Source organism: Peromyscus californicus, unplaced genomic scaffold, assembly GCF_007827085.1.
Source record: "Peromyscus californicus insignis strain IS unplaced genomic scaffold, ASM782708v3 Scaffold_4__1_contigs__length_199733344, whole genome shotgun sequence".
NCBI classification, from domain to species: Eukaryota; Metazoa; Chordata; class Mammalia; order Rodentia; family Cricetidae; genus Peromyscus; species Peromyscus californicus.
In genome coordinates this window covers 175,948,137-176,082,629 of record NW_026294562.1, presented here as the reverse complement: position 1 = coordinate 176,082,629, position 134,493 = coordinate 175,948,137, and the positions used below count along the sequence as shown (strand labels likewise).

At 52.9% G+C, this 134,493-nt stretch overlaps 11 protein-coding genes across 28 annotated transcripts in view; 6 read left to right on the top strand and 5 right to left on the bottom strand.

Annotated features, from left to right (window-relative positions):
• Positions 1-22,149, top strand: part of Vrk3 (VRK serine/threonine kinase 3) — a 31,592-nt gene extending 9,443 nt beyond the window's left edge. Inside the window, exons 4-15 of the mRNA XM_052714075.1 lie at positions 1,762-1,911; positions 3,374-3,568; positions 4,594-4,658; positions 7,006-7,072; positions 8,258-8,342; positions 8,966-9,071; positions 11,177-11,269; positions 12,289-12,421; positions 13,378-13,498; positions 15,524-15,582; positions 20,613-20,772; positions 21,356-22,149. Of these exons, the coding sequence (XP_052570035.1) occupies positions 1,762-1,911; positions 3,374-3,568; positions 4,594-4,658; positions 7,006-7,072; positions 8,258-8,342; positions 8,966-9,071; positions 11,177-11,269; positions 12,289-12,421; positions 13,378-13,498; positions 15,524-15,582; positions 20,613-20,761 (1,223 nt within the window). The 3' untranslated portion in view covers positions 20,762-20,772; positions 21,356-22,149. The remainder of the gene's footprint in view (positions 1-1,761; positions 1,912-3,373; positions 3,569-4,593; positions 4,659-7,005; positions 7,073-8,257; positions 8,343-8,965; positions 9,072-11,176; positions 11,270-12,288; positions 12,422-13,377; positions 13,499-15,523; positions 15,583-20,612; positions 20,773-21,355) is intronic.
• Positions 22,150-33,996: 11,847 nt separating this feature from the next.
• Atf5 (activating transcription factor 5) lies at positions 33,997-38,277 on the bottom strand. 2 transcript variants are annotated; one of them, XM_052714077.1, is made up of 3 exons: positions 38,166-38,277; positions 36,794-37,087; positions 33,997-35,244 (listed from the first exon to the last, which is right to left on the bottom strand). In XM_052714077.1, the coding sequence occupies exons 2-3, from the start codon at positions 36,969-36,971 to the stop codon at positions 34,583-34,585; spliced, it is 840 nt and encodes a 279-aa protein (XP_052570037.1). In that variant the 5' UTR covers positions 36,972-37,087; positions 38,166-38,277; the 3' UTR covers positions 33,997-34,582. The 2 variants fall into 2 exon arrangements, with proteins under 2 accessions (XP_052570037.1, XP_052570038.1); XM_052714078.1 differs by lacking the exon at positions 38,166-38,277 and adding an exon at positions 37,275-37,518.
• On the top strand, positions 38,032-56,637 carry Nup62 (nucleoporin 62). The gene is made up of 2 exons (XM_052714074.1): positions 38,032-38,250; positions 54,300-56,637. Exon 2 carries the CDS (start codon positions 54,376-54,378, stop codon positions 55,927-55,929), a length of 1,554 nt encoding a protein of 517 aa, XP_052570034.1. The 5' UTR covers positions 38,032-38,250; positions 54,300-54,375; the 3' UTR covers positions 55,930-56,637.
• Positions 56,638-56,764: 127 nt separating this feature from the next.
• Il4i1 (interleukin 4 induced 1) lies at positions 56,765-67,424 on the top strand. 4 transcript variants are annotated; one of them, XM_052714067.1, is made up of 9 exons: positions 56,765-58,235; positions 59,693-59,837; positions 62,085-62,847; positions 62,939-63,174; positions 63,658-63,770; positions 64,343-64,544; positions 65,525-65,593; positions 65,696-65,832; positions 65,960-67,424. In XM_052714067.1, exons 3-9 carry the CDS (start codon positions 62,835-62,837, stop codon positions 67,269-67,271), a joined length of 2,082 nt encoding a protein of 693 aa, XP_052570027.1. In that variant the 5' UTR covers positions 56,765-58,235; positions 59,693-59,837; positions 62,085-62,834; the 3' UTR covers positions 67,272-67,424. The 4 variants fall into 4 exon arrangements, with proteins under 4 accessions (XP_052570027.1, XP_052570025.1, XP_052570026.1 ...); XM_052714065.1 differs by lacking the exon at positions 62,085-62,847; XM_052714066.1 differs by having other exon boundaries at positions 59,693-62,847.
• Positions 67,425-67,546: 122 nt separating this feature from the next.
• Tbc1d17 (TBC1 domain family member 17) lies at positions 67,547-79,264 on the bottom strand. The gene is made up of 17 exons (XM_052714069.1): positions 79,041-79,264; positions 78,625-78,723; positions 78,456-78,530; positions 76,935-77,058; positions 75,608-75,815; positions 75,006-75,117; positions 74,754-74,915; positions 71,371-71,499; positions 71,181-71,284; positions 70,499-70,593; positions 70,038-70,154; positions 69,861-69,961; positions 69,657-69,756; positions 68,741-68,838; positions 68,524-68,640; positions 68,077-68,163; positions 67,547-67,942 (listed from the first exon to the last, which is right to left on the bottom strand). Exons 1-17 carry the CDS (start codon positions 79,059-79,061, stop codon positions 67,742-67,744), a joined length of 1,950 nt encoding a protein of 649 aa, XP_052570029.1. The 5' UTR covers positions 79,062-79,264; the 3' UTR covers positions 67,547-67,741.
• A 280-nt stretch (positions 79,265-79,544) lies between these two features.
• Akt1s1 (AKT1 substrate 1) lies at positions 79,545-86,026 on the top strand. The gene is given in 6 exon segments (XM_052714079.1): positions 79,545-80,175; positions 83,167-83,536; positions 83,538-83,553; positions 84,441-84,518; positions 84,599-84,768; positions 85,206-86,026. Coding segments are annotated over 6 exon segments (831 nt in total). The 5' UTR covers positions 79,545-80,122; the 3' UTR covers positions 85,350-86,026.
• A 1,866-nt stretch (positions 86,027-87,892) lies between these two features.
• Positions 87,893-92,909, top strand: Pnkp (polynucleotide kinase 3'-phosphatase). 4 transcript variants are annotated; one of them, XM_052714070.1, is made up of 16 exons: positions 87,899-88,214; positions 88,769-88,815; positions 89,079-89,378; positions 90,255-90,334; positions 90,420-90,477; positions 90,630-90,737; positions 90,880-90,951; positions 91,489-91,537; positions 91,605-91,675; positions 91,777-91,869; positions 91,943-92,039; positions 92,126-92,187; positions 92,272-92,381; positions 92,458-92,545; positions 92,617-92,678; positions 92,760-92,909. In XM_052714070.1, exons 1-16 carry the CDS (start codon positions 88,067-88,069, stop codon positions 92,881-92,883), a joined length of 1,569 nt encoding a protein of 522 aa, XP_052570030.1. In that variant the 5' UTR covers positions 87,899-88,066; the 3' UTR covers positions 92,884-92,909. The 4 variants fall into 4 exon arrangements, with proteins under 4 accessions (XP_052570032.1, XP_052570031.1, XP_052570030.1 ...); XM_052714072.1 differs by lacking the exon at positions 91,777-91,869 and having other exon boundaries at positions 87,893-88,214; XM_052714071.1 differs by lacking the exon at positions 88,769-88,815 and having other exon boundaries at positions 87,896-88,214; positions 89,083-89,378.
• Positions 92,910-93,289: 380 nt separating this feature from the next.
• On the bottom strand, positions 93,290-99,991 carry Ptov1 (PTOV1 extended AT-hook containing adaptor protein). Of its 2 annotated transcripts, XR_008213197.1 has the most exons (13): positions 99,707-99,991; positions 97,588-97,725; positions 97,412-97,494; positions 97,281-97,338; positions 97,054-97,161; positions 95,669-95,824; positions 95,078-95,167; positions 94,928-95,001; positions 94,772-94,829; positions 94,547-94,651; positions 93,743-93,940; positions 93,594-93,658; positions 93,290-93,417 (listed from the first exon to the last, which is right to left on the bottom strand). XR_008213197.1 is itself a non-coding variant. In XM_052714076.1 (12 exons), exons 1-12 carry the CDS (start codon positions 99,875-99,877, stop codon positions 93,647-93,649), a joined length of 1,251 nt encoding a protein of 416 aa, XP_052570036.1. In that variant the 5' UTR covers positions 99,878-99,991; the 3' UTR covers positions 93,290-93,646. The 2 variants fall into 2 exon arrangements, 1 of the variants encoding a protein (XP_052570036.1); XM_052714076.1 differs by having other exon boundaries at positions 93,290-93,658.
• Positions 99,992-107,457: 7,466 nt separating this feature from the next.
• On the bottom strand, positions 107,458-123,064 carry Med25 (mediator complex subunit 25). 7 transcript variants are annotated; one of them, XM_052763011.1, is made up of 18 exons: positions 122,862-123,064; positions 122,739-122,784; positions 122,469-122,593; positions 116,536-116,634; positions 116,199-116,319; positions 115,737-115,896; positions 115,487-115,617; positions 115,202-115,289; positions 114,915-115,108; positions 114,485-114,616; positions 113,730-113,815; positions 113,600-113,657; positions 113,388-113,495; positions 111,698-111,886; positions 111,303-111,374; positions 110,984-111,202; positions 110,673-110,850; positions 107,458-109,020 (listed from the first exon to the last, which is right to left on the bottom strand). In XM_052763011.1, the coding sequence occupies exons 1-18, from the start codon at positions 122,993-122,995 to the stop codon at positions 108,755-108,757; spliced, it is 2,406 nt and encodes an 801-aa protein (XP_052618971.1). In that variant the 5' UTR covers positions 122,996-123,064; the 3' UTR covers positions 107,458-108,754. The 7 variants fall into 7 exon arrangements, with proteins under 7 accessions (XP_052618971.1, XP_052618972.1, XP_052618973.1 ...); XM_052763012.1 differs by having other exon boundaries at positions 114,485-114,613; positions 122,862-123,063; XM_052763014.1 differs by lacking the exon at positions 107,458-109,020 and adding an exon at positions 110,134-110,263 and having other exon boundaries at positions 122,862-123,062.
• A 4,792-nt stretch (positions 123,065-127,856) lies between these two features.
• Fuz (fuzzy planar cell polarity protein) lies at positions 127,857-132,334 on the top strand. 3 transcript variants are annotated; one of them, XM_052762312.1, is made up of 11 exons: positions 127,924-128,283; positions 128,509-128,630; positions 128,872-128,956; positions 129,206-129,274; positions 129,476-129,580; positions 130,388-130,585; positions 130,663-130,758; positions 130,899-131,005; positions 131,088-131,152; positions 131,224-131,298; positions 132,088-132,334. In XM_052762312.1, the coding sequence occupies exons 1-11, from the start codon at positions 128,173-128,175 to the stop codon at positions 132,294-132,296; spliced, it is 1,242 nt and encodes a 413-aa protein (XP_052618272.1). In that variant the 5' UTR covers positions 127,924-128,172; the 3' UTR covers positions 132,297-132,334. The 3 variants fall into 3 exon arrangements, with proteins under 3 accessions (XP_052618275.1, XP_052618272.1, XP_052618274.1); XM_052762314.1 differs by having other exon boundaries at positions 128,266-128,376; XM_052762315.1 differs by lacking the exons at positions 130,388-130,585; positions 130,663-130,758; positions 130,899-131,005; ... (1 more) ...; positions 131,224-131,298; positions 132,088-132,334 and adding an exon at positions 129,728-130,381 and having other exon boundaries at positions 127,857-128,283.
• Ap2a1 (adaptor related protein complex 2 subunit alpha 1) overlaps positions 132,330-134,493 on the bottom strand; it is a 26,403-nt gene continuing 24,239 nt past the window's right edge. For both annotated transcript variants that reach the window (XM_052762317.1, XM_052762316.1), the window contains 5 exons: positions 133,528-133,651; positions 133,324-133,440; positions 133,166-133,235; positions 132,905-133,039; positions 132,330-132,744 (listed from right to left, as the gene is read on the bottom strand). In XM_052762317.1, coding sequence (XP_052618277.1) covers positions 132,667-132,744; positions 132,905-133,039; positions 133,166-133,235; positions 133,324-133,440; positions 133,528-133,651 — 524 coding nt within the window. In that variant the 3' untranslated portion in view covers positions 132,330-132,666. The remainder of the gene's footprint in view (positions 132,745-132,904; positions 133,040-133,165; positions 133,236-133,323; positions 133,441-133,527; positions 133,652-134,493) is intronic.

Here is a 134,493-nt window from a genome sequence, read left to right as displayed (position 1 = left end):
GGACGGAATGATAGAGACAGGAGACACAAGGAAACACACCAAGTCTAGATTCTGATCAAGGTGCCACTTTATTTTTCTCCAAGAGGGTTTATATAGTTCCTGCAGGGTGGGGGGAGCAAGAAGCTGTCATCTGCATAAGGTGGGGCAAGCTAACAGGATGTTTGTATAGGATGTTTACAGGGTGAAAGGGTCAAGGGCTCTGCCTCAATGTCCTGTTGCTAGGCAACCTGACTGTAAGATCTAGTTCCCTGTCTTATGGGGGTCTGTATTTTTCCACTAACTAGAGATTCTATCCTTGTCCCTGACAGGAGTTGGACTATGTTGGATGCATATTAGCACACTGAGTATTTAGTGTATATTTCTTGTTCAGGGGCACACGTGGGGTTTAGAAGACAGTTTACAGAGGTCCGAATTCTCCCATGTGGGACCCAGGGATTGAACTCTTGTCATTAGGCTCAGTAGCAAGTCCTTTGACCCACTGAGCCATCTTGCTGGGACTTCTGTGCGTCTAGTCATCCTCGTGGTAGTTGTCAGCTGTCATGTTACTGGGGTGTGTCACTCAAGCGCATGGATTATGATGAAGTTAAAGGGTGTCTGGAATCACTGAATCCCCTTAGAATTGAGCTGCTGCAGGTATGGTAGCTGTGCTTGTAATCCAAGCACGTGGGAAGCTGTGGCAGGAGAATCATCATGAGTCTGAGTCCTGGGCTACTGAGTGAGATCCTGTCTCAAGAATAAAACAAAAATGGGGTGGAGACATGGCTAGTGGGTTAAGAACTCTTAAAAGAATAAAGCAAAAAGAATCAAAAGACACAAATATTTGCAACGTATGTTTAATATGTTTGCAAAAAGGAAACTTTAAATACATACGTATAAAAGCATATAAATACATATACACATATAATTGCAATCATTGCAATAAGAAACTTAGTGTATGCTTTAAATGGCAGACTAGATAGAGCTGGAGAATTTACTCAGAAGCTGGACACAGTGGTACATACCTGTAATCCTAGCACTTGGAAGGCTGAGGAGAATTGGAATTTTCTTGAGTTTAAGACCAATCTAGGCCATATAGCAAGACCTTGTCTTTTTTGGGGGGTTGGGGAGGATTGAGATAGGGTTTCTCTGTGTAGTCCTGGCTGCCCTGGAACTCACTCTGTAGACCAGGCTGGCCTCAAACACATAGATCATCCTGCCTCTGCCTTTCAAGTACTGGGATTAAAGGTGTGTGCCACCACCACCCAGCTGCAAAAACAAATTGCTGGGCCAGCAAGATAGCTCAGAATAGAAATGCTTGCTGCACAAGCCTGGTGAGCTGGGTTCAGTGCCTTAGCAGACAGTGCAAGGTGAGAACTGATTGCCAGAAGCTGTCATCTGACTTCCATGTGTGTGCACCATGGCATGCTCACACCTCTGTGTGTGTGTGTGTGTGTGTGTGTGTGCACATGCACTCGCTCACACACACTGATAATACATTAAATTAAAAATTTCAAAAAAGACGAGCTGGAAAAAAAAAATTTTCAAAAAAGAAGTTGCCTAGAAGGCAGCAGAATGACAAGTGATGGAAGATGTAAAGGAGGCTGGGGCTGGTGGAGGAAAGGTGATCAGGAAACGGAGCACTTGGACAGTGGGCAGTGGAGACAGCAGGACTGTTCTGCGAAGGTCAGAGGAGAGAGCATGGCTGACCCTGAGCACAGAGTTCAGGATTGCCTGTGCCTGGAAGGCCTTCAGAACTCTAATCTGCATTTGGTTCACCTTTAGGCTCAAGGAGAGAGCTGAACTCCAGTTCTGAAACCTCTCCCAAGAAAGTGAAATGGTCACACACTGTCACCTCTCTCCCACCCTCCCTCCTCTCTGACTGTGACAGTTCTGAGTCTGAAGATACCTTGAATTCTCCTGAGAGAGCCACAGGTGAGAGCTGGGGCTGGCCTGTGTCTGGATGGGGCAGAGAGGGGTCCTGGGACAATGTCTGGGACAAGGGTCTGGAGACATGGCTCAGCAGTTAAGAGTACTCGCAGTCAGGTTCAGTTCCCAGCATCGTGTCTGACGACTTACCCTGTTGCCCCATCTCCAGGAGGTCCAGTGCTCTTCTACTTCCACAGGTACTTAAGCGAAATTACCCACCCCACACCAACACAGACACATAATTAAAAATAAAAATGAAACACTACTGTTTCAACTGAAACATCAGTCAGTCAGCCCTGCCTGGAACCTCTTCCCAGTGTCCCCTTCCTGCTCATCCCCACAGGGAACTTTCACACAGCCGAGTGGACTCATTGTCCACAGTCCATGCTCTCTGCCTTGACTCTTACCACTCCACAAATCCAGCACCTATCTTACATCTGCTATCATTTATCATTCTGTATGTTTTCTAGACAATTTCTTTTGTTTGTTTTTTTGAGACAGGTTCTTACTACATAGCCTAAGCTGGCCTGGAACTCACAGCTATCCTCCTGGTTCAGCCTCCCAAGTACTGGGATTATGGGCACATGCTATCACATTCAGTTTTTGAGTAGTTTCTTCATCTCTATCTTCCAATTTATGAGTTCTTTCTCTAGCCATATCTAGCCTGCCATTTAAACTACATACTGTGTTTCTGACTCCATACCCCAGTAAATAGAAGAGCAACCTGAGGGTCTATCCATCTCTAAGCTCTGCTAATCTGTTCCCTCAGACCAGCTTGCCTTCACCTCCTGCAGGCCTGTCATGCTCCCCAATTCCCACCATTTAGAGACCTAATCTCTTAGAATCCCTTCTGAGCTGGTGAGTGTATATTGAGGCCTGTACTACCTCTGGCTAGACCTGCTCTCATTTATCCACTCATCACTTTTGGTTCCATGTCCCTTGTACCTCTTTTCCTGGCCTACATGTTCTTTTTGGAAGGGACCATACAGGACTCATACTATCTTCCCAGCCAATGCTGGGCAAGAGAGGCCTGATGTCTGGGTGTCCTTCAAGATCAATCCTGAATCTAACACTCTGGGTCCTCTGCATAGCTCAACACATAGCCAAAACCCATTTTGGGGTGAATGTCTGTAATGTCCTTTCTCCCTGGCAAATTTCTTTTAGCCAAAAAGACTGCTGTAGTGTACCCTGCCCCAGGAAGCCTCCCTTGACTTCTTCCAGCCACTTATCTCTTCTGTCCCCAATATCCACCTTGACTCCTTTGTCTCTGGTCCGATTCTGACTGGTTCTGTCTAGGTCAGAATCCCCACCACACTGGGAGGGGTCCAGACCTGACCCATGAGAGCCTCCAATATTGTGGAACAAAGATCCTGACCTGTGGGAGCTCGGGAGAATCCACACACAGGAGTAGGACCATGATTGGGCACTGCTTCTCTCCACGCCGCTTTATCTGTTCGTCTCCCTGCAGGCACCTGGAGCAGACCCCCGACCCCCAGAGGCAGCCCACAGTCCTCCAGGCTAAGTCCTCAGACACTGAAGCGGAGCCGAGTGACCACCTCACTCCAGGCTTTGCCCACGGGGACAGGGCTGACCGACAAGAAAGGGCAGCACTGGACACTCGGGGCCCTCCAGACCCGGGATGACCAAGGCATTCTCTATGAAGGTACACTCTGTCTGTCCCAGTGTACAGGGTGTGCCAGACCACGTAGCACCACATAGACGGTGTGTAATAGCCAAGGACAGCAACTTCAAGGAGGAAAGCACAGCTAGGGCTCGGGATTTGACCAGTTCTAGTCCATCATGGTAGGAGGGCACATGGAGCAGAGCAGCTCAGACCAGGCACCCAGGAACCAGAGGAAAGTGTCATGGAGTGACCAAGGCAAGGGATGACCCTCAGGGACATGCCCCTCGTTGCCTCCTTCCTCCAGCTTGGCCCCACCTCCCAGAGATGGTATTGTATTTGAATCCTTCAAAGGACTAACGCAGTTAAGGTCAGAGCCCTCAGGGCTTCATCAGGTCTGGAAGTCACCGCAGAGTCTCCCGGAACTGCACTCCCTAGCCTCGCTGCTCCTCAGGCCCGTCAAGTTGATGGTCAGGAAGAAGGAAGCATCAGGGCTGGGGTGTAGAGAAGGTGGCTGTCCTACTCACATTCTGTTGGAGCCCTGCCAAAAAGTCACTTAGGGGAGAAGGAGGTGGATTTGGTTCACAGTTCCAGTTCATGATAACAGGGAAATTAAGGCAGGAGCTTGAGGGCGCTGGTCACAACCATAAAGAACAAAGGCCAAAATTGAATGCGTATTTGTTTTTGTGCTGGGCTTGATGTCTCCAGTCTTAATAGCTCAGGACACCTTCCTAGGGAATGGTGCCACCCACGATGGACTGAGTTTTCCCACAGGCCAACCCAGTGTAGACAATCCCTCATTGAGACTTTCCCCCCAGCTAATCTAGGGTGTGTCAAGTTGACAAATCTAACTGTCACACTTGCCTAATGCAAGACTCTAGATTCATTCCCTGGAACTTTGAAGACAGGAGGGAGGGAGGCAGAGAAACATGAAGGAACAGGTGTTGAGGACCAAGGATGCACTTCCCCATGGGATCCAGAGAACTGGCTCCTGGTTCTGAGCAGCTTGGGGATCAGTGGCCCTGACACTCCCGAGTTCTGATGTCTCTCTCTTTGCCATTCTACAGCTGAGCCCACTTCTGCCCTCCCCTGTGAATCAGGGACTCAGAAGCATAGGTTCTCACTCAAGCTGGTGAGTGGTCCAAGGGCAACTCAGAAGGAAGGGTGGAGGGCTTTCAAATTTACCCTTGACCTCTGAGTTCCCTTGCAGCCTGGGGAGCCCACCCTGAAAATAGGGTGCCCCTAGTCTGTGAAGAGCCATGGGACTCTGACCAGACACACTCCTCTTCACTCGGGAGCAGAGGTGAGGCTCGCCCCTGCACCTGCCTTTGATGGTTCCTGGTCATGTGACCCTATCCCCACTTAGCTCCAAGATCAGTACTGTTGGCTTCTTGTGCCTACATGCTCACTGCTTCCTGCTTCCTACACAGAGTATGTTTGTCGGGCACTGTGTGTGTCAGGTTTTTGTGACAAAATTTCTGTGTAAAACACATCAAGGGAGGAAGGATTTATTTGGTTCATGATTTCAGTAATATGAGTATATCGTGTGGGGAGGGTGTTGCCAAGCAGAGCACCTCACTTGGCAATCATGGGGGGAAAGATGTAGCCAAGAGCAGCTCTCGTAGCAGCCAAGAAGCAGAGTCCGAGAGAGCATGAGCAAGAGGATGTGGAGGTGGAGTATGTCCAGCCCCCTGAGGCCTAGTGCCATCCGCTTCAGAGTTCCTATGTGACGGACCCCAGCTAAGTGAATCCCGGGCACTGTCACTGGACTCGGGCAGCAAGTCTTTGAGGTAGCCACTGCATTCAAAACGTAACACACGAGAAGAAAGGAACGGAGAGAGAAGGGGAGAGGGAAAGAGGCAGGCAAGAAAGGAGTCAGCGGGGTGCAACTCGGGAAGTACAGTGCCTGCCCAGCACACAGCCCTGGGCTCTGTCAGCGGCACTGCACAGCGAGGGGCGGGGCATGCCTGTCATCCCAGCACCTAGAGTGTGGAGGCAGGGGGATCAAGAACTCAGTCTTCAGCTACACCAAGAGTTTGAGGCCAGCATTGGATACATGAGGCTATGTCCTAGAAGAATACGGGGCTGTGGAGGTGGGGGAGAAAGAGAAGGGAAGGGAGACCAGGGGAAGGGAGAAAGGAGAGGGCTATTGGACAGACACCTGGCTGTGTTTAATGCTGTGATCTTTAGAACCAAGGTAGAAGAGTATATATAGTTAGAAGACTTGGCTTGACGTGTGTCCCGTGTGTGTGTGTGTGTGTGTGTGTGTGTGTGTGTGTCCAATCTTTAAAGTATATAAATTTTATTTTATGTGTATAAGTATTTTGCCTGCATGAATATTTTGGTACCACTTGCATGTCTGGTGCCTACAGAGACCAGAAGAGGGTGTCAGGTCCCCTAGAACTGGAGTTACAGGTGTTTGTGAGCTGCCTGGTGTGGGTGCTGAGAATCAAACCTGAGTTCTCTGCAAAGCAGCCAGTGCTCTTAACCACTGAGCCGTCTCTTCAGCCCCTGATACACCGTGGGTTTTTTTTTTTTTTTTTTGGCTGTTGTTGTTTTTGGTTTTTGTTTGTTGTTGTTTTTGTTTGTTTGTTTGTTTTGTTTTGTTTGGAGACTGGTTCTCAGTAACTAGACCAGGTTGGTCTGGAACTCCTGGCATTTCTGGTCATGCCTTCATTGGCCAGAACTTGGTCGTGAAGCTGTGCCTCATTGCAAAGCAGACTAGGAAATGAAGTTTTTAGGTAAGGGCCACATGTCTAGGGCAAACTTGTGGATCTTACCATAATAAAATAATCAAAGGGAGGTGAAGTGTGATCCTGATTAGTCATAACAGTAGAAACCAAGAGTCAGATATCAGAGTGAAAGCTGAAAGATCAGAGAAGCAGAGCAGCAGCCACTAGACTTCTTACCTCTATGAAATCTCAGACCAAAATGGTAAGGATCCTGTCTCTAAGAATCCTCAGACTGAATGGGGGTGAGATCCTGTCTCTACCCGGCTTATATTCCTGTCTCCACCTCCCTAGTGCTGGGATCAAAGGCGTGATCCTTCCAAGTGCTGGGATTAAAGGTGTGAGCCACCCATGTACTCGGGTCAAAGGCATGCACCACCACTGCCCACTCTTGTTTCTTTTTTAGACTGATTCAATCTCATGTAGCTCAGGGTAGCCTTGAACTCCTGATCTTCTACTTCCTCCCTAGTGCTGGGATTAAAGGTGTGTGCTACCACTGCCTGTCCTCTATGGCTAACCCTCCAATCTCCAGGCAAGCTTTATTTGTCAGAACACAAACACAGTATCACACAGCAGGGAGGTGGGTACTGAGAACCCCAGCCTGCTCAGTCACGATTCTCCGGGACTGTCCTGCTACAGGGACAGGAAGAAACGGAGTTGGTTGGTGTGGCACTGGGGTCTCGCTGGGAATTTGGGGCCCTTGCCCAGGGGAGTTTGGTATAACAGCCACTGCCCCTCTCTCACCCCCAGGACTCCAAGGATGGGCGCCTTTTCAATGAGCAGAACTTCTTTCAGAGGGCAGCCAAGCCTGCACAAGGTATTCCATAGGGATTGGGCAGGAAAGTTGAGTCAGGTGCTGCGGCCCACAAGGTACTTCACGGGGACAGGGCAGGAGAGTTGGGTTGGGTGACAGGTCCTCAAGGTATTCAATGATGTGGTGACCAGAGACCTGGGTCTGCATCCACTTGCACCCACAACCTGACTCCCATCTCCTTTAGCCCTCTGGCCTCGGAAGACAGGCGGGGCTCGCCTGTAGCAGCTCCGGAGGGACCAGTGGTGACCCATGAACGCTGTGTGCTGGCTGTCACATCACAAGTTGTTAGGGAAATTTTTAAATCAAATTGGTTACATTCAGAACAAACATACTCATGATGCCTGGTGTCCGAGTATTTTTTTCTGGGTTCTGTTAGCTGTACTCTCTGGGTTCTATGAACCTGTCATGTTGTGAAGAAACCACACGCACATGCTCTGCCCCTCTCCAGCCGCCTTCACTCCTGTTGTGCTGCCCCCTTGAAACAGCCTGCTGGGAAGTGTTTACCCCATAGTAGTAAGTAGCTGAACTGCCAGCCCCTTGCGTCTCCCCACCAGCCTGCACCTGGCCAGATCTCAGCATACCCGATCCTTCTGCACTAGCCCAGGGGCTCAGTGATGCTATGGCTGGTTAGACTTCTATTCATCTTGCCAGCTTTGCGTGTAAACTCAGAGATGGCCCTGTCCTCCCTCCCTCCTCCTTTCCTTTCTTTCATTATTTTGAGACTGGGTCTCATGTAGCCCTGGGTTTCCTGAACTGGAAATGTAGTCAGGGATGACCTTGAACTCCTGATCTTCCTGCCTCCACCTCCTGAGTCCTGGCATTACCAGTGTGCTCCACCACATTCAGTTTTATGCAGTGCTGGGGATGGGACCCAGGACGCTGTGCGTGCTAGGCAAGCACTCGACCAACTGAGCCCATAGAAGCCCTTCTCAGTTGCTCCAACCTCTGGCCCTCATGCCCGCCTTTTGCATGCTTGCTTAGAAATTACTGGCAGACATGGATCACAGATGTGCCCACCCTGGCCTCACCTCTTCTCACTGTCACCCAGAAGGATGTCATACCAATGAGGACAAATGAAGAGACCCAGGGTCTGGTCTGGGCTCTCTCTGCTTCTGGCCTAAGCAGGGCTTGTTCCTATGAGCCTGGCATCTGGCTGTGAATCTGACCCTGATTCTCTGCCTCCTGCAGTGAACAAGTGGAAGAAACAGTTCTTGGTTCCGCTCCTGGCCATCCCCACCTGCGTCGGCTTTGGCATTCACCAGGACAAGTACAGGTGAGCCACCTCACTTGCTACCCTGACCCCCTACCCCACCCAGTGGCCCCTCTGCTGCATGAATGGGCATTTATTTCTCATGGGGATGTCTTTGCCTTCAGAATAGGGCTGTGGCTCATGACTAGGGTAGGTCCAGCTTTTCAAGTGATGAGTTTCAGTCAGCTTGACTTCCAGAGCCACAGATGACCTGGGCATGTGTTCCAGCAAAGTCCCACTGCCTGTAATTGTGCTTTTCTTTTATCTGGGCAGCAGAGGGGAAGGGAAAAGAGCAAGGTGGAGCAAAGCCGCAAAGAGTGAGGCTAAGAGACCCAAGAGTAAGGGCTAATATACCTAAGAGGCTCCCTGCTGGCTGAGAACTGGGGTGCGGGAATGGTGAAAATAAATGGATCTGTTTACAGTTTGGCTGAGAACTAAGGGGTGAAGAACCTAAGTTCTCATACCTGCCCCCAGGGCAGTGTGAGTACTTACAGGAAAGGGGGACGGTGAACCCAAAGGTAGGATTCACAGCTGTAGATTAGCACTGGTGGGGATAAGTGTCCTAACTCACCTTCCCTGTTCCTGTGGAATGCCTTGTAGGGCTTGACATCCCACATCTCCAGCTCCCATGATTCTCTGTCTTCTAGGTTCCTGGTGTTCCCCAGCCTGGGGAGGAGCCTTCAGTCAGCCCTGGATGACAACCCAAAGCATGTGATATCAGAGAGATGTGTGCTGCAGGTGGCCTGCAGGCTGGTATGTATCTCAGGACCACTCCACATCCTCTTCAAATCCCAGCTTCCCCATCAGGCAGATGGATTCATCTTCATGGATGCAGGGAGGCCAGCACAGCAGTGGTCTGGTCAGATAGGTGATGATGTCCCTGGAATCAGCCTGGAGGCACAGCCTGGAACAAAGGTGCAGGCCGTGTATTTGAGCCTGGACTCTTGGGAAGATTGGGGACTGTCAGGATGCTGGGTGGAAGGATGGTGGTGGGATGTACAAGAGAAGTTTCTAGGCCAAGGAGACAGCTTGGGCCAAGGCTTGTGTCTTGCTTACTTTTTTATTGCCAAGACACTGTGACCAAGGCCCACTTAAGGAAGAGTTTATTAGAGGCCATGATGGCAGCAAGGCAGTAGCGGTGAGAAGGCAGCAGAAGCAGCTGAGCACTCACACCTTAGAACCCCGAAACAGAGGTAGAGCATGCACTGGGAATGGTAGGAGGCTTTTGAAACTTCGAGCCCAACCCCAGTAACACCTTCTCCAACAAGGCCACATCTAACATCTAATTCTTTTCAAACAGTTCCACCAACTAGGGACCAAGAATTCAAATACCCGAGACCATTGAGGACATCTCATTCAGACCACCACAGCTTGTACAGAGACGTTACTCATTCTTACATTCATTCATTCACTCATTCATGCTTGTACTAAATGGTCACCAAGTACCCAGCGTTCTCTGGCTGAGATGGAGTAGAGAGTAGCCCATCCTGTCTTCATGTCTTCATTCTCACAGTTACATGGACAGGGCTCTGGTAAACAGTTGGCTTTTAGAAATGACCTCTGCTTGCCAGTAGCCCTGGTGGTGCACACCTTTAATCCCAGCACTCGGAAGGTAGAGGCAGGTGGATCTCTGAGTTGGAGGCCAGGCTGGTTTACAGAGTGAGTTCCAGGACAGCCAGTGCAACACAGTGAAATCCTGTCTCAAAACAACAACAAAAAGAAATGACCCTGCTTAATGAAGAATGAGCAGCTTGATCATCATATAGCTGCCGATGTGAGCACCAAGGGGGTGATGTGCTTGGTAGGTGAGGCCCAGTCCTAGCACAGTCTGGAGTGGAGTGGGGCTGGGGTCAGTGTGTGCAGAGGCCATCACGCAGAGTCGCAAAACCAGGTAAGGAGCAGGGCATGCTGGGAGCCATAGGAATGCTGGGCAGGTGAGACAGAAAGACCCTCGGGCCGTGCCAGGTAGAGCTGGAACAAGGAAACCAGAGGCAAGATGAAGGCTCAGGTGGAGAGGGTGTGGCTGGCAGAGCGTCCTGGCCGGGGAAGGAGAGATACTAGAAGAACAAGTGGCCCCAGGGTCAAGGAGGGGTCTGGAGATAGACGCAGGGTGTGACTGACACCCGGATGGAGCCTCATGACAGTCCAGAGCTCAGTGTAAAGTTGGAGCTGGAGATGCAGCGGAAGTTGCTGGGAGGGAATGTAGCTCAGCAGCAGAGCTACTGCTAGAACCTCAGTGAGGGGCTCAACAGTCGGAGGGCGCTAGGTACCCCTACAGAGGGCGCTAAGTCTGCACCGGAGGCGGGTGGAAGGCAGGCACCACATGCCTGGTAATTGCTGAATTCTTCAGGAAGTCTAACTTGAGCCAGGATCAGGATGCTACTACAGTGAACTTCCTCATGCTACACTAGAATGTGGCAGGATACCCCCTGCAGTGCCCCCTAGGTTGACAGGATAGCCCTGCAGTGCCCCCTAGGTTAGCAGGATAGACCTTCAGTGACCCCTAGGTTGACAGGATAGCCCTGCAGTGACCCCTAGGTTGGCAGGATAGCCCTGCAGTGCCCCCTAGGTTGACAAGATAGCCCTGCAGTGCCCTCTAGGTTAGCAGGATAGCCCTTCAGTGACCGCTAGGTTGACAGGATAGCCCTGCAGTGACCCCCGGGTTGACAGGATAGCCCTGCAGTGACCCCCGGGTTGACAGGATAGCCCTGCAGTGACCCCCGGGTTGACAGGATAGCCCTGCAGTGACCCCCGGGTTGACAGGATACCCCTGCAGTGACCCCTAGGTTGACAGTTTTGCTCCTTTCCCATTGTCATGGCCCTGTCAGTCATACTACCTCAACGCCTTCTTCCTCCAGCTGGATGCTCTACAGTTCCTCCATGAAAATGAGTATGTTCACGGGAACCTGACAGCTGAGAATGTCTTTGTGAATCCAGAGGATCTAAGCCAGGTGAGAGCCAGACCCCTCCAACACACATACATGCATGAATGCACACGCACACGCACAAACACCCTTTTTTGTGGTGCTGGGATGTGGCTCCATTGGTGCAGTGCTTGCCCAGAATACATAAAACCCTGGATTCCGTCTCTGAGCCACATAAACTGGGCATGTTGGCACACACCTGTCATCCTAGCATTCAGGGAGTAGATACAGGAGGGTCAGGAGTTCAGTCACCCTAAGCCAGATGTGGTGGTGTATGCCTTTAATCCCAACACTCAGAAGGCAGAGACAGGTTATCTCTATGAGTTCAAGGACAGCCTAGTCTACATAGTGAGTTCCAGTACAGCCAGGGCTATGTATAGACCCTATCTCAAACAACAGCAACAACAACAAAAAGTTCAGTCATCCTCAAATGCATATGGAGTTCCAGGTCAGCCTGGCGTATATGAGCCCTATCTCCAAAAACAGTCAGTGTTACAATTTGAATATGAAGCATCTTTCCAAAGGCTCATGTGCTGGTAGTACTTTCAAAGCTGAGGCAGGTGGAGTGCTGGGAGGCCAGGCAAAGTCAAGAGAACAAAGCAGCTTAGGTGTTAAGTTCAGTCCTTAGAGTTGAGGTTTGTGTGTGCCTGGATCAAAGGACGCTGCCACCACATGAGACTTCTTTATTGATGGAGCCATCATTTGGGGGTGTCTTTGCAAGGTGATGGAGATCAGGAGTGGGGCTCCAGGAGCATGCCTTTCAAGGATGTATCCTGCATTGTCCCTGTTTCCCCTCCATTGCTCTCTCTGCTCCCCAGCCACTGAGGTGAGCGGTCCCCACTACACCCCTGGTCCACCGTGATGGTCAGTCTCACCTGAGGCCCAAAGCAGGATGCAGCTGCGTTTATGCCTGACCTTCTGCAACCAGTAGGCAGCCCCACGTCCTCCCTTTACAGCTGTCGGGGATTAGACGGGCAGCTGCTGGCACAGGCTCTGTGCCCACGTTGGAGTCTGACACCAAGGTCTGTGTGCCTCCTTGTCCACAGGTGACCCTGGTGGGCTATGGCTTCACCTTCCGCTACTGCCCAGGTGGCAAGCACGTGGCCTACAGAGAAGGCAGCAGGAGCCCCCATGAGGGGGACCTGGAGTTCGTTAGTGTGGACACGCACAAGGGATGCGGTGAGAGGCCCAGCACCTGACACTCGGTTCTCGTCCGGGGCAGCCTTATGGGTTCTTAGTCGAGGGTTGTAAGGGTGCCATGATGGGGACTGGGAGTATAGACAATGTCCTGGCCATGTGAAGGGTTTGTCACCCTCAGCAACAAGGAGGAGAACTGGATGGTGGCCTTTGAGCAGTGGGGATTTGGGGTTTAGGACAGAGGACAGCAGCTTTGTCGTACTTCCAGAGGCTCAGAGACTGAGACCAACCTGGCAGAGGTGATGAGGCTGCCTTTGAGTCACCTAGGAATGCAGGCGTAGAAATGGGGCCATCCATTACTGGACCATGAGATCTTTGTGGTGTCATGAGAGTTAAACATTGAACAAGAAGAGGATCCTGTTATCCACGGGAAGTGTGCAGGAGGGGTGACAGCCCTAGGCAGATTCTCCAGCCCCTCTTTCTTGAATCTCAGTATCATCCATCTGCCTGTGTCTGTGCGTTCATCAGACTGTGGTCCCTGAACAGCGTGGTGCCTGTACTGCACCAGGGGCAGGCGGTGAGGCTGCTAGCACTTAACTTAGCACACAGCTACCTGAACAGTGAGTTAGGAGGTAAACGGAAAGTGTTGGCCCCACACTGTTGGCTTCTCTGCCCTGTCCTGTCTCCGCTAGGATGAGGTAGCTCCATGCTGCGTCTTTTCCCACTTAACTGTCTGGGAAATGCACTCCTGTCCGTTTGGGAGATGAGAGGCCAGGCCTGGTGCACAGGCCCCCAGAGCTCACTGGATAAGTGTATTAACAAAAGATGACTAGATGGAGGAATTGGGGTACTGATGTAGGTGACAGGCAACAGAGTGTGTGAGAGTAATGGGGAAAATAAGGGGGGCTGGGGGCTGAGCAGTGATGGCTAAGACAGTCTTCCAGGGCTGGATGGTGGAGCATCCAGACTGAGCCCCCACCTCTCCCCTTTCTCCCCAGGGCCCTCCCGCCGCAGCGACCTCCAGACCTTGGGCTACTGTATGCTCAAGTGGCTTTATGGGTCCCTGCCATGGACAAACTGCCTTCCCAACACTGAGGAGATCACTAGGCAGAAGCAGAAGTAAGTGTAAGCGTCTGCAGCACCCAGTACTAGCCCAGGCACTTCTTCAGGTAGGGGAAGAACTCAGATCCCAGCAGGGAGTGGGAGGGATGCAAAGGTGGCCACCCACAGAGCCACGGCCCTCTGCAGCCTCAAGTGAATTCTCTGTGGTATGTTCCAGCAGAAGAGAGTGTGTGTGGGCTATGCCGGGCCGCCCAGGGTTGGCTTCTGGCTGCACTGCTCTGAACGCTGGGAGAGTACCTTTACTTCTTGAGCCCTGCTGTTCGCTCACCATGAACTGCTACATAATTAGCACGAGTCACAAGCTGTGAGCATTAGGAGGTGAGTGGCCAGGGCTTCATTGCATGCAAGACACCACAACTCATTCACAGGCTGCATTCACAGGGCATGCACCCCTAGCCACCCTGCCTCCATACCCCCAGGATTAATGCCTTGGTCTCAGAGTGTGAGTCTTCAGGTCCTAGCAATTGTTCTTGAAGCAGTTGGTAAGAAAGACAGAGGGAAGCAGTATACTGGGGGTTCAGCACCAAGAAAAACTGCAAGTTCATGAGCTAGGACTGCCGTTCAGCACCTAGGATAGCGGCAGGAAACCTGTTTGGGACTGGGGACTATGTGACACCAAGCACAGCAAAAATGGCATTGAAACGAGGCACTCTGCTGTGCACTTGGCCAACAAGGACAGTTCGATGTTGGTGGGAGCCCACCAACACTGCAGCTTAGTCAGTTATGCTGGCTTATGTCTCAGGTGGAGAGCCTCGACCCTCCAACGTGCATCTAGTTTCCTTATGTCCACATTCTGTTCCCACATCTCCTGGCAACAATAATAATAAAGTGGTGCCATAAACTGTAAGAAATACTGTGGGCCAGCCTTGGCTTGAGTGTGGACACAGAGGTCATGGAGCAAGAAGCAGCCAGAGCAGGTGAGGGTGGTGGCCTGGAGCAATGAGGGAACAGAGACACCCTCTTCCCAGGTTGCAGAAAGCAGTGAGTGGCAGTGGGTCCTCCTGTGGGTCTAGGAGCGTGGGACCGTGAAGGATATGATGGAGACCAGGCCACAGGAGCTGCTGGTGGGGATTTGTGTTCCTGAATTTTAACTCTGCACTAGGAAGCCCCAGGCAGGCTGTGAGCTTGGAGGGGTAGAGCTGGACCTGGTCAGAGAGAGACCGTAGGGCCCTTACAGAGTCACAGAGCAGGAGGCCTGAAGTGGGCCCATAGCCAGGACAGGAGCATGATAGGAACTGAGAAGCAGGAGGATGGGCTTGAGAAAGCTTGGCTGGGAGCAGGAGAGAGAAGAAGGGGAAGCCAGCCTGGCCGTCTAGACTAGAGAAGCGGTGGGGCAGGGGACTTGGGGAGGGTCCAGAAGCACTGTCTGTCTTTCCTAAGTGGGGTGTGTGTGTGTGTGTGTGTGTGTGTATGCTATCCTCACACATTAGAACATGTCATATTGTGAATTCCTACTGAAGGTATCTGTAATAACTAATCCAGTCTTGTGGGTGTTCACTTGTGAGCTCACACACAGTCACCAAACATGCAGATTCCTAGGCCTGGAGGTAGCTCAGTCAGTACAGTGTCTGCCTAGCACCCCATGAGCCAGGTGTAGTGCACACCTGTAACCCCAACATTGAGGAGGTAGAGGCAGGAGGATCAGGAGTTCAAGGTCATTCTTAACTACAGAGTGAATTAAAGGCCAGCCTGGGCCACATGACATTATGCCTCAAAAAACAAAAACTTTAATAATACTATGAAGGTTGCATATTAACTGGTGGATGAAACTCCTCTGAGCAGAGGCTTTGGGAACTGGACCCTTAGTTCCCCCACACTCAACACTGCCATCCAGAGCTGTGGTTCTGGATCCACTAATTGAGTTCTCACAGCAAATCTGGTAAAACATGAATACCCTGCTTGAGAAGTGTGGGCCTTGGATGTGTTTGTGAGTGCTCATGCGTATGTGTGTGTGTATGTATGTATCAAGGACACTCCATCTTAACACATCACTCTCCTTTCCCATGTGCTTCTCCCGTGAAGGTTCCTGGACAGCCCCGAGCTCTTCGTGGGACTTTGTCGCCGCAGGAGCAGGGCCTCAGGTGTGTCCTAAATGGGGAGAGGCAGCCGGGCCTCGTGGCCGGGGGCCTTTCTTTACCTACTGTGTCTTTCCTCTTTGGGTTTTCCCAGTTCCATGTGTACTGTGTGTACTGCTTGTAGGAAACAAACAAACAAAACCATGTAAAAATGGATAATGTCTCCCAACGATAACTGTGAAAACACACACATAATTCTTGGGTTGTTTTGCAGCTGGGAGTGGAATCCAGGGCTGGTGCATGCCAGGCAAGTGCTCACCACCCAGCCACATCCCCAGCCTTTACACATCCTTTTGTTTCCTTTTACTTTTAATTGAACTTTATACATTTTATCTATTTAATTTGGTACAGGGTCTCCTATACCAGCCTAGACTGGCCTCAAACTCACTGTGTACTCCAGGCTGTCCTTGAACTCCTGGTCCTCCTTCCTCTACCTCCCAAGTGTTGGGATCACAGGCAAGCACCATGCCTGCATACACATACCTTGCTTTACATTTTATTTATTTATTTTTACTTTTGTTTGTTTGTGCCTGTGTGTGTGTGTGTGAGAGAGAGAGAGAGAGACAGAGACAGAGACAGAGAGAGATAGAGAGACACAGAGAGAGACACAGAGAGACAGAGAGACAGAGACAGAGAGATAGAGAGAGGAGAGAGAGAGAGAGACAGAGACAGAGAGAGACAGAGAGAGAGAGAGAGAGCCAGCATGAGTGTGGAGGTAAGAACACACCTTCAGTGCTCTCTTTCCTGAGGATCAAACTCAGGTTGTCAGTCTTGGTAGCAAGCGCCTTTACCCACTGAGCCATATTGATGGCCCTGTAACTTTTGTTTGTTTTTTGAGATAGGGTTTCTCTGTGTAGCCTTGGCTGCCCTGGAATTCACGCTGTAGACCAGGCTGGCCTCGAACTCACAGAGAGCTGCTGCCTCTGCCTCCTAACTGCTGGGAGTAAAGGCGTGCGTCACCGCTGCCCGGCAGACCCTGTAATTTTTTAATAGAATTATAGTACCCAGATTGGGTCCCTTGTTTTCCTTGTTTGAGACAGGTAGATTGTGGAGGTCTCTTACATGAGTACTGGTAGGATTTTGTTGTTTGAGACAGGGTCTCACTTGTATCCACCGCCCTCAAATGCTGAGACCAAAGGCATATGCCTCCAGCCATTTGTAGGATTTGGTCAGGTTTTTTTTGTAATTAAAAAGTACATAGTGTCTTTGACTTCAAAACTGAATTATAGTCTGGGAAGATGTCTCAGTGGGTAAAGTGTGCCATGTAAGTGTGAAGGCCTGAGTTCAAATCCCCTGATCCTACATGAAGCCAGGTGCAGTACACATTTCTCTAAGCCCAGCGCTCCCACTTTGGGACAGAAGGCAGAAGTAGAAGTCCTGAAGTCCATGGGCAGCTAGCCTATGCACACAGCAGCACCCCAAGAGGGACTGCTTCACACAGGGTGGGGGTGAGGACCAACACTCAAGGTTGTCTGACCTCTACATGCATGGTGAGCCACACATGCACCTGCATTTACATGAACATGCTTACGTGCATGCACACATAAATATTTAAAAAGCTGAGGTGGTGGTTTTGTAGTCATGAAGTTAATCTAGTGGATGAACACTAGAAGTCAGAAGAGGAGGAGGAGGAAGGGGGTGGAGAGATGGCTCAGTGGTAGAGTATTTACTGCACGCCTTTAATCCCAGCACTCGGGAGGCAGAGGCAGGCGGTTCTAGTGAGTTCAAAGCCAGCCTGGTCTACAGAGCGAGTTCCAGGGCAGCCAGGGCTGCTACACAGGGAAACCCTGTCTCCAAAAAACAAAACAAAACAAAACAAAACAGTGCTTACTGCTCTTCCAGAGGACCTAGGTGCTGTTCTCAGCACCCACATGGCAGCTCACAACCATCTGTAACTCCAGTTCAGGGGATCCGTGCCCTCTTCTGGCTTCGTGGGCAATGCACACACAGGGTGCACATAAACACACATAAATCATAAATAATCTTTAAACGTTTTTATAAGGCACAATGAGGACTGTGTGTACCAAATAGTGGGGTGCTTGAAAAGCAAGGGTGAGGTCCCAGTGTCCTACCTCCGAAACTTAACGTTTCAAGCAAAGAGAGTTGTGTGGTATAAAGAAAGAGGGAGCGTCCTGCCCGCCCCCCACAGCCCTGCTTTACAGAGTAGCCTTTGTCAGTGCCAGCACGGCGAGCATGTGCATCGGTGGCTGTCACCTCAGCGGTGGCCTGAGACAGATGCTTTGTTGATTTAGGTGTTTATTTATTTTTGGTTTTTTGAGGGTTTCTCTGTGTAGCCCTGGCTGTCCTGGAACTCACTCTGTAGACCAGGCTGGCCTCAAACTCACAGAGATCCACTTGTCTCTGCCTCCCGAGTGCTGGGATTAAGGGTATAGGCCACCACCACCCGGCCAGATGCTCTTTTTGAAAGTCTATTTTTATTTCATAGGTATGACTTTGTTGCCTGCATATATATCTGTACACCAGGATGTGCAGTGCCCATAGAGGGCAGAAGAGGTGTTAGGTCCCCTAGAATTGGAGTTACAGATGTTTGTGACCCAATATGTGGGCACTAGAAATTTAATCCAAGCCTGATGTACTTCTGATTCATTTCTCCAGCCCCAGATTTTGTTTTAGATCTAGAGGCTTGGGTTGGGTGGTATGTGGTTCATCTGCTGGTCTTCACTGTAGCGCAACCTCTGTGGCTGTTCCCTGTAGCTTTTCCCATCTGTCAGTCACTGGGAGGTGTAAGGCTCCAGTCAGACAGCTTCAGCTCTGCTGTGCAGTGGCGCTGTGGGGTAGACTCCTCATAAGCCCAGAATAGTCTAAGGCCGCCCAGGAGGTGGGAAGTAACATTCAATGCTGAGGGAGGAGAGATGAATGTCTGTTGTGGGGGCAGGAGTGCTGTGCATACCAGCCTCGCTTACTGCATCTAGTTTCCAGCGTATTGTGAGTTTGGATCTCAGCATACATGTGAAAAGCCTGCACAGCACTTACAATCCCACTGCTGGACACAGCAGAGACCGGTGGATCGTTGGGCCCTGATGGCCAGCTATTCTAGCTGGATCAGTGAGCTCCAGGTTAGTGAGAGGCCCTGCTCAGAAAACAGGGTGGAGAATGACACCTGAGAGGAGGCAGCTGCTGTTGACGTCTGCATTCGACACACACAGACCTGCACATAGAGAATAGCATACGCACTAGAAAATAAAAAATATCCCCCTGGGGGTGTTGACCTGACGCAGGGTAAAAGCACTTGCTGCCAGGTCTGATGATGGGTTCAAGCCCTGGGAGCTGTGTGGTAGGATAAAAGAACTCATTTCCCCAAGTTGTCCTCTGACCTCCACGTACACGATAAGTAAATGTTAGGGGAAAGTACCGCTGGACTGGAGAGATGGCTGGACAATGCCTGCTGCTCTGCAGAGACTGGAGTCCACTTCCTCGGCCTACATTGTATAGCTCACAACTGTCTGTGACTCCAACTGCAGAGGAGCCAAGACCCTCTTCCTGCTCTCTGAGGGTATCCCCCACCACACACACACACACACACACACACACACACACACACACACACACACGTCATCATTATCATGCTAGGTGTGGTTGATGCACACCTTTGATTCCAGCACTTGGATGGCAGAGACTAGTGGATCTCTGTGAGTTCTAAGCCAACCCGGTCTATATAGTGAGTTCTAGGTCAGCAAGGGCTACATAGAGACTCCGTCTCAAAAAAAAAAACAAAAAAAAACCAGTGGTAATAAAAATGGTACCATCAGCCGGGCGGTGGTGGCGCACGCCTTTAATCCCAGCACTCAGGAGGCAGAGCCAGGCGGATCTCTGTGAGTTCGAGGCCAGCCTGGGTTACCAAGTGAGTTCCAGGAAAGGCGCAAAGCTACACAGAGAAACCCTGTCTCGAAAAAAAAAAAAAAAATGGTACCATCATGGTATCATCCTGTTTCCCCAGCTTTCAAGAGATCAAGGCAGTAGGATTGGCAGGACCAGCCTCTGCTACATACTGGTACATAGTAAGTTCCAGGCCAGCCTGGGCTACAGAGTAAAGCTCTATAGGCTTTTTTTTTTTTTAATTAAAAAAGAGCCCTTTTCTTCTAAGCTGTGTGATGTAAGCCTCTACACTTACTTACAGGCCAAGGTTACCTGATATGGCTGGCAAGAAATTACACCAGGCTTGAGTTGGAGGGCCACAGCAAGACTGAGGCTGTGACAGTTTTATTGAGAGCAATCAGACTTTGTATACCCTTACCAGAAACAGAATATAGTGGCAATTGCCAGGATCAACACATTGCAGTTGCCAGGATATGATGATGTTGCAAGCTCTACGGAGTACACAAGGTTAATGTCTGAGACCAGTTGTCCTGCCGAGCTTCCATGCCTCCTCCACTACTAAGGGAACATACAGAGAAACACAAAGCAGCCTGAATGCTTCACTGCCTGAGGGAGTGCCTCTGTTCTCAGGAACTGAAAAGCATGCAGTGCCCCAGGAGCCATGAGCTCTAACCCGAACAATCTAGGATGCATGCCTCTCAAGGCAGCTAGGCCAGGCCAACCCCACGGTTCCCTGCAGTGTGGCACACCTCTTTTTATGCTGCCGTGAACTAAACATTGTTTTTCTTTTTCTAATGGTTGAAACCTTTTTCAAAGAAAACTCGTGGCTTGTGTGCAGCTCATGCTGGTCACAGTGATGCTCATCTGCTTCTCTCTGCTCTGTGGCTCCTTTTGTGCACTCTGCTCACATTCCCATCCTGCCTCAGCTAGAAGCTGCAGGCGTCATGTTAGAGGGGCACATAGGTTTTCCTCACAGAAATCTGTTGTGAAGTAGTATGGAATGGGAAGTGGATGGGGGTGGGTGATTGGTCCCAAGTGACAGCTGCTGACACTGACCGGTGAGCACTCTGGTGTTTGCCATCCACTGATGCTTCCCATACATGGACAGCAGACATGGGGACTTTGAAGTGGCACTGAGCACAGGGGACTGTGGATGCCACCTCTCAGCCCTCCTGTGCTTTTGGGTGTCTTAACCACAGAGACCCTGCAGGAGTACCTGAAGGTGGTGATGGCCCTCAATTACGAGGAGAAGCCGCCTTATGCCATGCTGAGGAACAGTCTAGAAGCCCTGCTGAAGGATCTGCGGGTGTCACCCTATGACCCCCTGGACCTCAGGATGGTGCCTTAGGTGGAATCCAGGTGAGGAGGTTGTTGTCTTAACCCCTTACCCCCAACCAGGCTTGTGAGGGACTGGTTGCCCCAGGCCGAGCTCCTCGTAGACCCCCATGGGCTCCTTAAATCAGTTCAAGAGGAAACCAGACAGCTGGAACTCAGCTGGGTGATCTGTGGTGGCCAGAACGTTCTGAGGGCACCCAGGTGTGATGATGTGTACCTGCCCCACTTTTACTGTTTGTTTCAGACAGGGTTTCATGAAGTTCAAACTCTATGTAGCTGAGGCTGACCTTGAGCCCCTGATCCTCTTGTCCTACTCCCAGAGTGCTGTGGTTACCAGTGCCACATGCCCAATGGCATGCTGAAATGGAATGCCAGTCCCATTCGCCTCATGACTCACCTCATGCCACCTTCCTGCCCAGCCCTGCCTCCCCCATCAGCAGTGACTGACTTTGCGCTGCCTTGTCTCAGACCCCTTGCCTCCACACTGCAAGCCCTCAAGGCTGTTGTCCCTCATTGTTAGTGTCCCTCCAGTGCCTCCCAGAAGTGTGGCAGCACGGAGGGCCTTAACACCCTAAAGTTCCTTGCAACCATGTTTATTATTTTACAGAGCTTCCGACTTGCAGCTTGAAATAGAATGTGAAGTAGTATGTCGAGGCTTTCTGTTTGAACTCATATACCCCTAAAAGACATGCGAAGCAGCCCTCTCAGTGTTGGAGAACCTGAGTCATCTCCCATAATGTGAAACTTCCTCATCCCTCCACAGTTGTGAATGGAGGTGACTGGATGCTGGTGGCCGCAGTGACCACTCCCTAGGGCCCTCCATCCATGGGCATTTCTGTGATTCCGTAATAAACTGTTTTTAATCAATGCCTGGAGAGTCCAGTGTTCACAGTTCTGGGAGAAGCTTTCTCCTCTTCACCCAGCCACTCAATCCCTTCATTCCAGCGGGCCAGAGTGATAGTGCACACACAAAGCCCAAGGGGCAGAGACCAGCCTTAGCACAGCAAGAAAATGTCAATCAAACAATCTTCCAACTTGCTCCTTCCTACTTTCCTAACGTCAGTCAGCCGTCCAGACAGTATGGCACTTCATCTAGCCACCGTCACACCTCCAGCCTTCTGTTCATACATCCATTCATGCTTCCATCCTTCAGCTACCTTTCTTTCATCCATCTGCCTAGTACTCCATCCTACCAGACAGGGTTTCTCTGCTCTTCTGGAACTCACTCTGTAGACCAGGCTGGCCTCGAACTCACAAAGATCTGCCTCTGCCTCCTAAGTGCTGGGATTAAAGGTGTGTGCCACCACCGCCTACCCAAGATTTTCTTTATTTATGCATCTGGCTGATTTCACAGCTTAACAAATTGTGACTGGTGTTGCAATAAACATGGGCCTGTGGGAATCTCCTGGCGTGATGACTTCCTTTCCTTCAGTGTGTCAGGATTCATTAATTTTGTTTTATATTTTCTGAGGTACCTCCATACTGGTTTGCATAGTTGCTTCCCAACTTTCCAGTTCCACCAACAGTGGATAGAATTACGTTTGCCTTCCATCTTCGCTGGCCTGGAGTGCTCTGCTCAGCTGTGCTTTGTTTTGTGGATAACCATTCTAAGTGAGGAGAACTGGACTCTCACTGGAGTCTGATCTTTGTAATAGTGCCCCGGGGGTCTGTGTTCTATTCAGTATCCAGTTTTGGGTTTTTGTTTGTTTGCTTGGGAGAGGTGAGACAGGACCCCACTATGAATTATTGGCTGTCCTGGAACTCACTATGTAGACCAGGCTGAACTCATAGAGATCTACATGCCTCTGCCTCCTGAGTACTGGGATAAAAGGTGTGGATCAGCATACCTGGCTCATTCTTATTTTTCTTTGTCTGCATGTGATATTACTTCAGACTTGTCTTCATACTCTGATATTCCTTCTACTTGACCTAGTCCATTGTGAGGTGATAAGCTGGTGGTATTTTATTTTTTTGAGGCGTGGTTTGTATGTGCAGCATAGACTGGCCTGGAACTCAGAGTAACCCCTCTGCCTCAGCCTCCTAAGATTTTATGTCTTGAGTTTTTGTTTCCAAGGTTCCTATTTGCCTCTTTTACAAACTCCTTATCTCAAGGCTGGAGAGAGGGCTCAGCAGTTAAGAGTGTTTATTGCATTTGCAAGTTCAGTTCCAAGCATCAGGTCAGGCAGCTCGCAACTATCTGTAACTGCAACTCCAGGAGACTTGACGCCCTCTTCTGGCCTCCATGAGCACCTGCACTCACGGTGCACAGACACACATTGTTTTAGTTACTTTTCTGTTGCTGTGATAAAACACTATGATTGTGGGGGTCTGTCCCTGTGACTACCTTGTCCAGCAGAGTAATGACCCACAGGAGGCAAGAAGGTAGTTTGGTGCAACAAGACTTAGTAGCCAGTGTTGGTTCAAACTTTGGAAGTCTGACCCTGAGTAGTTTATTTTAGGAATATTTAAGCACAGCACAATTTGGTGAAAAATTTCATGGTGATAATTAACTCATTATGCACAATAAAGCTTAAGACATGACTACATTGAAACTCTTTGGTTCTATAGATTGCCTACATGTGACACCTTCCATAAAGATAGGTTTTATAGATTGACATGCTTATAATAAGGGTCTGGGGGAGACATTTTTCTATAGGCTAATCCATCATATAAAAAGATTTTAGCCTCCCCTCCTGAAAGTACAGCCAGCATATTCTTTCATTAACTTGATACAGTATAAATTCTTATCCTAATAGTGAAATGTTCCACTACAGCATGCCCAGTGATTGAGCAAAACCATAACTTATTATAAGCCACAGTCATCCTAGGGTCCCCCCTGCTAGGTAGCCTCCCTGAATCTGTGGGTTGCAGTCTGATTGTCCTTTGCTTTATATCTAGTATCCTCTTATTATCTTATACCATGTTTGTCCTTCTGAGTCTGGGTTACCTCACTCAGGATGATATTTTCTAGTTCCACCCATTTTCCTGCAAATTTCATGATGTCATTGTTTTTCTCTGCTGAGTAGTACTCCATTGTGTATATGTACATTTTCTTAATCCATTCTTCAGTTGACGGGCATCTAGGTTGTTTCCAGGTTCTGGCTATTATGAATAATACTGCTATGAACAAAGTTAAGCATGTGTCCTTGTGGTATGATTGAGCATTCCTTGGGTATATGCCCAAGATTGGTATAGCTGGATCTTGAGGAAGATTGATTCCCAATTTTCTGAGAAACCGCCATACTGATTTCCAAAGTGGCTGAACAAGTTTGCACTCCCACCAACAGTGGAGGAGTGTTTCCCTTATTACACATCCTCTCCAACATAAGCTGTCATCAGTGTTTTTTATCTTAGCCATTCTGACAGGTGTAAGATGGTATCTCAGAGTCATTTTGATTTGCATTTCCCTGATGACTAAGGATGTTGAGCAGTTCTTTAAATAACTTTTGGCCATTTGAAATACTTCCGTTGAGAATTCTGTTTAGATCTGTACTCCATTTTTAGTTGGATTATTTGGTGTTTTGATGTCTAGTTTCTTGTTCTTTATATATTTGGAGATCTGTCAGATATGGGATTGGTGAAGATCTTTTCCCATTCTGTAGGCTGCCTTTTTGTCTTATTTACCATGTCCTTTACCTTACAGAAGCTTCTCAGTTTCAGGAGGTCCCATGTATTAATTGTTGTTCTCAGTGTCTGTGCTACTGGTGTTATATTTAGAAAGTGGTCTCCTGTGCCAACGTGTTTAAGGCTACTTCCCACTTTCTCTTCTGTCAGGTTGAGTGTAACTGGATTTATGTTGAGGTCTTTGATCCACTTGGACTTGAGTTTTGTGGATGGCAATAGATGTGGATCTATTTGCATTCTTCTACATATCAACACCCAGTTATGCCAGCACCATTTGCTGAAGATGCTTTCTTTTTCAGTAGTACAATTTTGGCTTCTTTGTCAAAAATCAGATGTTCATAGGTGTGTGGATTAATGTTGGTGTCTTCAATTCAATTCCATTGATCCACGTATCTGTTTTGATGCTCATACCAAGCTGTTTTTATTACTATAGCTCTACAGTAGAGCTTGAAGTCAGAGATGGTGATGCCTCCAGAGGTTCCTTTATTGTACAGGATTTTTTTTTAGCTATCCTGGGTTTTTTGTTTTTCCATATGAAGTTGAGTATTGTTCTTTCAAGGTCTATGAAGAATTGTGTTGGGATATTGATAGGGATTGCATTGGATCTGTAGATTGCTTTTGGTAAGATTGCCATTTTTACTATGCTGATCCTACCTATTCAAGAGCATGAGAGATCTTTCCACTTTCTGATATCTTCTTGAGTTTCTTTCTTCAAAGACTTAAGATTCTTGTCATATAGGTCTTTGCCTTGTTTGATTAGAGTTACCCCAAGATATTTTATATTATTTGTGGCTATTGTAAAGGGTGATATTTCTCTGATTTCTTTCTCAGCCCATTTATCATTTGTATACAGGAAGGCTACTGATTTTTTTTTTTAGTTCATCTTGTATCCTGCCACTTTACTGAAGGTGTTTATCAGCTGTAGGAGTTCCCTGGTAGAATTTTTGGGGTCACTTATGTATACTATCATATCATCTGCAAATAGTGAAAGTTTGACTTCTTCCTTTCCAATTTCTATCCCCTTGATCTCCTTATGTTGTCTTATTGCTCTGACTAGAACTTCAAGTACTATATTGAATAAATATGGAGAGAGTGGACAGCCTTGTCTTGTTCCTGATTTTAGTGGAATCGCTTTGAGTTTCTCTCCATTTAAATTGATGTTGGCTGTTGGCTTGCTGTAAACTGCCTTTATTATGTTTAGGTATGTTCCTTGTATCCCTGATCTCTCTGAGACCTTTATCATGAAGGGGTGTTGGATTTTGTCAAAGGCTTTTTTAGTATCTAATGAGATGATCATGTGGGTTTTTTTTCTTTCAATTTGTTTATATGGTGTATTACATTGACAGATTTTCATATATTGAACCATCCTTGCATCTCTGAGATGAAGCCTACTTGATCATGGTGGATGATTTTTTTCATGTGTTCTTGGATTCAGTTTGCCAATATTTTATTGAGTATTTTTGCATCAATGTTCATGAGGCAGATTGGTCTGTAATTCTCTTTCTTTGTTGCATCTCTGTGTGGTTTGGGTGTCAGCATAACTGTAGCCTCATAAAAAGACTTGGGCAATGTTCCTTCTGTTTCTGTTGTGTGGAACAATTTGAGGAGTATTGGTATTCACTCTTCTTTGAAATTCTGGTAGAATTCTGCACTGAAACCATCTGGCCCTAGGATTTTTTTGGTTGGGAGACTTTTAATGACTGCTTCTATTTCCTTAGGGAAAAACCAAAGTATTAATTAAAAATAAAAATATCCTCCACATGAGGTACTTGAGTAAGAGAAGTTGTTGTGGAATATGAGTTTAAGGTGTGTTACAGTCATTTATGCTGTGGAATGTTTGTCTAATGATGCAGAGATGTGTTGTATTCTTTTATGTTACATATGTTTAACTCTGTAAAGCTGTGTTATTTTGCCTGTCTAAATCACCTGGTTGGTCTAATAAAGTTGGCCAATAGCTAGCAGGAGAGAGAGAGGCAGGCCTGCCAGGCAGGCAGAATAAATAGGAGGAGAAATCTAGGCTTAAGAGCAAGGACTGAGAAGAGTGAGGAGTGAGAAGAGTGAGGAGTGAGAAGAGGACTTCAGGGGCCAGCCACCCAGCCACCCAGCCACCCAGCCAGCCAGCCACCCAGCCACCCAGCCAGCCAGCCACCCAGCCACCCAGCCACCCAGCCAGCCAGCCACCCAGCCACCCAGCCACCCAGCCAGCCACGGAGTAAGAAGGAAAGAGGGGTATATGGAACAAAGAAAGGTAAAAAGCCCAGAGGCAAAATAGTAGTTAAAGAGAAATGAGATAATTTAAGAAAAGCTGGCTAGAAACAAGCCAAGCTAAGGCCGGGCATTCATAAGTAAGAATAAGTCTCTATGTATTTATTTGGGAGCTGGGTGGTAGGCCCCAAAGAGTTAAAAAAAAATAAACTTGAGAGGTGGCAATCACAACTGACACCATCAAAGCTGCTGGCTTGCCTTTCTCAGTCTGCCTGAGCACTGACAGCAAAGGAGGGGTCAGAGGTCATGTGCCACCATCTTTCCATTGCTTCCCTTGTGGCAAGCATTGGCTGCCATTCCTCCCACTACCTTGGCCAGCTCTCAAAAGGGGTGGAACAAGGTCTGCCAGAAGCAGATTCTCTCCAGAGCCCTTTGGGCCTCACGCCCCTAGACCAGAAAAGGCGACAACGCACACCCCCAGCCATGAGGACTGCTCTGCAGACTGCTCATGCTAGGGATGGCAGTTCTTGAGTCACCCCTGGGTCCTTCCCACTCCCAAGAGTGCTCCCATGACTTCACTTCCTCATACTCCCTGAACAAGCTTTGGGAAGCATGGATTTTTTTTTTGGGGGGGGGGAGGTTGTTTTTCGAGACAGGGTTTCTCTGTGTTGTAGCTCTGGCTGTCTTGGAACTCATTCTGTAGACCAGGCTGGCCTCAGATTCACAGAGATCCACCTACCTCTGCCTCCCAAGTGCTGGGATTAAAAGCATGAGCCACTACCGCCCAGCTTTTTCCTTGTTTTCTAGACAGGGTTTCTCTATATTACAGAGCCCTGGCTGTCCTGGAACTCGCTCTATAGATTAGGCCTGGCCTCAAACTCACTAGAACCTCCTGCCTCTGCCTCCTGAGTGCTGAGATTAAAGGCATTGTAATCAAACTTGCTCAAAAGATGACTCGGACAACCGCAGGACACAGATGTTTAAATAAGCCCCTGCCTGCATGTAATCTTGTGGAGTTTGCCTTTCTAAACCCTGGGATGATATGGCTGGGGGCTGCATCTTAGGAGTGCTCTCGGGTAAATCAGTCCTGGTGCCAGTGTCTGATAAAAGCCTCCCCTTATTGAAGTTTATTCCTGGTCATGGTGAATCTCTGAGCGCCCCAGACTTGTAACATCCTGTTTCCTGAGACCCTGCCACAAGTGCAGAGAATACCAAAACCAGCTCACTCCAGTTCCCAAACGGGCTGTCTGCTTAGACAGATGCAGCTGGCTGGGAGTGCTCTCACCTACCTTCATCCCCAGCAAGGGTGTCATGTTACCTAGAACCCTGGGCTGGGGTGCCGTTTGTCCATTCCTCCAGGTTCCTGCCCTGTTGTGAGTTCCTGTCCTCACTTCCTCCAATGATGAACTACAATGTGGAAGTGTGAGCCAAATAAACCCTTTCCTCCCCAACTTGCTTTTGGTCAAGGTGTTTCATTACAGCAGTAGAGAACCCTAAGACAAATTGGTACCAGGATAGTGGGGTATTGCTGTGACAGAACCGACCATTTTTTTTGGGGGGGGTGTATAAGGACTGTGCAACTTTGGATTAGAAAAGCCATTGAGTGTTCAGATCTCAGTGGGCTGTTCTGTAGGAGCTTAGAAGATAAGAATGTTGAGGTTAGTGCAGACAATGGAGTTCTGGCTAGGTTCAGAGGGAAGATTAAACACGACTGGGCCTTTTGTGTGAAGAATGTGTGGTGTCTGGTCAGCTGGGGCTGAGGTCAGCTGTAATTAACAAGAGACCAGCACCCTTGAAATGAAACCTTTGTGTTACTGGGACAGTACTGGTGCAGGTTAGCTGGGGCTGAGAGATTATCAGGGATTAAGAAGAGACCAGCATCACTGAAGTTTTCTGGGAAGTTTCCTAAGAGTCAGCACACACAACCTGTGCTCCACAGGCAGCTAAGGTGTACCTTGTGCTGGCAGCTGAACTTGGTAGTTTAAGAGTCACCCAGGTGGAATACTGGTTTTGAAGGCATGAAGTGGTCATGGAAAGCAGCTAAGGCTTGGCCCTGTGAAAGGCCACAAGAGGCTGTTGGTGAAGGTGTAGCAGAGTAGCAGTGGAAGCCCCTGGATTGAAGGGGTCATGGAGAAAAGTTGAGGCTTTGTATTAGAAAGAGAGCCCTGGAGAACTATTGGTGAAAGTGTGGCCCATTTGCAGAAGACCCTCTGAATTTTGGAGATGCCAGTTCTGTAGGGTAACCACCAAGGACAGCAGCATCGGTGGAGTGGAGCCTGTCAGAGCTTAGACTAGCTGTGTGTGCTGCAGAGCATGGAGCCAGAGAAGTGACCCAAGCCCTTTAAAGGATCCCAAAAGATCGCGAATGGATCGCAGACATTGGACGTTGTGTTGTTTACACAGTTGTGAGTTTGATTTTGATTTGATTACGACTGTGATTCTTCCCTGTTGAAGTATTTATTTTTTATTTTACTTTTTTTTTTTTTTTTTTTTTTTTTTTTGGCTTTTTGAGACAGGGTTTCTCTGTGTAGCTCTGGCTGTCCTAGAACTCACTCTGTAGACCAAGTATTGGGATTAAAGGTGAACACCACCACAGCCCAGTTTAAACTTTAAAAGAGATTTTGGAGTAATACAAAGATTTGGGATTTTAAAAGAAAGTTGGACGTTTTAAAGAGATTTTGAACTTTTAAGTGTTTGACTTTTTTTTTTTTTTTTCCGAGACAGGGTTTCTCTGTGTAGTTTTTGTGCCTTTCCTGGATCTCGCTTTGTAGACCAGGCTGGCCTCGAACTCACAGAGATCCACCTGCCTCTGCCTCCCGAGTGCAGGGATTAAAGGCATGTGCCACCACCGCCTGGCTGTGTTTGACTTTTTAAAGATTGTGGGACTTGAGCCAGGCAGTGGTGGCACACAATTTTAATCCCAGCATTTGAGAGGCAGAGGCAGGAGGATCTATGTGTTTGAGGCCAGCCTGGTCTACAGAATGAGTTCCAGGACAGCTAGGGCTACACAGAGAAACCCTGTTGTGGAATACTTGTTTAACTAAGCAAAGATGTGTTACATTTGTTTATGCTGCATTTGTTTAACTATGTAAGGATGTGTTGCCTTGTCTGCCTGAGGCACCTGATTGGGCTAATAAAAAGCTGAATGGCCAATAGCTAGGCAGTAGAGGGATAGGCGGGGCTGGAGGGCAGAGAGAGTAAGTAGGAGGAGAGAATGAGAGAGGAGAGAGAACAAGAGAGAAAGAAAGGGAGATGCCCAGGGTCAGCCAGCCAGGCAGCTGCCAGACAGACAGACCCAGAGTAGGACATACAGAATGAAAGGTAAAAAGGCCCAGGGCAAAACACAGATGAAGAAAAACAGGTTAAAACAAGTTATAAGAGCTAGTGGAACAAGCGTAAGCTAAGGCTGAGCATTCATAACTAATAATGAGTCTCCATGTCATGATTTGGGAAGTGGTTGGTAGCCAAAGGAAAGCCTGCTACAAAATACTGTTTTGAAAAAACAAGGGCTGGAGGGATGGCTCAGCGGTTAAGAGCACTGGCTGCTCTCTCTTCTGGCCTGCAGGCATACATGCAGACAGAGCACTGTATACATAATAAATAAATAAATCTTCAAAAAAAAAAAAAGAAACAACAACAAAGACTGTGGGACTTTTAAAGTTTGGATTTGGGGGGCAGGGTTCAAGACAGAGTTCCTCTGAGTATGCCTGGCTGTTCTAAAACTCGCTCTGTAGACCTGGCTGGCCTCCAACTCAAGAGATCTGCCTCTGCCTCCTGAGTGCTGGGATTGAAGGTGTGCGCCACTACGCCTGGCCTAACTCTGAATATTTTATATTGTCATACTATTGATGTGAGATCTTGGGAATGAATAAGAAAGGAAAGGTTGCCAGGCGGTGCACGCCTTTAATCCCAGCACTCAGGAGGCCCAGGCAGGCAGATCTCTGTGAGTCTGAGGCTAGCCTCGTTTAGTGAGTTCCAGGACAGGCTCCAAAGCTACACAGAGAAACTTTGTCTTGAAAAACAAAAACAACTAAAGAAAGCAAAGGTGTGGCTTAGTAGTAGTGTTTGTGTGTCAAGTTGACAAGGGGTCAGTTGTGCTGGCTCATTTTATGTCAGCTTGACACAAACTAGAGTCACTAGAGAGGAGGGAGCCTCAACTGAGAAAATGCCTGTAGGGTATTTTTTTAATCAGTGATTGATGGGGCAGGGCCCAGCCCATTGTGGGTGATTTCCATCCCTGGCCTGATGGTCCAGGGTTCTATAAGAAAGCAAGCTGAGCAAGCCATGATGAGCAAGCTATTTAGCAGCACTCCTCCATGGCCCCTGCATCAGCTCCTGCCTCCAGGATCCTCCCCTGTTGGAGTTCCTGCCCTGACTTCCTTCAGTGATGAACAGTGATGTGGAAGTATAAGCCAAATAAACCCTTTCCTCTCCAACTTTCTTTTGGTCGTGTGTTGTGGAATAATCTTTTTGTACACTATAAAGATTTGTCACTCAGATTGGTTTAATAAAAAGCTGAACCGCCAATAGCTAGGCAGAATTTTCAGGGCAGAGAAGATGCTTGGAAGAAGAAGGGTGGAGACCAGGAGAATGGCCAGCCAGCAGCAGAGGAAGCAGGGAAGCAGCATGGCAGTACAAAGTAAAGGTAATCAAGCCACGAGGCAGACCGTGAATAAACAGAAATGGGGTAATTGAAGTTATAAGAGCTAGTTAGAAGCAAGTCTAAGATATTGACCAAGCTTTCATAATAAGTCTCTGTGTCATGATTTGGGAGCTGGCAGGAGGAACAGAAAAATTCACCTACAGTGAATGGTGTTTGTGGGGGGAAAAAAACGCAGAGAAGGAAATTCAAAAGACTAAACTCGGGCTGGAGAGATGGCTCAGTGGTTAAGAGCACTGGCTGCTATTCCAGAGGTCCTGAGTTCAATTCCCAGCAACCATGTGGTGGCTCACAACCATCTGTAATGAGATCTGGCATGCAGGCAGAACACTGTATACATAATAAATAAATAAATATTTAAAAAAAAAAAAGACTAAACTCCATTCCCACCTCCTCAGGGACCTCCATGCTTAAAGCTGCTCCCTGGGCATCTCAGACACCCAGAAAGGGACAGTGGACAGTATTATCTGACCCCTGAGAGTGAAGTGTACAATACAGTTACCAGCATTCTGTGCTCATGATAATAGCTGTCCCCAAGAATGGAGAAGACACAGAGAGGGGCCTCTAGTGAGCAGTTCAAGGTGGCAGTGTGTCTCAGAGGTTCACTCGGGGCCCCCTCTGGGGTCTGGCCTCTCCTCCTGTCCTCCAGAACAGACACAGCTGCCTGACATTCACGCCCCATGCTGGGGGCCTACAACCCCATGCCATCCCCTGGACAGAGGGTTGTGGGGTATAAGGAACCTCACAAACCCACTACTCTGCAGGGAAGCCCTAAGAATCCCACAGAGCTCAGCTGGTGCACCGCACAATGCAAAGCTGGCTGATGGCCTCGGACCAGAGGGTTAGAGCAACCTAGGGCCCTCCTTAGATGCCAGCCAGCAGGAAGGTTCCAGTGTCCCTTTGAGAGTTCCTAGTTCATACAGCCCTCTATCACACCAGCTTCTGTTGGTTCTTTGCTCTTTTGTGGGTATGGATGTTGGGGGGCGGGGGCATCTGTCTCCCATGCTTTGAGCAGCCGCCTTTCTCAAGGTGAACAGCTGCAGGGAGGCAGCTGTCACGAGGAAGGATACACCCTCTTCTCCAGGGCCTTTCTGCATAAGAAGCCCACCACCTACCACAGCGACACAGGTTAGAGACCTGTGATGCCAGAGTCTTCTGTGTTTTGAAAGATCACATGTAACCCAGGATGGCCTCAAATTCAATTTACAACTGAAGATAGACTTTGGTTCCTGATCCTCTTGCCTTCACCCAGAGCGCTAGGATTACAGGTGTGCCAGGCCTGGTATGTGCAGGGTTAGGGTTAGAACGCAGAGCCTTGTGCCTGCTTGGCAAGCACTTTCCCAACTGAGCCTGATCCCCAGCCTCCTAAGAGGCTTTTGTTTCAAGAGCACATGGACACAGTCCTAAACCTGGTTACCAGGATTATCCCCAGGCCAAGCTTGTTCTCCACACTCACTCCCTGGGCTAAGGCCACCCAGGCCAGTGTGCCCTACCCAGGCTTTGCTCCACACTGGCCTCCCCTGTTGTTCCTCACTCTCCCCTAAATGTCTAACCCCCCCTTCTTCCCTCTTCTTTGCACACACAGTACTGAGCATCCCTTAGCCATCTGCTTCAGACTGGACCCGGACCCTCTTGGACACCGGCTGCATAGGGCTTCTCCAGGCCATGACGGGGTTTCACCCAGTTGTTCCAGTGGACCTCATTTGTTGCTATTGGGAGAGTTGAGAGCAGAATCTGGGTAGGGTGCACGAAGGTGGCCCGGTAGGTAGGTGGCCTGCTAAGAGCAGCTCCAGTGCCTGTTGGAGTCTCCTGCGGCAGTGCAGACCCCACACAGGACCACTGTCAGCTCTCCAGGGGGTCATTTGGGACCTGCTGCAGATTCCAGTGTTCCTGTGGGTGACCCCAGTACTCAGTCTGCAACTCCTTAAAAGGTCAAACTGATGCTAGGTGGCTCCGCAAGGCCAGTATAATCCATACTAACCCAAATGTACCTCTTGGCTGGCCAGTTACCATGGGAACCAAGATCCCTCAAGCGAACAGGACTTGGCAGGTGCTTACCCTAAAGACTGACTCCCTCCCAGAGCTCTGGGGAGCCCACTCTCCAGAACCTTTCCTTCCTTGGGCCCACAGCACCATGTGTCTGACCCCAGGCGGCTTCCTCAGACGGTCCCATTAGGACACTTCTTCCCTCCAAGTCTCTCGGTTTCCTTCAACTGTGACTTCACTGACAGTCTTTATCCTCCACACTGCTTGGTGGCTGCTGGGGACTGGACTCGGGTCTCCTGGAAGAGCAGTGTGCACTGTCAGCTGCTAGCTGGTTATTCGGGATCGGTCCTGGAAACTGAGTCAGGTCCTCAAGCTTGCTGGGCGAGCACGGCCGCTGCTGCAGTTCAACGGCATCCTTGGTGTGTACATGCTATGATCACCAATGGCAACAGTAATCGGCCGGCTCAACACGGCACGGCGCTTGTGTCGTCACGCCTGGTCTCGCCAAGCGGATGTACTTGTAAATATTACCAGTTACCTTTTGTTTGGCTTCACTGTTCCGTCAGAGGTGGGCTCACTCTGTAGCCCAGGCCAACCTCAAACTTACAGCAATCCTTCTGCCTCAGCCTCCCAAATGCTGGGACTACAGTGGTGACTTCTTTCTTTCTCTTACGCTGGGCACATACCGTACAGCTTTGGTCTCAGTCTTTGGATTAGTCTCAGTTGCTTTATGACTTCCCTGAGACCCCCTCTCCAAGACAAGACACACAGGCCACAGGAAATTCTGCACTTTATTTGTGCCCATAACCCCTGGATGATCAGCCCCACTAGATGCAACCCTTCCCCAACACCTTCACAAAACACTGATTCTCTCCAGAGCTAAAATGACCCCTAGTTACCCACTACAGCCACCCTCCTCTCCCCTGGCCGGCGGATCTCCTGCTCTGAGGACTTGGCTCCCTCCCCTTGGCTGCCTTCTCATTGGTGTTCCATGTCCCTGTCTTAAAACCCCCCTCCCTGACTAAAGTCCTCAGCAGCACAGCTACTCTGACTGGCTTCCTGCCTTACCTCCATGCCAGGCCTGGCAACCCCCCACACCCAACTAAGGACTACCTGCGAAAAACACACTTGTTTTAGACTCCAGAAACCAGGGATCAGGCTGGATCCTCAAATTCCCTGAGGGCCCTGGTTCCTCAGTTGCACTGAAGGGGTACAGAAACTGACTAAGCCAAATAACCCACAATGGGGGTAGGTGGGGAGATCCACACATGGATGGGATAGGAGAGTGAAAGGGAGGGTTGGAATAAAGCTGGAGGCAGAGGGATAATGGATCTCCCTCCTCCAGCCTGGACCTGCACCCTAGGTGCTGCGGGTCCTCTGGCTTCGGGCCTTGTACACCTCGATTAGCAGGTCCTTCACGTACTGGATCTCCCGCTCCACTGATTCGGCCCTCTCCCTGAGCTCCCGGTTCCGTGCCTCCAGCCCCTGGCACTCGCCCTCCAGGGCCTCGCCCTCTGCCCGCTTCCTCTGGCGGTACCTGAGAGCTGCTGACTTGTTCTGATCTCTCTTCTTCTGCTTGCGGTCCCCTCGGGTGCTGGCAGGACTAGGGTAGGGGGCTGGGCGGGACGGTGAAGGCAGAGGGGCCAGAGGAGGCGGCGGCTGCTGGGGGACAGGCAGGGTTGCCAAGCCTGCCTCTCCTGGACCAGCATCACTGCGGCAGTAGACAGCCAGCAGGTCCAGGGTATCCAGAGTAGGGGGCTGAGGGAGGTCAAAGGTGGGCAGGGGCAAGGGCAGGGGCAGGGAGGGTGCTGGTGGTGGCGGGGAGGGTGGTGGGAGGAGTGGGGCATCAAGGAAGAAGTCTTCCATCTGTTCTAGCTCCTTCTTGAGCAGGGACGCCATGGCTTCCAGGTCAGGGGGGGCTGGAGAGGGTGGGGGGAGGGTCCCTGGGGGCAGAGGGGCCTCCAGAGGGAGGAGGGCCGTGAAGTCAACCCGCTCAGTCATCCAATCAGAGAAGCCGTCACCTGAGGATGGAAGGGGGACATAAAAGGCCCCTGAGGTCTGTCCTTTACCCACTTGATGCTCACTCATGTCCCATCCACTCAGTGTGACAAGTGACCAGCTAGCCAGCCATTAAATCTGTAGATCTGTCAGCAGACCAGTAAGTCAGGGCAGAAATCAGTGAGCCAGGCAACCAACACACCCACACCCACTAACTAGTCAAGCAGTCAACAGACCGACTAGCTTACCCACCAAGCCACTAACCAATGAATTTACCAACTAATCAGTGAGCCATAGAATCTACCAGCCAACAAACCAACAAACCAGGCACCAATAGCCAGCCAATCACACAACAAACCAGCCGATCAACCAAGCAACCAATTCATTAATCAATGAACAAACCAACCAACCAACCAGTCAACCATAGTTTACCAAACAACCAACCAACTAACCCACTAAAAGTGAATGAGGCAACCAACCAGTCAGCCAACCATCCAGTTCAGTAGCCAACCAAGTAACCCATGAAGTAGATAATGAACCAGTGAACCAGAGTTCACCAGCCAACAATCAGCTAACCCACTAACCAATGAACCAGTCAACCAACCAATCAGCCAATCAAACAGTTCACCAGACAACTTGTTGATAAACTAATTAACTCACTAATCAATCAATAAGCCAACCAATGAGTCAAATCAGTCAACCAATCAAGTCAGCCAATCAAGCAATTAATTTACCAACTAACCAATGAAATAATCAGCCAACCACTCAGTGAAGCAGTCAACCAACTAATGATCCACCCAACAAAAGTCAGCTATTATTTCTATAATCATTCTCTTTTCTGTAGGGCTGGTGGACGGCACCCTCCACCTGTTTTCTCTCATCGACTTTATTATTTATTTATTTATTTATTTATTTATTTATTTATTTATTTATTTAAGATAGGGTCTCATGTAGTCCAAGTTGGCCTTGGACCTGCTCTGTAGCTGAGGACAGTTTTAAACTTCAGATCCTTCTGCCTCTCTCCCAGGGTGCTGCTCTGTCTGTCTGTCTGTCTGTCTGTCTCTCTCTCTCTCTCTCACTCACATTCCATCTATTCATTCTTGTTTTCTGTTTTTGAGAAGCCTAGGTTGGCCTGCAACTTGTGGGCTCAAGAGGATGAGAAGCCCCTTGAACAGGGGGACCGACAGGCTTGTGCCACCAGGGGCAGCAACTCATTAATTGCTGAAATCCCAGTCTGGGCCAATCATCGGTTATACAGTCAGAAGAGAATGATGTCTGCCCCTGACTCTCGTCTTATCATGGCTCCTCTCTTCTCATCCCTTAGCCCTCAGTTCAGATGCTAAGGAGAAGGCTACTTGACTTCTCAACTAGGTCTTCCATCACTTTCAGCTCAGTGCTGTTTTCCACTTCTTCTTTTTTGTTTTCTGATGTTCCATGAGCTTAGGGATCTCTTGCTCTGAACCCTGAACACCTACAACCGTGCTGGGCACACTGCAGGCCCTCAGTACTGATCTCGTGAATGAATGAATTCTTCCCTTTTTCTGCCCCCTCCCCCACCTCCAGCATTCTTACCTGCCAGGGGCTCTCCCCCCCCTGGAAGCCCGCCCTCCAGGGCTCCCCCAAGGACCTCATAGGGGCCCAGGGGGGCAGGGGCCAGGGGGAGTTTCCCATAGTCTACGAGCCAGCCCAGCCCGCTAGCTGGGAGCAGGGCCCTGTCCAGTTCCAGCCCCAGGGTCGCCAGGAGTGACATGGCTGCGGCGCAGGCGCAGGGCACCGAGGGCAATGGAGGCTGCACCAGCAGTGGGGCGGCAGCTTGGGAGGTTGTTCAGCTGGGTGAAGACAGGCACCAAGACAAAGGTGGAGGACCTGTGAGGGAGACAGGAGGGGGTGAGGGTGGGTCAAAGCCTGTTTGACCCACAGGCCGCTCACACTTCCCTTCTCTCCCCAAATTCCAGAGAGCCACACATTCCCAAGGGAATTCTTGGGAACTCCCGAGCCTCAGCACAGAAGCCCAGCGTTTCCCCAGGGGATTACTCCAGCCCCTCCTACCCACCTCATCTCCTCCTCATAAAAAGTTTGACTCCCAGGGGAGTTTTCTTCTAGCCAGGTCCCTTCTGCATCAGTATTTCCACTAGGTTACATTCCCTTTATAGTCCACCGACCCCACAGGGGTTCCCAGGGGAACTCTGCCACGCCTGGGCCCTTCATCAGTGCCACACTCTCAAACCCCACTCTTCCCACAAAATTTCAGGTGACTTCTGCAGACACTCCACGAAGCCCCGCCCACTCGCCTGTCTCCCTCAGTTCCCGCCCTCAACTAGCAAGTCCCCAGAGGCCGCCCCTGGGGTCCTAGCTCCACCCCCTCTTAAAGGCGTTCCCAAGCCTTGTCCTCCCTGTCAATCTAAGCCAGTCCCCGCCCTAGAAGGTGCCTGATTGGAGGGGAGCTGGGCCTGAGTCAGCGCCTCCCCGGGCTGTCTAAACCCCACCCTTCCTTTCTCCTGTTAGCCAAGCGTCAAAGCGCACGCTCAGTCCTTGAAAGCCGTCCATTGCTGCGTCACTAGTGCGCATGTTTAGCCAACTACCAGCTGCCCTTCGTAGTTCAGGCCTCGGGTGGGCTAATGCGCGTGCGCAACACGGTGTGGGTCGCATCCTCTGAGTGGAGGAAAAGGAGCTGGGAAGTAGCGCGCAGGCGCGCGAGCCGACCTTAAGCCTCCCCCACTCCCCCCCCCAACTCTCCGGAAGCACACCCTCCCCCACGACTCGAGCCAAGTGCGCATGCTCAGCGGACCCGCCGGGCACCCTTTTCCCCTCTTCTGCGCCTGCGCGACCGTGGTTCCTCGCTCTTCGTCTCCCCACCCCCCACGAGGTCGGCCCGTGAAGCCCCGCGAGCTCTGTGAAAGGGCGGGAAAGGCGGTTGGAGAGGGAGGGGCGAGCGGTTACTCACTCCATGGCTGCGGAAAGAAGAGGCGACGGCGGCGGCGGCGGCGGCCTCGGCTGAACGATCGGTGGGAGCAGAGAGTGCTGGCGCGGTGAGCGCGGAAGCAGGGCCGGGGCACGACGGGATCACGGCTACAGAGCCATGGCGGAGGCCGAGCGGGCGGAGGCGGCGTGGCGGGAGCGCTAGGAGAAATGGTTCCGAGAGGATCGAGAATGAGGCGGCCCCGGGGCCTGGGGACAAATATACTGGGGGCGGCGCAGCGCGGGCCGCCTGGATCCCTCCGCGCCCCGCCCCCGCGTGGCCCCGACGGGGCGGTGGCGACCCCGGGCCCGCCATGTCGCCCGGACCCTCCGGACGCATGCTTCATGCGGAGGGCTCGGGCTCGATCTCCTCGTTTGATGGGATCCTACCCCGTCTCTCCACACCCGCAACCAGCTCCTCTCTCGTTCTCTCTCCCTGGTTCGCGAATTTGCCACCAGTCCCCAACCGATCTCTCCCCCTGAGAGCCTTCGTGGGTCGCGCCTGTCGTGGGATGGCGAGCTTAAGCTAGCTGAGGCTTCATGGCCGAGTTGAAAGCAGGAACAGCAAGATAATGTCCCCAAAATGTTTGTAGATAGGTGTATAAGCGCACAAATAGAGCAGCTATGGGAAATAGGCCACGAATTCCTAATCACAGGGCGCTTAGTTCAACATTTTTTTTCACATTTATTGTGTATGTGTGTGGTGGTTAGAGGACAGCTCTCAGGAGTCGGTTCTCCCACCATGTGGGTCCCAGACCTGGAACTCAGGTCACCATGTTTGACAGCCTTTACCCGCTGAGTCATTTCTCCTACTTCTTCTATTCGGTGTATTTTGTTTTAGTTAAGAACCCTGGGGTGGGGGCTGGAGAGATGGCTCAGTGGTTAAGAGCACTGACTGCTCTTCCAGAGGTCCTGAGTTCAATTCCCAGCACCCACATGTTGGCTCTCAACCATCTGTAATGAGAATATGTATATATAATAAATAGTTAAATCTTTTTTTTTTTAAAAAAAAAAAGAATCCTGGGGTGAACTCAGTCTCTCCACCCAGACCCTTAGCCATCCAACGTTCATCTGATGGTGTGTGGCCCACCTCCCAAGGTTTCTCTTTGCCATCTTCCACTAGTTCTCATTCTGCAGGCTGGTGCTCAGCCCTGCTGACCTCTTAGCTCTCATCGGATGGTTCATTGCTTTGCCCCTTGCTCTGACTTCCTTTCAGTTCTTGGTCTCTTGCTGAGCCCACTAGATAATTTTCTCCTACCCTGTCTGAAATAGGACGTTTATTTTCCACCTAGTATAAGAAGCCCTGTTGCCTTCCCAGGCTGATGCGTGAACCATGGTCATCTGTATCTCTCTATTTGTAGCAGCTGAGAGACTGAATCAGATCCAAATTGAGGGTTGAAGATGGAGCTCAGTAGAATGCTTGGACCTTGGGTTCTGTTCCAGCACCACATAAACTGGGGTTGGTGCTTACCTGTAATGCTAGTGTTTGGGAGATAGAAGCAGAAGGACTCATGAGTTCAAGGTGTTTTTAAGAAAGCAAAGATTTAAAGGCCAGGCCTGAGTCGCTGAGTGATCGCTCAAGTGGTAGTCTCTGAACTTGACAATCTGAGACCCGTCCTCAGGACATGCGTGGTCGGAGGAGAAAAGCAACTGAGAAAGTTGTCCTCTGACCTCCACTGCACTTGAGTGGTGGCATGCCTGAATCCTGAATAAGAGTGTAATTTTTCAAAAGTCCAAGGCTTGCCTGGACTAGAAAGTGAGTTTCTTAGCCCATCAAGGGAATTTACCAAAAAAAAAAATTATAATGGGCTGGAGTTGTAGGTCTGTGGTAGAGTGCTGCTTTCGAGGTCCTGGGTTCCATCTGGTATTGTAAAAGAAAAAAAAAAGCAGGTGGGCAAAGCTGATTTTGAAAATAACAAGAAGGAAGGCCTTGGGAGCTGACCATCTTCCCTTGGAGTGAGCACTCTTCTGTCTGCTGCCAGTGTATGAGCACGGGTTCTGTAGCCACATGATTGGTGTTCAGACTGTGTCCTACTTGCCAGCTATGGGGCTGTAGTAAGTCTGTGTGGAGTGTGCCTAAGCTGGTTGCTGAGAGGAAGGCTGCTGCAAATACAGAAGTGGGTGTGTCCTGTCTCCACTGGCATGCCTTCAGAATATCACACGTCTTCCACTTTTTATTTTCCTTTTCTTGTGGTATGCATTAGGGATTGAATTTGGATGCCTTGTGTTTAATAGGCCAAGCCCTCTTCTACTGAGCTACATCTCTACCCCATAGAGGGGTGTGTGTGTTTGGTTTTGAGAGTCTCTTGCATTCCAGACTGGCCTTGAACTTGGCTGTGTAGCGTAGGATGGCCTTGCACTACTGAGTCTTCTTGCCTTTACCTCCCAAGTGCTGAGATGACAGGTGTGCACCATACCCTTTGTAGGTGATGCTGGGATAGACCCAAGGGCTTCCTGCATGCTTCTTCCCTGGTCCCTTTCCCATAGGTGTTTTATTTTTGAGACACTATACTATGCTGCAGTGCCCATGGTGCTCTTATTTTTGGTTTCTTGCGATAGGGTCTCTCTTTGTAGCCCTGGATGTCCTGGAACTTGCTCTGTAGACCAGGCTGGCCTCAAACTCAGAGGCATGCCAACACCGCCCAGCAAATTTGGTATTTTAAAGTAAACTTGGAATAATCAGAGAGGTTGCAAAGACAGCACAGAAACACAAAGTCCTGTGGGGAGCCAGGAATAAGGGTGGAGCTGCTTGGAACTCTTTTCTGGTGCGGAGGGGCCTGAGCTGAGGAGTGAAGAGGCTGGTTGCAGGCAGTTGCATCAGCCCTGGCTCTGATGGATAGGAAGGGATGAGGGAATTCTCTGGGGGCCACAGAGCACCTGGCAACAGCTCCCGGGTAACAAAGCCCTGGGTAGGAAGTCCCAGAGCAGCAGTGGGGAGGGGTACTTGGAGGGGTATGCCTGGGCAGAACCCAGGGAATCTGGGGCTTTGTGCTAAGAAGAAAGCCTGGCATCCCAGAGGCCCCTAACTTGGTTATGGAAAACAAGACTGAGGAAAAGGGGAAGAGAATTGTGCATGGCCACAGTTGTCCTTGATAGAGCAGGGTTCCCCACCCTGCCAGGGTCCCGTGAGTCCTCAAACCCAGACCATTACCTAGGTTTGTTCTTTGCTTCAGTTGCTAGATGCTATCCATACCAGCCTGCCCTAGAGGAAACATACTTTACCTGATCTGCTTTTTAATTTTTGGTTAGTATGCAAAGAGAGGTTTCATTGTGACACTTCCTATATGTCTTTGTTCTTGTCCACCCAGCTGCTTCCCTCATTACCTGTACTGTTGCAGCAAGCCCTGGTTTCCCAGTTGAGGGAACAGCCCTATGTGATAGAAAAGGCTTGGGCTTTTTGGTGCCTGTGGCTAAGGGTTGGTCTGCCTGCTTGTGTCTTGGTTTCCATCTGCAGAGTAGGGTGAACACCGGCCTGTCAGTTGACAGTATGAGTGCATGTGGCATCATAGCTGGCTGTCTCCTGACTAAGAGGACCCACCTGGTCCAGGGCGGTGATGAGTCTTCATCAGCACACCCTGTAATGCTTGGGTACTAAGGGTGTAGCCAGGGAAAGCTCTCCTAGGAGCTCAGGTCTGCTGTAGCTTCCTTCCTGCCCCACCATACTCGTACATTCTGACCTGCCTAACGGATGGATGTCGGTGTACATGACCATCTCCTCCAGTACATAGAGGACAAGGTCAGGACTCTGTTCTTTCCCAGAATCCTCCCCAAGGCCCCCACCCCCACACACCCATCGTCAGCAATGCCGTAATCCCCACCCAGTGCTAGGGAGCAAGTTAAGCTATGTCACTAAGGCCAGGGCCAGGGGTTGGAGGTGGGCGTCCTGGCAAACAAGGGCGTGAAGGCCAAGGCCAGCTCAGCTGGGGAAAGGGCAGTGCCACGTGGCCGGGTGCTCAGAGTTCTCCAGAGGCCGCCGTTGTAACTCATCACCACCGAGTTGGCCCCATGCTTCTGCGCCAGCTCCCGCATTGTGGGTGTCACCTGTACTGGTTTATCCCCCCTTGCTGCTATGACAGGTGGAACTTAAAAGACTTGGACAGCATACACTTGCCACCTTAGAATTCTGGAGGTTCCCAGGGTTCCTGGCCATACGGATATGTAGAGGTGGCCTCGTTTTGAGGATGTGGCCCCTTGTATTTCTCAGGCCTGCCTGTCTGCCTCCACACTGGCAGCTTCTCCTTCCTCTGAGCTTCCTGGTTTCCCTACAGAAGCCCTGTGTTTGCGCATTGGGCCTTCTCAGATAATCCAGGGTGATTGAGTCGTGGAGGAGCCTTCATATAACTTGTCTACACAGAATGCTTTGCCAGTGGGATAGTGTTCACAGGCCATGGGGGACTGGTGTGGATGAATCTTGGGTGGCCATTATCCAACCTGCCACATCTTTCCTCTCCACCTGTGTCATCTAAGAGATATATACCCTTATCCTGAAATAGAGAGAAAGACCAGGGGAGACTGGGAGCAGTTGACACTGTAGTGTTCTGGAACTTAGAAGCCGGTCCTGATCACTGTGTGCCTGGAACCTTGGTGAAGAAAACAGGGACAGTGGCGGCGGCGACTTCAGGGCAGTGATGGTAGAGGGTTAGTTGTGAACAGGCCCAGGCGTCAGGACTGAGCTGTTCCAGAGGGACAGGAGGGCCCTCTTGAGCACCCCAATCACACCTGAAAGGGATTGCTGATTGAGCTGGGCAGCTGCTGAGTTGATAGAGAATATGGAGGTCTAGATTTTGTCTGAGGTTCAAGTTTAGACTATTAGCAAGTACTTGAGAAGAACTTGAATTCCCCACCAATTTGTGTCTGGTCCCTTGGAGCTTTAGCGTGGAGTGTTGAAGTCTACATTCTCTATGGCTACACCGAATTCCAGAGTTGCTGAGAACTTTGTGGGGAGGGACCTGCAGACAGGGCATGGGGACAAGTGACTGCTAGGAGGGGTCCTTTACCCTTTCTGCCCCTTAGCTGCCTTCTGTGCCCCAACAGATCCACCTCCCTCCTACAGAGGTGAGGGGACTTTCAGTCAGCAGAGGTCAGTGGTGACCTGGGGCTTTCTCTGGGTTGCATGCTAATGGGTCCATGAGCTCTACTGGGATTGGTTAGATAATATTGGCTTGATTATTTTGAAGGTTGCTCTCTATTGGGATATAATGCACAGTAGTCCTATCATCATAGTGTGTCATATTCTCTGCAGCCTTGCCTGGGTGGTAGTACCATGAGATATTGCTTTGTGCCACAAGCTGGGTCAGAGGGATTGCTATAGCCCTTTGCACTCCCACAGTGCTAGGGTTACCATCATGAGCCCTGCCATGGCCTGCAGGAGTGCCTCATCACAGAAGAAAATAACTGGGCCTGAACACAGCAGAATAGTTTGGCCTGCAGGAACAGATAGGAACCGAGGGGAGAAGACAGGTGTGAGCCACACTGTAAAGACCTCAGGAGCTCTGGATTCCTTGCTGCCCCCTCACGGGCAGACCCCACTGGGAGACACTGAGAGGTCAGGATGCCAGGTCTTCTTAGCAGGGCTATCCACAGCAGGTGGGGACAGAAGGTGCTCTCTGTTTCTGCTGAGTTAGATTTGAGAGTGGCACCTAAGCAGATCTGGGATGTCATGTGGGACTGGAAGACTAGAGGTGTCTTATGATGGGTAGGGTGGAAATGGAGGAATGTCTTGTAGGAGAGGTTCAGCAGGCAGCTGCTGAAGTTCTCTTGGCTTTGGTGGGACAGTAACAGGTTCCCACCTCATTTGCTGGGAGATCTTCACACAGGGTGGTGGCACGGGCTTTGTAACCCTGGCTCTTGGAGGTGGAGACAGCTGGAGTGGCTAATTTTGAGGCCCTGGCAACTTTGAGACTATCAAAAACAAAAATTTTTAAAGGGCTAAGGGTATTGCTTAGTTCCGTGATAGGGCCCTCTTGGCATACAAGGCACTGGTTCTTCTCCCAGAGCTACAGCAAGGGAGGGTGGGAGGCCACCCTGCCCTTGGCCTGCAGCCTGCTGTCACTCGATCCCCAGAGAAACCATTCCATATAGCCTGGGTGAGCCCTGCCTTCTGTCACTGCCTCTTCAGAAAACTGTTGGCTGAGAGAAGGGCTAGGGAAGTGCATAGTGACAAAGGAGCCCCTGAGCACTCTGTGGTACTTCCTGGTATTCACTCAGATGACCAGATCATTTCAGCCCATTTCCTCCCAGCTGGCCTGCCTAGCAACTGGTCTTTGCTCTTAGGACTCACTCCCAATCGGAGCTGGTACTGTGTTGCCTCTCCCCCTGCCCCCATTATTTGTTTGTTTAGAGGCAAGGTCTTGCTGTAGCGCCCACGCTGACCTCAGACTTTGAGCAATCTTCCTGTCTCAGCCTCCCAAGCGCTGGAAATATGTGCATACCCTTTGACAGGCTTCCTTACTCTTTGTGAGGCTAACACATATTCCATGGATGGACGTGTCAGGTCCGTTTGATTGGTTTTGACGAACTAATGAACGGTGTTATTGCCCTGGGGGTACATGTGCAAGGCAAGCTTATGTTGTGGTGCCAAGACATGGGTGCCTTGTTGAAAGAAACTGACCTTAAGGCACTTCCATTTTGTTTACAAAGTGGCTGCCACACCCTACAGCATCACAATTCATCTCTTCTGTGGCCACCCTAGTGGTTGTGAAATGGAACGTTTTTTTGTGGTCTGTCATGGATTTTCAGGAGACTAGTAGTGATGAAAATTCCCAAGGAATTTGCCTAAAGTGACGTGGTGACCTGAGACTACCATCCCTTCCTACCTTGAGTAGCTTAGCTTCTCTACTGGCTCCGTTTCCTTAACAGTGGGCCCTTGTAATAGCTTCCTGGACTCTTCCTTAGCAATGCTCTGGGGAAGCCTGACACTACCTCCTGGAGCTTCTGGTACTGTTGTTAGCAGAACTTGGCATTGTTTTGTCAGTGTATTGTCCTGTAGCTCACTTGTTGGCTGTCAGCTCTAGAGGACAGGTAGTTGGCTGGAGGGGTGGTTTTACTTTGCTTGGGAAAACCTTGCTCTGGGTGGCATTTGAGATTTGAAGTAGTTGGGTTGGAAGAGACATGGACTTGGCCAAACAATGTCTTTATCTCGTTTAACACTGGGTGTTGGAGGCTGAGCTGTGCCTTGCTGTCTTTGTTGGCCACACAGGTCTGTCCTGCTTGCTGTGATGGGTGTTGAGTGGCCAGCTTGTGTTTATTGTTAATGTGTTGGTACAGTAGGGTGTGGAAGGCCTGGAGCCTCCTCTGATGGATGAGGGCATGTCTGAGACTTTGATGACTAGAGCAGATGAGTGGCAGGCTACCAGGTGCAGTTGCTGGTCCTAGGGAGCTAGCATGTGCTCCACAGTCAACTAGCAGCCTACCCCAAATGCACCTGGAAACAACTGGCTTCCCAGCCCTGTTGGAGGGGATAATGATGTTTAATTTCCTGAGTGTCTGTCAGACAGTTGTGAATGGGTAAAATGTGTCCCAACCGTGGACTGTAACAGCAGCTGGATGAAAAACAAGCTGGAAGTGGGTTTACAGAGATAGTCTGTGACACACACACACACACACACACACACACACACACACACACACACACACACAAGGATTAATGAGATCTGTCCCTAGGGGAAATGCTACAGAAGCTTCTTAGAGCACTGTGGGACTCCTTCCTTTGTTTCTGTGTGTGTGTGTGTGTGTGTGTGTGTGTGTGTGTGTGTGTGTGTGTGTGAGAGAGAGAGAGAGAGAGAGAGAGAGAGAGAGAGAGAGAGAGAGAGAGAGAGAGAGCTTTTGTGAGATGCTGTGCCCAAGGAGGCCAGAGGGCAACTCCAGCACTGTAGTGAGAGGAAGTTGTGAACCGCCTATTGTGGGTGCTGAGAACCAACTCCTGCCCTCTGCAAGAGCAATACGTGTTCTTCTTAACTCCTCAGCCAGCTCTCCAGTCCTTTTCCTTTTTGAAACTGTCTTGCTATGTAGTCCAGGCAATCCTCCTGCCTCAGCCTCCCTAGATTACGCTAGATTACGCTCATGAACCATTGGGCAAGGTGTGTTGGCTGCAGGAGGTGAAAGCAGGAGAGAATTTTGAGTTTTATGTTTCCCTATCAAAACAAAATTAAAAATGGGGTTGGGCACAGAAGAAGGAGTTTTTCAGTGCAAGAGAGAAACTGTGCTTCAAATGAGTAGGAGCAGACACTAGACAACACCTGTGACTTTAATGGGGCCACTGTATGCCCTGTAGCAAGATTCAGTCTCAAAAGGTACTTCTAGAACCCTACTTGAGAACTAGGTGGGTGGTGTGCACTGTAAGGATTGCTGCTTAAACCTGGGGTTCAAGTTCATCCTAGCCAATGGCAGGACTCTATCTCAAAAACTTTTCCTTTAACCCCCTCTACTATAGGCTCCTGGTAGATGAGCTGGTTAAGTTTGTGGGGGTTGGTGTCTGTTTGTCACTTGAGCTGGTGGAGGCCCTAGGGAGTGAGGGAGGATGTAATTACTAATTAGCTGTGAACTGACTTCTGAGGTACAGAAAGTTTCCTCTGGAGGAAGGAGGGAGAAGGCTGAGGAGCTACGGATGCAGTCATTAGACACACACAGGGACAGGATTTAGTCAGTGCCTCTGAAAGCCTCATGGCCTTCCTCTACCCAGGAAGAGACTGTACCCGCTTCAGACGGTGTCTTCCTCTATTGTTGTTACTGCTTGAGACCAGATCTTGTCGTCAGAACTGGTGTTGACCTCTAGATTTTCTTGGCCCTTTTTTTTTTTTTTTTCCTTTACTTTGACATGATGGAAAAGTCTTAGCAGTGCACGTATGGGAAGGAAATACGGTGATAGCTGGGTGTCTGCTGGCTAGGGAGTGAGGAAGGAAAAGGAATGAGTGATGGCCCTCTTTCTTCCCCCTTTCCTTACCTTCCAGAATTCAAACCAACCTCCTGAGCCTTCTCCAGGGCCTCAGAAAATCCCTCCCACCCCTCGACACTTAGCATATAGGTCAGGCAGAGTTTGTGTTCAGGTCGCGTCTGTGTGGTGCTTTGTGTGCCTCAGTCAGGTCATGCATACAAACCTTGAAGTCAGTGGGGTACTACTGGTCTCCAAGGTGGGTGCTGTGCTTAGTCCTCATGGTGACATGGATGGCATTGTCATCTTGGGGAACACATAATCACAGTACAGCAGGTTGGAATTTCTGAGATGAATACAGGGGGAAAAAATGATACTGAGTAGCAGCCTTTTTTTTTTAAGTCATTTTTATTTTATGTGGGTGCACACGTGTGTGCATGAGGAAATCAGGGCAGCTATTAGGAGTCAGTTTTCTCTGCCTTATGAGTCCTACAAGTGGAACTCAGGTCACACAACTTGTTGTGTTTGGACAGGGAAAGTGCAGAATGGTGCTTGCCTACATGTTTAGAAACTTTCTGGAAAAACTGGGTATGGTGGTGTTGACCTGTGATCCCAACACCCAGGGCAGCAGAATCCGTAAATTCTAGGCCAGGTCTCCATTCAAGAGACCCTAGACAGAAGCATAGGTGACAGCCTGGGTCAGTGGTGGCTTGGGACCAGTACTGTAGTATTGAACTAAGCCATGTGATCAAACCACTGGATGTGGGGAGTGCACATGCTTGTTGTGGAATAGAATATTTAACTATGTAAAGATGTGTTGCTTTTGTTTATGCTGCATTTGTTTAACTATATAAGGATGTGTTGCTGTTACACCTTGCCTGCCTAAGGCACCTGATTCGTCTAATAAAAAGCTGACCAGCCAATAGCTAGGCAGAGGAGGGATAGGCAGTGCTGGTGGGCAGAGAGCAAAGGGGAGCCAGACAGACAGCCACAGGCCAACAGCAGAGGGCCAGACAGACAGGCAAGCAGATTGAGGTAAGTGTGCCTCAGGACAGCACATAGATTAATAGAAATGGGTTGCTTAAATTTGATTTTTCGAGACAGGGTTTCTCTGTGTAGTTTTGGTGCCTGTCCTGGATCTCGTTCTGTAGCCCAGGCTGGCCTCGAACTCACAGAGATCTGCCTGGCTCTGTCTTCCGGGTACTGGGATTAAAGACGCGGGCCACTGCCTGGAGGGTTACTTCAAATTAAAGAAAAACAAACAAACAAAAGCTAGCTAGAAACAAGCCTAAGCGAAGGCCAAGCATCCATAATTGTTAAGTCTTCGTGTCATGATTCAGGGGCTGGCGATCCAAAACGCCTGTTACACATGCTTGTAGAGGACAGAGGTCCATGTGGGGTCTCTTCCTCCACCTGATTGAGACTGGGTCTCCCACTGGATCTGGTCTCCGCTCTGCTCTGGCCATCTACACAGGTTGCCTCAGCCCTTCCCAGCTAGAAGGCACTGCCTGCTTTGCACTGAAGGAAACGTGGAGCTGATTTGTTCCCCGAGGGTTAGAGGATTTTCTTCCATGAGAAAGGCAGTGGGCTGGTTTGGTTCCAAGGAGACGTGGCACTTTGTGGGGGTCACGTTGTGGGGGTCGGTGTGGCCCAGCCTCCCAGAGATCAGTTTCCCTCCATCTCTTTTTAATTTTATTTTTATTTTATGTACATTGGTGTTTTGCCTGCACGTAAGGGTGTAGGATCCCCTGTAAGGGTGTAGGATCCCCTGGAACAGGAGTTACAGACAGGTGTGAGCCACCATGTGGTTACTGGGAATTGAACTCAGGTCCTCTGGAAGAGCAGCCAGTGCTCTTAACCTTACTGAGCCATCTCTCCAAACCCCAGGTTCCCCCCTTTCTTGCCTCTGCCTTCTCTCCTCCTTCCCTCTCTGGTGACCTTTGGTCCTGCCATGAATCTTTTCCTGCAGACTTTAATTTTGTCTCAGCAAGGCAAAACTTCTGGTTAGAAGGGTGTTCCACTCACAAAAGCAGCAGCAGAAGAGCAAGCACCCTATTTTTGTTTTTTTTAAAGACATGATCTCATGTAGTCTAGGCTGGTCTCAAGTTCACTGTGTAGCTGGCAGACCTTGAGCCCTTGTTCCTCCTGATTCCACCTTCTAAGTGCTAGCAAGTACACGCGTGTGCCACTATGTCCATATTGTTGGAGTTCTTAAAACTATTAACTGTCCTGCACCAGAAGGTTCCCTCGGAGAGCTAGCTGCTGTCCAGTCCTTCCCTGGCTCTGCATTGTCATAGCACCACCTGGTGGCCACTGGCTGTATGCCAGAACAAAACCTGTTAAGTTTTTTTCCCCAGCTAGCACCTGACGGGGATCTGATCTTCATTCATTCTTTAATACCCTACTTTTTCAGATGGAAAACCTGAGGTACGGTGGCAACCTTAAGACTCAGATCCCGGGGCCAGGACTGGGGGGCAGCAGGAGTCTGGGGTAAGATGCCCTCGGGGCTTCCATCTCCACTGTATGGCTGGCCTGGGCCTCTGCTGTATTCCCTTGAAGAGGTTAGTTACAGCCTATACCCTCTTTGATCCTGTTTTCCACTCAGGAAGGTTCCAGAGCCTGTTGAGTGGTGCTCTGGCTAGTACTGTGATGTAACATGCAGTTACATGCAGCTCTTTTTTTTTTTTTTTTCCCCGAGACAGGGTTTCTCTGTGTAGCTTTGCGCCTTTCCTGGATCTCGCTCTTGTTCAGACTAGCCATGAGCACTTACATAATTGCCCAGAACAAAACAAACAGATGCCATCATCCTTGGTCAGTCTGTCACAGATAGCTTATTGCTGCTGAGGTCTCTTGGTGGATAGTGCTTACTGTGCATATGAAGATATATAGCCCCGGTGAAGCAGCATCCACACCTGACTCTTGAACATTTCATGTGCATGGCCCGCGCCCCCACCCCCCACCCCCATCTCCAGCTTCTTCTTGATCCCACACTAGACTTCCCAACTGTGCCTCTTGTTAAATGAGCTCTGTTCTGCACATGGCCTCTCCTCGGTTCCCTCCGGTGACTCACTGACCACATGGGTCAAACCAGCACAAATGGAGTGACACCATTGTGACCCAGCTTCCTGGCTTGTGACCTCTTCTTCCTCCTCTGTAGTTGGTTGGTTTTGTTTTGTTTTGTTTGTTTTACTCTTTGCTCTTTGGGGGCCAACCACCCAGCTCCCAAATAAATACACGGAGACTTATTCTTGCTTATGAATGCCCAGCCTTAGCTTGGCTTGTTTCTAGCCAGCTTTTCTTAACTTATCCCATCTACCTTTTGTCTCTGGGCTTTTACCTTTCTCTATTCTATATACCTCTCTTAACCTCTTACTCCGTGGCTGGCTGGGTGGCTGGCCCTTGAAGTCCTCTTCTCCTCTTCTCTCTCCCCCCCCCCTCGCTCTTCTCTGTTCTCTGGATTTCTCCTATACATTCACTCCCTCTGCCTGGCAGCACAGCCTGTCCCTCTCCTGCCTACCTATTGACCACTCAGCTCTTCAGTAGACCATCAGGTGTTTTAGACAGGCACAGTAACACAGCTTCCCAGAGTTAAACAAATGCAACATAAAAGAACGCAACACATCTTAAAGTAATATCCCACAACACTCTACTGAGGGACCTGTGTGATAGCCTTGGGTACAGATGGGTCATCCAGAGCTATCTCCATCTTGAGCTCATCTTGTGTCTGTCAAGTCCTTTAGCCACATAAGGCACACACTTCTTCTAGCACATGCTAGTGATACCTGTTGCTTTGACACAGCACTGCTACCACAGTGAGTGCTCAGCTTTCGTGTGGATAAGTGTGCAGGTGGAATTTGTTTGTGCTTCACCACTTGGGTTCAGAGGACAAGCCCTAATTCCCTGCTTGGTAGCCATCTTGCTTAGGGTAGTGTTGAGTGTGAAAAGTAGTACGAGTGACTTTGGCAGGCCGGCTGTGAGTCAGCACACAGATGATCGGGAAGCACGAAGGACCTTCCACTGCCATTAAGGCTCACATCAGAAATCCCAGCACTCAGGAGGCAGGAGCAAGGCAGCCAGCATGGCTCAGAAAACTAACCAAGACATGGGTGGAAGGAGGTTGTGGAACTGGGAAGAAGGCTGGTGATTGAGGGCTGGGGAGAATGCAGCAGCCTAGGCTACTCCTCTGTCTCAGTGTGGCTGTCTAGCCCATGTGCCATGTTGTGAGCCTGTTACCAGGAGCTGGCTGCTTCCTTTCCCCTGGGCTCTCTTGGGAGCCTCTCCCCTGGTGAAGATGGACGGGCCACAGCTAAAGGGCTTCCAAGACTTAGTGGGTCATCACTTGCTCAAGGAGTCAGGCCCTGGCTTGTGCTCATCTCTGTCCCCAGAGCAGTTCAAGTTCCTGACCTGGCTCATCACCCCACCTTCCTCCCAGTACGTTGCTTCCAGCTTCCTCTCCAGTTTAGCCCATACTTGTCAGGCCCCTGTACCAGGGTGTAGAAGCAGAGGCAGGCAGGCCTCTGAGCTGGTGTACATGGTGAGTTCCAGGCTATATAGTGAGAACTCGTCTAAAAACAAACAAACCGTCCAAGTCATTGGCATGGCGTCTGTGGCTGTGTCAGCACTGGTGCCAGTAACCAAGACCACCGGCCCCCAGTGTTTGACAGGACTTGGGTGGCCCTCTCCTTTCAGTCCCCGGACCTCACACATGGTGCTGCATACTGATAACTGTCCTAGCAGAGACAGTATGGGTAGCCAAGCCATCAGCATCCCAGGAGGATTGTGTCATGGACTGGCAGGAGAGCCACGTACCAGTGGCTCTGAGTGCCTGAAACCAGGGAAGCTCACCTGAATCATGAGGGTCACCCCTGTGGTCTCTGACACTACCATAAGTCACATTAGCACAGACTAGTGGGTACCTATTCCAGGAACTTGGGTTCCCGCCATATGTCCTGGCACTGTGGTCTGAGCTGGTGACTTTAAACAGTGTCACAACACCTTAGCATGGAAAACTTGACATAGTTTTTTTTTAGTAACTACAAACTTTCTGTAAATGAGAATTCTCAGCTGCAGTTTACTAATAGCAAAAGCTTTCCACTGAGTTCTTAAGAACTGAGGTATGAAGCATGGTTGATTGGGTGCGTGGGCAGCTTTAACTCATCCAGTCCAGGTGCTCACCAGTGAGGAAGTCTCTGTCGTGCCAGAGTTGTCTGGGTGCTAACAGGGCTCCAGTGGACCTGCTATGCCCTTTTCAGAGTGAAATAACACTCCTTCCCCAGAAGCTCCTGTAAGCTCAAGGGGCAGGACCAGAGTTCAGAGCAGGCCTTAGCTGTTTTCAGTGAAGGAAAATGGAACACGACTTTGCTTCCTCCTGAGTCCCATCTCCCTTCTGTGCACTGTCCAGAAACGCATCTCTCCCAGGACTGCTGTGGGGCCAAGGAAGGAGAATACCACATGGTGCTGTCTCCAAAGTAGGGCAGGGGCTGCTGCCCAGAAGCCTCGGGACTGCTGTTGTGGTTCTTTGTCACGGCCTGATGACTCACTGACCAGGGCCACAGACTAAATTCATAGTAAACCCGAGGTTAGCCACACTGGGTCTTCTTCAGAGCTTCATAGCTGGGCTCTGGCACTACCCACAAGCCGCCTTCTTACTCTGAAAATGTCACAGGGACAGAGAGCACCCCAAATCATGTCTTCCTATCAGCTGCTCAGCACCCTAGGTGCCACCCCACTTTGCTGAGGCAGGGACTGAGCTCAGAGGGGCTTAATGTTCTTGTTAATGTTGAGAGGGGGACTGGGTCACTCGGGTCTGCTACACTTGACATCTGTGTTTATTTCCTCCGGCTGTTATCACAGCCTGCCATGGACTTAGGGCCTCAGAACAGCAGGCAAGGGAGGGTACGACAGTATGTGCCTATAATCCCTACATTGGAAAGATTGGGGCAAAAAGGATTGTAAGGTTGAAGCTAGCCTGAGCTTCATAGTGAGACCCTGTCCCAGAGAACAAAATGTCAGTGGCTGGGGGGTGGCTTGATCAATAGAGTGATTACCACACAAGCATGAAGACCTGAGGTCAATCCCCAGCACCCCCATGAAAGCTGGACATAGTGGCCAGTGCTAGCATCTCAGTGCAGGAGAGGTGTGGGCAGGTGGGTCCCTGGAGCTTTCTGGCCGGCTCGCCTGCCTAACTTAATTGGCGAGTTGTAGGGTCCCAGTGAATCTCTCTCTCAAAAGATAGATAATAACGAAAAAGACGTGTCATTACCACACCCAGTTTGGAAGCTGTGGTGCTTCTCTGCTGTGGAATGAGCCTTTGGGCAGTGCTGCCCACAAAAGGGATGGGGTGCCTATCGCCTCAAGAGGCCACAGCAGGGGTCACACAGCTCTGAAGGGTCCACTCGGCTGCACTTTATTCCACATGGAATGTGTGTCTGTGGTATTGTATGAAATATTCGACTTTGCATCTCTGTCTCACTGTCCCACACCAGGATAGGGGAAGTGCCCTGTGACTCCATCAGGTCCCCTGTACCAGCTTCTGTCTCACCATCTGCTGGGGCCTGGGGAGGTGACACAGCTTTCCAGCTACCTCCATAGTGCTGGTGGGACAAAAATCTTAACCTCCTAGGTGGTGCCTGCAGCGCTCCCTGCCAACTTCCTCACCACATAAGCTTTAGGAACAGCAGCTGGGTGCCGTTGCCTGGAGCTGCTTCAGTTAGAACTTGCAGAAATCCAGCACTCTAAGTGGGGTGGACTGTGGTGCTGTTGGCTTACTGAGTGCTCTTTTCCCTCTTCCCTTTGTCCCTTGGGCTCATCACTGGTGGCGACTGCTCGCTTCCACCTAGAGGAGAACCCCAGATGACATCTGATTGGCTGATCTGGGTCTCTATTTATCCCTGAGCACTGGATGGGCTCTCATGCCCACCCCGAGTTAAGAGGGCCCAGTTCCCGGGCCTACTCTGCCCCACGAATCAAGGGCGAGTACTGGCAGCCTGGAAGAACTGGTCGTGCGGGTGTTCCTTGTGCCCTGGTCCCACTCACTAGAGTGCCTTCTTGACTGCCTCAGACCTCCTCCCTGGTAGTGGAAGCTGCACATGTCCAGGAGTACTGAACTCCAGTTGGTTTACTGGAGCTTGTTAGTTTAGCAAAGGAAGAGGCAGGGCTGCTGCCAGCTCTGTATCCAGCCCGCTACCCTCCACACCACTGAGCTTACCTGTCCCAAACTACCATCTGACCATGTCACTTCCTCTGCTCTAGAAACCTCCCCAAGGTTGCAGACGCTGACGGATTTGCCCCAGAGTCGGAGTAGCTGCCACCTGGAGATTCCACAGCCATGAGTGGGTTTAACTTTGGAGGCACCGGGGCCCCTGCTGGCGGCTTTACATTTGGCACTGCGAAGACTGCAACCACCACAGCTGCCACTGGTTTTTCCTTCTCTACTTCCGGCACTGGAGGGTTTAATTTTGGGACTCCCAGCCAGCCAACCGCAACCACCCCTTCCACTGGCCTCTTCTCACTCACCACACAGACCCCAACCACACAGACCCCAGGATTCAACTTTGGAACAACGCCTGCTTCTGGAGGAACTGGCTTCTCCCTGGGGATCAGCACCCCAAAACCCAACCTGAGTAACACAGCTGCCACATCCGCTACAGCCAACACTGGCAGCTTTGGGCTTGGCAGTAGCACCCTCACCAATGCCATCTCAAGTGCTGGCACCTCCAGCCAGGGGACAGCCCCCACTGGCTTTGTCTTTGGGTCCTCTACCACCTCTGCTCCATCTACTGGCTCCACGGGGTTCTCATTCACCAGTGGCAATGCATCCCAGCCTGGAGCGTCTGGCTTCAGCATTGGCTCTGTGGGTAGCTCAGCCCAACCCACAGCACTGTCTGGCTCTCCCTTCACTCCAGCCACGCTGGTGACCACCACCGCAGGAGCGGCACAGCCAGCTGCTGCTGCACCCACTGCTGCCACCACCAGCACAGGGTCCACACTGTTTGCCTCCATAGCGCCTGCTCCTGCCTCATCCAGTGCTACAGTGCTGTCCCTCTCAGCTCCGGTGACAACTGCAGCCACTCCTGGTGCTGGAGCTCTGGGCTTCAGCCTCAAGGCCCCTGGAGCAGCTCCCGGCACCTCCACCACCAGCACCACCACTGCCACCACCACCTCCTCTGCTGCCACTGCTGGCTTTGCCTTGAGCCTGAAACCCTTGGTGCCAACTGGCCCCGGTAGTGTGGCCACTACTGGGACTTCTCTGCCTGGCTCCAGCACAGCAGCTGGGACTACCACAAGTCCTGCGATGACCTACGCACAGCTGGAAAGCCTGATCAACAAGTGGAGCCTGGAGCTGGAGGATCAGGAGCGGCACTTCCTGCAGCAGGCCACACAGGTCAATGCCTGGGACCGCACACTGATTGAGAATGGGGAGAAGATCACCAGTCTGCACCGCGAGGTGGAGAAGGTGAAGCTGGATCAGAAGCGACTGGATCAGGAGCTGGACTTCATCCTATCACAGCAGAAGGAGCTGGAGGACCTGCTGAGCCCATTGGAGGAGTCAGTGAAGGAGCAGAGTGGTACCATCTACCTTCAGCATGCCGACGAGGAGCGTGAGAAGACCTTCAAGCTGGCTGAGAACATCGATGCCCAGCTCAAGCGCATGGCACAGGACCTCAAGGACATCATCGAGCACCTGAACATGGCTGGTGGCCCTGCAGACACCAGCGACCCACTGCAGCAAATCTGCAAGATCCTCAACGCACACATGGACTCCCTTCAGTGGGTGGACCAGAGCTCTGCCCTGCTGCAGAGGAGGGTGGAAGAGGCCAGCCGTGTATGTGAGGGCCGCCGCAAGGAGCAGGAGCGCAGCCTGCGCATTGCCTTCGACTAGCCCTGCATGAATGGGAGGGCCTTCTTGGGTTACAGGGATGCTGGCTTTCTGTTGGGTGGGTGTGCTGTTGAGAGAAAAGTTCTTTGGTTTGACTTCCAGTTAGCAGAAGTTGTACCAGGCATGGCGCTCATTGATGTAACCTATGTGCTCTGGAGCCAGGCATGAATGTCACTGAGCTCTGGGCTAGCATTTAAAGAACAAGGGCAAGTGTTGAATTCAGTGCTGCCTCACGGCAGCTTCAGTTCTGATTCGTCCAGCTCATCCTGACTCAGCCACTCCAGAATGGCTGTGCCAGTGGGGACAGAGCACTCCAAAGGAGATGCTGGCCAAGACATTTACCTGGGATGGAGACATGGTGGGTTTGAAAGACCAAGGTTTCTGCACCTCTCCAGCTCCCATCTAGCCCGTGTCCTCGAGCTTCTGCCACACAAAGTAGATTCACCAAGGCACACTGAGCTAACAGTTGTTTTGCGCTGGCTACCTCTTTCACCCCTAGATTGTGGGCTCCTATGGCAAGGACTGATGCCCTTGGGGCCAGAGTGAGAGCAGATTTGCTTCTGGATATCCCAGTGTCAAATCTATCTTAGTCACGGTCTTGAAGGCTAGTCGTCATGTCCTGGTCTGTTTTATTTCCCTGTACTCTGCTGTAGCCTTTGTGGTCCCTGATCAAATATTGTTCTTCTAAATAAAGAAAACTTTGTGAAATCAGACCTGCTGTGAACGTAAGTAATGAAGAAAGGTCCAAGACTCGGCAGGGCAGGAAGGGGCACAGCTGGTGGGATATCTAGTCCTGGGCCATTGGGTTGGAACCACTGGCTGAGTGGGCTACCTGGGCCCAATCTCTACCTTCCTGGGGGCGGTGGGCTGCAGGTGCAGGAGAGAGTCTTGTCCACCTGTGTACACAAGTGCTAAGTCATCCATCACTCAAGTGGGTGCAGGTGTCATTGTGTTGTCATCAGCAGTGGAGACCAGGGAACACGGGGAGGGGAGGGGAGTTCCAGATGCTGGGCTCATGCCAAGTGTTTGGCTGCCACTCCTACAGGACTGGGGACCCTGGACCAGCAGTCTGAAGATGCCAGAATGGGGCCACAAGTTATTTCCTTGGATCATGTTGGACTTCAAATCACAAGAGAAAGCTGGGGGTAGGGTGAGGGCCTAGAGAGGTAGCTCAGCTGCTAAGAGCACTGGCTGCTCTTCCAAGGACTCTGGTTTGATTTACAGCACCCACATGGTAGCTCACAGCTATTTGTAACTCCAGTCCCAGATTATTAGGTGACTTCTAATAATTTTGGGTACTGTGTGCAGAGATAAACATGCAGGCAAATAGTCGTATAAAATCTCAAAGATTAGAAACAAAGAAAGCCTGGCATAGTGGTGAACATCCAGTAACCCCAGCATCTGGAGTTCAAAGTTATCTTCAGCTCCGTAGTCACATGAGACCTTGTCTTGGAAAAGCCACATAGAGGCAGGTCCAGTGAACTGGAGGGCTCAAATCCTGAGACCCTCAGTGGCCTTTCTACAGTATGTGAGTTTTTGTTGGTTTAAGACAGGGCTGTCCACTGTAGTTGGTGTGGCCACTTGAATTGGTGTGGCCTTCCTGCCTTAGGCTCCTGAGTGCTAGGATTATGGGCAAGCCATCACAGCCCAGCACTGCACTCTATGGCTTGGCTCCAACTGACCATGATGTTTAGGCCTCAATTCTCAAGATGTGTTTTACACACATGGCTGTCATTTTCAGGGCTCAAACCATAAAGATGGTCAGCGTGCATTCTAATGTGTTTGTGCTCATTCTGGATTGTATATTGGACATAAATAAAGCTGAATTATCTTGCTATTTGGGTGTAGTTGCATGCTAAGTACACACTCTGTCCCTGCACTCTATCCTAGCTGTCTAGTAATATTTATTTATTTATTTATTTTGGTTTTTCGAGACAGGGTTTCTCTGTGTAGCTTTGTGCCTGTCCTGGATCTCGCTCTGTAAACCAGGCTGGCCTCGAACTCACAAAGATCCACCTGCCTCTGCCTCCCGAGTGCTGGGATTAAAGGCGTGCGCCACCACCGCCCAGCTGCTGTCTAGTATTTTAAAAGTAAATTGAAATCATGCCCACTTTGAAGAAAACAGAATAAGTCTCTGTGCTGGGGGAGTTGGAGAGGGGTGCCCAGGATGTCAATGCTACTTGGCACCCTGTTGGGCACTGTTTCCCAGGCTACACCATAATTGCGGTTTCCCTCTCCAGGAAGAACACAGATAGATGTCCTGCCTCGCTGGGCCGGTCTCATCATTAACCACCATGAAGACACCAAAGGTGACTGCATGGGGAGCCTCTTCCACGTCTCCCTAGATAGCCAGGGGCCAGCTGTTATCCAGCATGGTGGGAATAGCCTGACCTAGCGTGAGACTGTCTCAAAAACACAGTAGCATAAAACGTCAGATATTTAAGTGGGAAGTTGTATCCACGTCACATTAAGGAGTGAAAAAGACGACCAAGAGGGAACCCCAGTTTCAGTTCTCCACTTCCTTCCCTGTCTTTACAAAGAACTCCGCTCTATATTGAGCAGCACAGAAAACGTGGTATGGGGAAGGAAGGAGTGATGAGTTTTTACAGAAGTCTAAAAGTTTTCTAAGGCAGAACAGCAAGATGTTGCCAATCTATATACACGTTGCTTCCAGCATTTATGGGATGTTTTGTTTAAGGTTACTTTCAGCCAATCACTACCAGAAATCAAACCCAGTCACTCTGGGCCCCAGGCATTAAAGTACAGCCTGTAGCTAAACTTGCAACAACTGATTGGTGGGAAGAACGGGGCTAGAAAGATAGGTACTCTGTTATCTTAAGGGCCAGTTAAATTTGAAGAGGCTGAGGACGTGGTTTTAAAAGATCTCAGGGCATGTTTTTGACCTGATTACAAGATCTGGCAAAAGTTCAGCTTCTAAAGGAAACACTTACAGAAAAAAGTTCACAGAAGGAGGGTTTCAGATAGTCATTAGTAAAATTTAGTTATAAATATTGTGTGTTTGTTTTGAAATGAGGTTTCTAGTCCAGTCTAGCCTCAAGCTCTTTATATAGCTGTAGATGACCTTGAACTCTGTATTTCCCCTGCCTCCATCTTTCAAGTGCTAGCATCACAATACTGCACCACATCAGGCTTATGTGGTGCTGGGAATGGAGCCCAAGCATTGTGCATGCTAGGCCAACTACCAACTATATCCCCAGCCTGTAACAGGTCATCCATGTGTGAGCCCTGCCCCTCCCCCCCACCCTTTTTTTGGAGACACAGTATGTGTATATAGCCCCAACTGGCCTGGAACTCAGATCTGCTTGCCACTGCCTCCAAATGCTGAGAAGTTCCTATCTTGAAGGGTGGGAGTTGGCTGCCTGTGGCCTTACCTTCTGGTTGTCAGTAAAGCTTTTTAGGAGCACCGCCACACCCTCACACATTGTGAAACAGGCCAGGCAGGCTGGGCTGTAAATCCTCAAGTATTCACGGGGGAAATTCAACCATTCCTGTCAGAGAGAAACATCCTGCAAAAACAGCGTGCCTGGGACATGATTCAAAATAGTCCCGTGTCAGAGAAGACAGGTAGAGGGTGAGCAGGGGGCATGGTGGCATATACCTGTTAGCCCAGAGTTTAAGAGGCAAGACAGAAAGATGGCCTCAAGTTGGAGGGCAGCCTACGCTACAGAGTTAGACCCTCTCTCAAAAAAACAAAGACACGTTCTCTCGAAAATCCTGCCACAGCCTACCAACTGATCTTCCTCAGGACCTGGCTTCTCGGGCCTAACAAGGCAGTAGGACATAGCTATCACCATTTGCCCTGGTTCTGCCTGCACCAGAGGATGACTTCCGTTCCAGGCTGACCAGAAAGGCCATGGGCGCCAGGAGAGCCCCCCAAAGACCAGCATGCAGTGAGTGTCCCCTGTTTGGGTGGGGAGGCAGGGTGCAGGCCACAGTTGCTTTGTCCCTGTCCAGCCCTGGGTCTCCCTACCTACTTCTCTTGGTGACAGTGAATTCAATCCACTAGACTGAAAGCCATGCACTTAGTGAGGGCCACGGAAGGGCCTCTCCCACCAGCTCCGTCCCCAGGACCCCTGGGAGGCCTGGAGCCAGGTCTGCCTGCTGGGATGTGGTCTAGACTTGTAGCACTGTTCCTGTGGATCAGAAGCAAGTCACGGTGGGCAGGGGATCCCCAAAGACCATTTCTACATAGAAGGCCCATCGTGAAGCGGGTTCCCAAGCCAGCAGCAGCTGACAGGTGTATCTGGTTATGAAACAGGCACACACTAGTGTCTCAGCTCCTGCCCTTGCTGCAGGACACTGAGCCTCACTTGCACCTCTTGCTCCTAGCTCCTGCCTCCCTGATCCCATCCCCACATGCCCTGCCTTGTCCCTAAGACTCCAGCATACCCAAGGAATGACAGTCTGTTCCAATGGTGACCCAAACTTGATTCCTAACTTAGGCCCAATAATACTGCTGGAACTAACACTGGGATTTTGGAGTTTTAAATAGATACCTTTTTTTTATTTTTTTTATTTTTTAGATAGGGTCTCACTGTAACCCAAGCTGGCCTTAAACCCCTGATGATGGGAGTGGACTGGAAGGGCAAATACATGTGCATGCTCACACACACCTTGCCACTGGATCACGTGAGCTTGGGATTTGGCACCCCTGCCTGAACCCATTCTCTTTGCTCCCCAGAGCTCCCTAGCAAGGGGAGAGTCCCCAGTGTGTGAGGGTGTGGCAGCGCTACAAGAAAGCTCTACTGACAAAGCCCCAACCAGAGAGCCAAGAGCTGCTCCCAGGGGGCTGCAGAGGTGGCTCAGAGGTTGAGAACACTGGCTGCTCTTCCAGAAGATCAGGGTTCAATTCCCAGGACCTCCATGGGGGCTCACAACCATCCATAACTTCAGTTCCAGCAGATCCAACTCCCTCCTCTTTGGGCGCCAGACACACACATAGTACACAAACGTACATGAAGTTACGCATAAATGAAAAAAATTTAAATGTAAAACTGGTCCCTGAGTGCCAGGCCCCACCTTCGCCCTTTCCATAGCAACTTCAGGCTCCTGGTGCTGAATTGATCCAGAAACTTGAGGAAGAGCATGTAGCTGTAATTTTCTCGGGTCCCGCCCCCCACCCCCACCCCATGTGCCACAGCTGCTCAATCCCAAGTAAGCACACAGAGGCTTATATTATTTACAAACTCTGTGGCCTATGGATCAAGCTTCTTGCTAGCTAGCTCCTATATCTTAAATTAGCCCATTTCTATTAATGTGTTTTTTGCCACGTATTCCATGGCTTACTGGTCTGCTGGCATGTTGCTCCTTGGGGTAGCAGGCTGGTGTCCCTCCAGACTCCGCCTTTCTCTTTCCTGTCTCTCCTTGGATTTCCTGCCTGCCTCTAAGCTGCCTTGACATAGGCCAAAGCAGCTTTTTATCTAGTACCAATGGGAACAACATGTATTCACAGCATACAGAAGGACATCCCCAGCAAGAGCACTGGCCACAGTGGTGCTGTCATTCTAGCATTCAGGACACTGAGGCCAGAGGGTCACAGGGAGTTTGAGGCCAGCCTGGGATACAGAATGAGACCCTGTCTAAATAAATGAATAAAATAAATGCCAGGCTGTGAGGAGGCTATTTCCCCTACCCTCTTCAAGACTATCAGTTCCTCTGTAGGGTTGAGAACAAGTGCACCCTAAGCCATGGAGTTCTGCTTGACCAGGCCTCCAGCCTACGTGGCTTTGCACTTCTGGCCACTGTTTGGCCCAAGCCACAGAGCACACACATACACCAACCACCTCCCCTTAATGGGCTCTGGAGTTTCCCATTCTGTTCTCCTCGTGGCCCCACCCTGGCTTTTCTCTTGACCCATCTTCTCCCCAACCCCAAGGAAAATTCCCCTGCACCCTATTGCCTCACCTCACCAGCTTTAGCTGACACTGGTGTCATCTGGTCCTCACTACTCATGGCCTCCTGAAAGCCAGAAACAGAAGTTTCTGGGGACATTTCTCTGAGATGTCCGTCCACAATCTGCTGCCCAGCAATTCTTAAGACAAAGATAGCACTGTCTCGGGGGGAAAAAGATAAAAGATAGCAAAGAGGGACAGGTGGCCACTTGGCCATTACCACCCAGTCCTCTCGTGTTCTTACAGCTGCAGCAACAGATTCTGGACCTCGAGAGGTGATATGTGCAGGCCCTGGCCTGGCTCTACTCCTACCATATTGTGCTTTACCATGTGATAGTATCAGGCTGAGATGGGCGCCAGAATGTGGCCCTGTCCCAAGAACTCAGGTCCCAGCCTTGGATAGGCCCATTTCGTAGAGTTGGAGAGAAGCCTGGAGAGATGGGGAGGGGAGGCCTGGCCTGGGGATTGGCGGGCCCAAGACAAAAGTCCAGGAGGCCTAGAGCACAGGGACCACCACCACCAATGCCACCTGATGGGCAGTCCCCACCCACAGCTCCTGCAGAGCTATTTGGGGCAGGAAGGAAAATAGACTGAGATACTTCCTCCTGTGACTCTCTTCTCCTCCCCCAGCATCTGACCCCACTCCAGGAAAGCACTTTCAATTCCCCAGGGAGGTGAGTGGGCGGGCGGGACTGGCTGCTTTAAGGGAGAGCTGCAGAGGCTTTGCCCTGCTGTCCTGTCCTGAGAGCCGGAGGTGAGAGCCTAGGGTGGGGGCGGCAGGGACTGGACCCTAGACGCTAGGGCTAGGAGGCAGGACGAAGGGAGCTAGGCCAGGGGTTGGGAGACAGGTCCCGGGAACTCTAAAGGATCAAGATCCGGTCTGGGGAACACATGCCAGGAGAGGAAGGAGAGACAGGCTGCTGCGGTGGGGTGGGTCCCTGACCCCATCACGGTGCCCTCCGCTTCTCCACTCAGACAGCAGCTGCCTCTTGAGCCATGGCTTGGCTGGGTAAGTGGGCAGGTGAGGGAGGAGGGGTGCTGGGACTGTAGCCGGCTCCTGTGCCCCTGCTCCCTGGGCACTGACCCTCTTCCATTGCCAGCCCCGCGGCTTGTCCTTGTGGCCAGCATCCTTGGTCTGGCAGCCTCTCTGGACTGGAAGGTGGCCTCCAGCCTGAATCCCTTCGAGAAGTGCATGGAGGACCCTGATTATGAGCAGCTACTCAAGGTGGTAACCTTGGGCCTCAATCGGACCTTGCAGCCCCAGAAGGTGATCATTGTTGGTGCAGGTGTAGCCGGGCTGACAGCCGCCAAGGTGCTCAGTGACGCAGGACACAAGGTGAGAAGTGCTGCCTGCTGTCTACCTGGAGCCTTTCCTGCTGCAGGCGGGAGGTCCTTGGTAGTGGGGTGTGGAGAAGCAGCAACTCTTTCCCAGAGCCCCCATTCCACTCACCCATCCTGGAGGGAAGGCCTACTTCCTCTTAATGTAATTGTCAGAGTCAAAATGGGGACCTGTGCTGCAGGGAGCATTGAGAAGTTCCCAAGGGGAAGTGTCCCCTTCACTAAAACCCAGGAATGAGAATGGGTACAAACCAGGAAATGTCCCTACTTCTACCCTGGGCGGGAAGTCCCTCCACAGTCTATCTGGTGGTTTCCCTGCTAGTCTGGAAACCTTCCTTTCTGTTCTAGCAGCCCCTTCCACCCTGAAGAGAGGCTCTTCTAGACTAGGTGTACCTTGTTGTGGGGAGCAGGACAGGCGGGGGGGCTGGTGTAGGTGTAGTGAGGGGAGCTGAGGTCCCTGCTTGCCCAACCTCATCTTTAGGTCACCATCCTGGAGGCAGATAATAGAGTTGGGGGCCGCATCTTCACCTTCCGGGATGGGAAGACAGGCTGGATAGGGGAGCTGGGGGCCATGCGAATGCCCAGCTCCCACAGGTGAGATCCTGCCCAGGCAGCATAGTTCCACCTCTGCACCAAAGCTTAGCCAGAGCCCACCTCCATGCCCACCTCATATTGAGCCAGCTCCCATCCCTGACTGAGGCTCAGCCAGTCCCAGCCCCATCTTGCCCTGGGCTCAGTGAGAATCCAGCCCCATCCCTAGTCCATGCTCCAGTCTCTGTTTCGAGTTGCTGTGTGTAGAACCATGAATCTCAAGCTGCACCCCAACTCCACTCCAGTGTAGCCCATATTCTCACCCAGTCAGAAGTTAGGTCTGGACCTCGCTTCCCACTCAGCCCTCAGGACTTCCATCCTGGCCACTATGGCCTGGCTCAGTACTCTCCTGCAGTCCCATCTGGCTGGGCCAGCTCTGCCTTCCTGAGGGCTGGGGTGACCCCTCACCTCCCCATCTGTGCCCCTAGCCTGCAGTCTGCCTGAGCTCTACCCTCTTCCCACCCCCAGCTCCTGAGTCAGCCCTGAGGCCCCTGGTCACCAGCTCTGTGCCCATCCCCAGTGGCCCCTCCTGTGGTGGCAGGCCAGGCCTCCTTCAAGCAGCCCCCCACTTCCAGGATCCTGCACAAGCTCTGTAGGAGCCTGGGCCTCAACCTGACTCAGTTCATACAGTATGATGAGAACACGTGGACGGAAGTGAATGAAGTGAAGCTGCGGAACTATGTGGTGGAGAAGATGCCAGAGAAGCTGGGCTACAACCTGAGCCACAGGGAGAGAGGCCATTCCCCAGAGGACATCTACCAGATGGCACTCAACAAGGTGGCCGCCAGCTTTCCAGCTGAGCCCAGCCCTGCCCACAAGAGTTCTGTTAAGGTGTAACCACGCCTCTGCTGATGGCCAGCTGATGGAATGCATATCCTCTACTGTAGCCCCTGGCACTCCCAGGACCCTCCAGCACCTTTGCCACCCTGGGTCCCCATCTGGTTGCCTTAGACCGGCTCACAGGCATCACTCTCCTGTCCCAGAGGGTCTTTCCACACAGACTAACCCACTAACCCTGCCCATAGCCTCCATATGGCTCCCCAGTGCCTCTCAGGTCCGTGGGCCAGACCTGCCAGAGAAATATCCCTCCCCTACATCCACCTACTGATGCAGGCAAACCCTCTGCTTCTGGAACCCCACCTGGTTCATCCATTATCCCTAAGTCTGCATCCACATGGTCTCTGCCTGAGCACCTTCCTCCTTTACCCAGGAAAAGGAGGGCAGGGTAGAAAGGCTGGAGGCCACATTTAGAGGGAGCCTGAAGGAAGGTAACTAAGTGCCAGGCAGAAGAGTCTGCATGCATTTTAGAACCACTACTGCCTGCAGCAAGAGAGGGGGATGAAGGCTGCTTGGGCCTTGGGGGCCAGGCTGCTGCTGCTGCTGCTGCTGCTGCTGCTGCTGCTGCTGCTGGTGGTGCTGCTGCTCTAGCACTCCCTTGGGTCTAGGAAGGGGAAACTGCTAAATGAACTTAGCTGGTAGCAGCACCCTGTTGGGCTGTGAGAGATCCTGACCTGGCTATGCTCACAATGGTCTAGACACAATTACTGAGCCTCTAAGGATAACCCCACTTCCTGGCCCACACAAAAACAGCCGCCAATACTGACTTGGGGGGGGGGGTGTTGCTGATGAGGGAAATCCAGTATTTGGGAGGATTTCCAGCTACAGAGGAGGCGTATGCAGCATGACAAGGCCTGGGACTTGAAGTGGGGTGAGTGGCTGTTCCACTGCAGCCATGGTCCTCTGGTTGTCCCCCACAGGCCGCCAAGGACCTCAAGGCTCTAGGCTGCAAGAAAGCCATGAAGAAGTTCAACAGGCATACGCTCCTGGTGAGTGAGGCGTGGCTGTTTCCCTCTCCTGTCAGAAGACATGGCTGAGATCCAGGGCTCAGCAGGGAAGGGTCTGACCAGGGCTCCTGCCCCACTGTACAGGAATACCTCCTTGGGGAGGGCAACCTGACCCGGCCGGCCGTGCAGCTCCTGGGAGACGTCATGTCCAAGGAAGGCTTCTTCTACCTCAGCTTCGCTGAGGCATTACGTGCCCATAGCTGCCTGAGCGACCGACTTCGGTGAGGGCACAGCGGATGGGGCAAGTCACAGGGAGTAGCATCCTGGGAGAGGCAGGGCCGGAGTGGGCGAGGCCTTCCCTAAGAGCCGTGCCTCAGCCTGAGCCAACGTGCTTGCCTCGCCCTGCAGGTACAGCCGCATCGTGGGTGGCTGGGACCTGCTGCCGCGGGCGCTGCTGAGCTCCTTGTCCGGGCCGGTGCTGCTGAATGCGCCGGTGGTGGCGATCACTCAGGGGATTCATGATGTGCGCGTGCACATCTCCACTTCGCTACAGTCTCGCAGCCTGAAGGTGCTGACCGGCGACCTGGTACTGGTGACGGCCAGCGGGCCCGCGCTGCAGCGCATCACCTTCTCGCCGCCGCTGACACGCAGGAGGCAGGAGGCGCTGCGTGCGCTGCACTACGTGGCAGCCAGCAAGGTTTTCCTGAGTTTCCGTCGGCCCTTCTGGCTTGAGGAGCACATCGAGGGCGGCCACTCCAACACCGACCGCCCAGCGCGCCTCATATTCTACCCGGCGCCGGACGAGGGCGCACTGCTACTGGCTTCGTACACGTGGTCGGATGCTGCAGCCCCCTTCGCCGGCCTGAGCACAGACCAGGCCCTGCGTGTGGCACTCAAGGACGTGGCAGCCCTGCACGGGCCGGTCGTGTTCCGGCTGTGGGACGGCACGGGCGTAGTCAAGCGCTGGGCAGAGGACCCGCACAGCCAGGGCGGCTTCGTGGTACAGCCACCATTGCTCGGGCATGGGGATGAGGATTATGACTGGTCACTCCCCTATGGCCGCATTTACTTCGCAGGCGAGCACACAGCCCATCCACATGGCTGGGTAGAAACCGCTGTCAAGTCCGCATTGCGGGCTGCGGTGAAGATCAATAAGCACTGGTCTAGGGTACCCAGCCCCGAGAAGCAGGCCATTCTCCAGAGGCTGGAGCACATACACGTCAGCGAGGATGAGCAGCAACAGGAGGAAAGCCCCGAGGGACATGTGTTTGTGGAGGCCATCCCCCAGTTGCAGGAGCACGTAACCGTGGAGACCATTCCCCAGGGGAAGGGGCATGTGCATGTACACCAGAATATCCCCTCACACGTGCATGAGAAAGTCTTCCCTGAAGTGCACGGGCACGTGCATGAGAAAGTCTTCCCTGAAGTGCACGGGCACGTGCATGACAAAGTCTTTCCTGAAGTGCACGGGCACGTGCATGACAAAGTCTTTCCTGAAGTGCACGGGCACGTGCATGAGAAAGTCTTTCCTGAAAGGCACGGGCACGGGCATATGCATGAGAAGGTCATCCCTGAAGGGCACGAGCACGGGCATATGCATGAGAAGGTCATCCCTGAAGTGCGCGGGCACCTGCACCCCGGGGGACACAGGCAAATGGACTCTGGTTCCCAGCGGCACCGGCACATGCACTCTTCGTGCAAAGGGGGAGGAAGCGCCTAATTCCCAGCCCAGTCCTCTCTAGAGCAGGTCACCCACAATAATAGCCCACAATAAAAAAAATTTTTTTTTTTTTTTTTGTTAAACCCAGAGGCCCAGCTCCCTTCCCCACTCTCCACTGCTCTGGTTTCCTGAATATAGCTGCCTTGGGCAGGCGACGTTTGGGTGAACACTACACTGTGATCAAGTAGACATCAGAAGCTACTGGAAGATAAGGTGCCGACAGGTCTTGAGCCAGCCTGGGCTGTGGGCGAGCACTGAAAAACAAGGCTTGCCGATGCCAGCGCAGTCAAACAAGAACGGTTTATTGCCTCACACTGGCAGCTGGTGGGCGGGTTCTGGAAGTCCTCGACCTCCAGGAGGACTGTCCTCCACTTCATTGGCCGGCTTAAGGTCTCCTCCTGCTCCAGGCCTCCTTCCCCCACAGGCCTTGGGACCTGGCAATCTGCGGGAACCCAGTCAGGTGCATCGGGCTAGGAGTCGGCCCCGTCGTCGTCCTCGGGCAAGATCTCCAGGCTGCTGTCAGGCTGCGGGACTACATCCTCATGCGGCGGCGGCGGGGGCGGCGGGGCCCGAGTGGGCGACAGCGGCAGCGGGGAGACGGGAGGAGACGGGCTACCGGGCTCCTTGGGCTGTGCCAGTCCCAGGATTTCCTGCACATTGTGTGGCAGCTCCTGGGGAGCGAGAGTGTCCAAGAGGCTAGGTAGTGAGTGGGGGTGGAGTCAAAAGGGGAGGCGGACCTGGGACGGGGAAGGGGGCCTGGCGGGGAGAGCCATGGGGGTTTATTCCTTAAGAGCAAAGGACTCACTGGGCAGGCAGTCAGCTGCCGGTACAGGGCCTCTGCCCGTGTCAGCACGTCCTCCACGCTCAGCTTCATGGTCAGTTCATTGATGTGCTGCAGGAAGGGGAGAGTAAGGCGCATGCCCACATTCTGGGGATAGAAGGAAGCAGGCTCGCCCTGGGGGTACAGGACCCAGCTAGGGGAGGCCTTCCAGATTCCTGGCCTGCCACAGTCTTCTATAGCACTCCCCGCTAGGACAGCTGGATGCTGCAGCATAACAGGAAGGGCCCTAACTGGGGAGGAGCAGGCTCCTCTACTCCACCGCTCTGTAGGTACAGGGCTGGTAACCTGGTAGGCGGGGGATAACAGTTCAAACCCAAGCCAGATAAGGCGAGCCACTCAACAAGACCAAGACCACACATTAGGTGGTCACACCTAAGTCAACGCAGCATGAGGGAAGTGCCCTCGCTTCACCTTAAGGATCTCGTTGGAGCCAAAGCCAGACAGCATCAGTGTATCCCGCTCCATGTCCAAGATGGCACATGCCACCAGCAGGTGTAGATTGGGGCCAGGAAGCCCAGTCCACAGCACCTGGGGTATCAGAATGAACCCTGAAGCCCCCCTCTGACATGTCCATCTCCCTTTACCTCCCAGCCCTTCCACCAGCATCTCACCCCAACTGGCTGCCCACCTCCCACAGCCGAAGGACATCAGGGAAGGGAAATTCCCTCTTGAACCAGATGAGCAGCCACCGGAAGCAGAAGCACAGTGAGCCCGAGTCCTGGGAGTCTAGAGGAGGACCGCAGCAGTTAGGCTCGCCCTAGTCCAGATCAATGTCCTCAGCAGCTGGCCAAGGCAGGTGACAGGCATGACTGCACACACGAGATCTGGTACTCTAGGATGGTGCCACCACCGTATACTACACCACGAAAGCAACCATGGCCTGTGCTGGGAAGACGGGCACCCTGAGAAGGTCAGTGAGTGTGGTGTTACCATGGACACAGTCCCTCTAGGGCAGTGTAACGGTAACCGAGGACCTTGTGTAGACCATTAGTGGCCAGAATATCTAGTAGGTGAGTGAAATCAGTCTCAGGCTGTCCTGAAAGTGCAGTAGACAGAACTCTACACACCCAGAAAAGTTGGGTTTCAGGAGATTTCATGACCGAAGCAGCCGTCTCCCTATGCCTAGAAAGTGACATGCTTATCTAGGACACCCCCCCCCCCCCAACATGGTCCTAGTTTCCTCAAGGACATACCCAGGGTGTCTCCTGTAGCTCAGGCTGGCTTCAAACTCACTATGTGGCTTCTGGTCCTCCTGCTTCTACCCGCTCAGTGCCGAGACTGCAGGTGTGCATCACTTGCCCAGTTTTCTGCAGCGCTGGGCTTCCTGCATGTTAGGCAGGAATCCTACCAATTGAGCCACGGCCTTTAGCATTTCTCATATTAAACAAGCAACAAGGAACTCACAGCTGGACTGCAGCGGTGCTGGCTGAGGGTCCAGAGAAACCTCACCTGGTCTAAGGTGGGCAGACTTCCCATCCCCTAAGCTTTGAATACCAGGTTACTTGGGACTTTTTCTCATTCGGATGGTCGCACATAGGACCTACCCAGGAAATCACAGAGCGGCTGATCCAGCACCCGCAGAAGCAGCAAAAGCTGCCCAAGCTGCCGCTTCATAGTCTCCTGACTCTCTTCAAAGTTCCCATGCTGCAGGGAACAGGAAGTGTGAGATGAGAACAGAGTACTGTGCTGACTGGATACCTTAGTGGCTGTCCCCAACACGGCACTCCCTCTCCCATCCTGTGCCTCACCACAAGTTCCATGAAGCCACAGAAACACCAGAAGGCATCCACTTCGTTCTGAACAACGAAGAGGATTGGGGACAGGAGGTCACTCATGCCCTGAACATAGCCTGGGGGAACACAGGGTCAGCTGCAACACCTTGAGCACCCAAGGCACCCAGCCTTCTCCATCAGTGCAGCGCTCACCCAAGTCGAAGTGGTACATGCAGTAGGTTAGGAGGATGTCATTGAGCAGGCCCAATCCGGGGTTCTCAGGGCCTTCGTAGAACTTGTTAGTCCTGTCAGTGCGGCTTACGTCTCTCTCTGGGGGGCCCAACATGGTAGGAACATGAGGAAGGTTAGTTGGCCTTCCTAGCTGGTCACAGATACCAGCCCTACTTCCTGCCTGCTGGCAGCCCTCAGCTTCAGGGCTCATGCTAGAGTGAGGGTGGGGGCTTGACCAGAACCTATCACTGCCACCCCAGTGCGAGACCCTGGCGATGCCTCTACAGGTGGGGAAATGGTCACAGCGACGTACAGCCACACCATCTTCCAGTGAGAGCCAACAAGGCCTCTTCCCGTCCTGCCTACCCTCTGCAGCTCACCCCTACTGCCCCGACTCCCACCCAGCTTCTTCCTGTCTGCCCCTCACCCTGCCACACACCCACCAATGAGGCTTCGGTATCCATGCAGCAGTGAATTCCTCCGCTCCTGCTCAGCACTCACAGATTTCCATTGCAGCTTCATTCGGAAGTACTCATCCCTGAGGGGAGGGGCATGGGAGCTATGGCCCCTGCTATCACAGCTCCCAGGGAACAGGAGAGAAGCACCCGCCCACACCATCACTACCCAAGCCTTGCCCCGCCCACACAGCCACCTGGCCCTTGCCTCTCCCTTCTTCCTCGCCCCTGATGTCTCTCTACACAGAACACCCCGTGGGCTTCTGGTAATATCTGTTGTCACCACCCCTCCCTCTGCTGGAAAAGCATGTCCAAGGGCACTGAGGCATCCTCGGGTCCTCACAAGGGGCCAGACACGGCAGGGCAGGTGTATGACACCCTCAGGAAGGAGCTGACAGCTACCGTAAAGCTGCAGGAACTACAGCAGCGCAGCATCAGCCTGGCAGGGACCCAGGTCAGGAGGCGACTCTGTGGGGGTGAGCCTGTTCACTGCATATAGTGGCTTCAAAGCAGTGTCTAAGGAAGACGCCCCAGTATAGTTGACACTAATCCTATAAACCAGCAGGGGCTGTGCTGGCTCCAGGACACCCTGACATGGAAGACGAGGGAGTCAAGCCCAAGCCCTAGGGCAGAGCTGTCTGGAGGACAAGGGCCGGACTGTCTCACTCACGTTTTCTTCCGCACGTGGGCCTTGTGTTCTTCAGCTGAACCCTCCCAGCTAAGGTACCCCAGGAGGAACTTCCAAGCCTCCCGCCGCAGGCCAGGGCTAAGACCCTGGGGGTGCAATGGAGCAAACAGGTCAAGGGGCTTCCTCCTGGCCAGCTGCCAGCCCATCCTAGCCTACATCCACTGACACTCACCCCTGAGAAGATCCGACTTTTCAACTCGGGGATATTATGCAGGCGACCGTCAGGACCCACATGGTGAGCCCATTCTTCCTCTGTGACTGGAGGAGCCCGCTCCACTGTGGGACGCCGCCCCAGCTCCACCTGCAGGACACAGGGAAGGTGAGCCCCAAGTCCAAGTGAGCACCAAGCCTTCCTGGGCTGGAGGAACCCTAAAGACCAGGGGTCAGCAGGAAGCTTCCAGAAAAGGCGGCACCTGAGAACAGAACAGCCACAGCCAGGCCTGAGGCAAGAGTATAAGGCCAGGCTGGAAGACTGCAACATACATCTCAAAAACCAGGAATGGTTGGGAAACTACTTCAGCAGGGGAGTGCTGGTCTAGATCACCAGTGAGGGGCAGGGGTCGTGGCTCAGTGGTAGAGAACCTGCCTAGCATGTAAGAGCTCTGGGGGTTGGCTGGATCCTCAGCATAAGAAAAACATCCACCAGTTGAGCGGCAGTGGCGCACGCCTTTAATCCCAGCACTTTAATCCCAGAGCCAGGCGGATCTCTGTGAGTTCGAGGCCAGCCTGGTCTATAGCGTGAGTTCCAGGAAAGGCGCAAAGCTACACAGAGAAACCCTGTCTTGAAAAACCAAAAAAAAAGAAAGAAGAAAAAAAAAACATCCACCAAGGTACACTAAGGAGCTGGCCCAGAACATGAGATCTCTGTGAAGTCACTTCTTATGCAGTTCCAGATACTGTTCATGTTACCGAGGTGCTATGGAATATTATTTTAACTAGGCAGAGACGTGTTACATTTGTTTATGCTGCAGAATATTCCTTTAACTTTGTGAAGGTTGTTATTTTTGGTTGTGCTGCATTTGTTTTTATGGCTGCATTCCTGCTGGGCTACACCTGGCCTAGCTGCAGAGCAATAACACCTAGCCCTAAGACATCTTTCGATTCTTGGTTACCTTTTGTTTCTCTTGTTGCCCTCTATGTGAATCTTGTCTGAGAGTCTCCCAAGGATACAAAGACTGTGCAGAACTTGGTTCAGAAAACCTGGGAAACTGTGATACCTGATGAATCAAGAAATTTGCACTTGGCATTGTATTTTTAGAGGCTTCATTCAGGTTGTTTTGAGCATATGGAAAATGAACTGGCTAAACTATAGACATAGAGAAAAATTAAAATGCCTTGGGTGAAGGGAAAGTGCTTTAGTCCTTAGAGACTGGATCCCCCTGCAGCATCAAAAGGCTAGACTCATTCCTAAGGTGCCTCAATGGTCTGGTCCCACGTGAACCCACACACCCATGCTGTGACAATTGGTGACAAAGGATCCGCTGGAGGACAGAGGAGCTGCCATCTGAAGAACTGGAGGGAGCACTCTCAGGGTAAGAGGACTCCAGAATCAGCAGGGTCATGGGGAATTTAAACTCCACATCTCAGGAGCAACAAAATACACAGTTGCTAAAATGCTTATCAAAAGAAAAAGTGAAAAAGAAAATTTAAAAAAAGGAAAGAAAAAGTGGTAACAGCACAATTTTTAAAGACAGAATGGCTCCTGAGACAGGAAATAAATCTAGGAAAAAGACTTTTCTCAGTAGAGAAAAGGGAAAGAAATAAAATAAAAAAGGAAATCTTCCCAATAGAAAAGAGGGAAGGAAAGGAAATTTCTTGACTGAAAAGGGAGAAATTTTTAATCAAGAAAAAGGATTTTCCTGGTAAAAAGGGAAAAAATATTGAAACTAGGCCTAAAGATTAAAAGGCCCCATAAAAGAAAAATAAAGGAAAGAAAAAAGCCTCTTCCCAATAGTAAGAGAGGAAGAAAAGGTTCCTCTATATAAGAATAAGGACAGCTGGGCTGGAAAGATGGCTCAGAGGTTAAGAGCACCGACTGTTCTTCCAGAGGTCTTGAGTTCAATTCCCAGCAACCACATGGTGGCTCACAACCATCCGTAATGAGATCTGGCGCCCTCTTCTGTGTACATAATAAATAAATCTTTAAAAAAAAAATCCTATAGAGATTGTCTTTAATGCTTTTATAGATGGCATATGTAAAAAGAACCATGGAAATAGAAGCTGGTGATAGAATTGTTCAATTATTATTGCTTCCATATCTTAAAGGCAAAGTGATGCCTAAACATAGAACTGGAGACTTTGGAAGTACAGGAAAAATGGTGTTTTGGTAAACAGTTATCAATGATGAATGGCCTAAATTAAAAGTAAAATTAAATAGGATTGAGATTGAAGGACTATTGGATTTTGATACTAATGTATCTATAATTTTTCAAAAATTTTAAAATTCTACAATTGGCCTTTACAAAAAGTCTCCACTCAATCTGTAGGCATGCTTGTTAAACAGACAGGGGATATGAGGAACCCCAGCGATAGACTGCATAATGCTTTACTAAGCTACTAAAAAACATTGGGCCGGGCGGTGGTGGCGCACGCCTTTAATCCCAAAACTCGGGAGGCAGAGGCAGGCGGATCTATGTGAGTTCGAGGCCAGCCTGGGCTACCAAGTGAGTTCCAGGAAAGGCGCAAAGCTACACAGAGAAACCCTGTCTCGAAAAACAAAAAACAAAACAAACAAACAAAAAAAAGCATTGGATTGTGGAAAATAACTGCTGAATCGAGTCAGCCCATGTATTATAAATCTTTTAACATCAAAGTAGTCCAGGGAAAGTGTTGAGTTAGGGCCGAGGTTATGCTTATGTTTCCACAGGAGATAATACTTGTGGATTTCCCTGCAGCCATGAAAGGCTAGATTCCTTCTTAAGGTGCCTCTGAATCTTCATTCAACATCAAGTCCTTCAAAAACCCACACAACCACGCTGTGACATGTTTTAACGATGAGCATATGTGTTTAACTATGTAAAGATGAGTTGCATTTGTTTCACCTTGCCTGCCTAAGGCACCTGATTGGTTTAATAAAAAGCTGAATTGCCAATAGCCAGGTAGGAACAGGATAGGCCGGGCTGCCAGGCAGAGAGAATAAATAGGAGAAATCTAGGTTCAAGAGAAGAAGAAGGAAGAAGGAGAGAAGGAAGAGAGAATGAGGGACATGCCCAAGGCAAGAAGTTAGGCATCCGCCAGCCAGACATAGAGAATCAGTGAAGGTAAGGTAAACAGAACTAAGAAAGGTAATAAGCCTGGAGGAAAAAGGTAGAAAAAGAGAAACAGGTTAATTTAAGTTTAATCAAAACAAAACAAAACAAAACAAAACAAAACAAAACACCTAGCCAGAAGCATGCCCAAGCTAGGCCGAGCATTCAAAACTAGTCTCTATGATTTGGGAGCTGGTTGGTGGCCCAAAAGAAAAAGCCTGGTACACCAAGGAGAAAACTGAGTCCTTGAAGTCATATGCCTGTGTAGCACCACAGAAAGTCCCAACCAGGGTCACCTGACACTTACGCAGGAGATGACCTCGAAGCCAGGCTCTGGCTCATCATCTGGCAGCAGGGGTAGGTCAGGGGAGGAGGCTCCCTCAGGGTGCGGCTGTAGGGCTCCCCGGAAGAAGTTGGTCACTCGAGAGAAGCTACTGAAGGTGGTGGAGTAGGGATCCTGGAGGAAGCGCTGGGGACAGGCGACAGGTATCAGAGCTGTCCTCCAGATCTCCACCCATCACAGCCACCTAGGCCCTGCATCTGGTTCTGGAACACTCACAGACACCACATTGGAGCTGTCCTGGTCAAAGAGCTGCAGATGATGGAAGGAGCTGGAGAGGGCAGAGGAGTCGTGGGGAAAGACCAAGTAGAGGCGGGGGTCCTGCGGAGAGCTGGGAGAAAGGGCACACACAAGAGGCCCCAGGCCCTGACGTACCTGGCCATACCTTGCTCTAGGTGCTACAGTCCCTTTCCCATCACCCAAATGTTATTGCAAGAAAAGGCTCCAGACCAGAGCTGGGCCGTGGAGGCCAGTGAGGCTTCTGCACTTCTGGGCCTGTGTGACTGATTCAGGGAGGAGCCAATGAGCAGCTTTGTGGGGATGAAGAGATACTTTCTATGCATCAGGAGACTACTACCTAAGTCCCATCGAGATCGGCCATTTCTTCCCTCCCTGCCCTCACTTTCAGTCTCATGTAGCCCACACTGGCCTTGAACTCTCCACCCTCCTGTCAGCCCTCCAAACAAATCCTGGGACCACAAGGGTATGTGCCTGGATCTTTCTAGCGCCTTTCCATTAGCACTGTGCTTTGCTCACTGTCCTGTGACTGCAGCCGCAGAAGGGCGTGCTGGCTCACAGGTCCATCGCAGGCAGGGGCTTACCTGGCCAACAGCAGGTAGCGGCTGAGGACCCGGAGCAAGGCCCGGGTGCCCCCTCTGTGAAAGTGCAAGGCAGGGAGGGAGCCTCCAGCCTGCGTCACCAGGACCAGGTAGGCCCAGCTGAGGCCTGGCTTCGATCTGCGGATGGACTTGAGCTCCCCCAGGCTCACCGAGAAGGCCCAGGAGCTCCGGGGGCAGCTGGGCTCTGCACCTGGGGAAAGCAGTGCGTTACTGGTGCCGTGCGAGCGGAAAAGGCCAACCCAGTGCGTTCTCTCCACAGCAGTCTTCAGAAGCCGTGGTGGAAGCCACCCTCCACCTCTGAGTACTCTGGAATTTCATGCGAAGTAAAACTGCCTTGCTGTGGAATAACCACACTGCCTTGGTGCGGAAGAGCGACAGGCAGCTAATCACAGGGTAACTTTTTTTTTTTCTGAGACATGGTCTCACTATGTAGCCTTTGCTGGCCTTGAATTCAGAGATTTGCCTGAATTTACTTGTACACTGTAAAGATTTGTCACTCCAATTGGTTTAATAAAATACTGATTGGCCAGTAGGCAGGCAGGAAGTGTAGGCAGGGCAACCAAACCAAGGATGATGGGAAAGAGAAGGGCAGAGTCAGGAGTCACCAGCCAGATGCAGAGGGAGCAGGAAATGGACGTGCCATGCTAATAAATGTACCACCATGTGTAAAAGCATAAATAGAAATATGGGTTAATTTAATTTAAAAGTTAGCTAATAACAAGCCTGAGCTATTAGCTGAGAATTTATAACTCATATTCAGCCTCTGAGTCGGTTATTTGGGACCAGGCAGACAGAAAGGGAAACATCCGATTACGCTGCCTAAGATTAGAAAGAAGCCCGGTGGACATGGCTGTCCCAGAATATTCCAGAACCTTCTCAGGCCTTCCTCAGTCCTCTGTCCCTAGTCTTCTGGCTGTCTTACCTCTAATGCCCTCTTTGCTCCAGGCACTACTTGAGCCACAACAAAGGTTTGGGAGGCTGAGCATGGTGACATATACCTTTAATCTCAGTACTTGACAGGAAGAGGCAGGCAAATCTCTAAATTCAAGGCCAGCAAAGGCTACATAGTGAGACCATGTCTCAGAAAAAAAAGTTACCCTGTGATTAGCTGCCTGTCAGCTCTTCCACAACCCACAAGCCTAGAAACCTTTAGGAGAACTCATGGGCACACCTAGAGCCAAGCCATTCTTTCCTAGGCCAGAAAGGAAGCATCTGGAAGCCACCTTGACTGTGGGTGACAAAGCCTTTGGACTATGATCACTAAGGGCAGGATGTAGCCACTAGACCACCGTGGCACAGCTCCACCTACCTCTCCTGGGCTCTGCCAGGTGGGGCCGTGGCCGCACTGTGCTGATGACAGCCCAGTCAGGTTCATAGCCTGGGTCAAAGGTAGGTTCCTCCTCTGCGGTGCTGGGCTCGCCTCCACTTGAGTCCTTGGGAGAAGAAATAATGGAATGAAAAGCTATGGTCTTAAGGGTTTCCAGCTTGCAGTTTGAAAGCCCCAGTAAGGGCTGGAGAGATGGCTCAGAGGTTAAGGGCACTGACTGCTCTTCCAGAGGTCCTGAGTTCAATTTCCAGCACCCACATGGTGGCTCACAGCCATCTGTAATGAGATCTGGTGCCCTCTTCTGCCCTGAAGGGATACACGCAAACAGAACACTGTATACATAAAAAATAAATAAATCTTAAAAAAAGAAAAAAGAAAGCCCCAGTGAGAAAGCAGCCCTTCGGGACAAGGGGGGAACAGGCAGGAGGGGGCAGAAAACTTGCTTAGTGTCACCCATGGTGGCTGAGGAAGAGCCAGGCAAGAAGAAACCTAGAGTCATGGCTACACCTGATGCCACAACACCCTGTCAGTGAATGAAGAGCCTAAGTGATGGGTACTGTCATTGTGACTAGCTGTGAGTCTACAGGGAACACTGCTGACAGTCACATGATGGACAGAAAGGGGTACTGCCTCAAAGGACACTGTAGAGCAGGGCCATCCAGACGGCTTGGCAGGTAAGATGGATGATCTGAGTTCAGTCCACAGAACCCACGAGGAAGAAGGACCAACTCTTCCAAGTAGAACACACACAGATAAGTAAATAAAGCCAAAAGACAGTTTAGTGGTTAACAGGGCTTGCTGCACAACACACAGACCTGAGTTTAGAGCTCAGCACCCGGTTTCCAGCACGTGTCTGCACCCATAGATAGGGCATGCACATGCCCATACACTCACACCACACCCATCCACCCTCACACAAACTAAATCTCTGGGCTAGTAAGCACTTATGCCAAACCTGAGTTCAATCCCTGGGACCCACTCAGTGGAAGGAAACTGCTTCTACAGGTTATCTTGACTTTCACACACCCACACCATGGCATATACACACAGTAAATAAATAAATATAATAAATAAACCTAACAGTAGATCAGAGGGAAAAAGACAGCTGCCTCAGACCAAACCCAGAAATGGGAACCAGACCGGGGTGTGTGTGTGTGTGTGTGTGTGTGTGTGTGTGTGTGTGTGTGTGTGTGTGTGTGTGTGATGGCGCACGCCTTTAATCCCAGTACTTGGGAGGCAGAGTCAGGCAGATCTCTGTGAGTTCGAGGCCAGCCTGGTCTGCAGAGTGAGTTCCAGGAAAGGAGCCAAAGCTACACAGAGAAACCCTGTCTCGAAAAAAAAACAAAACAAAACAAAAAAAGAAATGGGAACCCAGTCCTTCACCCAATAGGGGTCCCCAATCAGCCAAGAGGACAGGCCATCAGATCATTTCACAAACAGGCGCACAGGTCCCCGAGTACCCGCTGCCTTCCCCTTGAGTGGTGAAGAGAAGCGGGCGCCTACCTTCTTGGAGAAGAGGATCTGGGTCGAGTCTCCAGCCTCCTCCACCGGAGCCCAGTGCAGGAGGACGTCGCTGTCCTAAGGGGCAGAGGGAGGACTTAGTAAAGTCGCCCGAACTGCCCTCAGCCATCCATCCGAAGTCCCCACAGATGCCACCTCCATTCCGGCTCACCTTCTCCACCACACGGATGACGCCCGCGATGAGCGAGTCCGGGTCCTGGTGCTTCCTGGCGCTGGTGTGCAGGTACACGCCTCCCTTCTCAAATACCACCTGGGGGCGGGCATGGTGAGAGCCAGGGTACAGGAAGGGGCATCCAGGTCCGAAGACCCTGACTGACCCGCTAGGACGGGCGTGCGCAGCCTACAGGCGCGCCCCGCGCTCGGGCTGGCGTGCGTTTCCCTCCCCCAGGGGAGGGGCTGAGACAGACTCTCCCCATGGACCGTGGAGAGTGACAGCGTCGTTACGAGGACACAGTGCTTGCTAAGTGAGCGCCGCCTAGTCCCTGCACAGCGGAAGGTGGCAGCGGACCATCGCGGGGGCGGGGGGGCGCCTACAGACAAGCGAGGGAATGAGTTCCGAAGTCTTACCCTGTAGCTGGATCCTTCCATAGCCACCGCGGAGGTTCCACTGCCCCGATCTCCTCCTTTTCCGGGTCAATGTAGTGTCATGTCCGGAAAAAACGCTCCCTTCCAGGCCAGAGAGTGGTAGCGCCCCTAAAGTTGTAGCGCTGCAGTGGGTGAAACCATCTGTCTGAACAGGGTTGTTGAAACGCGAAGATTCAGGTCACGTGCTGAAGACAGACCTGTTGGCAAGGGTCGGCAGACGGCGCAGGCGCAGTATAACATTCTCGCCGCGAAGTAAACAAGTAGGAGGGCCCGTGAGCGCTCCCAACAACTCGTGATCGCTAGGGAACGCCTCTTTGGCGCTCCCCATATTTTATACTGGCATCGAAGCCAGTATTGTGCCATTTTTCTAGAGGGCAAGCCCGAGCGGCTCTGTGGAAGCCATGTTAATGCGGGGCGCTGCCATCTCTTTGCGGGGCGGGACGGCGAAGTGTTGGCAAAGCGGAACAGAGAAAGGAAAAGGTGAGAGGAGCTGAACCAGAGGCGCTGAAGGGCTCAGGATAAGGGGTGAAGCCGTCAGGCCTCTGGAAACGAAATTGCCCCAAATTCCTTAGTCACCGTGGAAAGAGGGCTGCGCCACCATTTTTAAGCTGGGCGAACCGAAGCAAGAAATACTGCCATATTGAATCTTTGCCAGCTTTGTGCTGAAGAGCGGGCGTGGGGGGGAAGCGGGTAGGCTGGACGGAGGGAGAGTCCATACGCTCTCCAGGCACATGAAGCCATGCTGACTGCCACGTCGGGGCGGGGGCCGTTCCCCTCCACCTCTGCGTGAGAAGCCGATTTCGAACGCGGGACGTCAGGCCGCCTGCCTTCGCTTCTTGTCACGTGTGAGCACAGGCATGCAGCCGTGTTTGTTGCTGGCAAGTCGAAATAGTGTAGCCGAAGTCTTTCACCATCTTTCCCACGAGCACCCTACTCTTGTCATCGCTCACTGCTTGCAGACGAAGCTTCTGGTTGCTATTTGATTTGGGGCATCCAGGAGAAGGGAGGCGGGGTGTACACCATGGAGGAGGGGCAGCTGCACGGAAGTGACGCAGGAAGCCGCCATGCCCTTTGAGGGCGGCGACGGCGCCTGGCCGGCCATGCTGGCTACGGGCACGTGAGTGGAGGCGGCGTTGTGAGCTGGGCTTTGGGAAGGATCTGGCTTTCCTCGGGTTGAGGGGCAGTGGGAGGGCGTGCGGCCATGGGAAGGGTACGGTCTGCGTAGGTCAGGGAGCAGCGATCCCCTTGCGACGCTTGGCTGAGTGCTGAATGGCTAACGCTCAACCCCTCGTGTCCGACTCGCGACGAATGCTAGACCAGCTGCACTTCTGTGGTGCAAACGGGCTGGGACCCTCACACTGTCGGTCAGCCGGGTCCATGCGGCTGTTTGGGGGGTCGCTGGTGGGTGAGGGGGCGCCTCTGGGCGGGACTTCCGGTCCCGTCCCCGCCGGGGCGGGACTTCCCGTCTCCTTCCCAGAGCAGGGGCCTCTGTGCGCCGCGGGCGTGCTTCAGCCCGGGGTCGCCGCCTTCGGTGGTAGGACCTCCCGGGGCCGCCCCGCTCTGCGCCCCGTGCTGCAGCCGTTTTCCTCCGTGGCTCCCGTCACGCCTGCCCCGGGAGGCCTGCACCTTCCCGCTGGGCAGCTCCCCCTTGCTGTCTGCCCCTGCGCCTCCCCTCACAGGCGGCCACGGGCCTAGGAGGTCCGAGTAAGTCGCCCTCCTTTGAGCCGCCTTTACAAGCCACTGGAGCGGTTCTCACACTGTTGCTGTGGCTGTTCCGAGAACTAGTGCGCAGGAGCTGGGTCCTGCCTTCATTTACTGTCTTCTGTTCCCAGAGACTTGAGAGCCCAGGCCAATAGCATACAGGCTGTCATCTTGGACCAGTCGCTTGCCCTGAGCCTTATGTTTCCAGACTCCTCCATCAGCTGGGAAAGGTGTGAGATGTGTGTAGGAGTCGCTGGGCGCCTCCTCAAGCTGTGGGTAGGACTTCCAGGTCCAGCAGACGGTTCTGTCAAACCACTACAGCTCATCCCTGTGTCTGGGGCTGGCGTCTGCAGCCTTCTCCTTCTCAATGGGAAGATGGGATGGGAAGTCTAGTCTCTTGAATCAGGCAGGGTGGAGCTCAGGGTTGGCAGAGGGCTCCGGACACAGACTGCCCTTGTCAGTGGCCACTTCGGCTGGTGGAGCAGTCAAGATTCCGTCTTCCTGAGTTTGGAGCTTTAAGACTGTAACGTGGAGTGACCACAGCTGCTTCATGTCGTAGGAAGTGAGAGATTGGTTAGGAATGGTTTGCACCTTCTGGTCCAGCATGAGCAGTTCCCACCTTGTTAAGTCAGGTGGCAGGCGACCAGTGTGGAGTCTGAGCAGGCTGGCTTTTTTGAGTGTGAGTGACAGAAGAGCTTTCAAACTGCATTCAGACTTTAGATTCTGTTTCTCTTTACTGTGGTCCTGGTGGTCTTGAATCCCTCCAGTGGTAGGGTGCACAGTGCCTCCAAGGAGGGACCTCAGCTGCCCACACCCTCTGGTTGGTGGGGAAGAGAGGCACAGTGGTCCATAATCACACTCCAGGTTTGAGTCAGTCTTGGTGGGGACCCAGATCCTTGCCCTCCAGGAGCCCCCTGTCTGATGGGGAAGCAGGCGGACAGCCCTAGAGGATCTTCAGAGCCCTGAACAGCAGGGGCTGAGGAGGTATAACCACTGTGGTGTGATTCTGAGCATCCTTAAAGTGGCAGTTAACACGGCAGTTCCGCGTAGTTTATCTGATCATTTGGGTAAACTTAGAACCAGCAAAGAGATCAGTTACAGGATCCAGGAGAGCTGAGGTGCAGTCCAATGTGGTTCTCTGGAGGACTCTGACTTGGTCTGCAATCCAGCATTCAGGATCACAAGGTAGCCAAGAGAGCCAGCATCTAGCCTCTCCGGTCTTAAGGGTCCAAAGAGGCCACACCCCAGGGCCAGGTCATAGGCAGGTGTATCAGTTACCTGCTGCCTCACTAGGGGCAGTGCTTCAAGGTCAGCTGGAACAGTTACCCACTACACATCCTCCTTTGCCCAGAGCTCAGCCCCATCCTAAGAGAGTGACCCTGGAAGCCGGGGGCAGGAGGGCGGGGGTGCTGGAGGCTGGGGAGACCTTGAGAGGGTGTGGCTCCCTCACCAGATGAGTGTAAGGTTGGCAGTGACCTGAAGGCCAGTGAGCTGAGTGCAGGGTCCATCTGGTCCTGGAACCTCTGGAGGGCAGTTCCCCTGCAGTGGAAGAGGACCTGCTGGACCAAGTGAAGGATGGCGGCCCGGCAGTGGCCAAGGCCCTGTGCTAAAGAAACTTTGCAAATCACCTGTGGTTTTCATTGAGACCAGTCTCTGTGTCCGAGGCTGACCTCAAAGCCTCTGAGTGTTGTGATTTCAGGTGTATGCTACCATGCGTGGCTCACATATGTATTAACGTCCTACACACCGTGGAAAAGGTGCATATGAAATTCATGTAAGTCTTCAAAGACTTTTATCAGGCTGGATATGTGGTGCTTCACACCTCTCATTCCAGCTACTTGGGTAGTAGAGGAAGGAGGATTGCTAGGGGTACGTGTCAGTCCTATCTTCAAAACTAGACAGGCCTTGATGCAGCTGAGGTGATGCTTGCCAGCACTGATGAAGTCTGGGTTCAGGTCCCGGCACCACATAAACCAGGTGTGGTGGTGTGCACGTGTAACCCCAGCACTCAGGAGTTGGACACATGAGAATCAGGACTTCAGAGTCACCTTTATCCACATAGTCAGTTTGTGGCCATCCTGAGTGCTTGAGAGCCTGTCTCAAAAAATAGGAAGAGCCCAAACTGAAATAACCACAGAACCAACTTGGCTACAATGCTCATGGCCGACACAGATGAAGACTCCAGGCTTTGGAGTGCTCCTGTGTGGAACAGGTTGGGGTCCAGATGAAACCTAGGGCTGGAAATGACTAGTTCGGGTCCAGGGGAAGCAGGTTTGAGAAAGGGGTGGAGCTCGGCTGGGACAGGTGCATGCCACGGAAGGGGAGTCCCGTTGGGACGTGGACCCTCAGGATGGGCAGAGATGGTAACTGCACAGCCTCAGCCCCTCTGTCCTGCTCTGGCCCACAGGGCGCGGATGGCGTCTGGGCGGCCAGAGGAACTGTGGGAGGCCGTCGTGGGGGCCGCCGAGCGCTTCCGGGCCCGCACTGGCACAGAGCTGGTGTTGCTGACTGCAGCGCCGCCGCCGCCGCCCCGCCCAGGGCCCTGCGCCTATGCCGCCCATGGCCGCGGAGCCCTGGCAGAGGCCGCCCGCCGCTGCCTCCACGACATCGCCCAGGCACACAGAGCTGCCACCGCCACCCGACCTGGTCCCCCACCAGCACCACAGCCGCCCAGCCCTGCTCCTAGCCCTCAGCCTCGGCCAGCCCTGGTGAGGGAGGATGATGAGGAAGATGAGGACGAGCCCACTGAGACAGAGACTTCTGGGGAGCGGCTGGGCGGGTAGCGATAATGGAGGTGAGCTGGTGGGACTGGCGCTGGAGCGGGGTTGCTGGTCGCTGGACACTTGTCCTAATGTATCCTTAGGACAGCATTCCCTAGCAGCCTCACAAGGTCCAACAGCACATGCTGTGTTAAACAGACACACGGTTTCCTTGAGGGCTGGTCTGGCCAAGGAACTGGAGCATGGTTCTCTGTGAGAGGTGCAGGAAAGGAAGGGTAGGGCTGCTGCCACAGCTGAGGAAGCAGGAGCAGAGGAGGTTCCAGACAGTCTGCAGGGCGTGTTGAGCCTCGGGTAGCATGTCCCATGTCCCATGGAGTCCCACTGTGGGGAACTGGAGCTAGAGACTGCTGTTTGGAGAGAGTCGGGAAGTTGGCTATTTCTCAGACTGTACCGCAACCACAGGGCTCTGAGGGTGAGTAGGAATTACTCATTTGCTATCATTGCTTATGGCTGGTCACCTCATCCTTCCTGAGAAAACCAGCATGTCATGAAGGGTATGGGCTCTGGAGCCAGGTGGTATGGCCACAGGGGCTTGTCCCCACCAGACCATCTTTTTGAATTATTTTGGGTCACATTGTCCCAGGCAGATCTTTTTTTTTTCTCAAGATTTATTTATTTTATGTATATGGTGCTCTATCTGCGTGTACACCTGCATGCCAGAAGAGGGCATCAGATCCCATGATGGATGGCTGTGAGCCACCATGTGGGTGCTGGGAATTGAACTCAGGATCTTTGGAAGAACAGCCAGTGCTCTTCACCGCTGAGCCCTCTCTCAGCCCCCACTACCCCCAGGCAGATCTTAAGAGGTTCCGTGTTGAAGCTCTTTGTGGGCACCGGGAAGGGGCCCTGAGTGAGCTGACAAACGCAGACTGTTGAGGCCCAGGGCCTGTCCCACCCACAGGACTCTTCATGATGGATGAGGATGCCACTCTCCAGGACCTGCCCCCCTTCTGCGAGTCAGACCCGGAGAGTACAGATGGTGAGGGTCCTGGGTTGTCCAAGCCCTGGGAGGCCAGGCCGAGGGGAGGGGGCAGAAGCTGAAGCCTTCCTGTGTCACAGACGGCAGCTTGAGTGAGGAGACCCCCGCCGGCCCCCCGGCCTGCCCCAAGCCCCCGGCCGCAGCCCTGCCCACCCAGCAGTACGCCAAGTCCCTGCCCGTGTCGGTGCCAGTGTGGGCCTTCAAGGAGAAGAGGACAGAGGCGCGATCGTCAGATGAGGAAAACGGCCCGGTGAGGGGGGAGCGAGACAGGTGGGATGGCCGCGAGTGGCTTGCTGCAGGGAGCCCACTGCAGTTTAGGAGGAAGGCGAGGTCAGATAGGGAAACTGAGGCTCAAGGTCAAGTTATTTCCCACGATTCCTGTCCCCAACACCATTCTGTGTGCGGTGCTCTCAGGCTGTGCTGGCCTGGACCATCCTTCACAGAAAACCCCTGAGGCGGAGGGGGAAACGAGGCACTGTGGAGAGGACACACGGCTTCCCCCGACTTCCCCTGGCCAGGTTCCCATCTGACGCCCCGCGGGATCCAGGCGGGGACCTGCTGTCCTGGCAGGCCAGGACCGTGGAGGGGGCTGGGGGGGTCGGGACGTCCAGGTCCATAGCTGCTGGACCATCCGGGCAGGAGGGCTGGAACTGGGCGCTGCGCACTGAGCGCCTTCTCCCTCCACAGCCCTCCTCGCCAGATCTGGACCGAATCGCTGCTAGCATGCGGGCACTGGTGCTGCGGGAGGCCGAGGACACCCAGGTCTTCGGGGACCTGCCGCGGCCGCGGCTCAACACCAGCGACTTCCAGAAGCTGAAGCGGAAATACTGAGCGGACAGAGCGCCGAGCGGGCTGAGGGCGGCGCTCCGTCCGGCCGCCGTGCGCTCCGCTCCGCCGTGGGTCTTGGAGCCTTCCTCCGCCCAGCAACAGGACACTTCTTTCCGGGATTGGCCCGCTCGCAAACGCTCAGTGGGTCAACTCCGTCTCTTGCCTAGCGACAGAAGCTTTACCCGCGGAGCCCGGCTGCGGGACGGTGGCGGCTGCGGACGGTGGCGGCTGCCCGACGTCCCGAGAGCCGCAGGCCGCCCTGCTGCAGTCCCCACCGGTTGGCCCAGGCCTCCTGGGGGCGTGGCCGAGCCCTCCCGCCCCAGCGTTGGCCGGAGGCCTGGAGTTTGTTACACTACGGGGCTGGTTTTTTGTTTTTGTTTTTGCCCTAGTCCTGACACTTGGATCCGGTTCCCCACGGGGACAGTCCGGTCCTGCGCTGCGTCTGACGCCCCCATAGGTTACACCCCACAACAGCCTGTCCATCAAAGTCTGTCCTTTACCCAGGACGGTACCAGCTTCCTGTCCCCCGACCCCAACAGGTGCCTTAAAGGGCCCTCTCCCACCCAGGGTAGGGGGCAGGGGGCCTCTACCGCTCTCCGCCCTGGCCCTGGGTGCGGGGGAGTGGGGTGGGGGCCGGGAGTCGGGAGGGGCGCTCTGAGAGATTAAAGTTTTACCTCTGACTAACGAGTGCGTGGTGTGCTGTGGGTGGGTGCTACGCTGCGGCGCCCGCTCAAATAACATGAAATTCGGGCTAAGACGGCATTCCGGCCGGTTACGGCGGGAACCTCCCGCCTCCCACCAAGCGGGCAGCGCGGGCAGCTGCTTGTCCCCTTTGCGCTGGCTCCTTAGTCTATCGGCATTTCCATCTACCCCACCACGCCCGGCTTTAGCGCATTTGCCCCCGGAGGTGGGAGTGACTTTGATTTGACAGCGGAGAACTCAACATCATGGAAATAAAGGAAGAGTGTGTGCGGCGGTGGGGTGGCGGGCACTGAATGCTAGGGACAAATACGGCTTCTTTCTGCTGTCTCAGAGGAGTGAAGAAGGCCGGCCCTGTGGCGCACGTCTGTCATCCCGGCAACAGGGAGGTGGATTTAGGAGGCACAGGAATTAATGTCAACCTGGACTTCTAGAGACCCTGCCTTAAAGAACAAATCAAAGCCAGGCTAGCCCTTATTCCCAGAACTCAGGAGGCAGAGGCAGGCGGGTTTCTGAATTTGAGGCCAGCCTGGTCTACAGAGTGAGTTCCAGGACAGTCAGGGCTACGCAGAGAAACGCCCTTTCGAAAAACAAACAAAAATAAAGCAAAAAACCCCACCAATGGCCAGGTGTGGTGGTGCTCACTTATTTGGGTTATTTTGTTTTTCGGGACAGGATTCCTCTATGTACCCAACTGTCCAGGAGCTTGTGCTGTAGACCAGGCTGACCCTGAACTCAGAGATCTGCCTGCCTCTGCCTACCAGTGCTGGGATTAAAGGTGTGAGTCACCACTGCCTGGTTGTAGCGCTTGCTTTTAATACCAGTATTTGGGAGGCAGAGGCAGGCAGATCTCTGCAAGTTGGAGACCAGCTAGGGTGTTGTGGTGGACTAACATCCAAGCCAAATAATTCATCTAGGCTGAAAGATAAGCCCAATTGGGCTTCTTGACAGCAGATTTCGCTCACAGAAGGAGGAAGCAAGGAGGGTCGTGGGACCTTCCCCTTGAGTGCCCTGCTGCTCCTCACGAGCAGCTATATTCAGTTCTGCCCTAAAGGGGCTAGAGGATATAGGCGATGAAGAAGTAGGGGGAAAGGCTCTATCCTGTGCAGTATGGGAAAGGTGTCATGCCTGCCAGGTAAAGAAAGGCTACCCAGTGTGGCGTTTGCAGATAGCACCACACCCTGAGTAAGTAACTCCTCACGATGCTCTGTAAGCCCAGTAAACTCACTGGTTCCCCCAGATTGATCTCTGGTGGAATCGTATTTCGGTTTATCTTTCAGACTTTAGGAGGAGGGTAGACATTGTTTAGGTCTCCACTTGGAAAGAAACGTTTTTTTAGAGGTAGGGACAGGGTCTCACTGTAGTCCTGGCTGGCCTCAAACCCAGAGATCCGCCTGCTTCTGCCTCCTGAGTGCTGGCATTAAACAGGTGTGCCACCACGCCCCGGGAGGAATTGGGGGAGGGGGGTTCGAGACAGGGCTTCTCAGTGTAGTTAGGAGCCTGTCCTGGAACTCGCTCTGTAGCCCAGGCTGGCCTCGAACTCACAGAGATCCGCCTGGCTCTGCCTGCCGAGTGCGCCACCACCGCCCGGCCCAGGAAAGAATTTTAACAAGAATATATCCTGAGACCTATCTCAGCAAACAAACTAAAACCAAACTAAGTGACTCCCGGTAGGGCTCTAGTGCCCACGGATCCAGACGCCCCCTGGCCGCGGGCTCATAAAGCCGCATGCGGGTCAGGGGCGGCGCATGCGCCGTGGGAGGAGGAGCCAAAGCTTCCGACAGTTCTTTCCCACAGCTGTGGTGAGTTTGGGAATGAATTCGGAAGTGACCCCAACTGCGCCATCCTCACTAGCTACGTATTGACACTGCTGTGGCAGCTTGGGAAACGTTGAACCCGCCCACGGGTCAGGGGCGGAGTTTCCGGAGCGGCTCTAGTGGGAAGGCAGGACTTCCGGTAGCGGACCCAAGCTGGCTGCAGCGAGCACAGCAGGAACTCGTCCTCCTTCGCCGCATCCCGGGATGTCACGGCTGGGGTCCCGGGGCCGCCTGTGGCTGCAGAGCCCCGCTGGAGGACCACCCCCTATATTCCTGCCGGATGGCCAAGCGCTGGTCCTCGGTCGGGGGCCCCTGACCCAGGTGACGGACCGGAAGTGCTCCCGAAATCAAGGTGGGCGCGGGAGTGAATCTGCGGCCGCAAGAGCTGCAGGGGAGCTTGTGCCTAGCCAGGAGCTAGACGGGCTTTCGGGGAGGGACAGAGCGGACCCGAGAGACTGTCACCCGGCCGAGGTGCTCACAGCAGAGACGGTTTCTGAGCAGGATGTGTCGGGCCGTGCCCGAGACCTAGGGTCTACTCAGTGTGTCTCATTAGAGCACGCCGACCGACCCTACAGATAAAAAACCACCTGACCTGGGCAATCCCGGGTCTCTGGCAATCCTAGGGACTCTGGTCTCTCCAAGTGTAGGTCTCGGCCTTATTGAGGAATGAACGAACTGCCTCGGGCCGAGGGTGACCTGTCATCCAGACACTTGGGTGGGAAAGACATGAGGATCAGTTTAAGGCCGGCCACCAGTATGTGGCGAGTTCTAGGCTACTTTGGGTTACTTGAGGCCCTGTGTTGGGGGAGGGAGGAAAGTGCGTCTTCCTCCGAAGTGCAAGGTGTAGTCTGTAGCTGGCCACGCCCCTACGTGATATAAAGCCTGACTCCATCCCCTTACCCTCAGTGGAGCTGATTGCAGACCCTGAGACCCGGACAGTGGCAGTGAAACAGGTACCAGTGTCTCAGCAACGGGTAGCAAGGACTTGGGGGAGGGGCCGGGGTGGAATTGCAGCCCTTCACAAGGCTAGTTAGCTATTTCCTTTCCCATCGTGCCAGACTGGACGCCTGTCACCTCTCAAAGTTCTGGCTGGTAGCACGAAGTGACTAGGTGGAAAGATTAAGGATCTAATTGGGAAATGGGGTATTGGACTTGGTGGGGAGGTGGGTGTTCCCTGAGGGGGTGGAGCCAACCCTAGCTCCTCCTTTCTCCACAGCTAGGCGTTAACCCATCAACTGTTGGGGTCCAGGAGTTGAAACCAGGGTTGTCGGGCTCTCTAAGTTTGGGGGACATCCTGTATCTGGTCAATGGCCTACACCCCCTGACCCTGCGTTGGGAAGAGATCAGCACATCGGGATCCCAGCCAGATACTCCACCGGGCACTCCTCCTGTGGATCCAGTGGACCAGGAGGATGCTGAGCCTCAGAAAAAGCGGGTACGGAAATCGTCCCCTGGCTGGGAGAGCTTCAAGAAGTTACTGGTGTTCACGGCATCTGGGGTAAAGCCCCAGGGCAAGGTGAGTTCACTGTCATGCCATTTAATCCCAAGGTTTGCTGAGCAGCCCTGGGATGGTCTTATCAAAGTCTCTGAGCCTCGGGCTGGAGAGATGGCTCAGAGGTTAAGAGCACTGGCTGCTCTTCCAGAGGTCCTGAGTTCAATTCCCAGCACCCACATGGTGGCTCACAGCCATCTGTAATGAGATCTGGTGCCCTCTTCTGGGGTGAAGGCATACATACAAACAGAACACACTGTATACATAATAAAATAAGTCTCTGAGCCTCAGCTCAGATTGTTGAGACCCCAGTGTTAGCTGCCACCACTAAGGTGCAGGATACCGATCAGGCCCTGTGATCAGTGATGACCAAACCTTTTTTGGATGTGTTTATGGACCACTCTGAAATGACGAAGCCACTGAAAATGTGGAGTCTAGTCCCTGGCTGGGCGCTCAGCCAACAGCGAGTTTTGTTTTAAAATTTTACTCATTTTTTTCATGTGAGCCTGGATGACTTTATGTGCATCACATGTATACAGGTGCCTGCAGAGGCCAGAGAGCACTGGGTTCTCTGGAGCTGGAGTTACAAGCAGTTGTGAGCCACCTCATGTAACCACTGAGTCATCTCTCCAGCTCTTCCAACAAAGACCTTTGCTCTTTCTGAGCTGTAATCCTCCAAGGAGATGCTCAGGACACCAGTCTCCATTAAGGGCTGGAAAGGGGAGCAGAGGACACAGGAGCAGTAAGGTTCAGGGCTGTCTTCTCTACCTCAGTCATGCACTCTGGGACTTGGGTTCCCTGCTCCTAAGGGTAACCCCAGTATCAAAGGGCTGGTGTCAGCCAGCCTGTGAGGAAGGCCAGAGATAACAGTACTCCTGTCCTTGTTTTTGGTGATACCAGGTGGCTGCCTTTGACCTAGACGGGACTCTCATTACCACCCGCTCTGGAAAGGTCTTCCCCACTAGCCCTAGTGACTGGAGGTGAGGTGGGACATGGGAAGAGGCTGGGATGGGAGCCCAGAGTTCTCTAGGCTACAAGACACTTGCTACTTCCCTCGGACCTTAGGATTCTGTACCCAGAGATTCCAAAGAAGCTACAGGAGCTGGATGCTGAGGGCTACAAGGTATGTAGGTGTATGTATGGATATTTTCTAGATGCCAAGAGATACAAGGTATGAGGGCTAGTGTGTGTATGCATGGATACATGCAGGTTTGTGTGGCAAGTTCAGGCTGAGCTGTGGTGAGGGGGCTCCAGTGTGTCCCTGTCTATCCCCAGCTGGTAATCTTCACCAATCAAATGGGCATTGGACGAGGGAAGCTGCCAGCAGAGGCGTTCAAGGCCAAGGTGGAGGCTGTGTTGGAGAAGCTGGGGGTCCCATTTCAGGTACAGCCAGAAGGGACACTGAGGGGCTGTGTGGACAGGGACCCAGAGAAGACGTGGAATGGGGGCCTTTGCTAGGGTTATGCTGACAGGAGTGCTTGGAGACCCCAGCACTGAGGACAGTGTGACCTGGCCACCCCCACAGGTGCTGGTGGCAACGCATGCAGGTCTAAACCGGAAGCCAGTGAGCGGCATGTGGGAGCACCTTCAAGAGCAGGTGAGCATCCTCCCTGTGTGGCTGTCCCCGGCCCCTCAGGCTCTGCTGCCCTTGCCCCTCAGCCATCCTTGCCATCTGTCAATCCCAGCTTTGGACTTGGGAGACCAGCTCTCAATCTCTCTAAAGAGCAGAACTGCTGAGAAGTTGCAGGTCAAGGGTCTGCACACAGGGAAAGACTGTAAATGCCTTGAGGGAGTGCAGGGGACCAACTCCAGCCTCCTCAGAGGTCTGAAGCAGTTAGGTGAGCAGAGATGCTCATGGCTGAAGGGAGAGCTTGGCAGGTATCAGGGACATGGGAAATGGCGGAGAAGTGGTCCAAGGATGAGAGCATACGGATCCAGAAAGGCAGACCCTGATTAAGGGCCATAACCCAAGCAGTTAGAGCAGGGAGTTGGGGCTGCCGTGGGATGTACGCCCTCTGCAGGCCACTGGGGGAGCAGAGGAAGACACTCGGCAGCTAAGCCCTCGTGTATAGGGGGTCTAGCCAGCCCCCGTGCTTTCCCATATAGAGGGGCTCCTCACTTCCTCTCTTTGCAGGCTAACGAGGGCATGCCCATTTCCATCGATGACAGCATCTTCGTGGGAGGTAAGAGGAGCAGGCTTCTGGGGGCGTCGGGAACCTCTTCTGAGCTCATTGGTGGACTTCCTTACAGATGCAGCAGGGCGCCCGGCCAACTGGGCCCCAGGGAGAAAGAAGAAGGACTTCTCCTGTGCAGACCGCCTGGTGAGCCCGCCGGTACCCGTTCCCCATTATCCCTGCCCGTGACCCCGCTCACACCCACCCCTGCTGTACCTCTGATCCCTTCTGGCCATCTTTCCTCCTAGTTCGCCCTTAACATCGGCCTGCCCTTTGCCACTCCAGAGGAGTTCTTCCTCAAGTGGCCAGCAGCTGGCTTTGAGCTTCCAGCTTTCGACCCGGTGAGGCACAAAGGTCAAGGGTGAGAGGCCCCTGGTCGGCTCCCCCGGCTTATGCTTTTTGTTCCCCTGCCAGAGAACCGTCTCCAGCGCCGGGCCCCTCTACATACCAGAGTCCAGCTTCCTCCTCAGCCCCAACCCAGAGGCAGTGGTCACAGTTGGATTCCCTGGGGGTGAGACGCCACAGCCCGACCTCTGGCTCCCCCTTTCAATCACTTGGGTCCTAGACACTAGCTGATGGCCACACTGCCCCCCACAGCCGGCAAGTCCACCTTCGTCCAGGAGCACCTGGTGTCAGCTGGATATGTCTATATAAACAGGGTGAGGCTGCACCCACCCTCCCTGAGCACTGTCCTGGGGGTGGGGCTCCCCAGACTGACTTGTGACCTGTCCTGGGTCCCACAGGACACATTGGGGTCGTGGCAGCGCTGTGTGAGCTCATGCCAGGCAGCACTGAGGCAGGGGAAGCAAGTTGTGATTGACAACACCAATCCAGATGTCCTGAGTCGGGCCAGGTACTGGCCCCCATGGCAGGGGTGGGGTGGGCAGAGTGGTGGCTGGCAGTGACAGCAGCACCTGCTTCCTCCACAGGTACATCCAGTGTGCCAGAGATGCAGGCGTGCCCTGCCGCTGCTTCAACTTCTGTGCTACGCTGGAGCAGGCTCGCCACAACAACAGGGTGAGCCACACTCCAGGCCTCGCCCCTCATCTAAGCCCCATGGCCCCTGACCTCTGCGCCTCTTTTTGCAGTTCCGAGAGATGACCGACCCCTCGCATGCACCGGTGTCAGACATGGTCATGTTCAGCTACAGGTTCAGGGACTCCAGGGGACTAGAGGGTGCAGGAAGTGGGGGTAGGGGGTGCAGAGCCTCACCCACACTTATGTCCCGCAGGAAGCAGTTTGAGCCCCCCACACTGGCCGAGGGCTTCCTAGAGATCCTTCAGATCCCACTCCGACTCCGGCCACATCTGGACCCAGCGCTGCAGCGGCTGTACTGCCAGTTCTTGGAGGGCTGAGCCCGTAATAAACACTACTGCTGCTACTCTGTTCATGGCCGCCTTGCTGGGGATGTGGGAGGCACCTGCCAGGGCACTCCACTGAACTCAGGCTTACGTGTGAGCTCCTGGGCACCTACCACACCTGGCCTGGGGACGAGCAGCCAGGGCTATTTTGGGGTGGAGGACTCAGCAACAGGTGTCAGAAGCCAGTTGTGGGACACTGACCTGATGGGCGTTTGAGCGGGTGCAGTAGATTAAATGTGTCAAAGGAAGGCTGTCATGTGGGTCATTAGCCTGACAGGCCTACCTTTCCACCCAGAGATGGTCTCCCCGACTCAGCAGCTCTGCATGTGGGGTGGACCCACTGTGTGACCTGGGTCCGTCCATCTGGCACTGAGCATACAATCAGCAAGGAGGGGCAACGTGTGGGTTAAAAGGCTTTATTAGGGGAACATACAGGGGCAAGGACCATCCTTGGAGACCTCAGGACGCTGTCCTCCAGGCTGCTGGGCAGGTACAGTCCCCAGGAGCCCCTGCTCAGAAGCATCTGACCTGGGAGGCAGTAGGAAGGGGTGGCTTCTACTCATGAGACTGCACCCTACCCCTGGGCACCTAAGGCACCCATACCTTGCCAGGGATACAGGTCCCAGAAGGCAGTGCCTCATGGCAGCAGTTTCCCTAAAGCCAGGACCACCCCGCTGCTTCCGGAGAAAACAAGTGCTGCTCACCAGTCTCCATGGGGCCTCGTCTGGGACTGTGGCCCGCCCAGCCTGGGAGTCCACTAGCCACCCATCTGCAGAGACAGAAGCCAGGAGAGGGTCAGAAGGGGCACCCGGGGGCAGGGCCCATGAGTGCATGCATGGCAGAGCCCCTTTACCCCTCGCTGCTGCTGCTCCTGCTCCAGGCTCCGCTGCAGGACCTGCTGCTGGTTGGCAATGACCCGACGGATACCGTTGACAAAGTTGCTCTGGTCGTGCGGGATGAGGCCAATGAAGATCTTTTTCTCCGAGGAGTACAGGAGCATCAGCACACGTACCTCACAGGAAGCCTTATAGGAGAAGTGCACGCAGCCCGCCTGACGGCAGGCCCAAGTCAGCACACTCATTTACCCACTCCTCAGCCACAAGCTGGCCCATCTGGGAACAGCTGGACCCAAGACTAATAGGTCCCTAAAACCAGGTCCCAGGGGGTTCAAGGCCGCCGGGCATGTAGCCCCACCGTGGGCAAGTCCGTTCCTTTACATTGGAGAAAAGGCCCATGAGACTCCTATAGACCCTGGCTGTTAACAGTGCCAATAACCAAGGGCTCCCCACAGATGTCCTGTGGTACCTCATGAGGTCCAGCTCAGGAATCACGTGCTGCTGCTCAGAGGGAAACTCAAGTTCCAGAGCTATAGGCCTCTCAAGTTCCCTGGGAATTGTGGGCTGAGCTGAGAGCATGCAGTGGTTGGCAGCCCTGTGCTAAATGGGGATAGGCACTGGTCTAGGCAGGGCCCTCTCTAGCTAGGGGGCCTGCTGGTAGTGTCGCTCTGTAATGACAAGCCTGGGCCTTCAGTAGAAGCCACCAGTCAGGGCTTGAGGGCTGCGGGGGACCGCACATGCCAACAGGTGGCCCTGGTGCAGTTACAGGCCACAGGCAGCTGCATTAGCCTGTCTCTCCTTGGCTGCCGCCCTCCACTCACAAAGCCATTGTCCATGATCCGGCAAAGGCTCTTCAGAGTCTCCATGTCCTTAGTGAAGTGGAACTGTACCAGGCGCGAGTTCCGGAACAGCGGCACGAGGGTGGTCTGCGGGAAGGCCAAGGCCCACTTGTGAAACCCCAGCTCTCTGTGGAAGCCCGGCAGCACTGCACCAGCCCGCCACAGGGTCTTCCGCCCGCCCCCAGCCTGGCATCCCCTGCACCTCACCAGCAACTGCTGTGGGATGAGCTGCATGAAGAGCTTCCGTGGCCACTGATCTGTCCTCCTGCCACAGCAGACAGCAGGTATCAATCCTGAGGTCCTCCCACAGCGGCCTGCACTGCCATGGGCCTGCCTGCCCCGCCCCCACCCCACCCTACTCACAGGATCTCCCCTTGGTTCACGTAGACGTGGGATGGCAGCCACCGCTTGGACCGGCTATTGGGCTCAGGCCTGGGCTTTGGGGCAGAGCGAGAGGGCATTTCAGGGGAGGGCAGAGGAGGGCCAACAGCCCACACAGCCCCCGCAGCTCACCTCCTGCCACTCCATGACACCACTCCATGCCAAGAATTTGTTGTTGACGATCTGAACAGGTCCAGAGTGCACGCCTCCAGGACCCACGGCCTGTGGACAGGACACCAGTCTGCTGCCAGCAGCTCCGGCTCCTAATTTCCCACTAGCTGGCTGCAGCGCTGACTGCAATTCCAGCAGGCCGCAGACTGGTTCTGTGCTCACTGCCAACATTCTGTGCTCCCAAGTGACCTAAGACAAGTCTCAGGCCCTGGGTGGTGTGGAGGCCCACAGCTACCTTTAGCAGCTAGCAGGTGGACACCATGAACATTTGGCAGCCAGGTGCCAGGACACATTGCCACCCTCCAGAGACTTTGGGCCTCCTGCTCTGCAAAGGATTCTACACCCAGGACCCACCCCAGCAGTCTCCTGTACCCTTCAAAGCCTATAAAGCTACTTTTCCCACCAAGTCAAGGCCTGTCTGGATGGGCTGCTGCCTTTCCACAGCTCCCCTGATGCTCCTTACTTCTGCCTTCACATCACACTCCACACCAGTCAAATGTAGATGGTGAGCCAACTGTGGTACCAGGACCAGGCTGCACTCAGCTGGCACACCTGTTTGCGAGTGGTGATGACCTGCCGTATGGCGTTGACAAAGCCGCTCTGGTCGTAGGGGATGAGACCCATGAAGATCTTCTTCTTAGACGAGTACAGGAGCATCAGCACGCGCACCTCACAAGGAGAAATGTGGGGGAAGAGCATGCAGCCCGCCTGTGGGGACAGGGCTGCAGATCAGGGGCCTGGCCCTCCACGTTCAACATCTGACCTGCTTGGACAGGCCAGAGTCACTAACACACAGCTCAGTCAAGCCTTCCCAAGAGCAGGTGAATCACTCTTCGCTACCTCCTCAGCCCGACAACTAACAGGGCAGGGACAGTGGGAGCCAAGGACGTATACGGCCATGTCCCCCACTTCTCTCCAGACCCCAGCCTTGCTGCTGGGTTAACAGCAGGTGGCAGGGTGCTGGAGAGAAGGCTCAGCACTGAGAACCAGCTGTTCTTGTTTGGACCGAGGTTTGGTTCCCAGTTCGCAATCTTCCACACAGTCCCATGGGATCTGACGCCCTCTCCTGGTCTCTGCAGCACCAGGCGTACACATGACACATACATACCATTTAAAAAAACAAAACCAAACAAAATCCTTACATTTTTAAAGAACAGGTAGTGGGCAGGCTGCTGTATCACCCAGGGCAGGCCCCACCTCCCCTCTGAGGACCCCAGCACCCCGTCTGTAGGGGTCTGGCCGCACAACACTGAGGTGCCAGGTCCTCTTCAATGGGAGGACAGCTACCTTGTAGGCCACCCCATCCTGTGCCAGGATGGAGAACCTGTACCTCACCAGCCAGCCTTCTGGACTAATTCTCCAGATCCTGGGCCCAACTCCAGGATACTATCCCAGAGCTGCTGCTGGTACAAGGTTGCGGCCTCACATGTCCCAGTCTGTGGGTCCCAGAAAAAGGACACATCCTTGGAGGTGGCCAAGTAGGAGGGGCAGACCAGCCTAAGGCCGAGCCAGGGAAGAGCCTGGAGTCTAATCCTCTGCATGCATGGGCTGGTGGCTTCCTCCGACCCTGTCCCGCCACCTGCTACAGCCCAGTGACCTCAGACTGGGTCCATAGTAGGGGCTGGCCACCAGATGACAAGACCAAGACCACCACCACCACCACCCCCATACACACGCGCGCGCGCACACACACACACACACACACACACACACACACACACACACACACACACACACCCTGAGTAGCAAGGCATGCTGGACTCCACAGGCAGGAAATGAGGAACACCATACACTCTGGCCAACTCACAGGTTCCTGTACCTGTTGCTTCACAGTACCACCTCACCAAGGTCCCAGGATGACCATTTAAGAGGTACAGAAGACTCCCATCACAGGACTGAACTAGGTCCCACCCCACTGCCCCCCCATCCCCACTCACGAAGCCGTTGCCCATGATGCGGCAGAGGCCCTTAAGCGAGTCACAGTCTCTGTTCGTGAAGTGGAACTGGGCCAGCTGAGAGTTTCGGAACAGGGGGCCCAGTGTGGTCTGTGGGTGATAAGGGCAGCCACTGATCATGGTGAGGCAAGTGTGGGGAGATCCTGGGGTGAAAGTTTGGCTCTGGGGGCAGGGCTTGGGCTATGCGGGCACAGTCCCACTGGTCTCACCAGCAGCTGCTGTGGGATGAGCTGCATGATCAGCTTCTGGGGCCACTGGTCCGTCTCCCTGCGGTAGGAGTACGTCAGAAGCCATCCCTGCATCCTAGGCTGCCCCGGGCTCTGCCCACTCCCACACTCACAGGTTCTCGCCCCGGTTCACGTAGGCCTGGCAGGGCAGGGTGCGCTTCAGCTTGGCTGTGGAGTCCGAGAAGGGTCTACGCTTCTGCAGGTGGGAGCGGCGGTTGAGGACTCAGCCAAGTGTCCAGGCTATCCACACCCTCCACTGGCCCCGGGGTTTGGGCCCAGCCAGGCTCACCTCCTGCCACTCCAGCACACCACTCCAGGCCAGCAGTTTGTTGCTGAGCCGGTGCTCATTCACTGCAAGTCCCCCCAGAGAGAGCCCAGGTGAAGAGGGCCCAATGGGCCCTAGGGCCCCAAAGACTCGAGCACCTTCCTGCGGCAGAAGGGAGAATTCTGAGGTCATGCAAAGCTAGACCATTCCACACTTCCCAGAGGGGACATCCTCAGGTCCAGACTCAGTCCCTGGGACACACTACTCCAGGTCCCCCAATCCCTTCCCTGAAGTCAAGACCTCAAAGCAGCCATCCTAACGGTCTCACCCTTAGACCTATCTGTCAGAAGCTGTGGACTGCATCAGGGCCCCAGTGCTGAGCCACCCTAAGGCCACTGTCACCCCCAAGAGGAGACTCCCACAAATGATAGCCTTCCCTGAGGACCCCCAGGAGGCATCGACCAAAAACCAAAAAGACCATCCTGGAGAAAAATGGGGAGACTCCCGGAGACTCCCTTGCACCAAAACGTTTGACCTGGAGGAATGCTGAATGATGGTGCTAAGTGAAGCCACACATCCCCCTCCCCCAACCCCCAGAGTACAAGCTAAACTCTTTTCAGCCAAAACATTTCCAAAAACCAAGCGGGCTCCTGGACCAGCCTCTGAACAGACAGACCCGTGCGTGCCTCCAGGCCGAACGAAGACCCTTCTGATAGTGGCGAATGCATCCGCGGCTCATTTCTAAGCTCATGAGGCCTTTATACCCTGTGTGATGACAGACCACAAAGTGTTCTCCCGGCGGCTTAAGCAGCAGACCAGCCTAGGTCGGTCTTCAGTGAACACCACTGAAGGGCCTTCATGACGAGGCCCGCCCTGCAGCACCAAGCTCTCGGGATTAGAGCCACCGGGCACCTGGGCTGCCTGGGCTGCCTGGCCTGCACACGTGCGTGCTTTGAGACAACACTACACGCGGCCACATGTGTCAGTCAGTGTGTGCACCACGACACAGTCGGGCCTAAATGAAAGTCAGGCAGACATACTTAAGGACCCAAGCGAAACCCCAGACTCTGTGTGTGTGTGTGTGTGTGTGTGTGTGTGTGTGTGTGTGTGTGTGTGTAACCACTGAGATGCTTACGATGTGTTTGTGCCTGCACCCCAAGAACACCTGTATGCCCACAACATCAGGGGAACACACTGGGAGCCAAGTGCACAGTTAGGGACTCCGCTAAGCGCGGCTCCCAAGTCAAGTTCGCGTCCACGCATGCCTGACTTGCTGCGCACTGCATGGCAAAGCCAAGCCACATCTGTGGGGAAGGGACGCATCTGAGGACCCACGGAGCAGCTTCAACACCAAGGGAAAGCCTCAGGCCTAAGCGGCATTACAGCAAGGGGTGTGTCTGCGTTCCGCAGGTGACCGAGCGGCAAACTCGCCTCAGCTCCGACAAGGGCAACGTCGTCACAGAGAACTGAAGTGGTCAGAGCCAAGCCAGGGAACAGCGCACAGCTGGCCAAGCATGCGCAGGTGTGGCCACGAGTCAACCAGCACAATAGGCAGTTTTGTTTCCCCAAGAAAACCTCAATGTTTCTAGAAAGTGCGCGCACGTTATAGTGTGGGCAGAGGTGACAGCCACACGAACCGACAGCGCTGAAGGTTTTACCTTAAGCCTTACCTTAAGGCTTAAGGTCTGGGCTCGCCGCGGGGCGGGCGCGCAAGTGGAGGGACTGTCCACAGTCGCCATCTGGCCCCCGGGGGACAACGCCCCCGCGAGCAACAGCTGGGTGCGAGTGTACACGCCGGGCTTCTCCGCCGGCCGCCTCGCCTTTTTCCAGACCCGAAGCCCGAGGACCAACTTTGCAATTGGAAAAACAAGCGCGCCCGCCAGGCGCCCCCCGCGCGCGTGTGCAGCCGGCCGCGCGGTCAGCAGTAATTCGAACCCGCCCCGCCCCCGTACCCCGCCCCCCGCCCAGGCCGCCGCCGCGCAACAAAGGGGAGTGCCGGGAGCCGACCGAGGGCCGATCCGGGACCCCGGGTGCGCCCTCCCGCGGGAGACCCGTGGGCGCTGCGGACAAAGGCGCCCGCCAGGGGAGGGGCGGCAGGGCGGGGCGTGCGTGGAAGGCTCTGGAAGCACACCCGGGGACTCACCATGGGAGGGGCCGAGCGGGCCCGGATCCGCGGGGGCTGCGGGCCTCGAGGACCAGAGGGCCAGGAACGCGAGCGCACGGCGCGCACGACCAGGGGCCGCGGTGGCCGGCCGCGACCTCCGAGGGGGCCCCCGGCACCGGAGCGGTGCGGGGCACGGCGCGGGCGGACCATGGCGAGCGGGAGGCCACGGGCCTCACGGGGGGCTGCAGGTCCGCCGACCGAGAGGCGCGGGAGCGCGGCTTCGGGAAGACGCGGAGCGGGACCGCGGCGGCGGGGGACGCGCCGCTGAGGGGTCGCCGCGGCCGAACCACTGCAGCGAGCGGGGGAGCCCGGCGCCGACCAACGCGAAGCGAGAGGGGGAGCCGGCGCCGACCAACGCAGAAGAAGAGGGGGAGCCGGCGACCAACGCTGGGGGAAGGAGGAGCCGGCGCAAACTAACGGACTGTGGACAAGGGGAGCCTGCGCTGAGAAATACGACGGAGGGCCGTGAGGGGGTGTGGCTGGAGCGTACCAAGGTCAGAGGGAGGATTTCAGACTTGGAAATGACAAGAGGGAGAGACTGTGCAACAGAGTTCGGGTTGGTAGGGCCATACCATGTCCGCGGTAGACAGGCTAATGGGCGGCGCGACGGAACCTACCAACAGAGCGAGGGGTGGATGGAAGGACGCAGTGCTTGCGTCTTGGAGGCGGTGACGTTGCAAGGTGAACAAAGGACTACAACTCCCAGCGGGCCTTGCGACCTAGAGGCCTGGCCTAGCCGCGTGCCCGTTCGGTCTGGGCACGCCCACCGTCCCTAGTGTCTTCCAGCAGTTAACTGTGCCGGCGGTTCCTTGATGTGAAAGGACTGCGCAGGGGCGTTTCTTGCTTCGGTTTTTCACCAGGGATATTGCCTAGCCTTGGAGTACAGCTCAAACTAACTTACTGTGATAAGTGCTTGGCGCCGTTTCTACTCAAATGTTAGCTTATGTAGCCCAAGCTGACCTGGAGCCCTGGAGCTTTCTGTCTCCACCTTTATTGGGAGTGTACACCACCACACATGGCTGTCGAGCTACCTGTAGGGTACTGAGATTTGAATTCAGAGCCTCTCGCGTGCTAGGAGAAGCTCTCCCTTCTTTTAAACAAGAAAGCCTGCCGTTTATCTGGCCCCTCACGGCCCTTACCATTAGTTATGATGTCTGTCAACTGGAACAAATGCCCTGGGCAGTGGGTTGGCTTTATTTAATCTCGTGTTTTATAGTTGATTTAAAAAAAAAAAAAAAAAAAAAAAAAACCGGGCTGGAAAGATGGCTCAGCAGTTAAGACCTCTTCCAGAGGTCCTGAGTTCAATTCCCAGCACCCACATGGCAGCTCACAACCGTCTATAACTCCGAGATCTGACACCTTCACACAGTCATACATGCAGGCAAAACACCAATACACATTTAAAAAAAAAAAAAGAAAGCTGGGAGGGGAGGGGCTAGAGGGTTAAGCTGGTAAAGGTCCTTGCTTGCCTGCCATCAAGCATGACAACCTGAGTTCAATCTCCCTAACCCACATGGTAGTTGGAGCAAAGTGCTCCCTGAGCCCCACACATGGCACATATGCACAGATAGCAATTCAGAGCCTGCTTGGACTATAAAATGAGTTCAAAACCTAACTGGGCAACTAACTTAGAACGGCCTTGTCCCCCAAAAATAAAAAGATTGGAGAACCCAGGAATAGTGCCACACAACAGTAATCAAAAGGTGAAGGAAAAAGGACCAGGAGTTCAAGGCCATCCTCAGCAACCGAGTGAGAGCAAAGCCAGCCTGGACTACACAAGACTACCTCAACGGCAAGAGCAATAACTGTTCTAGGCAGAGCCGGAGGCTGAGTGGTGGAGGGCAGATGGCTGCAACGGAGCCGATGGCACCCAGTGGCAAAGGCTGGTTTGGAAGCAGAGCCCACACGTTTGCGGGAGAGTGGGATAAAGGGTGGAGGACAAAGCCAAGCTCGCTCTCTTGAAGCAGGAAGCCAGACTGAAGAACCGGTGGGACACAACTGTCTGGAGAACAATTAAAGTTGTATGTGTCCGTGCGTGCGTGCGTGGGTATTTTGCTGCATGTGTGTCTATACCGTGTGCTTGCCTGGTGCCTGTACAGGCTAGAAAGGGGCTCAGGATCCCCTGGAACTGGAGGTAAAGAGGGTTGTGAGCTGCCACATAGATGCTGGGACTCGAACCCGGGTCCTCTGGAAGAGCAACTATTGCTCTCACCTCCTCTGCCATCTCCCCAGCCTCCTTATTATTTGGCATTTAGTGTGTGTGTGTGTGTGTGTGTGTGTGTGTGTGTGTGTGTGTGTGTGTGTGTGTGCGTGTGCGTACGTGCGTGTGTGTGTGTGTGTGCATGTGTGTGTGTGTGTGTGCGTGTGTATGCGCCCCCCCCACACACACACACAGGACACAGCTAATTCGTAGAAGTCAGAGGATCACTCTTAGGAACTAGTCCACTCAGGTCTTTAGGCTTTCCCGCAGGTGCCCTCACATGCTGAGACACCTTCCCCACCTGTCACTGTTTTTAGGAAATGTCTTACTACGTAGCCCAGGCTGGTATCACCCTCCAAACCCTCCTGCCTTAGCTGCTTCAGTGCTGGGGTCACAGGCATTGCCAACATACCCTCGCTTTGAGTTTCTCTATGAGGTTACTCGCCGATGGTCGGCGGTGGCGCACGCGGGAGGCAGAGGCAGGCGGATCTCTGTGAGTTCAAGGCCAGCCTGGTCTACAGAGTGAGTTCCGGGACAGGCACCAAAAACTACACAGAGAAACCCTGTCTCGAAAAACCAAAAACATAAAATAAAACAATCATTACTCATGTAGATAGAGGGATGCAGGAAACATGGTACCACACTTCAAGGCTATGGCAGGTCACTGGCAAGATTGTTTGTATTTTGGGTTTTTTGGGGTGTGTGTGTGGGGATGGTTTTATTTGTTTGTTTAGACAGGGTCTCACAATGTAGCTCTAGCTATCCTGAAATTCACTATATAAACAAGGCTGGCCTCCAACTGACAGAAATTCACCTGTCTCTGCTTCCTGAGTGCTGGCAGGGATTAGTCATGACCTACCATCCACCTGGCAACTCACAAATATCTGTAACTCCAGTTCCAGGGGATCCTGTGCCCTCTTTTGGCCTCTATAGGCACCAGGCAAGTACATATAGATACACATTCAGACAAAGCACTCATAAACATAAATAAAGGAAACATTTAAAATAGATAATAAAAATTCAAATTGAAATTAAAAAAGCAAGGGGAAACCCAGCATGATGGTGGCACATGCCTTTCATCACTTGCGAGGCAGAGGCAGGCCTGGTCTACATAGAGAGTTCCAAGACAGCTAGAGCTACACAGAAAAACCCTGTCTCAAAAACAAAACAAAACAAAGGACGTGCAATGACCACACACACACACAAGCAGGGTAGGGCTGGAAATCAGGTGGCAGGGTGCTTAACTAGCATGCAGGGAGCCCTTAGTTCAATTCGAGCATCACATGAATCAGACATGGTTATGAAGGTCAGTAATCCCAGCACTTGAGGAGTGGAGGCAGGAAGATTAGTTCAAGGTCATCCTCTGCTACTTCAAGAGTGTTGAGAACTACCTGGACTACATTAGGCTGTCTCAACAGAAAAAGGAGGGTCTTACCATGGAAACGACAAGAGTAAATAAGATCGGGGGTTGGGGATTTAGCTCAGTGGTAGAGCGCTTGCCTAGCAGGTGCAAGGCCCTGGGTTCGATCCTCAGCTCAAAAAAAAAGTAAATAAGATCACACAGAACATGTGTTGTGTGTGAGCAGAAACTGGGTCACTCTGCCCCGATGGCCATGAGGAACAAGAGGCAAAGACAGGCATGCGCAGCTTCCAGACAGAATACAGCCTGGATTAAGGTCAGATGGCCAGTCAGTGTTCAAAGACCCCAGCAGAAGTTCAGCAGTTGCAGACACTCCCGAACCCCGTCACTAACCTGTGTCCACAGCAGCAGTGAAGAGAAAAGAAGCCTGGCCTCAATCTCCTCAGGTTCCCTTGCCCTAGCCCTCAGAACTCCTGGAAGACTCACGGCTCTGCTGAGACAAGACCACATCTGCCTGTCTCTTCTCTCCAAGTGCAACGACAAGCCAGCGTCACCAGGCCCCGTTTAGTTTCCCTTATTAACATGAAACTTTGACCTTCTCCTTTAACTCTTTTTTTTTTTTTTTTGGTTTTTCGAGACAGGGTTTCTCTGTGTAGCTTTGCACCTTTCCTGGAACTCACTTGGTAACCCAGGCTGGCCTCGAACTCACAGAGATCCGCCTGGCTCTGCCTCCCGAGTGCTGGGATTAAAGGTGTGCGCCGCCACCACGTGTATGACACGCCCTAATGGAAGAAACGCACCATCCCTACCGCCTACCCTAGACCCTGGGAACGAGAACAAAGCTGTATGCCCTAGGACTGGCTTGGCTACCAGGAGAGCTGGTGCCTGGTCAGCATAGCTTTTGTATGTATGTATAGACATTATATACATATATACACACATTGTATACATATATACACACATCATATACATACATACACATTATATACATATACACATCACATACATATATACACACATTATATACATACACACATTATATACATGCATACACACATTATATGCATGCATACACACATTATATACATACACACATTATATACATACACACATCATATACATATATACACACATCATATACATACATACACATACATACATACATTATATACATACATACACACACATTATATACATGCATACACACATTATATACATACATACACATATTATATACATATATAGATGGAATAATACCTCCCAAACACCTCATGACCTAAACTTACTGAATCCTCACAAACCAGTCCAAGAGTCATGGCAGTGTTGTTATGCATTTCCCCACATCTTGATGTGGGCTGGAGATGGATGCTAAGGCCTTGTACAGGCAGTTCAAAACTACACTGAACCATGCCTTCAGACCCTCACGGGGGATTCTAGACAGGAGCTCTACACTGAGTCACACCCCTAGCCTGAGACATGATTGGCCTTTTGGGTAAGAGGAAGCAAGGTGTAAAGAGGCTGCCACTATTTTGGAGGGGGGTTTGAGACAGGGTTTCTCTGTGTAGTCCTGGCTGTCCTGGAACTCACTATATAGACCAGGCTGGCCTCAAACTCACAGAGATCCACCTGTCACTGTCTCCTGAGTGCTGGGATCAAAGGCGTGCGCCACTACTGCCTGGAGAGGCTGTCACTTTTTTGTTGTCTTTTTTTTTTTTTTTCTTAAAAAAGGTTTATTTTGTATTTATGTGACTGAACGCATCTATGCAGGTATGTGTGGGTGCTCTTGGAAGCCAGAAGAGGGAGCAGTAAGCTGGTTAACATGGGTGCTGGGAAATGAGCCCAGGTCTCCTGCTCTTAACCCGATCCATTTCTGTAGACCACACTGTCCTTTTTTTTTGAAACAGGTTCTCATTCTGCAGCCCAAGTGAGCCTGAAATTCATGGTCCTCTTATCTCAGCCTCCTCAGGGCAAGCGCTCAGGGCAGGTGCCACCATACTCTCTCCATCCTACACCCACGCCCATCGCTTATGCAGTTCAGGACTTTCTGACGGCAGGAAAACATGTTTCAGAGTTGATGTATGTTGAAACAAACATTCCTCAAATGTCCCTCTTTTCTTTTGTTTTTGAGACTGGCCTGGACTATATACACCAGGTTGCTTCAGCAGCGCTGATCGAACATTCCTTCTTTTTTTTTTTTTAAAGATTTATTTATTTATTATGTATACAGTATTCTGTTTGCATGTATCCCTGAAGGCCAGAAGAGGGAGCCAGATCTCATTACAGATGGTTGTAAGCCACCATGTGGGTGCTGGGAATTGAACTCAGGACCTCTGGAAGAGCAGCTGGTGTTCTTAACCTCTGAGCCATCTCTCCAGCCCCTGAACATTCCTTCTTAAGACTTTCTTTCTCCTGGCTTCCCCTCAGGTATGCTGAGTGGCCATTCTTGAAAACTCCACTCAGGACAGTTTTGCAGGTGTTAGTGTTGAGTGTTTGTGGTGCTGGGGATGGAAGCTGGACAAGAGCTCTGCACACTAACTACATCCTGCCATTGTTTTGGTTTTGACCTTGAACTTGCTATGGATCCCTGTCTGTGTTGGAACTGAGAAGACCGGGCTGCTTTCAACTGCTGTTGCCCCTGCCTCATCCTTCGAGTGCCCCCCTCCAGGGAAAAACAAACAAAATGGCTACTCTCTTTTCTCCAAATTTTTCTGTCCTCTGCTTGTGCCTGGCCAGCTCCTTTGGAAATCTGAATTCCTGTCCCCTCCAGGCTCAGGCCTGGGCAAAACCGAAATGCTTTTGGGCATGGTGGCACAGGTTTTGTTTTAGTTGGTTTTTTGAGACAGGGTTTCTCTACGTAGCTCCGGCTGACCTGGAACTCTCTCTTTAGACCAGGCTGGCTTTGAACTTATGGAGATCCACCTGTCTCTGCCTCATACCCCCATGCCTGGCCTGTGGCACACTTTTAATCCTAGCACTTAGGAGGCACTGAAGGCAGATCAGTCTGGTCTACATACACAATGAGACCACCTCCAAACCAACCAAACTGCAAAGCTTATGTGACTCCCCTTCCCAGGCTGACTCCCCGTGTGAACTGGTTGGTTTGTGTTATGAGGTTTGGCTACATTTTGCTTTGAGTGTATTTTGGTCAGTGACCACAGTCCCCAGCTCTCCTTCCTGTGTGCTGCATCACAGCCTTTCTGCCTTCAGAGTCCTGGGCAGGGCAATACTGACACATGGAGGGGAGGTTCAAAGGCGGCCTGTTGAGTAGATGGCAGGACAAGTCTGTGTCTCAACGATTCTTTTCTTGTGAGACCTATTTTTAATTCTGTGTGTATGCATGTGCGTAGGTGTCTTTGGAGGCCAGAGGAGTCAGTTCCTCCTGGAACTGAACGATTTTGGTCCAATGTGGCACTACTAACCTGACATGAACCCCAAAAGTGATTACTTATAACTATAGCAAAGTATGCTTCCGGCAGAGCGCAGGCATGGTGAACTTACGTGTTTGAGAGTCGCAGGATGTGGGTGCTGGGGACTGAGCTCAGATCCTCTGCAAGAGCAGTACCCATTCTTCACTGCCAAGCCGCCCACAGCCATTCCCAAGCAATTCCTTTGGAGGGCAAACCCAGTTTCCCTAGATCTTCGGCCTGGTGCCTCCCTGTTCTCCTCTTATTGATCACTCAGTTCACCTGCAGAAAGCCTGCCTGCTTCTCCCAACTTCCTGCCCCCTGCCCACCCCTCACACACGGGTCTCCATCGAGGCTGTCCCGGCTCTGGAGCTGTTCTTCCAGAGGTCGCAAAAGGGTGGCCTGGTGGTCTCATGAGACCCACAGCAGATTTTGTTTGGTCCTCAGTGTGTGTGGTGTTGGTTTGAAGGCCGTCAGGTGGGGCAAGTGTTCTCCAGGTTCGCCACAGTCCCTAGCATCCCATGTCTCAGAGCCACGGGCACGCACTGGCTGCATGGCCCTTCACGTCTTCAGCTGCCACCTGGGTCCCCTATTCTGTCTTTCATTTGTGAGAATCACCCAGGGGAGGGGCCTCGAAGGACAAGAGGACTCCCAGCCCCTCCCAGCCAGACCCCAGGGCAGGTGCAGCAGCTCACGAGCTGGCAGGGGCCAGGCTGCCACACGAGTGGGTGGATTGTCAGGGAGAAGGAAAGCCCACGGCCAGAAGGATAATCAAATTGGATCTTTACTGAGCTATGGTGAATGCATGGAACACAACACAAACACGTATGATACTAGAGTCCATACTTTAAATTCAAAATTGAAAAAATACAAATTGAAAAATAGAAATATTTAGTTATTAAAATTTCTCTCTTGTAATTCTCTTGTGCCTTTGAGTAGAGGCTGGAAGGTTAACACCTGCCCTTCTACACCCAGATGTCAATGCTAGGTCTTGCATGGGACAGAGATGGGCAGATGAGAATTCAACCTTGATCCTTAAAATGGAGTTTTTATTTAGGTCTGTAATGAAAACAGTGACTGTCACAAGTGTGGGCAGCCAGACACTTGGGACACTGCTGGGCAGAGGTGGAGGAACCTCGCCATATTGCAGAATTGCAAGCACCCTGATGCACGGCAGCTTGCACTGTGGTCTGCGTTCACACAATCAGGAAGAGCGAGCTAGCCAGCGTTAGCTCAGGTTCAAGTAGAGTACGGCCCTCGGGGGGCTTGGTCTTGGGTCTCACAGTGTGGGTGACTGGTTCTGGCCACCTCATTTCCAGAAACCAGCTGCAGCAAGGGTTAGCAGTTCCACTGTTCCAGGCCAGTGGCATCCGTCTGCCAGGACCACACCACAGTCATACATTCAGGAGCTGTTTGTGAATATCCCTGCTGAGAGAGATTCAGTGTTCAGAGGGTGGGAACCTCAACCACAAGTTTCTAACTGACCTCCAGGGAACCAGGGCATGGCTCTGCACACTTTGAGATGAACCAAGCGCGGCAATTTGGATTTCCTGCACTTCCTGGTCTCAGATGGTTGGCTTAGTTCAAGCACAGAAGGCCAGAGTCAAGGCGTCGTGGTGCATCTGAATTCCTGGTGATTGAGGCTAGGACCTGACCTGGGTCCTTGACAAACAGTGCCACTTGGGATCGAGGTACGGGATGGCCCCCTCTGATGGAGGGCCCGATCACCATTACAGGGCTGTAGTTGTGCTTATGAATTCTGATGTGTGTGCATACACAAGAGCGAGCCACTTCAAAGTGAGGGGCTGGCCAGGTGCCGCCTCAGACTTCTTCTTCAGCTGCATGGAGATAACCGCCACCACAAATAAATAAAGCTAGCCATGTGGTCAGAGTTTCTGCACAGCCATCAAAAGGCCACAGCTGTGGGTCTGGCAACTGGACCCCATGAGGCCTCTGACTCCTGTGTGCCTCAGCCTGCAGACGCTGGTCAGACTCACAGGACAGCCTTGAGGACGGAGCTCTGGTCAGGACACGGGAGCTCTTTCCACATCACTCCAGGGCGCCTACTCCTGGCTCTCCAAAGCCTCGCTGGCTCGGAGGGCCCTTTTCAGCTCCTGCAGGAGCAGGTCGCGGCTCTGCGCTGTGTACTGGTCGTAGTTCTTACTGTGCTGGGACTCATAGTGACGCTTCAGGTTGTACTCTTTCAGCACTGACACGTTTTTTTTGCATATTAAGCACGTAGGCATGCTCTTCACTTCCACAAAGAAATAGTCTCGCTCCCACTTTTCTCGAAACACGCGGCCCTCTCCTTCTTTCTTTCGTTTGGCCACTTTTGAAGGAGACATGGGTACAAGAAAGATTTCACTTTTCTCTGAATGCTACCACAGAACCACCACGGTGCCAGCCCCGTGACTGAGGCAGGGCCCCGGCCTCACCGTGGAAGAGCAAGAGAGAGTGGTGGGGACTGTGGCGAACCCAAGAGCAGGCGCCCCACTGATGGGGCGGAGCCAGCTAGTATTGCCAGGCAGAAGGGAGGGCCCGGGCTGTCGGGCTTCGGGCACGTCGAGGAGTAATTGTGCGTGTGTGAGAATTTCACTCGAGTTTACAGCTGACTGGAAGGAAGTGACGCATGCAAACACAGGGAAGGCCAAACAAAACTCATCTGTGGTGGCCCACGGGCCACAGACTGCAGCCTCTCTCCTAGGGCGGGTGGGGGACCTGCATATTAACCAGTGTCCCAAAGCCAGGCGGTGGTAGTCCAGGCACAGACCCCACTCACAGTTACCATGTGCCTGTGTGACAAATACCTGCAGACAGGGGCTTCCCCGCCTCCCCGCACCTCCCCCTGGAACCCAGCGCCTGCTCTGTGCAGCCTTGAGTGTTACAGCTTCAAGCACGGCACACACTGTCCCGTGGGACATCCTGACTTGCTGGTGTGGCATGTCACCTCAGCAGTCCCGTGACCTTGCCTCTTGCCTGCCCTGCTCTTACACACCATCGAGCCTTTCTGACACCAGCCCCACTGGCAGTCTCCGTGGTCCTGCGTCCCCAGGACAAATCTCAAGCATTCCAGTCTGGACTCTCCAGCTCTGGCTCCTCCCTATAACGCTCATGTTCCAGGAGCCTCCACTTCCTAACCCTGCATGTCCCTTTTGTGTGGCTTTCGCTATCTGCACCTAGGTCCCTCCTGGCTCCCAACTGCTGCTTCTCCTTCCAGGCTCCTCGGAACCCTGGCTGGGTCAGAGGCATTCTGGGCTCTGGAACCCCTCGAGTGCACAGGAGCTGTACACTACCTGCCCACCTGCCTCTGAGCCTCCCAGAACCAGGCCACACCATGCTGCCTCCAACTCACCCCGGCCCAGCATCACCCAGCCGGGGCCTTGGGGAGTCTGCAAGGCGAGAGCAAAGACAGGCCTAGGGGCGTCAGTGACGGGAGCCGGGCATCGTTAAAAGGAACTTTATTGGGTGTTGGGTTCAGATGAGGTCCATGAGGATGTCGTCCTCCATGACGCTGGGCTGCAGGCCCGGCTGGGGGACCGGGCCCCGGGGACCCCCGCTCAGCAGCATCTGACCTGGGGGGCAGTGGGGAAGGGACTGCATCTCCCAGTGGTCCCTGGGGCCATTGAGGACCCTGGGCCTCTCATCCCACCTCTTCAGGGAACACAAGGCAGTCAAGTTTCTAGGAAGCTCCAGGGACCGCCAGAGCCAAGATCCTTGTAAGCCCAACTAGATGCAGACACTTTCCTTTGTCCCTTTGGGATCCTTCCCCCAGCAGCTTCCCTGACCCTAAGACATCTTCTAGCACCCCAGGACAGCGGAGAAGGTTGTGGGAGGTTCTTCTCTCTCACCGAGGCCCTGCTCCCACGGCTGAGCTTCCCAATGGCCCTGTGAGCCCCCTAGAGCTATGGGGTAATGGGTTCCTTGCCAGTGGCTGCAGGAACTCTCAGCATAAACCCCCGCCCTCCCCTGGAACACCCTTACCTGGCAGTGGAGCCCGCTGCGGAAGCTGTGTGGGCCAAGACTGGGCAGGTGGAGGGTGCAGGAGTTGCGGCCCCAGCTGGGGCTGCCCCAGGCTCTGATGTGGTGGCAGCAGTGCAGGGGCCCCTGGAGGCTGCAGATGGTGGAGGGAGGCCTGGGGTGGGGGTACCCCAGTCTGGGGCTGAGAAAGACAAAGGACGGCTCAGGGGACCCAGCCTGTGCTCCAGGAAGGCCCTGCTGGTATAGCCCACCTCCTCCTCCAGAGATCCTGGGGAAGAACCTGTAACCCCTGCTGGCCTAGTCCCAAGTCTCACCGGTGGTGGGTTAAGAAGGAGGCTCCGCAACTGGGGGTTGGCCCCAGGGTTCTGGGGCCGAAGGATGGGTCCAGAAGGAGGTGGGCCAGGGGCTGCTCCTGGAGGACCCTGGGGTGCCCCTGTCGGGGCCTGGGCCGTCCCTTGGGGCTGGGGCTGCCCTGTAGCCACAGAGGCCCCCACAGCACCCTGAGGCTGGGGCTGTGGTGCACGGAGCTGGAGCTGGGGAACAGACAACATGAGGAAGGACAGGCAGTAGGGTAGCTGCCCCAACTCCACCGGCCCCACCCCCAACCCGAGCAGTCCCCGCCCGAGTCCTCACTAGACTCTGCGGGGGCCTCGCTTGGTCCTCCAGAATGGGGCCCAGGCCTGGAGGCGCCTGCTGTGCCCCCACCTGCACGGGGACAGAGAGGACAGGTCAGTGGTGAGGGAAGGCGGTCTGAACCTGCTGGAGGACCTGGTGTGCAGGAGCAGGGTGCTTTTCTCTGGGGATACACCATCGAGGAGGTGCATCGCACCCTGCCTGGTCATCAAGGCAGGCCTGCGTCAGGGACTGACGTGGACAGAGAAGGGACAAAAGCTGCTTTGCTAGGACACACTCAGGGGGACCTGGGACTCGGGTAAGCTATCTTGGCATCAGAGACAGGAGGCCATGGTGGCTGGCTGAGCGGGCTCTGGGGAGCTGAGAGGACACTGGCTTGCCATCTCCACACTCACCCCTCGCTGCTGCTCCAGCTTCTGCTGCTGGACCTGCTTGTGGTTGGTGATGACCTGGCGGATGCCGTTGACAAAGCCGCTCTGGTCGTAGGGGATGAGACCCATGAAGATCTTCTTCTTAGACGAGTACAGGAGCATCAGCACGCGCACCTCACACGGGGCTGTATGTGGGAAGTGCACGCAGCCCGCCTGCAGACAGAGACTCTTCAGAGGCAGCCTACCAGAGAGGCACAGGATACCCCACCTCATTCCATAAACGTCTACAAGCCCGATGGGCAAGAGGCAGGGAGGTCTCACCACACAAGGCCAGGAGAGCGGGTCAGCTTGGCAGCTGCCCTGGAACCAAGACACAGAGTGACAGGCACTCAAAGGGCAGAGGAAGCCCGGGCACTTGCTGACCACTCGGGAGAAGCCCATGGTGACCCTGACTGTCTCCAGTCATGCCTCACTCTGCACAGCGCTGGGCTGCCTCCCCAACTCACACTGGAAAGGGCTCTGCTGGGGAGGATGCCAGGAAGTCGGGGCTAGACCCTTGAGGGTGGCTCTGTCTCTCCGCCAGTGCCTACCAGCATGGACCAGAGAACAGCAACATCACAAGACAGCCACTTTGGGAGTCTCCCCACAGGCTCTCAGGGAACTGGCTTTGTCTACCTGGGTTTACTTCTCGGGACCTGCAACGGTGCCCACCACCACACACCCCTCTCCTTTTCACAGTCCAGCACAGAAGAGGCAGCGCCAACCAGGCCAGGGCACTGGTGAATGTCCTCCCTACAGGGCTGCAGCGTAGGGACCCAGCTCCGGCCCAGATAAAAGGGGGCCTGGCCGGAAGTTTTGACATTTCTCATTTCCTACAGGAGATTACAGTCATCGCCTCTTCCCGAATGCTTAAAGGGCACTGAGAAGCTGAGGTAATTATCTTGGGCCTGTGAGAGGCCTAGGCAGTGATATCACTGAGCTCCCCCTCGGGTCCTGTTCTGCAGCAAGAACACCAGTTCCTGCTACTCAACCTTGGAACGCTCCCCCAGAATTCAGTGTTTGCACTGAGGAAGCCAGCAGACAGGCCACACCATAGAGGGTTCTGGGCCCAGCTGAGCTTTCTGCCAACAGCCCCAGCAGAATCCCACAGACAGGAAACAAGTGCAGCAGGCAACAACCTCAGCTGAGGTGCAAAGGGCTGAGAGGCTGATGACCAACGGTACTCTCCGCCTGGGGAAGAAGCTGGGCAGAGAAGGCACTGTGCCCTAATCCCACGCACACCGGCACTTGTGTCTTCCCCGAACACAAGTTCCAGCCCGCTAGCACCCAGGAAGGTGAGCGGACGTGGAAGGTGCCTCCACTGATGCAACAGCTTCTGAGTCATGAGGGCAGGCCCGACGCAACCACCTGGGGATACAGATAAGAGCAGGGCCAGAGAAGCCAGGCCTGACCGCACATGGCTACAAATCCAGCCCTCAGGACCTGAGGCAGGAGGATGTCCAGGTGGATGTCCAAATCAACAAAAAAAACGGTCCCATGGGACAGGGATGCAGCAGGAGCCAGAACATGTGGTTAGACAAGGCCCAGGTCCAATCTGTGGCACCATAAATGAAACACAAGGCAAGACAGCAGCTGCTGGGCTCAGGTCCCTGGGGTTCTCAGAGTCAGCAGAATAGGGGCAGACGTTAGTGCCCACCCACTGCCCACCACTCACAAAGCCATTGCCCATGATGCGGTAGAGGCCTTTGAGGGACTCCAGGTCCTTGTTGGTGAAGTGGAACTGAACCATTCTTGAGTTCCGGAACAGCGGGCCCAGGGTGGTCTGGAAACATACAGGCATCATATGGGGGCAACACATGGTAGGGGAAGCATTATGTGGGGAACAAGGGGTAAGGGTGAGGCAGGTCTTGGCCTGGCAGGACTCACCAGCAGTTGCTGAGGGATGAGCTGCATGATTAATTTCTGGGGCCACTGCTCAGTCTTCCTAGGAGAGAAAGAGGAGAGTCAGGAGAGGGGACATGCTGAACCTGCCCCCGTCCCTTGACGGAATACCTACAGGTTTTCTCCATGGTTCACATAGACCTGGCAAGGCAGAGACCTCGTCAGCTTGGTGTTGGCATCCACAGATGCAGGCTTTGGTTTCTAAAGAGAAAGGGTGAATCAGCCACGGCCTCCTGACTCAACCTCTACCAGCCCCGCAGCCTCCCAATTCCTCTACCTTCCCAGCAACCTCACACTCAGGCTCCCAAAGTCCACAAATTTTGGGCCCCTTCTCTGGGCCCAAAATCTTATAATCACTGTCTTCCAGAAGCCATAATATCTGGGGCCCTGCTGGAAGCCCAAATTCTAGGTTTTGCTGTGTGTGTGTGTGTGTGTGTGTGTGTGTGTGTGTGTGTGTGTGAGAGAGAGAGAGAGAGAGAGAGAGAGAGAGATTGGGAATGGAGGCCTTGTACCTGGTAGGCAATTGTTCAACTACTGAGCTTCAACATAAATATTTTGTTTTTTTTTTGTTTTGTTTTGTTTTCTGAGATAGGATCTCAGTATACGTCTCTGGCTGTGGCTGTCCTGGAACTCACTCTGTAGACCAGGCTGGCCTTGAACTCACAGAGATCCACCTGCCTCTGCCTCCTGAGTGCTGGGATTAAAGGTGTGCGCCACCACGGCCCAGCTCGACATAACTCTTAAAGCCCAACTGTGACACCTGGTCCACAGAGCCTCGATTTCCTCTGGACTAACCTCCAGCTGCAAGTGCTCATCACTCTGGGAGCCACCCACTTTCCACAGGCCCAACAAGCTCTCAAATCTACTCACCTCCTGCCACTCGAGGACCCCACTCCAGGCCAGGAGCTTGTTGGACACTGACTGCTGCCCACCAAGTGCAGGAGCCCCAAGCTGGGCTGGTGAAGGACCACTGACCCCCCCTGGGGCTACAGCGCCTGCCTGCTGAGGACAGATGGCAATGAGGGACATACCATCTCAAGGAGTGGCCACCCTAACAGGGGCCGGACAAAGGTCCCTCCCTTTACACCACCACCAGGCATGCCAATCATGAAGAACCAGATCCCAAGAACTACAGGGCACCTCAGAACAGTTCAAGGCCCACATTCCTGCCCCAGAGCTGCAAAGCCCAGCTATGAGCTTCGAGATGTTGTCCCAGGCCCCTTGCACGAGGCCGCATCCTTCCCACCTACCATGCATCCCTGGGGTAGGGGATAGGGCTGGGTGCTAGGAGGACACCTACCATAGATGGAGCCCCAGACTGCGCAGTGGGTGCCAGGCCTGGTCCAGGGGCCACAGTGGAGACTAGGCTAGGCTGGGAAGCAGGAGGTGGCTTCGGGGCTCCAGGAGGCCCAGGAGCCAACGAAGGTGCTGGGGCTTGGCTGAAGGGGGGCCCCACTCCTGAAGCTGCTTGCTGGAGAGGGTTGATGGGTGAGACTGTGGAAAAGACAAGCATGAGTGGGCAGCAGGGTCAGAAAGCCAGTGAACACCCCCGGCCCCGCCCCACACCCCGTCTCTTCCAGGACTCACAGCGGGGGCCCATCCCGGCCTTCTGGTTCTTGGCAGCCTCCACGGCGTTCTGTGCAGCCACCTGAGCAGCACTGAGGTTCCCGGGGACCTGCCCAAGGGGAGAAGACCATGCACCCTACAACTACGCACAGCTCCATGACCCAGGGGCTCTGGACTCCATTACCACAGGGGCCATTCCCTGGCCTGTGGGGCCCTTCACACTGTAACCCCAATGTTTCATTAGGGCCTCCCACGAGGCCATGGCTCTGCAAGGCTCCAGGAGTTGGGTCCCCATAACAACCTTACCTGGTACTGTGGTGGGACAGGGGGCAGAGCCTGTGGGGGTGCTGCTGAGAGTGTGGCCGCTGAGGATGGAGCTGGTGGCAGAGGAACTGGTTGCTTGGGCTGCAGAGGGCCTGGAGCTGAGCTGCCACCAACTGAGCACAGGAAAGACAACCGAGGCCCGAGAGACAGGGTTAGGGTAGGGATATCCACAGTCCATATTAAGAGAGGGCTTAAAGAGGAGCCTCCTCCATGTACCATACTCAAGCCTCACCAGGCAGGACGAGCCCACGCACTAGCACCATGTGCCTCGGGTCCTGGCTCACATCTGCTGGCGCCTGCAATGGTTCCAGCAGGGCAGGAGCTGCCTTCTCGAACAGAAGCCGAAGGGCTGGCAGCTTTCTTGGAGAAACAATGGAGAAGTGGATACCACGCTGCAGGAAGGAACAAGGTAAGAACGGGGCCTCCATCAGTGTGGTGGGGCCAGCCTCTTCCCCCACTTCCTGTGGGACAGTCTGGCCCTCAGACCCCAACTTTCATCAGACTGTTGGGCAGTGGACGGCAGACCTGTCACTGGTTTCCCAGAGGATTCTGAGCAGAGACAATCTTAAGAAGACATAGAGTTCTTGCCTATTTGTTGACTCTGGTTTTCAGACCCAGCCTGGGATCCAGAGGTGCGAACCCGTCCTCCCCTCACAAGCAGGGGTGCGGCCCTCCTGCTCGGCACCCAGCTCACCTCCCCTATCTTCTGCACCAGGCTCTCGGTTGTACAGCCTGAGTACGTGGTGCTCTCCACAGCAGGCAGCAGGTATGGGGGCGAATTGCAGATGAGGAGACAGACTCGGTGTGTCTGGCCACTGCCAGGGACAAAGTCAAGGAGTGGAGCAGGGACTCAAGGCCAGCCGCAGCTGAAGGTCACGCCCTCACCCACTAGGACCATTTGCGGCTGACAACACTGAGGCCCTTGGGTTTAGTGACAGTTTTAAGTCACCTACTGGGCAAGGGCACAGGAGGGAGGTCCCCAGCTGGTCGGGGGCACGGAGGAGGACTTCCCAGGAGGTGGGTGCACTCACATCTGTTCACGCATCTTCTTGAAGTCATCAAACAGCTGCAGGGCGGTGCTCAGGCCTTCGGCAATGAGGCTGCAGCTCTCACCCCCACCGCCCATGAACCTGAGGGACACAGGCAGTCAGCACTCTCCCTCCCACCCCTCCCACACCGCGCTGCGCCGTGTGAGGGGTGCCGTCCCCGAGATTTACTTGGTGACACAGCAGGGCTGGGCAGGGAGAACAAGATAGGAAAGGGTATCAGAGAGGGAGGAGGCGGACCCAGGACACGGAGGCAGCCCTGTGCCTCAGTCCTGGTGTGCCCAACGCCCTGACCGTCCACTGCTGTCCTTCCCTGATGGGCCACCCGCTTCACTGGTTTGTTCCCTTCTTTTCTTCGTCTCACTGTGTAGCTCTGGCTGTCCTGCAACTCACTTAGAACTAAACCAGGGTGACTTCGAACTCACAGACATCACCCTGCCTCTACCTCCCAAGCGCTGGGGTTAAAGGTGTGCATTACTCTGTCTGGCTTTGGCTGGGTTTTCTTATATTTTATGTGCATGGTGTTTTGCCTGGATGTCTGTACACCACACACATGCCTGATGGCCTCCAAGGCCAGGAGAGGGATCAGGTCCCAGAAACTAGAGTTATAGGTGGTTGTGAACCACCAAGTGGGTGCTGGGAATCAAACCTGGGTCCTCTGGAAAAGCAGCCAGTGCTCTTACCTATTGAGCCATCCATCTCTCCAGCCTTTTAGAAACAGGCTGGCAATCCTCCTCCCTCGGTCTCCTAAAGCAGGGGAGGAGGAGGAGCCCTATCAGAAGACAGCGCCCCACCCCTGTAGTGCTACGGTGGAATGTACTCACAGTGATAATGGTCAGGTTAGCCACAGTAACTCAGTGTTACCTTCCTGGAAACAGTCTCCAGACCAGGAATGAAAGAGACAGAAGTAGTCACAGGACCCCAATTCAGGGTCACTTCCGTCACTAGGAAAAAGGGGAAGACGGGCTGGAGAGATGGCTCAGGGGTTAAGAGCACTGACTGCTCTTCCAGAGGTCCTGAGTTCAATTCCCAGCACCCACATGGTGGCTCACAACCATCTGTAATGAGAATTGGTGCCCTCTTCTGTGTACATAATAATAAATCTTGAAAAGAAAAGAAAAAGGGGCAGATGGGAGCAGATGTGGACAGGCCATAGGAAGACCAAGGGGCCACCAGCAGCCAGAGAGGTCAGGAAGGAGCCTCTCCCGAGTTTCAGGAGCCAATACTGTGGCCTTGGACTTTCAGCCTCCGCCCTGTTTTCACACACACACACACACACACACACACACACACACACACACACACACACACACACACAGCTTCTGGCGCCTTCCCACGGCCACCACCTAGGAATCCACCCGCAATGTCCGACAGGGACAGGGTCTGAGCCTCTCATTCTCGTCACCACCTGGCCGACCTGTGTGGCCCCCAAGAGGCCTACGGCAGAAATAGTTGGTAAATGAATAAATGGCTGTCCAGCCAGTAAGGCCTTTGGCTGGGCCTACACTCTTGCTGTGTCTTCTGTCTGCCAGGCTCACGGAACGGCTGATGCACCTGTCTTTGTCCAGACTCCTCTCTAAAGCTACTACATTCTGGTCTGGGTGGAACCCCAAATTATCTGTCCTCACACGTACCCAGCATGCCCTCCTCCAGGAAGCCCAACCACCTGACACCACCATCATGGTACAGGCCCTCCTGACCCTGTAGAAGCCACACCCACCGCCACAGCCGCTCCTCCCCACCCCCACCCTTCATGACTACCTTTGCGGCCTTCACTCAGGAGTCCCAGTCTCTGGCTACAGCTCTATAATTTGTAGAGGTCACACAAAGTTTTGGGCATGGCTTGATGAAGAGATGTACTTGAAATCTCTAGGCATTTCCACACTGTGTCCTCAGGCCCAAGCACCCTGGGGCTTGAAGCCTGTCCCATCCTTCTGTCACAGGGACCTTGCCCTGCCCTGGTCCTTCACCACCTACTCCCTCACCCTCTTCTTCTGCAGCAGCAAGAATTTTTACTGTTACTTTTTGGGTTCTGAGACTGGGTTTAGGTAGCCCAAAATGGCCTTGAACTATATAGCTTAGGTTGGCTTGGAACTGCTCCTCCTGAGTAAAGGCATAAACTACCACGTCCAGCTGCAGCAAAAAATGTAAGGCCAGAGCTGGAGCGGGGCCACACACAAGACAACCCTACATCCAGTCCTGCTACCTAGCTTCCAAACCACAAATTGCTCAGCTTCTCTGAGACCTGCCTGAGGCAGGGGGAATAGGAAACAGCTACTGGGGTGACAGGAACATGTGATACAACGGAGGTGTACCTGCCTGGCACTGTGAGGGTGCTGGAGGCTGCACACTGGAGCTGTCTACTGAACACGCTGTTCAGTGCTGCCAGCTACATTTTAATTAAGAAAGTAACTCAGCCGGGCGGTGGTGGCGCACACCTTTAATCCCAGCTCTCGGGAGGCAGAGGCAGGCGGATCTCTGTGAGTTTGAGGCCAGCCTGGGCTACAGAATGAGTTCCAGAACAGCCAGGACTACTCAGAGAAACACTGTCTCAAAAACAAAACAAAGGAGGTCTGGTGTCTCTGAGGGCCTTTCCCAGCAGCTATCACTCACTGTGTTTACACAGCTATCTCCTTAAGCCTTGAGGAGGCAGGCCCTACTTGGAAGCAGTCCAGAGGAGAAACAACAGGTACCTAGATTTCCACCAAGGTCCAGAACTGGAGGCAGCAACAGGAAGCAGAGGACAACTGGCTGATAAGAAGAGTCACGGAGGTTCCTCACACAGAAATGTACCCAGTAACTTACAAGCCAAGCAGTTCAATACAACAGGCTGGCTGGCATTGGTTCTCAGACTCACCTCTAACCAAATGTGATGGAGGCCTCATATGCACTAACCCTGACAGGCAGCAGTGTGGACCTTGGGGCTTCACAGAACTCCAGATGGCCGTTACTCAAGTCGGACCTCAATCTAGCCCAGTAGTTCCTAACTAAGGTGCCATTTGCCCTCTAGGAGATGCTTGCGAACACCTGGAGACAACTTTCCAGGGGTGCCACTGGCAGCTGGCAGGTAAAGGCCAGGGACACTGTTAAACATTCTCCAAGGTACCGGGGCATGGCTCAGAGGCAAAGACCTTGCCTAGCGTGGACAAAGCCCTGGGTTCCATCCCCAGCAGCACAAACACACGTGCACACACAAAAACCCCAACATCCCAGAGCAACCAGGACAGGCCTCACAACAAAGAATTATCTAGTTTCAGGAGCTAGAAAGATGGCTCAGTGGTTAAGAGCACCAGCTGCTCTTTCAGAGGACCCGGATTCAATTCCAACATCCACACGGCAGCTTAGAACTATCTGTAACCAGTTCCAGAGGATCTGGCACTCTTGAACAGACATACAGACAAAACATCAATGCACATAAAATAAATTAAAATCTTGCCGGGCAGTGGTGGTGCACACCTTTAATCCCAGCACTCAGGAGGCAGACCCTGTCGGATCTCTGTGAATTTGAGGCCAGCCTGGTCTACAGAGTGAGATCCAGGACAGGCTCCAAAGCTACACAGAGAAACCCTGTCTCAAAAAACAGAACAGTGCCGGGCGGTGGTGGCGCACGCCTTTAATCCCAGTACTCGGGAGGCAGAGCCAGGAGGATCTCTGTGAGTTCGAGGCCAGCCTGGGCTACCAAGCGAGTCCCAGGAAAGGCGCAAAGCTACACAGAGAAACCCTGTCTCAAAAAAACCAAAAAAAAAAAAAACCAGAACAAAAAAAACCCTAATTAATTAATTAATTTATATATAAAGATCCAGTCCAAGCCAGGTACACTAAGGCAGCTGAGGAAGGAGGATGGGCGTAAAAGGCCAGCTCTTCTACACAGGGACTGTGTGGCTAGCCTGGAAAACCTGACAAGACACTGTCTCCAATTTAAAAAATGGACTGGGAGCTAGAGAAATGGATCAGTGTTAAGAGCACTGGCTGCTGGGGGGGGGGGGGGGGGCGCTCACCAACCTAAGACAGAGTGCCTGTGTGGCCTGGGCAGGGGTCTCCATGATGGGTAAGGTGACCTGCTGACCTCCCACGCAACCTAAGTCAGAAGCCCATTTTCTAGTAAAAGGGGGACCTGTAGGGCCCTGACCCCCGTTTTGGGTAACTGTTGCCTTGCTTGCTGACCTTGACCTTGATATTCTCCCTATGTTAATTCCCTGCCGGGTTCCACCCTCCTGAATGCTTAAGGGAGGTTCCTTGTCTGTGTATCCTGCATATTGGGCGTTAACAGCTTAGATGCAAGATTGTAAAACATCTGTAGCGAACTTCTGCCCTCTGAGGTTCTCCCATTGTGCTGTAAGCCTGTATTTAAGACCTCCTCCCTCCTTCAATAAACGGCATTTGGCATTAAAAAAAAAATTGTATAAAAAACCAAAAGAGCACTGGCTGCTCTTCCGGAGGACCCAGGGTGGATTCCCAGCACCCACATGGCAGCTCACGCTGTTTAACTCCAGTTCCAAAGGATCTGACACCCTCTTTAGCCTCTAAGAGCATCAGGCACACAAGGGGTACACAGACATGTAGGCAAAACACTTGTACACCTCAAACAAAAATAAACCAGTCTTTTTTAAAGACTTAAGTGCCAAGTGTCAACAACGCCTAGAATGGGAAGCCATGCTTAACCACTAATCTGACAGCCTCCCAGTGAAGTGAAGGCCAGCTTTCCACGCCATCTATACACACACACACACCCAGGACACAGCAGACACTTAAAGCACACCTGCTTCACCAAAGCAGGAAAGTTAAGAACCAGTGGGGACTAGATCAGCACTGTCAAATAAACCTTGACCACGGCCAGACTGTGGATTCCACATGGAAAGATTAGCTTCAGAGGCCCTTCCAGCATCCAGCAGTCTACACTGTTACTTATTTGTAAACCAAGCAGAACAGGGCAAGCAGTAAAGCAGTCACTCACATACAAGGCTATGGTGGTCTGCCCCCAGGGATCCCACTGCCTGGGTTGTCCATTCTTGCCTGGAACAGGGCAGACTCGCCTACCATACAGGTGTAACAAAAGTTGATGGTGTGTCACGTAGTCATCAAAAACCCTGGTAGCGGGGCTGGAGAGATGGCTCAGCAGTTAAGAGCACTGACTACTCTTCCAGAGGTCATGAGTTCAATTCCCAGCAACCACATGGTGGCTCACAACAACCTGTAATGAGATCTGGTGCCCTCTTCTGGCCTGCAGAGACACATGCAGACAGAATACTGTATACATAATAAACAATAATAATAAATAAATAATAAAAAAAAACAACCCTGGTAGCTTCCTCTTTGCCCTCTGGGTTCAACCATTCACGTTGAGCAGAGACAGTTCCAGTCTGGGCATCAACATGTGAGGTGGCAAACTAAGGCTCTGTCGACAGTCACAGAGCAAGCCATCTTGGATGTGGCTCTTCCAGACATGCCAGGCAGTGGATGACCACAGCCCTGTGAGACCAGACCCAACACACAGTTGAACTTATCCTGAGTTCCTGACTCACAGATGGCTTCATAAGGAAGCAACTGCTCAGTTTGAAGTCTAAATTATGTGGCAACGGTCACCCAATAGCATAAAGAACAAATGTAGGGCCTACAGATTTCTCCAACTCAGAAAGCAACAGGCAACACAAAGCAACCTGGGAGAGTTGTGTTCAAAGGCACCATGACTACTCCAGGCAGCCCGGCTTCACGCGCTGGTCATGAGGGCACATCTGGAGTCCCAGCAACCAGAAATTGGAGGCAGGAAGATCAGGAACTCAAGGCAAGCCTCAGCTACATTGTAAGCTACGACCCACCCACAGAAGGAACTCCAGGCCCTGGCGCACTCTGCAGAGCTCAGGCTACCATGAGGTCTCTCCGGGGGTCCCCAACCTGCCCAAAACGGAGGGAAAGCTCACTTGATGCCATCGAGCCAGCTGACGAACTCATAGGCGCTGCTGGTAGGAGCGTGACACTGTACGTAGGACTCTGGTGCGCAGTCCACTGTGTTAAACACCACAAGGCTATACTGGGTTCCACCATACTGGGAGGGCAGGACAAAGGAACTTTAAAACCGAGGTCTTCGGCAAGGAACAGGTCCTCCCAACTTCAGATCAGGTCCATACCCAGCTACCTCCCTCATGCTCGGGACTACCGGCCCCCTCCCCGAGACGCGGCCGCACACTCACGTCTCCACCGAAGTCCGTCTCCGCGGGTGGTCCCCCGTTGAAGTACCTGCAAAGACAGGAAAATGCGGCGTCGGCCCAAGCTGCAGGTTTGGGCACAGGGAGGCGGGGTGGGCCCTCACTCACTCTATGGCGGGCAGCAGGTAATGCTTGCGGAGTCCCTCGAAGTACGGCCCCAGGTTTGCTGTTCCCTCGATCACAAACACCACGTCGGCCACCAGGCCCCCGGCCCGAGACGGGCCCTCGGATCCGGGGACCATGCCCCGCGCCGCCGCCGCCAGCGCCGTAGCTGTTGCCGTCCCGGGACGAGCAGAAGTGCGCCTGCGCGATGCGCGCACCCGCGCCGGACGTCTGGCAGCCTCTGCTGATGCTAAGGCGGCCATGTTTGTGCTGGGCACCCGGGCGTGGCGGTTTTATCCCTACCCTGGCGCTGCCCACACCATGAAACGCTCAGAATGGGCACAATGAGCCCCTTTAGGGGCCTCTTGAGAGCGAACAAACTTTTGTCCACAATATCAAGCACGAAATAAATTGGAAAACGGCACATCCGGCCACCATCTTGGAGTCGGTCTCGAGTTTCCGACTCGGAGCTAAAGGGGAGGTTGGGGAACCAGGTTGCTAGGCAACGCGTACCCAGCCGTTGTGTTCTCACACAGAGATTAAGTTAATAAATTCTCGTCTTTCTGACCGGGAACAGATCGGAGAGAGCGGTCCAGTCACATCTTCGGAAAACGACGTTGCCAGGCAACACTGTAAAGTTGCAGACGACTTGGAAGCCAGGGCAGTTGTTTTCCCTCGCAAAGAAGCGAATTCCAACTTAAGTGGAGGTTGCTAGGCAACACCTGATCCCTGTTTTCTGGGAAAGAAGCCAGTAACTGGCTCAAAGCAAATACGTTTCTTAAAAACATAGATAAAGTAATTAAAAATAATAAATAAATAAAAACAGTGTGCTAGGAATGCGTGATCTAGTTGGGGAAATTGAGCCTCAGCATTGCAGCCAACGGCATGAATATAAAATGACCTGGAAAATTACTGTAACATCTGTGGACGGAAACGTCATAAATATAGTTTACTAATAGAAAGATGCAAAGCCGAGAGGAGGAGGGGGTGACGGCGCATGCCTTGAACCCCAGCACACTGCAGACCTTTGGGGCCAGCCCAGGCTACAGGGGATGAGGACAGCCGTGGCTACACAAAGCAACCTTGTCTCAGAAACTAAAACAGGAAAAAGAGCCAGGCGGTGGTGGCGCACGCCTTTAATCCCAGTACACAGGAGGCAGAAGCAGGCGGATCTCTGATTTCAAGGTCTGTGTATGAAGCGAGTTCCAGAACAGCCAAGGCTGCACAGAGAAATCTTGTCTTGAAAAAAACAAACAAACAAACAAACAAAAACTCAAAAAAAAAAACCCAAAAAACAAAAAAAAAGAAAGAAAGAAAAGTGAAGTGAGAGGGCCAGGGAGCCAGACCAGAGCCATGACAGGTTTCTAACAGCTCTGCCGGGGACCAGGCCTTAGTTTCGGTTTACTGGAACTAGCTGGAGCTAGCACGCAGTTCTCGGGAAGCAGTCAGCAGGTTCCCCATAGTCTTCTGTTGGCTAAAGTAGCTTTCCCTACCCTGCAGCTGGAAAGTCCCTAACCATTAGATCCTCCCACCAATCTGGCCCTAGACTAATCTTTGCTCCACCAATCAGCCCTCAGGCTAATCCCTCCTCCCTGGAATTCCCCTAACTTAAATTCCCTGCTTAAAAGGAGCCAGTGAGCCGGGCGGTGGTGGCGCACGCCTTTAATCCCAGCACTCGGGAGGCAGAGCCAGGCGGATCTCTGTGAGTTCGAGGCCAGCCTGGACTACCAAGTGAGTCCCAGGAAAGGCGCAAAGCTACACAGAGAAACCCTGTCTCGAAAAACCAAAAAAAAAAAAAAAAAAAAGGAGCCAGTGAACTGTTCTTGGGGTTGCCATTTCCCACCACCACATGTTGGAAATAATAAACACTCCTGGTGGTCTTTTATGGAACTTCTCTCGGACCCTAAGAGAAAGAAAAAAAGAAATACACATTTTTTTCACTGTAGGTGGTGGGGAATCTGAACTCAGGTCCTCATGCTTGCACTGAGCCATTTTCCCAACTCCTGGTATTTGTTTGGTAGGCTTTCTGTTTGTTTTTGCTTTATTTCCCTCACCCCACCACCCCAACAGGGTTTCTTTGGGTAGCCCGGGCTGTCCTAAAACTTGCATGCCACCACACCCAGCTTTGTTTTTGTTTTTGAAGATTTATTTTTGTTCTATGTGTATGAGTGTCTCTCTGCATGTACATGTGTAGCATATACTTGCAGTACCCACGGAGACCAGAAGACAGAATTGGAATTAGAGGAGATTGTAAGCCATCGTGTCGGTGGTGAAAACTGAACCTGGTTCCTCTGAAAGAGCAGAAAGTATTCTTAGCAACTGAGCCTTCTCTCCATCTCCAGCCCCACTTTAAAAAAAAAAAAAAAAAAAAAAAAAGGGAAGAAAGTGAGCAGAACAAGCTTCGCTTTTTTTTTTTTTTTTTTTTGAGACAGGGTTTCTCTCTGTAAACAGCCCTGACCATTCTGGAACTCGCTTTGTGAACTGGGCAGACAGATCTCTGTGGGTTCTAAATCAGCTTGGTCTACAAAGCAAGTTCCAGGACAGCCAGGACTATTAAACAGAGAAACCTTCTCTAGAAAACAAAACAAATTATTGTATATATCTTTATTTCATCATGTAAAGAGTACATTTGTTGTTAATTATTTGTGGAATATTCCTTTACACTATGCGAATATATGTCACTATGGTTGGGTTAATAAAGAAGCTGACTGGCCAATAGCTGGACAGGTAGAGGTTAGGAGGGGCTTGCAGACAAAAATAGAGCCCAAAGATGAAGAGAAGGAGTCTGAGAATCACGAGGAGACTCGGAGAGAAGGAGGTGAACTTGATGTACTGAGCAAAGGTATCAGGCCATGTGACAGAGCATAGATAAGAAATATGGGTTAATTTAAAATGTAAGAGTTGGGGCTGGGGGTTTGGCTCAGAGGTTAAGAGCACTGACTGCTCTTCCAGAGGTCCTGAGTTCAATTCCCAGCACCCACATGGTGGCTCACAGCCATCTGTAATGAGATCTGGCACCTCTTCTGTATACATAATAAATAAATAAATCTTAAAAAAAAATGTAAGAGTTAACTAAGCCGGGCAGTGGTGGCGCAAAAAAAAAAAAAAAAGAGGGTTGGGGATTTAGCTCAGTGGTAGAGCACTTGCCTAACAAGCACAAGGCCCTGGGTTCGGTCCTCAGCTCTGGAAAAAAAAAAAAAAGAATTAACTAGTAACAAGCCTGAGGTGGGCAGTGGCGGTGCACACCTTTAATTCCAGCACTCAGAGGCAGAGGCAGACGAATCTCTGAGTTCAAGGCCTGCCTGGTCTACAAAGTGAGTTCCAGGACAGCAAGGACTACACAGAGAAACCCTGTCTTAAAAAACAAAAACAGAGCTGGGCGGTGGTGGCGCACGCCTTTAATCCCAGCACTCGGGAGGCAGAGCCAGGCGGATCTCTGTGTGTTCAAGGCCAGCCAGGACTACCAAGTGAGTTCCAGGAAAGGCGCAAAGCTACACAGAGAAACCCTGTCTCGAAAAAACAAAAAAAAAAAACAAAAAAAAAACAAACCACAAAAACAAACAAACAAAAACCCTGAGCTATTGGTGGAGCATTTATAATTAACAATAAGTCTGAATAGTTATTTGGGAATGGCTGCTGAGACACAGAGAAACTTTGCCTACAATTACCTTACGAACTACAGGAAATAAAATCCAGAATGGAAACAACATTCAAAAAAGTTACTTTAGGGCTGGAGAGATGGCTCAGAAGTTAAGAGCACTGACTGCTCTTCCAGAGGTCCTGAGTTCAATTCCCAGCAACCACATGGTGGCTCACAACCATCTGTAATGAGATCTGGTGCCCTCTTCTGGCCTGCAGGCATACACGCAGGCAGAACATTGTATACATAATAAATAAATCTTTAAAAAAAAAAAAAAAAAAAAAAAAAAAAAAAAAAAAAAAAAAAAAAAAAAAGTTACTTTAGCCGGTGGTGGTGGTGGCGCACGCCTTTAATCCCAGCACTTGGGAGGCAGAGGCAGGTGGATCTTTGTGAGTTCCAGGTCAGCCTGGTCTAAAGAGCGAGATCCAGGAAAGGCACAAAGCTACACAGAAAAACCCTGTCTCGAAAAACCAAAAAACCAAAAAAAAAAAAAAAAAAAAGATTTCGACAAGACATAGAGGGCCCAGAAGTTCGAGGCCAGTTTTGGCCACATACCAAGTCCTGCATGGGCTATATGAGGCCCTGTCTCAGAACCACTAAAAGCAAGGAAGAAGGAAAAACAAAAAAGAATAAAGACAAAAAGCTGCAGACATATTATTATCGTTTTAAAAAGTAGCATTGATTATTATATCGAGTGTGCCATGTCGTGTGTCTCGAGGTCAGTTTTGTGTGGCTCTTTCCTTCTACCAGAAGGTTCCTGGGACTGAATGCTCGACAGGCTGTCATGGCAAGCGCTGTGATCCACTGGGCCATCTCACTGGCCCCTAACCATCCTCTTGATGAGGAAAGTTGTGCACATGATAGTACAATGATCATATCTGTGAAAATCTGTCCTGGGACTCGGTGCTAACTTCTATTGTTTCACGGAACGAAGCTTTCAGTACTTTGACTTTTTACACGATACACCATCATAAGCATGATTTCATTACAGAAATAATGTGATTTTTATGATTTGGAGAAGAAAGGTTTTCTTTTCTCTTGCCTTTTTCTAATAACAAAACAACCACCTCATTTGGTGGTTACTAGGCAACGCTGCCCGGATCAAACCACTCTCAAAAAGTGAGAGGGAGATGGTGGCACAGCTGTTTATAGTTTCAGAACGGAAATTATTCTGAATGGTGGTTGCTAGGCAATGCCTGAACATACCGCCATCTTTGAGTGGGGCAAGGCATTTATCACTACGGAATGAAAACGCCGCGCAGAATGCGGTTGCCAGGCAATGCATTAGCACTGTCGCTATCTTCGACCAGCTGTTTTTAAAAAAATTAGCGTGTAAATTACTACAGCACACAGGAAGGTTGCTAGTCAACACCTCGGCACCATCACCACCTTCAAGCTAGCATCTTCACTCTCGTTATACAAAGGACGTGAAGCTGTGCCCGAGCAATCTGAACGCTTGGCAAGCACTACTTGTCGCCATCTTTGTTAGGGTCACGATGACTTCCGACTGGGGCGGAAGAGAATTTAATCCGGTTGGTGGGTCTGAGTTGAGGAAGGCGGGAATTTGGTCATCTCGCTTCTCGCCAGCTGGCGGCTCCAGACCGCAGACCGACTCATGCTTCCAGACCTACACTGAGAGTCCCCAGGGGGGTGACCTTCCGGGGTGCGGGCTTCCAGATGGGGGATGAGGGGCCAGGAAGCACGGTGCATCTGCTGTGCCTCGCAGCCTCCAGCGGGGTCCCCCTGTTCTGCAGGAGCAGCAGCGGCGGCGCCCCCTCCCGGCAACAGGTGGGGTACTGGGCTCCTGCACCTAAATAAGAAGGGTTTGGGAAGCTGGGACTGCCTCTCTCGCAGGGAGTAGAGGCTGGGTGCCTTTTGCTGGTAAGGGGGACTACTAATAAGCCTGGCTTCCCGAAGAACTTTGGGGGAACATGGAAGAGGCTGCAGAGTGGGGCGCCAGGGTCTCGATGGGGAGGTCTTCGGAATTACTACAGTGTTTCCCCCGCTTCTCAGCTTCCTTTTTCTGTCATCGGCTCCCTCAATGGAGTCCACATGTTCGGACAGAATCTGGACGTGCAGCTGAACTCTGCAAGAACGGAAGACACAACCGTGGTGTGGAAGAGCTTCCATGACAGGTCCTTTGGCGGGATCAAGAGACAACACCTGTCCAGTGATCCCCGGCTTAGATGATCTGCTGTAGCTGGGCTATGGGACCTTGGATAAGCTACCCACCCTCTCTGACCCCTGGTTCTCCCCGAGTCAGGATGTAGCCTGCTCTCGTAGCCTGAAGTGTAGGAACAGCTGACAGACACCGGGTACTTGGCCCCATTGCCCAGGCCTGACCTCCCTCTTGCTTCTCCGCTTTCGTCTCCACAGCATCACACTCATTGCTGTGTCATCCGAGGAGGGCACCTCAGAGCTGAGTCTGGAAAGAATGCTCCACATGGTGTTTGGGGCCATGGTGAGACTGGGCCCTCTTTTCTCCAAAACTCAAGAGATCTGCAACTCTCAGCCCCTTTGCCTCAGTCTAAACCCCTGCATTTTTTTTTTTTTTCTCACACCCAGGCATCCAAACCTCAGCCCTCCTCCCTCATACACAGGATTCCAGGCCTGGTCCTCCTCTCTCACACCCACCCAAGTACTGTCTTCTTTTTGATTAGAGTCCATTCTCCTGTGTCAAGTGTCCCACTCTCCTTTGTGACTCTTCCAGGTTCTCATTGTGGGACTTGAGGAGCTGACCACCATCCGGAATGTAGAGCGACTGAAGAAAGAGCTGAGGGTGAGGCCATGGGACGTGAGTGCAGTCAGGATCCCTAAACCTTGCCTGTTTGTCTGGGACTATAATTCCCACCAGCCCTGGGGCAGCATGAGCCCATAGGTTCTTAGGGAACTTGGTGTTCAACCCTGGAGTGGGCCCCAGCTTTCTCTGGGCTGATCTGGGCCCACTGGGGTCCTAAGCCTTTCCCTTTCCCTCCACCAGGCCAGCTACTGTCTCATTGACAGCTTCCTGGGGAGCTCGGAGCTCATTGGGGACCTGACCCAGTGTGTGGACTCTGCCATCCCTCCAGAGGGCTCTCTCATGCAGGTATTGGGGCAGCTACAGAAATCAGTGTGTCCCATGGCTCTGGCCCAGCCTTCATTCTCTGCCCTCTGGACATCACCCCAGCACCCTCTTAGCATTCTGGAATGGAGTTTTACCTGGAACTCTTTCTAAAAGAACTCTCTTCCCTAGGACAGCCCTGCCCCTCTGCCTGATGTCCCAAGGCCTGTGTCCACTGGTGCTCACCAACCTATGCTGACATCCATAAACCAGTTTTAACTTCCTCGAGGGTCTCAAACAGCCTAAAAACCTTCCAGGTCCCAACCTTGAAGGGAGCACTGCGGTATCTGGGCAAATCCCTGTCTCCCTATCTTAAAGTTCTGTCCCTCGTGGCAGTGTGGCCTGACCAATCAGAGCTTCCAATAGGTCAAACTGTAGATGCACTTGTTAAAATTATTGGCTCTACAGGGCCTCCCAGTGCAGGCCTGTCATCATGGCTACTCTAGAGGCTGAGAAAGAGGGTGAAAAGTTTAAGGCTGGCGGGGCAACTCAGCAAGCACCTGACTCAAAAATTCAATGTGGCTTGGCAGTAGAGGCGCTTAGCTAGCATGCCCAAGGCCTTGAGTTACATTCCCATACGGAAGGGGAAAAAAAGTGATGCATGGTGAACTGAGAATGCTCATTGAATGGGCAAGTTCAAGCATTCCTGTTCACAGAGTGGGTGTGACACAGGAGCACGGCAGCCCAACATATTGGAGTGTCTCCGTTGGTCTTGTGGCTGCTCTTCCACTTCAGGCCCAGCCGGAGAGGTCCCTCCTTGCTTTATGACTCCTAGTCTGACCCCCTCCCCAGGAAACCCTCTCAGGGTTTGCGGAGGCCACTGGCACAGCCTTCGTCAGCCTGCTGGTATCAGGCCGAGTGGTGGCAGCCACCGAGGGCTGGTGGCGCCTGGGCATGCCTGAAGCCGTGCTGCTCCCCTGGCTGGTGGGGTCCCTGCCACCACAGGCCGCTCGCGATTACCCGGTGTACCTGCCACACGGGAGCCCCAAGGTGAGTGGGCGGGGGACAGGGTGGGGCCTCCCGAGGGCGGGCCACCCGTGCTTAGCCCACCCTGCGCCCTGCTGCAGGTCCCGCACCGGCTGTTGACCTTAACGCTGCTGCGGGGCCTGGAGTTGTGTCTGCTGTGCGGGCCGCGCCCGCCCCTCGGCCAGCTGGACCCACAGGTGAGGCGGACTGTCGAGCTGCTGCCCCCCTACCGCCCGGGACACCCCCTCAGAGTGCCACCTGCTGCAGTCCCTAGCCAACCAAGCAACCGTAGGCACCGACCCCCAGCCCCGTCCTCACGCCGGTCACGCCCCTGCAGCTGTTGGAACGCTGGTGGCAGCCGCTGCTGGAGCCCCTCCGCGCCTGCCTGCCCCTGGGCCCCAGGGTGCTGCCCGAAGGGTTCCCGCTGCACAGCGACATCCTCGGGTAAGGCTCAGTGGTGGGGCCCAGGGTGGGGCGGCCCGTGTGCCCCGTCAGCGCCCCATGGCCTGACAGTGCCTTTCCCCAGCCTGCTGCTGCTGCACTTGGAACTGAGACGCTGCCTCTTCACCGTGGAGCCTTCGCGGGATAAAGGTGCGTGGGAAGCGGTGGGTGGGAGGGCCTTAGCCAGAGGCCACCTAGTCACGCCGCTCATTTTTCTCTAGAGCCTTCCCCTGAGCAGCGCCGGCGCCTCCTTAGAAACTTCTACACTCTGGTGGCCACCACACACTTCCCAGCAGGTCAGTGGCAGGCATGAACACTCTGAAACAGAGAACCCAGCATGTGCCTGAATTGCCCTGGGCAATCTTAGTACTTCACTCTGGACCCCTTCTCCAGCCAGGGCTTTTCAGTAAGGACTGCTTCTGGACTGGGCATTTTGTCCCCCACATGGAATTCCAGCCCCACTGTGGGCCAAGGCAGACGAACCATGAGTTTGAGGCCGGCCTGTGTTATAGTGCCTCAAAAGAAAGACGGATTACTGCTCCCTCCTCCAAGGCAAGGATGGTCAGTTATGCTGATCCAAATGCCGAGCAAGGCTAAGTGGCAGCGCTCCAACCGTCCTTCCTGTCACCCTCCACGGTGCTGGGCAGAGCTCTGCTCAAGCTGAGGGGTGTGAGGATCCCAGACTCCATAGTGGGAAGTTGTCCCAAGAGACACAGTGTGGCAGGGGTGAATAAAGACCTCACAAGTGTGCACACTAGTAGAGGCCTGTACTAGGGGGAGAGTAGGGTGTGATCCTCAGGAAGGTAACAGCACTTACGTCAACTCTGCTAGGAATGTCTGAGCTCTCTCTCTCTCTCTCTCTCTCTCTCTCTCTCTCTCTCTCTCTCTCTCTCTCTCTCTCTCTCTCTCTCACACACACACACACACACACACACACACACACACACACACACACGCACGTCATAGGAAAACAGCAAGGCTAGGTGGGAAGAGGAGGATGTGGGAGGTGCTGGGACCTCTGACTGGACTGTGGCTTCCAAGCCACAGCTCTGCTGCTCAGCACCGCCCTCCCTGTCCTTTCCCAGGGCCTGCAGAGAAAGAAGAGGATGCAGGCCGCCCAGCCCAGAGCCCCAGAGCTTGCTACCTGGTGCTGGGGCCGGGCGCGGGGTGGCGGCTGGTGGCGGTGCAGCTAGGGCTTCGGCTGCTGCTGCTGCTGCTGTGTCCTCAGAGCCCCACCCATGGGCTGCGAAGCCTTGCCACCCACACTCTACAAGCCCTTACCCCGTTCCTTTGACCACTGAGGGGTGGGGTGTCAACAGACGGGTAATATTAGCGTCTCTCTGTTTATTTGCTCACAATAATACACGGACCCGGATGGGGAGAGGGAGGGAGGGAGGGAGGGAGGGCGACAATGGGGGAGGGGAGGGGAGGAGGTACCAACTTCTCCAGCCCCTCTCCCCTCTGTGCTCTGGGGGACAAGGGAGGGAGGGTGCTTCCCTTGACCCCCCCAGAATGTAAACAGCAGCAGATGAACAAAAATAAAAATACAAGAGGCCAGAGGAAGCTCCCAGGCATGCCCCCACCCCTGGGGTCTTTGCTCCACCACGGCTGCCTCCATCCCAGGGCTGCCTGGCCCCGGCCATGTCCCAGGGCAAGCCCAGGGCTCAGAACTGCTGGGCCAGCAGCTCGCACAAGTGACGGGAGACAGGCTCTTTGCTGGTGCGCAGGGTCAGGCGGTACATCTGTGTGCAGATGGCGGCCATATGAGCCGAGAGAGCCCAAGAAGGGGTGCAAGGTCAGAGAGGTAAGGCAGGTAAAGAAGGAAGAACAGTGAGAGGCACAGGAAGGAGGGCTGGGTGCAGGGAATGTGGGGTCACAGGCAGGCCCTCCCTCAGCACTCACTTGGGCCTGGGCATTGGGCTCCAGCCGAAGCAGACACCCCACCTGCAGGGCTTTCGTCTGGATGATCCCAGCACCCACAAAGTTCTCAGGGTTGGGGTCCACATTGTCCAGAAGAGCAGAGCCAAACCCCAGAAGCTAGAATGGGGTGGGTATTGGAGAAGCAGAGCTGAGAAGCCTCCAGACTATCCCGGGTCAAACCCTCATGGGTGAGGACTGGTCCATCCGGTGGCCAGCACCCAGTAAATGCCCAGCCTCTCTCACCTTGGCCTTAGTAACTTCAGCATCCATGGGGTGGTTGGCTTTGAAGATTTTCTGTGCCTCCTGCAGGGGGCTGGGAGGGTGAAAGCACGGTCAGGCCCAGGAGGCCCCGCCCCGCCCTGCCCCTCAGCCCCGCCCCACCTCTCAGCCCCGCCCCTCACAGGCTCAGCTGCTTCCAGCGCTGGAAAAAATCCTGGGCGGCCATCTCTGTGGGCTGGAAGAATTTGTTGATGGTCACCGGGAGCTTCAGGGTGAGGGACTGGGCGGTGCCACCGTACCTGAACAGAGGAGAAGCAGCTCAGCCAGGTCCCATCCCTGAAGCCCCTGCCTCACCGCCCACAGCCACAGATTTGGCTCTCACTCACCGGAAGCGCACGGACAGCAGCGGTGGTGTCAGGAAGTCTCGCAGACACTCAATGTTGAGCACCTGCTGCACCTGCGCACCACCGTCCACCTGTGCAGCTACACGCTTCGTCTGCACCGCCAGCTGTGGCCCGGGGTCAAGGAAGCTGGCTAGGGACAGAGGTGGCACAAGCTGAGGGCGTCTTGGGGCAGCCCCAACCCGGGTACGCCAGAGGTTCTGAGGGCCAAGCAGATTCCCCTACATCTAACTCCCACACTCTTTGTCCTGGGACATCTGGGACACCTAGGAATCTCCTTCTGGCCTCCACTCCTGGCTCCAATGGGTGACTAACCTCATGGACCATGATGGGCAACACAGTATTTTCTTAGCCTCAAGTACAAACTGGGTCCATGTGAAATGTCCTGGGGAGCCAGTGAAACCATCCACCATCAGGACATGTCTGTCTGAGGAGCAGTGGCCGTGCACCCAGGTGGACATAATTAGTGTCACCATCTGTACGCAGGCCTGACTGACCCCATGTCAAGAACATGTATGGGCCAGGCGGGCTGGTTCCTATACCCTACCTGGCCTGCCCTACTTCAGACATAGAGCAGTCTGCCCTGGCTCTGGAAAGCTGGTGGACGAAGCAGAGGGTGAAGGACTAGTTGTTCTGGTCTCACACATATAAGGGAGAGGGGGGCCTGGCTCTGATACACCTTCCAGAACATCCCAGGAAGCTGGGCTTACTGGTGCACACCTATAAGCACAGGTAGAAGCAGACGGCTCACCTTGAATTCAAAGCCAGCCCAATCTGTAGAGTGAGTGGAGGCCAGCCTAGGCTGCATTGTATAGTTTCAAAAACAACAAAAGGTCCTCATAAGCAGAAAGAGGGAGATCTACTTTTCTGGAGCGTTAGGAAGCAAGTCACTCAGCTGTGGTACTCCAGGGCTAGCAGTGCATGCAGCATCCCTGGGTAACCTGAGTGCGG

What these genes read in the sequence shown, in the direction of transcription:
- Atf5 (XM_052714077.1), bottom strand. Translation starts at nt 36,971, where the DNA reads ATGTCACTCCTGGCGACCCTGGGGCTGGAACTGGACAGGGCCCTGCTC. An exon ending in GGGGGGAGAGCCCCTGGCAG is followed by an intron (nt 35,245 to 36,793) that starts GTAAGAATGCTG and finishes TTCCATCCTCAG; the next exon opens with GTGACGGCTTCTCTGATTGG.
- Nup62 (XM_052714074.1), top strand. Translation starts at nt 54,376, where the DNA reads ATGAGTGGGTTTAACTTTGGAGGCACCGGGGCCCCTGCTGGCGGCTTT.
- Il4i1 (XM_052714065.1), top strand. Translation starts at nt 59,801, where the DNA reads ATGGGCGCCAGGAGAGCCCCCCAAAGACCAGCATGCA. An exon ending in CGAATGCCCAGCTCCCACAG is followed by an intron (nt 63,771 to 64,342) that starts GTGAGATCCTGC and finishes CCCCACTTCCAG; the next exon opens with GATCCTGCACAAGCTCTGTA. An exon ending in TCAACAGGCATACGCTCCTG is followed by an intron (nt 65,594 to 65,695) that starts GTGAGTGAGGCG and finishes CCCACTGTACAG; the next exon opens with GAATACCTCCTTGGGGAGGG.
- Tbc1d17 (XM_052714069.1), bottom strand. Translation starts at nt 79,061, where the DNA reads ATGGAAGGATCCAGCTACAGG. An exon ending in TGGAAGGATCCAGCTACAGG is followed by an intron (nt 78,724 to 79,040) that starts GTAAGACTTCGG and finishes GCCCGCCCCCAG; the next exon opens with GTGGTATTTGAGAAGGGAGG. An exon ending in ACAGCTCCAATGTGGTGTCT is followed by an intron (nt 74,916 to 75,005) that starts GTGAGTGTTCCA and finishes GCCTGTCCCCAG; the next exon opens with CGCTTCCTCCAGGATCCCTA.
- Pnkp (XM_052714070.1), top strand. Translation starts at nt 88,067, where the DNA reads ATGTCACGGCTGGGGTCCCGGGGCCGCCTGTGGCTGCAGAGCCCCGCT. An exon ending in GAAGTGCTCCCGAAATCAAG is followed by an intron (nt 88,215 to 88,768) that starts GTGGGCGCGGGA and finishes CCTTACCCTCAG; the next exon opens with TGGAGCTGATTGCAGACCCT. An exon ending in ACTAGCCCTAGTGACTGGAG is followed by an intron (nt 90,335 to 90,419) that starts GTGAGGTGGGAC and finishes CTCGGACCTTAG; the next exon opens with GATTCTGTACCCAGAGATTC.
- Ptov1 (XM_052714076.1), bottom strand. Translation starts at nt 99,877, where the DNA reads ATGGTCCGCCCGCGCCGTGCCCCGCACCGCTCCGGTGCCGGGGGCCCC. An exon ending in CCCGCTCGGCCCCTCCCATG is followed by an intron (nt 97,726 to 99,706) that starts GTGAGTCCCCGG and finishes CTTCTGCCGCAG; the next exon opens with GAAGGTGCTCGAGTCTTTGG. An exon ending in GCATCATGGGCAACGGCTTC is followed by an intron (nt 95,825 to 97,053) that starts GTGAGTGGGGAT and finishes CTGTCCCCACAG; the next exon opens with GCGGGCTGCATGCTCTTCCC.
- Med25 (XM_052763011.1), bottom strand. Translation starts at nt 122,995, where the DNA reads ATGGTCCCCGGATCCGAGGGCCCGTCTCGGGCCGGGGGCCTGGTGGCC. An exon ending in AGTCTGGGGCTCCATCTATG is followed by an intron (nt 114,617 to 114,914) that starts GTAGGTGTCCTC and finishes ATCTGTCCTCAG; the next exon opens with CAGGCAGGCGCTGTAGCCCC. An exon ending in TCCTTCTTAACCCACCACCG is followed by an intron (nt 110,851 to 110,983) that starts GTGAGACTTGGG and finishes TGTCTTTCTCAG; the next exon opens with CCCCAGACTGGGGTACCCCC.
- Fuz (XM_052762312.1), top strand. Translation starts at nt 128,173, where the DNA reads ATGGGGGATGAGGGGCCAGGAAGCACGGTGCATCTGCTGTGCCTCGCA. An exon ending in GCGCCCCCTCCCGGCAACAG is followed by an intron (nt 128,284 to 128,508) that starts GTGGGGTACTGG and finishes CCCGCTTCTCAG; the next exon opens with CTTCCTTTTTCTGTCATCGG. An exon ending in TGGAAGAGCTTCCATGACAG is followed by an intron (nt 128,631 to 128,871) that starts GTCCTTTGGCGG and finishes TCGTCTCCACAG; the next exon opens with CATCACACTCATTGCTGTGT.